This window comes from Oreochromis niloticus, linkage group LG23 (assembly GCF_001858045.2).
Source record: "Oreochromis niloticus isolate F11D_XX linkage group LG23, O_niloticus_UMD_NMBU, whole genome shotgun sequence".
In the NCBI taxonomy this organism is placed as follows: Eukaryota; Metazoa; Chordata; class Actinopteri; order Cichliformes; family Cichlidae; genus Oreochromis; species Oreochromis niloticus.
This window is the reverse complement of record NC_031986.2, coordinates 35,405,826-35,548,555: the sequence shown is the minus strand read 5'-3', so window position 1 is coordinate 35,548,555 and position 142,730 is coordinate 35,405,826. Positions and strand designations below refer to the sequence as shown.

Below are 142,730 nucleotides of genomic sequence, written 5' to 3'. Positions count from 1 at the left end.
ATGTTTTAGTTTCCGTTTCTGAGTGAACATGGATGCAGGTTAATGTATTCTGTTGGAAAGCCTCCACACAGCAGAGCTGCCACCTCCACTGTACAACAGCTGCTGCTCTTCAGCCCGAGTGTGTGTGTGTGTGTGCATGTGTTAGCCATGAGCACCATCTGCCTCTCCATCACTCAGAGCCAAGACGTTTGGTCAAAGCGCTCGGCGGCGAGCTTGGACGTGGTTGTGAGGCTGGGCGCTCGTCCTGCTCACCGTGTTTGCAGGTTGTTCTTTTCTGCCCGTTATCAGCTCATGGGTCACCTGAGCGCCGCCTGATGACATGTTCTCCCAGCGGAGACAAACACGGCTGTGAAGGATCGTTGTGCATGTAATGACAAAGCTTCAGTTACGGAAGAACGGCAGACCTGTTATGTGCACAGTATGTCTGAGCTGAATGCACCAGGCTTTATTTCCACATTCACTTGTCTGATGTGTTGTTATGGGAACCTCTGAACCTCCCTTTGCATCCCATAAGAAGCTATGTAAGACTTTAACCTATTTTTTACACTCAAAGGAGATCTGTTCTGCTTCTTCTGCTGTTCCAGTGATTGATGTTCACATTAAATGTGTCCACAGTTTCTAATAACGAGGCCATTGCATGTGCAGTAAACCTCAGCCTGCTCCTAACACTAAGGTTGATCAGTTTTTTGCTACTGTTGGATCTGCATGATGTCATAACGGGATAGCGGTAACGTGGTCACTGTTAAAAAAAAGTTGGCAGATTTTTCAGTCACCAAAGTAAACTAGCTGGGGATGTAAACGGGCTTTACGTTTGCTGCAGTAGAAAGAAAGTGTGTCACGACCAGAGTCCAGTTTTCAACTGCTGGTGTGGCTGCGTGGGCTTTCCGCTTTGAGGCCGTCGTGTTGACTTGATGAGCTGCAGGATAAACGGGTCACGGGGAGAAGTTACGTCCTGTTCTCAGGTGTTGCTGCTATTTTGTCCACCCACGGTCTGTGTAAATGTCATGGGCCGCCTGACAAAGCTGCTCAGAAACAAACAGCTTCATGTGCAGATTGATGAGGAGATTTCTGCATGTCCTCTTCAGATGGCTCCACGCCGCGTCCTTGAAGGCTATTTATACCCCGCGACCTTTTGCCGTGTCTTAATGGATTATCAGAAGGCACTCATCAATTCTGCCGGGTGAGGCCTGACGGTCACGTTGGCACCCAACATGAAAGTTTTGGAGTGATTTTTTCCTGACAAAAACACACAGAGGCCGTGCACCTCCCTCTACAGAGGCCCTGAAGACAGCAGAGCAGCAGCCAAATGACGCGAGGCGGCGCGGGATGCCAAAAGAGCCACGCTTCCTCCCCTAAAACAAGACATTGTGCAGTTTGTGTTGGCATGCAAGCAGACAGGCGGGGCCGGTAGCCAGAGCATCCCCGGCTGTGCTGATGTCCATCTTGGCACATCACAGCCGATCAGAGAGAGTGGCGGTGAGTGTCAGCCAAACTTGTCATCCTCATGTCCTCTGACAGCCAGGATCCTCCCACCCCCTACAAGCCCCCCAGACCTCCCTCCTCCACCTTGGCCCCAAACGCCACTGTGCACCGACAGCATGTTTCAGACACGAGGCCTTGAGTATACAGTCAGAAAACAAGATAGGAAAACAGCAGCTGCTGAGAATATGAGCGCTAACATTAAAAAAAAGTATATTCTTATCACACATAATTATATTAATACTATATCATCATATTTGTGGAAGGCAACTGGTAGCTGCTGTGCATCAGGGTGATGCATGTGTGCAGCTGACATGCTGCTCAGGGGGGGCTGGCTGCTGTCTAAAGAGGCCGACATCTCAGTGCAATTAAAATCATTCATCAATATACTAATCTGAGCCTGCTGCCAGAGATTTCTTCCTGTGAAAAGGGAGTTTTTCCTTCCCACTGTCACTGAGCGCATGCTCAATCTGATTGTTGGGTTTTTCTGTATGATTGTAGGGTCTTTACGTTACAATATAAAGCACCTGGAGTTGACCGTTGTGATTTGGTGCTATATAAATAAAACTGAATGCAATAAATCTAATAGTTTTCAGTTTCACCTTTTCTGCTCCACAGAACATGCTTTTCTTGAGATACCAGCACAGTCGGTGGTTCCTCTCTGGCTCTCTTCCACAGCATGTCTTTTATCCCGTCTTACTTCTCCTACTCCAACCAGCCGCAGCAGACGGCCGCCCCTCCCTGAGCCTGGTTCTGCTGGAAGTTTCTTCCTGTTAAAAGGGAGTTTTTCCTTCCCACTGTCGCCAAAGTGCTTGCTCATAGGGGGTCATATGATTGTTGGGTTTTTCTCTGTATGTATTATTGTAGGGTCTACCTTACAATATAAAGCACCTTGAGGAGACTGATGTTGTGAGTTGGTGCTCTATAAATAAAAATGAATGCAATAAATGTAATATTCCTCAGACTGATGTCGCTCCAGAGAACATGAGATACCAGCATGGTCAGTGCATTCCTTTAATAACTACTGGTTTATATGCAGAATACATGGTTCACATATTGAGGAGATGCTACACAGTGTGAGGGTGTTTAAAGGACAGCACAAGCTTTGTTCCAGTATTTTAACCAAATCTGGTCTGAGGTAGGACATCACATAAAGAATAAAACTGAAACCAAACAAGCTCAGAGGTTTCATATCCGTTCGATAATAAAGTTCCTGCTACCTGAAGCACATTTCCAGCCGTTGGAAATGGAACCAAACCAAACCTCTTGGACTTATAGATGACGGGTTAATGAGGACTGAATTTAACTGCTTTTCTCTCTAATCATTTTTTGTGGTATGCTTTGGCTCTTGATGGTCAGTGCTGCTGGTCGCATTGATTTCGCTCTGCTATAATTGCAGGATAGTGTCTTCATATTCTGGCAGCCTTTTTAGACCACTAACCCTGGTTCAAGTCAAGTCTTACTGGTGAAAAACACCAGAGCTCTCTTTAACTTCTCACGTTTTTAGATCGAACATGAAATAATTCTAAAAGCCAGCATGTTGAAGGTTGGCATCTTTATTTCAGTGTTAACCAAAATATGATCACACTCATGCAGACTGATGCTGCTTTTCACACAGAGAGCATGAGACATCAGTTAAACTGGCCATCGCTCAGTTCGGATTTGGCTCTTTGAGGTTCTTCCCCTCTCGGGCTGCGAGGCGGCGGCTGGCAGGAGCTCTTGTCCTGGCAGCGCTGCAGGGTTTCTCCAGCCAGAGCAACACAACAAACACTTCTCGTGCCCGTCTGCAGAGGCCCAACACAGCGAGATGTTCAGAGTTTTAGTGGTAAACTGGGCCAGTTTAGGAACACGTGCAGCCAAAATTATGTGATGATTTCAGTCTGTGTTAACAGAAACACAACCTTCATCATCAAGACCGAAGAACAGCAACGTTCAGGCTTCCTGAAGTGGACTGAACCATCAGAGAAGTTTCCCCTGTGCATGAACAATCATTAGATTAAAAACTCAAAGATTCAAATCACACATGAACTACAGAATCTAATGTCTACAGTCTCCAGCTTCAGGAAAACCTCTACAGCAAATAACCACACACTCGCTCTGCTCTGCTAACAAAGCACAGATAATTCATGCTGCAGGGTCCAATCCTTTCATTAATGCTGCAGATGCCGATCACTTCTTCTCTTAGAACCTGCCTGACCCAGCAGGCTCAGCAGACTCAGCTTAGCATGCAAAGACTCCTGGTTTCATCTCAGCACATCATCCTGGTACAAATAACAAAATGCTATAGTGCTACTCGCCACACTGCGTTAAACATGTACAGCTAGCAAGCTTAGGCTTCAGTTAACATGTATGATGTAACCACATTAATGACATTATCTGTAGTTTAATTACACGTCCGCAGTGATGATTGTTAGCAGACTGATTTTTGACTTTCACAAACAGGTTTTGTCTCTGTGAGCTCTGACTACAGAGACCTCACCTGTAAGACATCACTAAGGTTATTTGTGGAGAAAAAAAGTGCATCCCATTGACTGATGCTGATTGGTTAAACTAAAAAAAAAAAAAAGAACAGCATCCTGTCCTCAAATAACATAAAACTGACCGTATGTACATCGAGCATCTCAAATCTTTGTTGTACGATCAGATCTTAAATGATCCGATCGGTGCTCTGGCTGCAGGCTAAAAACATTTCAGTGAATTTTGTGGGAGGAAACAGTTTCTTTAACCTCGTCTTTTTACATCATTAAGCTGCTGTTCTGCAGAAACTTCCAAGCGAACCTTTCCCGGTTATCTGAGGAGAGGAATCTGCACAGGAATGTCTGCATTACTGTATCGAGAGCGGAAGACTTTCTATCTGCTGTAACGAGGCCGCCGCTGGTTTAAAATGCTGTTTTTGGGATGTGTGTGTGTGTGTGTGTGTGTGTGTGTGTGTGTGTTGGGGGGTTTGGGTGAAAGCTGGATCTAAGATTTCCTCTTCTCAGTATAATGCCTCTTTTGTTGTGACTGCAGATTAGACGCTGGAACTGAAGTTCACAGAGTAGCTGCTCTCCCCTGAGTGGACGGCCTGAAAGCTCACTTTTATTCCTTCTACCTTTGAAACTCTCCTCCTGCTTCGGCGGCCGGCCCAGGCCAGGACGCTTTCATCTGCTGATTTGGTTGAAGCGGGCGACTAACACTCCATCGCCTGAATTAGCCCGTCCATCCCGACGACAATACGGCCGAATCTTCTTTGATATACGATCGTCTGCTTGTCGTGATAGGAAATCTTCAGCGGGCACTTGTGTAAAATAAGCTGTCTGCTCTTCTTGGTTTCTCTTAAAGACCCAAACTCAGAGTTTTTCAGCTGCCTTTATAAAACCAGCATCCAGGCCTGGGCTATGTGGGAGTTTATTTCTTGTGTATTTCAACAGATTTAGATCTCAAGCTCCATTTCACACACCATTAGCGTCTAATTTTTGAATCTGCAGGACAGCGCCGACACAAAACCACCAAAGGCTTGATTTATTCTCCACTTATTTTTGTCTCTGTCTGACAGCTGATCCTGTTAAACTGAATACTTCACCTGTGACCTCCAGCTTCACTCGGACATATAGCGATATGGATTCCAGGAGAGGTTTTTGGAGCTGCCATGTGAAATTTAGTTCAGTTCAGTTTTATTTACATAAGCACTCAGCGACAGTGGGAAGGAAAAACTACGTAGGAGAGGCAGGTTCATGGAGGGGCAGCTGTCTGCCATGACTGGTTGGAGGTGAGCGGAGGAAGAGAGTCAGAAACTGTGTGAGACTGGGGGCTTGGTCCTAACTGGTTGAACTCAGAAAAATACCACTGAAAAAAAACAAAAACAACAACCAACCAGCAGATGATGAGCAGATGTGTGTGGCTGCACCTTTTCCTGCATGTTATACCTCTTTTTCCCCACCTTCCCTCTCTGAAGAGCTAGCTGTCACCTTTTGATGTATTTAGCAAGCATAGACTGTAAATAAAGATGCCGTATCTTCCAGGTCTGCAAAGTGAAGTCAGAGCTGAAGAGGATTAAACCTGCATCCATTCTAATGTCCGTAGTGGGACATTATTGGTTGTAGCGGGGCTACAAAGGTGCACACATGAACAGTGTGAGATCCAGTGTGAGATCCAGTCTGATTCGTCACATCCAGACACAAAACGAAACACTGAATCTTATAAATTTGAAGTTACTCAGATAATCATTGCTGCCACACTCGCAGTGCACAGGTCACATAAACTGAAAGTTGGCCACAGCTGGAACAGATGTGCACTCCATGAGTAGCCATGTTATAATAAAGAGGATCAGGAAGGCAGCACGGAAAGATTGGGCCTCTAAAGAGATGAAATGTTGTATTTGAATCAAGCTGAGCTGTAATGATGAACACTTCTATCGTCAGCTCGTTACAGATGCTACAGAAACAGAAACAAACACAAACTGAGGAACGTGGGATCATGCCTGCAGCTCCTGCGGACAGCTAATCCGGTCGTCACGGAAACAATCGAACAATCATCTCGTGTCTCTGGTGTTCCCTGAGCTCAAACACTATGCGTCTACCTGTTCTCCTGGGTGCTGTTAGTATTTGTTTTTTGTAAGATTTTATTTTTGGACTTTACTACAAAGCGCAGTGAAAAGTGACGGGAAAGAAGGAGGAGAGAGCAGGGAAGACATGCAGCGAAGGGCCACGGGTTGGAGTCGAACCCAGGTCGCCTGCTCATGCTGCTGAGCAAAACTTGCACCTCAGTTATTATTTAAAAAAAGGAAAATCCATATTTTTAAAACTCCGGTGTCAATTTCTGTTTCAGGTCACCGGTGAGGGGCTAGATGTTAGATTCATGAAGCTTTAAACCCATGGAGCCCAGCACATCAGTGACTTATGCTTAAATACCTAAAAGTTCATTTAGAAGTGTTTTAAAGTTAATCATTCATGTTAAAACAGTAGCTGTAAAAATGATTTTCTATATGTTGATAAAACTGAATACAGCTTTGTTTCCTACCTACCCTGCTGAGCTGCACACTGTCAGTATTGGTTCTTGGTGAACTTCAGACCAATCAGGGAGTTGTCGGTGTGGGATGTGAAGCTGACCTTGTAGAGAGCGGCTGTGCGAGATGTGGAGCGAAACCCGAAAGACCGCAACCATGCAGATGACACCTGTGAAGAGCAGTGAATACTGACTGTTACCATGGCGACTGCAGAGTTTGGTTTAATGAGTTTATAGATATGCGGAGGTAACCACGTCTGAGGTTTGTTTTGGACTGTCTCAGGCACAGTGTGTTAAACATGCTAATAGCAGATAGCAATGTTAGCACGTGTGCCACCTGTAGTTGTGTCAGTTACCATGGTAATGTGTTTCATTGTTGTAAGTCAGGAAAAGCTCAAGTAAATTTGACACGAGTTTAAAAGCTTCATTAAGTAAACGCGCTGAGAAACATTTGTGCACGCTCGCTAAGCTACAGCAACAGCAGGCTAACCTCCTCCTGATGGAGCACAGACGGTTCGCTTTCTCCTCTGGGGATTCGGTTTGTGTCACTGCACCCTCTCGTCGTTCTCTTCGATGGTTCCTCCAGGTTTCCATCACTAATTCATTATCAGGCTGTGACAGCTGATTGTCAGGAGGTCGTGAGTAAAACTGCTGCACGTGCACGTGAGATATTCTTTAGTGCTGTAAATAGTAGAGTTAAGTCATATTGGGTTATCGTGTGTTTGGTGTCTATAAAAAGTTCTACATCTCACAGAGTAAATAAGTGTAACCCTGATTACTGAGTTTACTGAGCCTGCTCTTGGGTCCTTTCGCTCATGTTGGCCTCCAGACGCCTTCTGACAATTGGAAGTGTGCAGGGAAATTTTCTACTGGGACTATTTTGTACATTTATTTTGTTTATTCTGAAACTTTGTTCAAAGCCTTTGAACAATCAAATTCTTTTGACTAAAGGCTCTTATTTCGGTTAAGAGGGTTGTGTATTTGTGTGTTTATATTTCACTTCAGCTGTTTGTCAATGGCCTGATTCACTGGAATGATTGCTAAGTGGAGGGACCGATATAAATTTCAATAACATTACTGACAGTTTGCACTTTCATGTTTAGAAAGAACTTTAATTCATTTAGATTGATTTTCATGGTGACTCAAAATTGGCAAGAGCACTTGGCTGCAAACACTGTGGAGATCCACAATAACTGAAAACACGTGACTTTAACCTCCTAAGACCTAAGACTCTTCCATGGCATGCATTTTTAATTTCTCTTTGATATTTGGGCATATTGGGAACTGATGAATGTAAAAACAAAGAATTGCCAGATTTATTTATTTATTTTTTTTTACCTGATTTTTGTTCCTGACAAAAATCAGATGCACATATGAGGATATTCGTTTAAAATTTCAATAGAACAGTCCCAGTATAATGTCCTCGTAAGTGGATATCAGGCCATTGTAGAGCAAAATTTAGTATTTTGGTCTAGACAACCCAAAATGTGATGTCCACATATGTGGACACCAGGTCCTCGGAGGTTAAATTTGAACACGGTTACGTTGCACGAGCCATGTCTCAAAATGTATGCTTGTTTGCACACAGTACATATAAAAGGTTTGAAATATTACTCTTTCTGGGTCACAAAATACACTTTTAAGATATTTTCAGGCGAGTATGTAGCTGTGTAAACTTCAAATATCTGCTCGACTTAACAAGACATCACAGTGCTGACGTCTGTTACCCATCAGCTCAATAGCTGACCGGGAGGTCAAGGCTCACTATACCAGGCAAGAACAGCGAATTCCCGGCACATCGTTTTCAAACTCTCTGTGGTCTTTCACTACTCATGATAAGTTATAATTTTACAGATAACTTAAAAATGTTATTGTTTTGCTTTTTTCAGTGTTGTATTTGTTCCTGAGCAAATCGGTTTGGCTGAGATTCAAGTTAAGCTTTATAACTGGACTGTTTTATTTAATACTGAAGTCTTACTTGGAGAGCTGTCAGTATATTTTGAATTTCGCACGTCATACCCCCTGATGTAAAATGTTCTGTTCTTATTTAAACAGCTGACTCTGAATTAAATATAACATTAAAAATATTTAAATTCAAGAGGAAACAGTTTCAACGGGAACAAAAACAGCATGTTAATGCATGGAGATCCTGAAGGCTGCTCCAAAATGATCCGATTATATTTTAAATATTTGTTCAATTCTCTTCCAGTCCCCAGCTGTCTATTGTAAGTGTCAGTGTCTACTAAAATAAAAATAAAAGCGTTCTAACATCTCACCTGTTTGTTATTATTTAGGCATACATGTATACTATTTTTATTAATAGAGAGATTAAGCTTATGTTTTCATACATGTAGTGATTGTGCTTAACTGTATGAAGCTTATTAGACATTATGGAACAGATCATACATAAAAGCAAATTTTGCCAGATTGCTTTAAATTGTCTTTTAAAAATTAAAAAAAAAAAAAAAAAAATCTACAACATCATGTGTAATTTCCATTGTTAATATTAATCACAGTTAAATTAAGAGAGGATGGCAGTAAAAACTCTGGAACGGTGATGTCATCAAGTACGCTGCTGTTGCAATTGTAGAATGATCGTACTACGTTCTTGCATTTTTGGGAAGTCCGGACTCCCGTGTGTGCTTAAGAAGTCCGGACTCGCGTACTTGAGAATTGAGAAACGACCACTGTTTTTGTGTTGTATCCCGTATTGCAATATATTGGACATGGTTCTACCTAGTGCAGAGGTCACGTATTTCCGCCTACTGTGGAGGTGACATGTTTCCAGATACTGTGGAGGTCACGTGTTTCCGGTTACTGTGGAGGTCACATGTTTCCAGTTAATGTGGCGCTCCCCAGTGGCTGCAGCCAGACACTTCTCAAAATTGGTGTGAAACTGAGCATGACTGTTTGTGTCACTGTGTCAGACGTACAACAAACAAGCGACCTGTCCCCCCCGTGACCCTGAGTTGAAATAGTGGAAGAAAATTAATGGACAGAGTTTCTAATAAATATGTATTCTTGTTTGGTTGAGTGTAGAGCTGGGCGATATATCGAGTTTTTTAAAAATATCGATATATTTTTATACGAGATATAAGATGTGACATTATCCTTTATATCGATATAGTCTATGTTACGTTATAATTATAGTTGCGGAGCTGCAAGTTTGCCTCTCTTTCGTCCACTTTTGTCTTTATGCAATGTTACTCGACCTCGCCTCTCCTTCACTGAACACAACTCCCCCTCCTCCCCCATCGCTTCACCTGCAGGCAGCGACAAGATGGACACGGCAAATCTCCGTTAATGAGTTACTGCGCATCGCCCCGTGCGTGGGGCTGGACGGCGTCAACGTGTTAACGAGCTAACCACGCTAACGAGCTAGCCATGCTAACGCCATGCACGGCCTGAAATCCTTTCATTTTCTCAAAAGTTGACTGCACGCCTTTTGTATGAATTCTGGTTGTGCTTGATGACCACGAACCGATTTTATGTGATACACAGCGCTCAGCAATCTGTCAAAAAATGTTTTAGTTCGACTTTGGTAAGCTACGGAGCTGCACCGCTTGATGGATTGTCGGAGCATTACGGCTACCGAGGAGCCTCGCGGAGTAATACGTACTGTGCTTCAACATAATATTACCGTATTGTGTGTGTGTATAAGGACCATAAATGGCACCTGTTCAGAGACATGGTTACGAAGCGGATTTCAAACTCCAGGCTGTCAGTCACGCAGTAGAAGTTGGGAACAGAGCAGCTGTGAAACCTGTCTATGTTATTATGCTCAGCGTCTTTTAGTTTACATTTTGACTGCACAATTGTGAGCCCTTTGTTATGCACAAAACAACATAGTTTTCTTTTATTTATAGAGCATCATTATTTAATAAATGCTCATAATTTATTTTTGAGTCGTTTTTGATAAAACGATGGATAAACGTCTGAGCGTGAGCGTGAATGAATAATGGCATTGTAAAGCGCTTTGGGTGCCTTGAAAAGCGCTATATAAATCCAATCCATTATTATTATTATTATTTACAGCTGCTAAAGCCCTTCGCTTTAAAACCCACACTGAGTGAACTCTGCTGACTAGAGACTCATCCATAAAAATAAAATCTGTACGAGAATGAGGCCGCCGGCTCGAGAATTAGGCCGCTGCCTGCTGATGAATGGAGACATTAATTGAAAATGGTCGCTACAGGAGCTCCCAACATGAGGCTGGAGGCCGTGCCAGCCAGAAGAAGACTGGAAGAAAAATGACAGGGGAGGGAGGACAATGTGGAGAGTGAAGGTTAGTTTCCTCTTTCTCTAAATTCAGAGTGTGAGCACTTTAACATGACGGCATTCATCGCTGTCACCAGTGTTGGGGAGTAACGGAATACATGCATTATGTATTTAAAATACAAAATATGAGTAACTGAATTCTGTTACAGTTACCGCTTAAATAGGTAATAATTAGAATAGAATTTTGTTGAAATAGATGGATTACACAGCCGTCTTTTCCTGTTTCATATGTTAAGCTATCCCCTCTCTAATGTTGGTAATTAAATGCATTGCCAGAAACCCAAACAAAACACACAATAAGAGGCTCTAATGTGAGTGTTCTGTTAATGTTGGTGGCGTCAGTTACACAATGGACCCAGAGCCAGCATAACAGAGTCAGCAGTGCATGGGCAGGAATGCATTTCTTACTTTGAAATTCCAACACCACTTCATATTTTGGAGATAATATATCAGAATTTTAGGAGTAGGACCACCCCTCCAAACACGCTCCTTAGCATCAAAAGACTCCAACCTAAAGAAACATCTGGAAGTAAGTCCTTTTTTAAAAACTAACGTTTTATTTTGTTAAAAATAAGTTAGAGCCGGTCATTTGTCTTACTTTGGGTCTGCCCTGGCAAATTCTGTGGAAGGAGTCAGAAGAGTCATTACTTTACACGTAACGACCCGACTATGCCGCGAGGGAAAACACACAACACTCAGGCTACTTCGCTAACTACTATGGCGGAGGCACCTGATGGTGCGGATGCTAGGTGCTCCTCCCAAGATGGTGTGGCGGCCGAGCTGACTTCTATAAGATCTCTGCTTGAGCAGGTAGCGCAAGACATGACGGCGGTGAAAGGTGGAATTGAGTCTCTCAAGGAAGCTGTGAATAGCCTAGGTGTGAGGGTGGACGAAACGGAGACAAGAATCTCTCGGTTGGAGGACGAAGAGGCTAAAGCTAGCTCAATAAGTAAGAACTTGAAGATACAGAACCAGCGGCTGCAGGAAAAAGTAACGGCGCTCGAGGGTTTCTCACGGCGCCAGAATATTAGAATATCGGGTATTCGAGAAGGAACCGAAGGCCGTAATCTGGAGGACTGTGCGAAGAATCTGTTGTCTGAGGCTCTGGACATTGAGATGGGAGATTACTACGAAATAGACAGAATTCATCGGGTGGGGCCAGCACCTCCGATGCCAGCAGTGGATTCCAGACCGAGACACATCATAGTTCGCTTCCTACGGGATAAAGCTAAGATGTCCGTACTGGCGGCCGCCAGAAAAAAGAAGCAGATCATCTGGAAAGGCATGAGAGTCCGTTTTTTCCAGGATTATGCGCAGGAGGTACAAGAAAAACGCCGAAAGTTTGACGAGGTACGTCGTCTGCTGCAACAGCGCAATATTGTCTATTCCCTTCGCTTCCCGGCTGTTATGACTTTTACAGTGGATAACCAGCTTCATCAGTTTTCCAACCCAGCAGAGGCTAAGCACTTCTGAGCGGCCTGGATTCGGCTAACATTCCGGGTGATGTAGACTAAGAGGATTTCTAAGTTAAGGGTCAGTTTATTTCTGTGGTTTATTCCTGGATCGGGGTTTCGTTACACCTTCCGACCCTGGGGGGGGGAGCGTGAGGGGGAATGCCATTATGGGAATTTTGAGTGCTACGGTCCAACGATTTTGGTTTTTTTTTCTTCTCTCTCTTTCTTCTTTTTTTTCTTTTTTTTTTCTTCTTTTTTCTTAATTGGGTTTTGTTTTGTTGTTCTTTTTGATGTTATGGTGCCAATTGTATTGTATAGACCTATTTTTTGGACCACTGGGTTGTTTCATGTAACTGGCTTTAAGATTTGTTATATGGGTATATGGGATTTTCTTCTGGATAAATCTGTATAATAACTTGGCTCGTGTGGTGTTATGGAGTTATGTAAAATAGTGTCGTGGAATATAGCAGGTTGTCATAATGTTATTAAAAGGAAGAAAATCCTTACATACCTGAAGCAGAAAAAGACAGACATAGCCCTGATTCAGGAGACCCATCTCGATGAGGCGGAATCATTAAAACTTAAAAGAGATTGGGTGGCTCAAGTTTATTTTAGTGCATTTTCTGCTAGAAAAAGAGGGGTGGTCATATTGATCAGAAGAAACCTGGATTTTCAGGTTTTTAAGCATTATACAGATCAGGAGGGTCGATGGGTGGTTTTGGATGCATGTTCACAGGGGCGGAAAATGACATTAGTCAGCATATATGCTCCCAATTCTCCTCAGCCACAGTTTTTTCATGAAGTCTGTAACATTGTGCGGACTATAGGTAATACAAATATTGTAATTGGGGGAGATTTTAACCGGGTCAGGGATGTATTGTTGGACAAATCCTCCCGTACTGGATTAAATAAGGACCCAGTAAATGCGGCGGTGGACGTGATGTCAGAGGAACTGAGCCTGGTAGATATATGGAGACTTCTTCATCCTCAAGAAAGAGACTATACTTTTTTTTCGCATCCTCACTCAACCTACTCCAGGATAGACTATTTCTTGGTGTCTCGCTCTCTGGTGAGTCAAACTATTGGGTCCTCTATTGGTAATATTGCTATAACGGATCATGCTCCCATTGACCTTGTTCTTTCTGGTAATGATAATATTAAACCGTCACCTAGGTGGCGTCTGAATAACTCATTATTGAAGAATAAAGGTCACTGTGAATGTATAAGGGAAATGATAAAGGAGTTTTGGTTGCACAATGAGGGCTCTATTGACGATGTTGGAATGACCTGGGATGCTTTTAAGGCCTACTTGAGGGGGCGCCTTATCCAATATTGCTCCTTGATTTAAAAAGCTGAGAGGGACAAGCTGATGAAGCTGGAACAGGACATCAAGGAGCTTGAAAAACAACACACGCTGCACCCAGAGAGGGAACTATGGAATAAATTAATTAAATTTAAATTTGAGATGAATAATATTCTGGAGAAAAAAGCGGAATATGCAATGTTTTGTTTAAATCAAAAGTATTTTGAACAAGGGGAAAGAACAGGTAAAATGTTGGCACACAGGGTTAAGCAGATAAAATCTAGCAACCTTATACCATCTATTTTTGTTCCTAGTAATAATAATAAGTTGACCACCAGTAAAAAAGAAATTAATGACGCCTTTACTAAATTTTATCAGGAGCTTTTCACCTCCAATGGATTGGTGGAGGAACAGAGGCTGTCAGATTTCTTTTCTTCTATTAAAATTCCCAGCCTGTCTGAAGACCAAAGAACTGTATTAGAAGGTAAGATTACACTAATTGAAGTTAAGCAGGCAATTGGCAGTCTTAGTTTGGGCAAATCTCCAGGCAATGATTGATTTCCATCAGATTTTTATAAGGTGTTTGTGGGTGAATTAGCTCCAAGACTACTGTCGGTATATCAATATGCATTTCAAAGAGGGAGACTACCATTTAGTATGCGATCGGCAGTGATCACGTTATTACATAAAAAAGGGAAAGACCCACAGTATTGTGGGAATTACCGCCCAATTTCATTAATTAATGTGGACGAAAAGATTATTTCCAAGATATTAGCTTTTAGGCTTGAGAAAGTTCTTCCTTGTTTGGTTCATAGGGATCAGGTCGGTTTTGTGAAAAATAGAAGTTCTGCAGATAATTTACGTAGGTTATTGCACATATTCTGGAAGAGCAGGACTAATTTAGACCCTGTCGTCGCATTTTCCTTAGACGCAGAGAAGGCCTTCGATAAAGTTGAGTACCCCTTTCTGTTTTATACGTTGAAGAGATTCGGTTTTGGTCCCATTTTTAGGCAGTGGATCCAGGTGGTATACACAGATCCAATGGCTACAGTTACTACCAATGGGATAATGTCACCCTCCTTTTCGTTAAGTCGGGGTACTAGACAAGGTTCACCCTTATCACCACTCATTTTCGCCCTGTTTTTGGAGCCTTTGGCTATTGCATTACGTGAATGTAAGCAAATTAGAGGGGTGGATATGGGTCAAGAAGAACATAAAATTTTTTTGTATGCAGATGACATTTTACTGATCTCAAGTAACCTAGAACAGGCCGTTCCTGCAATTTCCTCAATTATTGATTCCTTTTCTGTAATCTCTGGCTACACCATAAATTGGTCTAAGTCGGAAGTTATGCCCATTTCTAAATTGTGTCCTCCAGTTACGAGGAGCTCATGGCAGTTCAAGTGGATGCCCGAGGGTTTGACTTACTTGGGGATTAAACTGACCCCTGGTTTAGACAACATAATGCAAGTAAATATCTCCCCAGTGATTGAAAACATTCGTCCGCTGTTGCAGAATTGGGCTAAAATAAATCTGTCCCTTTTGGGCAGAATTAATTTGGTGAAGATGATTATTGCCCCTAAACTTCAGTACCTTCTTCACATGTTACCGATAGCAGTCCCACATAATTTGTTAAAGCTTTATAATACATGTGTGGAGGGTTTTGTGTGGGCAGGCAAAAAGCCATCTTTTAATCGGTCCAAATTATATGCTCCAAAAGATAATGGCGGGTTGGCATTGTCCAAGATGGTTTGGTATCACTATGCTTTCTCCCTCTCTCAGTTAGTTAAGATATACAATTCCCTTACGGAGAAGCCTTCATGGGTTGCGATTGAGGAAAGTCTTGTGGCTCCTTCGTCTTTAGAGGCCTTCCTCACTCAGAAGGGAAGACCAGTACCGTTTAAAGATCCTGTATTGGCTTTCATGCAAGAGACCTGGTCTAGAGCTCACCAATATATCAACGTTAGCCCTTATCTAACCTCTAGAGCCTCTATCTGGCATAATAAGAAAATATTAATTGGTAAGAAACCAGTCAGGTGGGAGGCTTGGGCTAGGACAGGTATCAATCAGGTGGGGGATTTATTTGGGCAGACTGGCATGAAATCGTTTGCAGAAATCAGACGAGAATTTAATCTGGATCCAAGGGAAATTTGGAGGTTTTTTCAAATAAGACACTGTATTAAAACCATTTTGAATAATAACCCAGACCCTCCATCTAGTATTCAGGAGATGTTCGCAGCTCCTGGCATTAATAGAATCAGGGCATCCAAATTCTATGGGATGTTCAGAGAGGCGCACTCTCCCAATTTGGGGGGACTGAGGCAGTGTTGGGAGAAGGATCTGGGTATCCAGATTTTAGAGGACACTTGGAAGCAGCTGGTTTCATCATGGTATGTTTGCTCACCTGAAACACAGTCTCAACTTATCCAGTACAAGTTGCTTCACAGAAATTACTGGACTCCCAGTAAATTAGTCAGGCTGAAGCTTGTGGATAATGACACCTGTTGGAAATGTCAGGAGGAAGCCGGGACTCTAGTTCATATGTTGTACACATGTCGGAAAAATGATTATTTGTGGGACGGGATCATTAACTTGGTGAATGATATTTTTAAACTTAATCTCTCTAAATCTCCAGCTGTATGTGTCCTGGGCCTGTTACCTGACAACAGTATTCTTTCAAAAAAACAGAGACTGTGGATGCGTCTGGCTTTCATAACAGGATGCAGGATAATACTGAGGCACTGGAAGTCATCCAGCCCCTGTTCTCTCAGGGAATGGACTGAACAAATGTCTAAGATGGCATCATATGAACGGGTTATGTACAGAATTAAGGGGAGAGAAGATATTTTTGAGCAGGTTTGGGGTCCTTTTTTGTTGTATATCGATAATGTCTCTTAGATATTGTGATAAGTGTTTTTTTGGTTTTTTTGGGGGGGGGGGTGTTTTTCATGTGTCGTTGGTATTCTGGTTGTTGTTCTTTTACTTTGAAAGTCAGCAGAGGGAAGAAATTGTCTAATGTTATCAGTGGTCAAGGTTATGTCTTATTTTTTTGGCACCCGGGGGTTTAGCCCCCATTGATTGTGTTTTTGTTGATGTTTCCCAGGAGGCGGTTTATCTTTTTGTTTCTCCTGGAGTTTTTGTTCTTTTTTGTTTTGTTTTGTTTTGTTTTGTTTTTTGTTTGTTTGTTTTTTGTTTTTTTGTTATTGTTTTGTTATTGTTTTTTTGTTTGTTTGTTTGTCTTTAGTTATTGTTAGTCCTTATTTGTTGGTTGTTGTTAAGAAACGGACAGAGAACTGACAGTATGATTATTCCTGTTGTATATTTGTTAATGTTTCTGTCCATTTAAAATATGAATAAAAAAAAAATAAAAAAAAAAACTAACGTTAGCCTTTGGCAACTACCTTGTTTTAGTTGTGGTAAAGTATAGTATTCTGGATAAATATTCTGGATAAATATCAGTCTGGTTTCAGAGCCTTCCACAGCACAGAGTCTGCTCTACTGAAGGTGTTCAGCTTTTAGCTGCTGACTCTGGAAAAAGTACAGTCTTAATTCTCCTAGACCAGAGTGCAGCATTTGACTCTGTTGACCACACAATCCTATTAAACTGTCTAAAGACGTGTCGGCATTCAAGGCTCTGCTCTAAAATGATTTGCCTCCTACTTAGAGAGCAGAACATGCTCTGTGATGCCGATTAACAAATACTCTTCCCAAGCTACACTTGTTTGTGGAATACCTCAGGGCTCTATTCTGGGCCCTGTTTTATTCTCCATATACATGCTCCCATTAGGCTCTATTTTTCAGAAACGCCAGATTTCCTATCACTCTGATGCAGACGACACACAGTTCTACCTCGCTTTAAAAACAGGTGCTGAAAGCACGCTGCAGAAAGTTTCAGATTGTCTTAGCGACATACATTGCTGGATGTCTCTGAACTTTCTCAAATTAAACCACGACAAAACCGACATTATAATTTTTGGTTAGTCTCATAAGAAACAACTCGGCCGACTATCAGCTAAAGTGCACCCCATGTAAAAAATCTTGGTTTCATTTTCAATTCTACCCTCAAGCTGAACAAACAAATAAATTCAATTGCTTGTGGCAGTTTTTTCCAGCTCAGGAGCATTTCTAAACTCAAAAATATCCTGTCATCTAAAGATCTGGAAACCGTTATCCATGCCTTCATATCATCACATCTTGACTACTGTAACTGTCTTTATTTAGGCGTCTGTCACTCAAGCCTGTCCCGCCTGCAACTTGTTCAAAATGCAGCCGCAAGGCTCCTGACGGGAACCTGAAAGAGAGAGAGTATTACTCCGATACTTGCATCTTTACACTGGCTGCCAGTTAAATATAGAATTGATTTCAAGGTTTTATTATTTGATTATATTATCCCACTGTTCAGGATTTTGGACGACACTTGATGTCCTTTAAATGTGCTATATAAATAAAGTTGACTTGACTGTTGTTTGTCTCTTGTGTATAACTGAGCATTTCTCATATTTTACATGTCTTCTATTCTTTTTTTTGTGTGTGTTCCTGCCTTCTTTTTAGCTCATTTATTGGATCTGTTTCCCGCCATGTTTCTTCCTCTCCTCCGCCTCCTCACTCAGCCTCTCACCTCCAGCCGCTGCCGCATGTTTAACCACGATGATATTTTTCATGGAACAAGCTGGAAGGTGCCACAACACTGCATCTCCCCTGCAAAGGTTCATGCTAATGCTTCTTCCCTCCGGCCTCCGTTTTAAACTCGACCTGCCCGCCTCGTGCAGTCACCACATCTGACTGGAGGCTGTGATCTGTGAATGCCATCAGCCATGAGTTTATCTCCGGCAGAACAATGCTGCTCGACCCCCACTGCCCCCCCACCGCCTCTGACTGCTGCTTAGCATAATTAATGTGATCGGCCCACAGTGGAGCCCAGCGAGCCCGGGCTGCTGCCACTGGGGATCACATCGCCATGCTAACCCGTTTAACGGCGGCGGGGACGATCAAAGAGAGAGAGAGAGAGGGTTTTTATCTGCAGTGAGAGTTTCTGAGAGCCGAGCGTCGACCGGAGAGGAGAAACCAGGAGGCTGGATATTTAACCAGCTCCTGCCAAGCGTCAGATCATCAAGAATCTTGAAGTTTTCTTCAAGCATAACTTTTAAATTCTCAAAAAAAAAAAAAAAAAAAAAAAAAGCTAAGCTAACGCTGTCCTGACCACAGACCGTATAAAACATGAAGTCACCTGTGCAGGTTGTCAGAGAACTTTCTCTAACCTTGACTGCATGGTTTATAATGACAATCGTTATTAATGCATTTAAAATAACAGACCAAAAATCTGTCCTGTGTGGTCTCTGGTGGGGCGGCCTCCATGGCCTCAGCTGGTTTCAGTCCAATGTCGCTGGTGACTCTCTGTCGTCATTCAGGTTCGTCTTTCTAGAGCAGGAGCATCTGTGTGTGACGCGTTTAGGGGACTTCTGTAAACTGGAGCTGTAACAGTAACGAATAGTTATGTCTATAACTTCTGTTCCCTGAAGGAGAGGAACAAGGTACAACACATAAGTATGGGATATCACGCCCTCGCGTGTCCTGGCTGAAGAAACCTTTATTCACGCCTTTAAGGCAGATGACGTGTGATGACACGAGCTCGGCCCCGCCTGCACATATAGCCGCTGTCATCACAGTCATCCCTCAGTTCGATAGCCGCTCTTCACCGAGCCAAACTGCTCAGTGGGGCCACCTTGTGTTGTACCTCGTTCCTCTCCTTGAGGGAACAGAAGTTATAGACATAACTATTTGTTCCCTTTCAGTCGATTCACTCGGTACAACACATAAGTATGGGACATATATACACGCCCCGCAGAGCAGCCACCGAACCGGAATCGGGCCACCACTTCCTTAGTGAGTGGTAGACCCAGCAGAAAGCCACCGAAGGGGCTGTAACGTCCAACCGATAAAACTGCACAAAAGTGTGCGGTGATGCCCAACTACCTGCCGCACAAATATCAGCTACAGGCACCCCTTTAAAAAGAGCCCATGAGGTTGCCATCCCCCTGGTGGAATGAGCTCTCACCCCGTGGGGCAAAGCAAGACCTCTGGTGCCGTATGCCAGTGAGATAGCTTCTATAATCCAGTGGGACAGCCTCTGTTTGGACAGAGATCTACCTCTATTTGGATTGGCGAAGCAGACAAACAGCTGGTCACATAAATGCACATTCTGAGTGCGCTCAATGTAGGTGCGTAGCACACGCACTGGACAAAGAGAATGCATCCTCCTCTGCTCCTCAGATGCAAAAGGAGGGGAGCAAAAGCTCAGCAACTCAAACTCCATTGAGCTATAAGATGCAGGCATGATCTTGGGAAAATAGGCAGCATTTGGACGCAATACGACCTTGTGGCCATCAGGAGAAAACTGTGTGCAGGCGGGATGCACAGACAGCGCATGAAGGTCACCCACTCGCTTTGCCGAAGCCAAAGTGAGAAGTAATGCAGCCTTATATGAAAGAAATTTCATATCCACAGACTCAATGGGTTCACACGGGGGGCTACAAAGGGCCTCCAGCACCAAAGACAAGTCCCAAGCAGGGACACTGGACTTAAGCACGGGTCTCAGCCGGCGAACCCCTTTCAGAAAATGTATGGCGAGGGGATGTGCACCTGGTGTCACCCCGTCAAAGCCAATATGACAAGCAGATATAGCTGCTAAATAAACCTTAACTGTCGAAAATGAAAGGCCCTTATCCAGCAGCTCCTGCAGGAATGTCAAAACATCCACAATAGAGCACTGAAATGGGAGAGTGTGGCAGTCCTGGCACCATTGCTCGAAGGCTCGCCATTTGTAAGCGTACAAGCCTCTAGTAGATGAGGCCCTAGCGCTCTGAATCGTCGCTATCACACTAGGTGGCAAACCCTTCGCAATCAAGTTTAGCCTCTCAGCAGGTAAGCATGAAGGCGCCACAGATCTGGGCGCGGATGAAACATTTCTCCTCCCGCCTGAGAGAGGAGATCCCTGTGGAGAGGAAGCTGCCAAGGACTCTCTGCTAGCAGGCTGATTATCTCTGCATACCACGACCTTGTGGGCCACCAAGGGGCCACTAGAATCAGAGAGAGGGAACACCGACGCACTCTCTCTAGAACTGGAGACATCATTTCCACTGGGGGAAATGCATACAGGAGCACATGGGTGGCTCTCAGAGACAGAAAATGAACACTGCACCATAACAGCAGAGAGCGAGACAGCTGCAACAGGGGAAGAGAGCGTGTTCCTCCCTGCCTGTTTATGTAAGACACCACTGTTGAATTGTCCGTCCTGACTAAGACATGCTGGCCCTCCAGGACTGGACGGAAATGTTTTAGAGCTAAGAACACTGCTAACAGCTCTAAGTGGTTGATGTGCAGCTGGCGCTGAGCTGCGGACCAGATCCCTCTCACTGATGCACCCTTGGACAGCGCTCCCCACCCTCTTAGGGAAGCCTCTGTGGACACCACCTTGTGAAACAACACCCTCCCAATCCGGGAGCCCTGATGCAGCAGCCTGGGCTCCCTCCAAGGACGGAGAGCTAGCATGCAAGACGCGGTTACCGGCAGCCTCCTCCGGAGGTGACGCGATGCACACAGGCGGTGAGAGAGAGTCCAGCGTTGAAACGCTCTCATTTTTAACAGTCTGCGTCCCAGCTGAAACTGAGCGAGGCAGCGATGAAAGGCGGCCACTCTGTGCTCCAACAAACGTGCGCGGCTGGAAAGTGAGCATATTTCCAAACCGAGGAAAGAAATCTGCTGACTCGGGATTAGCGAGCTCTTTTGAAAGTTCACAGAGAACCCCAGTGTCTGAATGTGTGACAGAACCAGTGACAGCTGTGTCTCCGCCTGCTCTCTGGAGCAAGCTACGAGAGCCCAGTCATCCAGGTAGGCTAAGATGCGGATGCCTCTCTCTCTGAGGGGCGCTAGCGCTGCTTCGGCACATTTCGTAAAGGTGCGAGGAGCGAGCGACAGCCCAAACGTTAGCACTAGGTATTCGTAGGCTACGTCCTCGAATGCAAACCTCAGAAACTGCCTGTGTTTCGGGTGTATAGCCACATAAAAATAAGCATCTGTTAGATCGATTGTCGCAAACCAATCTCCCCGGCCGACTGCATTCAAGAGCTGTCTGAGTGTTAGCATCTTGAACCTGTACGTACGTAGATACGTGTTCAAGACTCGCAGGTCGAGGATGGGACGAAGCCCTCCCCCTCTTTTCGGAACAATAAAATAGCGGCTGTACCAACCTTTGTTTGTCTCCGAAGTGGGGACCACTCGTATTGCTCTTTTCTGCAATAGCGCCTTTATTTCCTCTCTGAGTATCATGGCCGCCTCGGTGTTGACAGTCGTGTTTACGACTCCTTGGAAACGAGGCGGCTTGACCCGGAACTGCAACCCATGGCAACGGTTCGCAGCACCCACGGAGAGGGGGCGCAAGCGCGCCACTGAAGGAAGTGAGCAGCCAGCCAGCTGACCTGCAGCACCATCGGCGGGGCGTTGTCGCCCCCCAGTGTGTCTGCAGGGGACTGCATCACCTCCCTGACCTGGCTCATTCTGCCCGCAGGCTGAGCATTTCTGATTGTTTGAGAATAAACAACACTCTTTATTGATTGTAACATGGGAACATGTACCTTCATACATTTTGTTGGAGGCACCTTTTCTGGGGCACAACAATGAAAAACAGCGGGAACACTTGATGTGGTCACCTGAACATTTAACACATTTAACACCTGAACAGGGAGCTACCTGAGGCATTTTGTGTGCAGGGGTTTTGTGCTTGGGAGACTGTGTTAGGAAAGTGCAGCGCCTTCTGGGGCTGACAACCTGAACAGAACTTAAGCGGCACCTCTTGGGCGGCAACAGAGGGGTAAAAGCAGCGTCTCCCTGCTGCTGGACCCCTTCTCCACTCGAAACCACAGCTAGGAGGGCTGAGGCTTCTTCCTCCTGGGCGTCAGGTCCCGCCGAGGACCCGAGGGTGGGCCTTTGCTCCAGGCCGACTGGCGTGGAGCTCGGGCCGGAGGATGTGCTCTCGCTGGCGGCACACCCACTTCAGCAGTGGGCGCCGGTCTCTTGCCAGTCAGCAGAGGAGCGGCGGGCCTGTGAGAGCCAGCTGCGGGCTTGGGCTATACAGCTCTGTCCCTATCCGGGACGTCAGAGAGGGTCAGCCACAGGTGCCTCTGCGCCACTACTGTCGAAGCCATCCCTCTGCCCAGGGAGAGTGCTGCACAGCGAGGCGCACGGAGGATGTAATCTGTGGCGACTCTGACCTCGTTAAGAAGAGGTGCCAAAGGGCTGTTATCAGGAACCAGCGATCCGAGCTCCGCCAGGCACATTGCCTAGTACGTCTGGAGCATGGTGACGGAGCTCATGGTGTGAGCAGTGCCGGTCTGAGCCCGATAAATCTTCTCCAGCTGCGAAGCAGAGAATCTGCAGTGCTTGGATGGCAGAGTTGCGGGGCCGCCGACACCATGGTTATGGGACGGGGCCAGATAAGCAGCCAGAGACGGCTCCATATGGGGTGGGTTAGCTAAGCCAGCCCCCTCGGCGCCGTCCAACTCCATGTACTGTCCATAGCCGGGCACAGTGACGCGGGTAGACAGAGGTTTGTCCCATGATGCTGTTAGCTCGCAGAGAAAGTCTGGGAACATGGGAAGGCAGTTTTTGGCCGTTGCGGGCTCCGGTGGGAGGAAAAAACACGCGAACCGCGACGGCTTCTGAGCTGGCGGAGGAGAGGGCTAGTCCACCTGAAGCTTCTCAGCAACGCGGCGAAACGGAAAAAAGAGAGGTGTCATCGTGGCCGACCGGCGCAGCAGCGGCGGCACATTGGGTCGACAATGAGCTCTCCTGCTCATCCTCTGACAAACCATGGATGTCCAGGCCGATGTCCAGCACGTCATCGTCTTCCTGGGGAGCGCTGGCAGGCTTCAACCCAGGCTGAAGCCCGTCAGCGCTCCTGCATGGTTCCGGCTCGTCATCGGCTAACCCGTCAACATATTCCATGTGGTCAGCCCAGCTAATTGCGGGGACATCGACCGGAAAATCCTCGTCTTCGGACTCGGACGAAGCCGGGGCTCCAGACTCGGAAAGGAGAGGGTCATGCCGTGCGACAGCCGAGCGTCCCAGCACATTTTCCACAAACGTCACCCGTCTTTCCAGGGTCGAGCGCCGGAGCTGGCGACAAAACGCACAGGCTTTGGGCTCCGTCAACGCTCTCCTAGGCAGACAGGGCAGGCATCGTGCTGGTCGCTGTCGTGCAAAGAGAAACGCATCCCTGAGGAAAGGGGCGAACAGAAGATTTCTGCTTTGCTCGCTTCGGTTTGGAGTCCATTCCAAAACGCAAAGCGAAACGCTGCACAGGAAAACTTGAAATTAGCGCTCCGCGGGCAGCCTACACACCAACTGGGCGGTGGAGGCTAACACCAACAGGGGCAGTTAAGCTAAGTTCAAGTCGGCAGACAACGAAGATAACTAGCAGCAGCTAGCTAGCCCAACTCAGCAGAGGTGTTCTCAGCGAGGTGAAGAGCGTAAGAACTGAGGGATGACTGTGATGACAGCGGCTATATGTGCAGGCGGGGCCGTGCGCGTGTCATCACACGTCATCTGCCTTAAAGGCGTGAATAAAGGTTTCTTCAGCCAGGACACGCGAGGGCGTGATATCCCATACTTATGTGTTGTACCGAGTGAATCAACTGAAAGGGAACCTGGGTGCCTCTCTGGAGAACATGAACGAGTCCAGACCGAGAAGCCGCAGCTCCTCCTCTTCCTCAGCCTCATCCTTCACCACCTCTGCAGCATTGACTGAGCTCGCCGCGTTTCATGTTATTTTCAAGGTTTTTTTTAATTGGAGGGAGATCAGAATGTCGTCTTCGTGGGAACATATGTTGACCAACCCCCCCAGCAGATGTCCGACTGGAGGCTCCAACGTGAAGCTTCTGCTGCTGTGATTCGAGCCTCGCCGCCTCCTCCAGGGCTCGGCGCACAGCTCTGACGCTCTTCCAGTCCCTCTGTGGTGTTTTTAATGAGAGGCACTGCAGATGTGTGCGGCACCCAACTCTGCAAATAACTCCGACCTTCAGGGATCCTTCACCTGCTCCACCAAGTGTAGGAATGTTTTTACACAGACAGGTTTCAGATGCAACAGAGGCAACGTAATCCATGCTTTAAAGTAAAAAGAAAAAATCAGATCAGGAGTGCATTGTTCTGCATCATCTCTGGATTTGAATACCATCACACAGATCTGTTTCCTGTGAAGACGTATCAGGGCAAATGAAGGGCGGATATTCCAAGAAAAAAAACTTTCTGTGTGAGAAACTTGCATTTAAAAGAAAACGGCAGCTGCTCCATCTTTACCCCACCTGTGGTCCTGACTCCAGCTGTGGAAGTGTAAAGCATCCTCCTGCTTTATTTCCCGTGTGTGTCGTCCCTGTATGGGTCAGGAAGGGTGGCCTGGAGGTGCAAAAAAGAAAAACATGACAACATTTAAGTCGTAAATGTTTGAAAAACTCAAAAATTCATTACAACAAAAATTTAAAAGGAAAAAGTCACTGGCTATAAAATTAAACATTTACAAGGAAAAATTGGAATGATGTCAGAAATGAGCATGATGGTGTGGATGGTGTAAGGCTGCAAAGCTCAGCACCAAGAAGCTCGGACCGCTGTGATTGACAACCTGACACTGAATCATGAAGGTTTTGTTTTTCAGGGTTTGGAAAGACATGGAGTTATGGATCATCTAACCTCATAACTGGTGATGCATTGATTGTTTTCTGCCGTGCACATCAAGAGGGGCATTGACCATCAGCTCGCTGCTCATTGGTTCTGGGGAGTAAAAAGACAGATACCACAATGACCTGATACTTCTTGCTCCCTGATTCATTGCTTTCAGGGCTTTTTCTTTTCTTTTAGTTTCAGATAAGTCGGCGTGAGAGCTGCATGGCCCACCTACTGTCCAGGTGTGTTTTTAACACAGCTCATATCCTGGCAGGTGTGGTGCCTCCGTCAGCTCATGTCTTTCTTTGTGCTTCCTTTGCACATGTGTTGTTTGATTAAAGAGAGCTGGCGGGGGGGGGGGGGGGGGGCTGTTTTCTTAAAGGAAGGACTCAGAAGTGTGGGCGGAGCACGCCGTGACAAGCCCGTGAAGGTTTGCCGTCTGCGGCCTGCTGGCTCCTTCTTGGCACCACGTCCGTCAGCCTTTCCTGCCGGGTGCAGATTAACAAAGTGAGCGGCCTCCCCCCGTGGACCCTGACACAGTGCTCCTCCAACAAAACAGCTTTTCACACCCAAACACCCAGAGGAGGACGGCATCCCGGGGCCCCATCCAAACCTCTCCGGGGCTTAGAGCACTTCCTCCTCGTTATCACTCCTCTCCTGCTGCTCCTGAGCTCTTCTCCTCTGCACACAGGCATTAAGGAGGAGCGAGGCGGGGCTGGCGGTCAGCGGACTGAAAACAAAGCTTTGCTCGGCCCGGGATACTTGGCTCCATCCTTGCAGAGGGCCCCCGCCCTTGGGTCAGGAGTTCTTCATCATCAGCTGCTCCTCCTCCTCTGCCCAGAGTACTGAAATCTGATCCTGTAGCAAATCCTCAGAGCCAGGACCACCCCAATCTATCTGAAGGTAAAGTGAGGCTGTGCGATCACATGACTCCGTTCAGAGCTCAGTCTGGGGCTTCAGTTTAAAATCTCAGATTAAGTTTGAAGAAAGGAAACAGCGAGGATACACTCGCAATGCTTCACTGAACATCAGCTGCTCAGTTTCACAGAGAAACATGAAATCATGTTTCTCTGTGTTTGTGTTTGGACTCGAGCTGTCCTGCACTGGCCTTTTCGCTGCTTTTGTTCAATCTCACATCATTATCCAGGCCCACATCCGCCTTCACTGAACTCTGAAACACCACTGAGGGTTACAAACACTCCCGTGTGTGTGCACAGTTTCCTGACGTGAAGAAAAAAAGGGGAAAAAAGAGGGGAAGACGTCGTTTCTGGAATGGTTCAGTCCAAACTTTACCCAGAAATTCTGTCATCATAGGAGGACGGAGCAGGAGGAAAGCTTTGTGAATATTTGGTGTTAAACTTTATTCAAACAACCTCACTAATCAGTTTATTGGTACTCAAAGAATTTGCACTGTTTTATCCTCAGCATCAATTTTAGGAGCTTTTTTTTTAACCACTAGAGCGTTGAAGTGAAACTCCGATCCAGATCCACACAATAACCCAGCAGACTCATTTTTGCTGTGTGGATGTTGGAGATGTGTACAGGAGGCTGGACATGCCTGGTGAACGTCATCTGGATGGATGTCCTTTTATTGATGAGAACAAAAGGAACCAATCCACCGAGCTAACAGAGTACCACTTCTTTAAACACGATGATGACGGGAACACAAAGACGACATGGCCGAAGTCACTGGTTCGTCCATGTTAGCTGTTAGTTTAAGTCAGAGTTGGGACTGTGAGCGCACACAAAGTTTGGAAATGTCAGTCTTTGCTGAAGTTCTCTGTCCTTTCTAAATGATTTTGAGTTCTTTCCTCACAGTTCATCTTTCTGTATAGTTTTGTGTTTAAATTCCGTTTCATGAATTATTCCATTGTTAAAAACAGATTTCCATAATCTGAGTGGATATTCTTTGTCGCCGTGATTCCGACGAGCGGTTCGAGTTAAAGTGATGACATTAAAGTCAGAGGGGGCGGTGTCCCTGTGCCACATCACACGGCTGAGAGGAAACACAAAATATGTCGAGCGTTAATGTGAAGAGAGTCCCGGCTGCAGGCTGCTCTAAAATATTTAAATCGAATCTGGAGCGCAGCCACGGGAGCTTGTTTCAGAGTCCGCTGCTGCTCCAGGTCAGACCCGCTCTGAAATGTGAAAGCGGATGTAAATCGGACATATTTGAGTGGTTAAAGGCAGCGTGGCTCGCTGAGGTCCCGCCTGCAGCGCCCGTGCAGATTCATCAGTCATCGCCTGTGACTTGCACCACCTGCTCACTGGGGACTACAATATGGAGGCCCGCCATGATTAGCACGCCACGCTAACCGCTGTGACAGAGGGGCCTGCTCAGAGGAGGAGCGGGGAGGGGGGTGTCCTCCTGCCGGGCGACAGAACTGATTAGCACAGATTAATAGCAGTTAATATCACCGGGGACTCTCAGCTGTGTCGCACTCATTAATAAGTGCCTTTAATTAGCGTCATTAGCCAGAGTTTGTCCTCTCCTAAACACTTCAGTTTGTTTCACGAGACCTGATCCCCGAGGAAGGAGCTCACCTCAAAGGCTAAAATACTGAGCGAAGACCACAGAGCAGCACTTTTCTTCATGTCTGACTCCTCAGTGAACATGCTCCTGAGATTTGAAACAGCTGACGACATCTCGTCCATTCAGGGTTCAGAGCTGCACAAGTGAGAGAAAACACAACTGTGGGAATAGCATAAACCCACACCTGTCCTGAACGTCAGAAAGTCTTCCATTAAACAAACTCTTATCCAAATTACAATAAAAAATATTATACAAACACATAATTTGTATAATAAAACAAAATAAATAATAAACAAATAATTCAACTACAGCTACAATAATACATACAGAGTAAACCCAACAGTCATATGACCCCCTATGAGCAGGCACTTTGGTGACAGTGGGAAGGAAAAACTCCCTTTTAACAGGAAGTTAAAAGCTAAGGAGCCTGCTGTCACAGTGCTGCGTCCATTGACCCAGGGTTTGTGTTTTCTGGCCTTTGAATATTCTTTGATTTAGTGTTGTCCATTTCATAGTCTTTGTATTTCTTGTTTCATAGTTATTTTCTGTAGTTTCTAGGACTTAGGTTTTGTTACTACACCTCCCCTATGTTTGTGTCTCCTGTGTCCAGACTATGTTTCCTCTGCTTAGTCAGTCATGTCTCCTGGTCTCAGTATCAAGTCTGCGTCTTAGTCTGTGTCTCATATTTCCTGTTTTATTTTGATAGTCTAGTCTAGTGTTTAATGTGTTTAGGGTTCCTTCCTAACTAGTATATGTGATTACTCCCAGCTGTGTTCCCTTCTGTGTCTCATTCCCTCGTTATCCCTCTGTTTTTAAGCCCTGTGTTTTCTGTGCCCGTTGTTGTGTTGTCCCATGTTGTTGTGTGTTGTCCTGTGGTCCTCGTGTACCCCCCCCATTGCTGTGTGTTTCTCTGTGCTCCTGGTTTCTTTGTTTCTATTTTCCTTGTTTGTATTATTTGGATTTTTGATACTGCATTAAAGCTTCCTCCCTGAGTTTACTGATTTGTTTAGAGTCCTGCATTTAGGTCCTACTCCTGCCTGCCACAGGACTAAACATGACAACTACTACTGAATTTCCAGGAGGAAACCACCCGAGGGATTAATAAAGTTTCATCTAATCATCTAATCTACAGGGAGGAGGTCAGGGTGGATGGATGGGTCAACAACGTGATTTACAGTGTTACTGATTTTAGCAGACCATGTTGAAATAGTAACATCCTACAAGTATCTGGGAGTTCAACTGGATGACAAGCTGCCAACACGGACACTGCCTACAAAAAGGGTCTGAGCCATCTTTACTTTCTACGAAGGCTCAGATCCTTCAATGTATGCAGCAGGCTGCGCTATATGTTTTATCAGTCTGTTGTTGTAAGCACCATCTTCTTTGCTGCGTGCTGGGGTGCAGGTATCAAAGTAAAGGACGCAAACAGACTAACAAACTTATCAGGAAGGCCGAGTCTGTTGTTGGCATGAAGCTCGCCACCCTGGAGGAGGTGATCGGTGACAGAATGCTGGCAAGACTGCTGGTAATCATGGACAATGACTCCTACCCCCTCCATAACACACCGGCCACCTAGAAAGAGACTTGGCAATAGAAGACTGAAATCTCCACTAGTGACTAGCCATAGGAGGATGTAGGCTTCAGCAGTGATGAAGAACAACTCGTCTGCACTGAATGAACCAAAAGAAGAGTCCAGTCAGAGAGACCTGGAGCCGTCTGAAGTGTGGGCATTCTGATCGAGCAACCTAACAATCTAGTAATCAGAGTGCACCATATCTGTCATATTTCTGTGCAGAATGAGTTTTAATGGACTTCTTGCTGCAATGGGTTTCCCAGTCTGAGGAGATCAGGTGAGAGCCAGAGTGGCTGAGTCTTTGTTCTTCCCCCCTGTTGCTGCTGTAAGAAGACAGCTGCTGGGCAATAAGTGTTTAAATGAGATAATTAATGAGTGCAGTCAGCTCTATTAGAGCTGTGAGCTGGCCCTCCTCCTCCTCCTCGTGTTACCACTGATCCACTCTCATGTCATCTTCATGAGCTGCAGGGTTACCACATGATGACAGGAAACCCGTGCCGGAGTCAGCATTGTTTGCTAAAGGTTCACTTCACCTCAGAGTCACATGTAGTCACATGGATTTTTCTGAATGACTTCTGCAGACACATTACTGCTCAGTTTTTAAAATGCATTTATGTAAATATTTATTTTAATTTATATTAAACAGAAAGCAGAACTGCTCTGCAGCCCATGTTTGCAGCCCTGTAAATGAGCTGTAGCTTGTGAAAGAGCTTCAAGCCAAAGAGTTTATCAGTAAATCTTCACTTTAAATGATATTTCAGCTGCAGTGGAAATTCCTCTGCTTGGAGTTATAATCTGAAATCCGTCTCAGCGGATGGAAAACCCACTCGTTGTGGAACATTTTCTCTGTGTAACAGCAGATATAGTAAACCTGCAGCAGCTCCCCTCCGTTGCCCTTTGAATGATTCTCAGCCTTCTCAGAAACCTCTTCTGATTTTATAAGCATCAGCGTTACCAAAGCATAGCAGCTGGAAAATACAAGCCCAACAAATAAACACTTCACAACATTAAACAAGAATGAGTTCTCATCACAGAGCTGTTAAGATCAGAGCCAGAGCAGGTGGACCGTTCGCTTGAAGGATGTGAAGAAGATGAGGGATGAGGAGGAAGAGCACAGGTTGGAGATGTTTTTCTTTCTGTGGAAGTGCACAGCATTCTGTCTAGAGGCGATGCTAGATCAAAACACGATTTCCCACGTTTCGATGGGCTCTAGCATTTAAAAGTCTGAAACCATGAGAAGCTGCACATTCAGTTCTTTACTGATGAGTATGAGAAGAAAACCTGAAATCACAACATCACAGGGTATGCAGGTTCCTGCAGAGGGGGAGGAAAACTGCCACAAATAGCATGAAATGCAAGGAAGTGGGTGAAGCTGGTGGAGGGAAATGTTATTTTAGTTCAAATAACATTTGCCAGTTTTATATGTCGCGGTGTCTTACACACACTGACTGCTCAGGCTTTTTGATTTTTATTTTAAAATATGGAAGTAATCAGTATTTATTCCTGTAGTGTGTTTATATTTATGTAGAGATGTGTGTATTATATATACTCGAAATGCCACATAATAAAAAGATTTAAGTGAGACTCCTTTGAGAACAACTGCTTCAGCTAATCAGTGATCATGATTTCATCACTGCTGCCAAAAAGCATTGAAGCAAAGAAGATCTCCAACTGAAGATGAAGAAAGTTTCTCAAGGTTTAAACTTGGCTGCAGCTGGTTCGTTATTTTCCTGCTGTTTTAAAAAAAGTTCCTTTGTACAACGTTAGCTTATTAGCTTAGCCTACCAGGTAAAAAAAAAAAAAAATGCTAACACTGTCTTCCAAAGGTGAGCTAGCCAAGATGCTGCAAGCTGAAGCTCAAATGATTCAGATGTGTCCTGTCTTTCATAGACAGATAACCTGCTGCAGCTTCAAAGCTAACATTTCACTCTGCAACCTGTGAAGTGACCAAAGCAGGAAGTCCGTGCTAACCAGTGTTAGCATGCTGCAGCTGATTTCTGAAAGGAGAAGAATTTCTTTTAACAGCATTTCTGACAGCCAAAAACACCTGAAGTCAAGTCTGAGTGCATGTAACCAGGCACACACACACACACACACACACACACACTCATAAACATACAGACAAAATAGACAGGAACAAGAGGAAAAGAGACTCATTAACACCGTTCTTCAGAAAATTAAAAATCAAAGACAAACAGTGTCATTGCAGACATATTGACGCCGTCTGTTATTCTCACACACACACACACACACACACACACACACACTCTGCCGTTTGTCTCTTTATTATTTGGTGAAATCGGGCTTCAGTCCACCCTCTTTATTGTGACGAGCCGTATGTCTTATTTTTCTAATGTCAGCTTCGTCCTGTGTGGTTTGTGTTCTCACAGTAGCAGAGAGGCGGCGCAGGCTCCTGAGGGGCCTCCGAGGCCCCCTGTTGGGAGGGACTTGGACCAGGACCGTGCCTTTGGTCACGCTTCCAAATGTTTCCATTGATGGGCGAGAAACATGCTGGATCGCCATCCCAAACAAAGCCGGAGCCAAAACTAAATCAGGCCTGGCCGGCTGGGGGTGGGGAGCTTCTGCTGGCAGGCGAGCTCCTCGCCCTGTAGATGCGACTCGCTGATGGCAGTGAGAGCAGAATTTATTTAAAGAGGAGGAGGGGGAAGCTGTGTCGTTCGTATGGTGACGACGATGATGATGAAGAGATAACCTGTGTTGATTATTTTACTAATAAAGGTTGTGTTTCATATTTTTATTATTTCAGTCATGTGATGTGTTTTTCAGTAGGAGGGGCCATTGCTCTCAGACCTGGTCTTTATTTCCTGCTGACCATCAGCACGATCAGACTGGGAGCTGTGGGCTGTAAAGGAGGAATCAGATTTCTGTGTTTGTGTCATTAAACGTCAATCAGTCCAACTACAGAGACACATTTTATTTCAGTTTTTATTGTCCAGATCAGTTTGTTTACCCGGATAACTCAAAAAAAAAAATCAAAGATATGTGACACATGTCTATAAAGACACAAGCAGATTAAATCTTCTGTCTCCACAAAGAGGAAACATCATAAACTTTTATTTAGGTTTCAGTGATGTGCTCACACAGCCTGTCGTTGGACACTTTTAGTTTAAAGGTGATCTTTCTGTATTTTTACCTTCAGGCTGTACGTGAGAGCCGAGCATGATTCAGTTAAGAATAATCCTTTTTTTCCCCTAATACTGGGACTCGTTGCAGCCCAGAACAAAATGACTTGGTGTGCATCAGACGCTAATGCATTAAGGTGCCCATGCCTAAAATCTGACTGATGTTGTAATTGTTTGGCTTCTTGAAGTGTGACCTCCAGATTTCCAGATCTCTTTTTCATACTCCCTATTTCAAGGAAAAAGATATAGGAAAAGGAAATAGTAGCAGTAATCCTGCAGATGTATTTCTTGGAGTGTTTGACTGCCTGCAGGGACATTGCACACTCACTGAGTTCAGTATTTGAAACACCCACCCAGGAGCAGGACTTACTGGGGTTGAGTGAGTTTGATTTCACCTCCTTGTGGTCACGATGTCTCTGCATTTGTTTGTTTCATTGCTGCTTTTTTTCATCATCTCTGAAGTGTCAGATCTGAAACCTCACCACAGTCTGGATGTTCTCGGGACTCTGGGGGCTCACAGTCAGGGTGCGCACTGCCAGGCTGAAGAGGCAGACCAGCCAAGATAAGCAAACGGTGAGCGGGTGGCGCGGGGCACCTCGCCATCCAATTATGTGTAAGATAAAAGGGTGAAAACTCCGTGCGTTTGCAGAAAGAGCTGGCAAACATGGCAGAGAAGAGCCGGGGGGAGTGGAACGGTGTGAATGCATTTTCACTTCAAATTCAGGATGTGTGTTCATGGACCAGCTCAGCTGCCTGCACACTGCAGAGCTCTGAATGCAGGGGGGTGGGTGTGACTCTCTGACCCATTCAGGTTGCTCATAAGGTGTTCTAGCTTCTATTTACATTTTTACATTAGGTTTTACCATTTTTCTAAGGTACAGTAATTTCTTTAGACAACGTGGGCTTTTATTTTGGAAATCTGAGATATTCCTCTGTATCCTGTTAATTCTGTAAAACTAAAGACAGGATTTTACTTTGAAAATGTCACAGCAAAGTCTTTTTGGTAACATCCAACCCAATGAGTAATTGTAGGTCTGTGTAGGTTCTCAGTCATCCGGCTCATGGTAGTCTAAGGAGCTTGGAAAGGAAGCGAGTGGACTTCTTTAAGTTTCATCTGCAGATGTTTGTTTTAAATGAGCTGAAGGTGAAATGTCTTCAAGAAACTCAAAGTCCAGTTGCTTTTTTTCCAAGCTTTTACTTTGAAAAGTGAGACATTTTTAACACCTGGAGATTTGAAAATCTAAGACATGTATGCTCCTTCCTGTGATCTGCTCTCCATCAGTGAGACGGGAGCAGCACCTATAAACTCGTGCATGCACAGAGATGTTTAAACCTGCAAGGGCGTAGGTGACAGATGATCTGCTGCTGCGACTTTATCATCTGAGCGTCTCCAGCTCTTTATAATCAGCCTGCTGGAGGTGGCGGGTCGCTCTCTCAGCTGCGGTGTCGCGCTCTTCACACACCCTCAGCTCGCACACGAACAATGTGATCTGTGTGTTCTTCACCGCAAGGAATGCAGATAACAGAGTCTTTTGACTGCAGACAGCTCTCAGTGGCCGCCGCCGTCCTCCAGCAGCTCGAGGTCAGTGGGTGGCGCTGGGAAGATGGCTGACCTCCAGCCTGAATAAAAGGAGGCCGGTGCGGGTGGAGGGCCTGCGAGGAGCATCCACACACACAACACCACCTTTTCCCGCTGCTTTCCATTGGTTGATGACAGAAAAACAACAAAGCTGCGTTTGAGCAGCCTGGTTGGCAGCTGCCTCCTGGACTTTTTCCTCGGTCTGCGTGAAGCTTCAGATTCAGGACACGATGAAAGATTCATCAATCAGCGTCCAGGATCCACGGAGCCAAAGCACCCAGAGCTCCTCAGTTTAATGCTTCATATCTTCTCCTGTAAACATCACCGAGACACAGCTAATGGCTTCAGCTGAAAGAAACTCTGACTTTCAGATTAAAAGCATTCATTTATTTCTTCATTTTCATGCAGGGAACTACAAAACTAAAGCAGACAGTAAAGGCCGACCAGGAGCTAAGCTCTTAGAGCCTCTGTTCTGCTCACTGTGATTTGATTTCAGATCAATGTTAGGTGTTGAGCATCCTCTTGAACATATTCTTGGTTTCTTCGGGAAGAACACGGATCAGTCCGTGCTCACACATCTGCAGATGTTTGTTTTAAATGAGTTGAATATGTTCTGATCACGTGCTGCAGGAGATCTTCTGCTTCCTCCTTAAATTTTCACCACCAACAAGCTTCAATCAGCTTATTACCAAGAAAAAACCTCAGAAAGGGCTTTTCCGACAATAAATCCCATCAGTTCGACCACCAAAAGCATGGCTGGAAATGCATTCTCAGAGCTCCTTGTACACATTACACAATCAGGCGGTTATTAATGAGAGCCAGATGGAGAACTCCAAACAAAAACATTAAGAACCTGGAAGCTTCTCAGTCTCTCCTGATGTCTTTGGGTCTCCATTTTTCTTTTGAATTGACTGAAACTCACCTTAATGCATGACCCTGAGCTGATATTACTGATTCGTTTTGATCCACAGCACACAGGCTGTGAAGAGCAATGAAACTGAATGTTTCCACGGTGGTTTCATCACAAACTGTCCATCCACGTTTCACAGGTTCACGTGGAGCCTAAAATCTTGTCTTCATTTGGACGTGATGGTGTTTGTCCACATTCTCAGTCCTGCTCCATAAACCCTCTGAGCCATCATTACTGGTAACCCTACACTCTCCATGTACTTCCCACAAAGACCAAGTGATATTTATGGAAAAACAGAGGGGGTTTTTGTGTTTCAGCTAGAATGAGTATTTTCTGTTTGCTGTTTCACTAGCAAGACTAGCAAAGATTGGTTACAGTTAGGATTAAATAATGAGAAGCCTCAGAAGATGAACCCTCGATACCCCACAAGGGTTTATTAGCATGCTAACATCTAAAAGCAGTAAATAAATACAATACATGAACTGCTGTAAAGTCTCAGTTATAATTTGGTTTTCATTTAAGCTTTTTATATGTGACCATGTAGGAATTCTACATTTGTACATTTCATCATCTATTTCTCCTCCTCCTCTTCTTCACCTTCACCACTGCCCTCTGTCCTCCCTCATCTCCACCTCAGTCTACTCCTCACCTCAGGCCTCATCTCCTGAACTGAAGTCAGGGCTCTAACACAGGAAAACGTGCACAGTCACACTCATTTATTCCTGATACAGTCACAGTTCCTTATTGTTTGCAGATTAGACATGTGACCCTCTCTGGACACTGACAATGAGCCAGCTAAACAACAGCAGCAGCTGATTACAAGCTAACATTATGCTAGCTGATGTTAGCCTCCAGTGTCATTGTGATCGTGATTACATTCTCAAATGGTATCAAAGTTTATTCACTGAAGGTATAAAATTGTTAGATCCACTTCAAAGACAGTTTCAGCAACACTGTGGCTGTCATCAGACAGAAGTGAATTGCTCTCACTCATTGACTCTTATCAGTCTCAGTTTTACAGCCTCCTCCAGAGTAAATGAAGGTGGAAGCTTCACACTTACTAGATAAACACGTTTGAGGTTAAGGAGTAAAAACATATCACCTGTGTTCAGAATCAAAAAGATATTGCCAAATAATTATTTGACAAATATCTGTTTGTTTAGTCTTATTTATTCTTGCTAAGTGTTTATATTATTAAAATATGCTGAAATAAATAATATGCACAAAACATTTTTATACATAAATAGTAGCAGAAACATGTCCCCCCACCATGGCCGTTATGGGCTACAGAGCATTAAAGATGGCTCAATGTCCTTCTCATTATCTCTCAAATCAGATTTCTAAACTCGGTCATCAGGTCCAGAGCAGCTCACAAAAACAGGGGGTGCCCCTCAGCAGGCTTCCAGATGTTAGCCAATCAGAAGAAAGTCAGCTTTTAGGGAGGGAGGTCTTAGTGATAGGAGCTGCTGAAGGCTGCTGTGAAGTTTTCTACTATGTGTGTGCTGAGACTGTTCACTGTGTGTGAGTGATGGTGGAGGAAGACACACTCGAATGCTGGACCTTCAGGTAGAAGATCGATGATGTCTCTGAGTTCTTCTGTAGTCTGTTATCACAGCAGCATCAGGACGCCAAACAGTTACAACACTGCAGCTTGTTTTCACCTGTATGTGTGTGTGTGTGTGTGTGTGTGTGCATGTTTGTGTGTGTTTGTGTGTGTCTGTGTGTGTTTGTGTATGTGCGCATGTGTGTGCGCATATAGGTGTGTGTGTGTATGTGCATGTTTGTGTGTTTGTGTGTGTCTGTGTGTGTGTGTTTGTGTATGTGCACATGTGTGTGCGCATATATGTGTGTGTGTGTACGTGTGTGTGTGCATGTGTGTGTGTGCATGTGTGTGTGTGCATGTTTGTGTGTCTGTGTGTTTGTGTGTGTGCTTGTGTGTTTGTGTGTGTGTGTGTGTGTGCATGTCTGTGTGTGTGTGTGTGTTTGTGTATGTGCGCATGTGTGTGCACATATATGTGCGTGTGTGTGTGCATGTGTGTGTGTGTATGTGCGCATGTGTGTGCGCATATGTGTGTGTGTGTGTGTGTGTGTGTGTGTGTGTGCGCATCTGTGCATATGTGTGCCAGAATCACTGAGTGTAAGCGTGTGTTTCATGAACGCTGGCTCTGTCTCAGTGATGATGTCATGGCGAGGAGCGGAGGGTCACTACAACTGTGAGTGAATGAATGAGTTTCCCGTCAGTCCATGTGACTTGTGTTTACAGTTGCTGATTGGTCGGTAATAACTCTGGACCTGAAACAGACCACAGGAGGAGACGTCCTCTTAATCACGCTGTCATCACCTGGTCAAAAGTATGTGAACAGCAAACAGTTTGATTGTCTGTTACTGTGCAGCGCTGCAGCTCTTCTGCTTTCAGTCCTTCTAGCATGTGTTTTAGTGAGTTTAGTTTAATACAAACCTAAATCAGAGGGATTAGAAAAAACAGTGCAATACACTGAGATGTCATTATTGTGTTTTTCTACATAAACGTAAAACAGTCCCCATCCTTGGGCCGTGGTTTAGTTTGGCGTGGCGTCATGTGCTGGCAGGCTGAACTTCGCTCACAGTGGAAAGTGGAGAAAAGTTCAGATTCTTTGAGTCATAAAAATAAATCTCACTCATCCAAACGATCGGAGAGCGAGTGCTGCTAATGCCCTGTTTCCACACTCCATATTTCATGTGATCATTATCCTATTTTTCCTCCTTTGGGCCCGAGATCATAATCGCTGCCCTGTTGTTGGACCAATCAGAGTGTGAGATTTTGTGTCATGGATGCTCTGTTCTCTGGGCTAAAGAGGAGGGGCACACACCATCAGGGCTGTTTTAAACTTTGTGCTGCAGCACAAAGTTTAAAACAGCCCTGATGGTACGTGAGGGGGGCATCAGTGCACATGGCAGGGGTAACTGGGACACATGTGAAGGCCCCTTGAACCATATATGCAGGTTTAGGAGCAACAGTCAAGCAGACGATGAATGAACAGCACTGAGCTCGTACTCCAGATGTATGGTTTCACAGGTAAAGAGTCAAGATGAGCTGAATACAGTCCAGACCATCACTCACTGAAACATGTGGAGCTTCATGAAACCAACAAAGGAGTAGCTGATGTCCTACATCATGCGGGAAGCTGCAATAAATTCAGAATGAGCACACACACACACACACACACACACACACACACACACACACACACAAACGCATGTACACACACAGTAGGTTTTCTTTGTGTGATTTTCAGGTTTTAATGATTTTAAAATCATTATTTGGATTTTTCAGTTGTTGTGGAAACAGAGCAAACACAGTGTTCGTGTTCAGGTGCTGCGCTCGTCAGGTGTGTTTCAGCTTTAAATGTTTTTAAAACCTGCAGTGTCGCAGTGAAGCGAGCAGAGCCCAGCGGTCCCACACGGCACAGAGCCAGCACATCTATTATACATACATGAGGGAGGCAAGTGTGTGTGTGTGTGAGAGAGAGGGTGGGGAGGGAGGTGTGTGTCCAGATGTTGCCAGAAAGTCTGGTTTCTGTTGTCAGCTGAATGGACAAACTCAGCTTAAATGGCCCCAAACACCTGTCATTTATTCATCCACCATTTTTAATTGATCTGCTGCTGAGATGGAGGAACACACACACACGCACAAACATGCGCACGTGCACACAAACACACTAGAAACCACCTTCAAACACTTTCTTGTTGTCCTCTATCAGCAGAGGAAAATCCCACAAAGCTGTTTCTGATGGTTTCATTTAACAGAGCATAGAGTAACTAAACCAGAGGTACTTATACTGTACAAAAGTACTGTAAAAGTACTTTATTACAAGGATTTCAGGGGGTTTAAAATTCCCAACAACTCATTAAAATATTCAGTTCTAAAGGTTTCAGCTCTGTTCATGTTACTGCAGCTCATTTCATCTGCTGATTTGAATCTGAAGGAAACACATGAATGTGTTTCCACTGAATTTTATTGCAAGAGAAAAATGTAACAATGTACAATACTACCCATGACTAAGGACTTTTATTTTAAATCACAATGTAATTATATTCATATTATATGTAGGTAGGTACACAAAAATAAGAGTTAACAAGTCAGGTTTTTAAAGCAAACAAAGAAATTTTGAATAATGTGGAAGTCATTTTAGGGAGTGCATGAGTCACTTTAAGTATTGCATAATTTGATGGTATTTGTTTTTTGTGTACTGGAGAACAGTCCTTTACTACAAAATTACTAATTGAAATTACTTAAAATAAGTACAATTATTTCTTTGTTTCCTGTAAAAACCTGACTTATTAACTCTTATTCTAGTGAAGCCGCGTTTACTTTGTAGGCAAATATAATTACACTGCAATTTCAAATAGAATACATCAAATTTAAGTGGCACTACGCCCTTAGAAAAATCATAGAAAATGTGTGTGGGTGTGTGTGTGTGTTTCTGTGTGTGTTTCCCTCTGCAGGGTCTGATCGGAGCGCCTCGGGCTCCTCGCTGACCTACATGAACAGAGAGGATGAAACCAGGATCAAGTGCTGGTTAATAATCGCTGTGATAAATCGGACTGTAAACACGCAGAGGCCTGCACGGCTCTCAAATTTAACTTCCAAATGAGCATGTGGGCGGCGCGCTAACACACAGCGTGAGTGAGCCATGTTTGTCTGTGTCACTTCCTGTAAGATGATTCAGTCTCATTTAAGCAGCATTAGAAAACAAGAACGACTCAGCGAGCACACATGACAACAAGAATCAATTAAACTTTATTCATACAGCAGCCCTGACACCCGCCGGAGACAAAAGATTAAACACGTGAACCGAGAACAATTTCATAAAGTCAGAGGAAGGAAAAAGAACAACAATAAACACAGAAATAGAAATCAGATCAGACACACTAAAACATTTTTATTTGTTCACGATGACTCTCATCTGTTATTCCTCATTGCGTATCTTTGCATGCAGCAGGTTTGAAAATGTCGGGCGTTTTTCAGGATGTCTTTCTTTATATTTGTTGGTTTTTAAGGTTTGAAATGAAGCTCAAACATCTGGCTGGAGGATCCACACCTAGGTGCAGGACCTGGATCTTGTCCTCGCTGCCATCTGAGTGTCCCCCAGCAGGGGGAGCTGTGTCCTTAAAGCTGCAGGGTTCACACATACCTGAGCAGGCAGCTGTCTTACCTGCTTCACCTGTAGAGGTTTGCACAGAAATCAAGCTGAAACAGAATTTAATTACAGAACACAAACAGTCAGATAAAAGGATGAGGTGAAGATGAGATGATGAAGATTTTCTCAGTGCTGTGTCTGTAGTGTGGGGTCCATCGTGGCGCTCGGCTCAGGGTCGTCCTGAACACTCCGGCAGTAATTGATTAAATTAGCGACACATTTACATAATCGAGCCTGTTTACATTCTGTGGACGAGCGAGGCCCACAGCTAATCCCCCCTCTTTCTCTTTCTCTCTTTCTCAGCCGTCAGTCTATCACTCAGGCCGTCCGCCCTGTCAGTCTCCATCAGTCTCCTAGGCGACGAGATGCTGGTGGTAACCCGCGGTGATGGGAGGCCTCTCTAATATGTAAAGCAGGCCGTCTGGACGCGGGCCGAGCTGTCAGGCGTCCCGGCTGCCCGTAGCTGCGAGGGAGGCCGACCCAAATCTATGCTAATTTGACATTTCCAGCCTCATTTGCATATGTACGCATCAAAGTTTTTTCCTCCTGTAATCTCTCCTTTTTTAACCTCCTCCTCCTCCTGCTGCTGCTGGTCAGCCTGAAAAGAAGAAAACTCACATTCATCCTCCCATCATCATCTTTAAATCACTGATTCACAGCATCGTTATTATTATACAGTAACATTATAACTCATGGAAAAATACAGATATTATAAATATGAAATATTCTCCTGCACTGACAATGATGCTCAAGTACACACATGTGGGTCAGCACTCAGTCAGACATCAACCCCAAAATGAAAAGACGACAGAAGACGAGGAGGGAAGCTGTGTGAATGTGGTACTTCTGAACTGTGCAGTTCTGCCCTCAGTAACCTCCAAAGGGACCAGCCGACCGACGAAGAAGAGGAAGACGAGAGCGCTGTAATTTATTATTATTATTATTTATTTTCCTTTGAGGTCAGGATGGTCGGCACTGAGTCTGTGTTTGTCAGCTCTTTTGGATTCAGAAGCCCCTGATGTAACACGCTTCTGTAAAGATGTTTTGTTTGATTGAACACCTGGAGGTCTGAATCCTCTCCTCCCTGCTTGTTGGGGGCGTTTGTTTTGCGCTCCTGTTCGTCTTGGCCTGCTGTGCCCACGTGGAGCCTCAACGCTCATTTCACAGCACGGACTCAGCGGGGATGCAAATGTGACGTCGTGCAGCCAAACTTTCATCATGTGACGTTTTCACACCCGAAATCTGCTACACACACACACACACTCACAGACTCACTCACTCACTCACACACACACACTCACAGACTCACTCACTCACTCACACACACACACACACACTCTGCTGGCACGCTGCTCGGCTGCGTCGGGGGAGAAGCGGCGGACGGACGGGTCACCCAGCTCGGTTGGCAGCTCAGCTCCGGCCTTGGCTCGGCTCTCCGCCACCGTCTGCATGTACTCATGGTGTTGGCAGGTCACACTCACCCCCAACCTACACACACACACACACAGAGTGATGTACAGCAGCCGTGTTTAATCCTCCTCCTGGCTGCAGATTACACACCTACATGCTGGATGGGAGGTGAGGGGTGGAGGATGTGGGGGGAGGAGGGGAAGGGGGGGTGGGGTGCTGGGGCAACCCCTGCAAACACACACACAGACACACACACACAGGCCTGATGTCAGCTGGCTGTGAAAGGCGGAGGCTGACCACTCGCTGTGATTAAGCACCAACTGGGCTCCGGCCAGCCCACTGGAGCTCCGCCATGCTGCCCCGTCCGGCTCCTCCACCAGCCAGCCAGCATCCTCCTCCACACCGCCTTCATCCCCTCCCCCTCCTCTCTGCACTCAGCTGGCTGAATCTGAGATCTTTTCTTCTCATATCTGCAGCAACAAGTGTTCCTCACACAGAAAACTGTGAAGCTTCTCCAACTCCATCATCTCCATCGTCTCACACGTGAACACTGAGGCTTATTTTCATAATGACCACATGTTTGCCTTTAGAAGAGCTCATCTGTGCTGCTTGATTATGCATATAATGGAGACATGAACATGGGGAGAAACACAATTTCAATCTGATTTCCTGCATTTTTACTCCACCCAGTCTTTCAGATAAGGTCATCCACTGAAGTCCAGATAGATTAGATTAAAACAGAAAATGCACTGAGAGGAACAAAGCTAATACACGTTAGAATTTTGGCTTTATAGAAGCCTAAAATGATACTAAAGCAAAACAACTACAATAAGTAGCAAAAGTACCACTGAGATTTGACCTTTGAGGCACTTACTTTCATGCTTCTGCAGAGGAATGGCAACCTTAAATCCTGCTCCTCAGAGTGGCTATGCGTGACACTGTGGAGCAGATAATGTTATCTGACCTTTCACAATTTTAACAATTAAATGCGATAAGACATCAAATAAATTAAATAAGAAAAAGAAAGTTAAAAAGGACTCTAAAGCACTTTAAGTGGTCAGTAAGATTAGATAAAATGACATAAAGCGTGATGAGAAAAAAAATGTTTTCCCCCTAATGCTAATAACTGATTGGGCCATCCTTAACAAATGCAATCGCGTGTTTGTGATAACTGGCAATGAGACTTTTACAGTCCTGAGGAGGCATTTTGCCCACTCATCTTTACAAAATTGTTGTAATTCAGCTGCATTGGAGTGTTTTTGAACACGAACCACATTTTTAAGGTCATGCCACAGCATCTCAATCGGACGGATGTCAGGACTTTGACTGGGCCACTCCAAAGTCTTCATTTTGTTTTTCTTAAGCCTTTCAGTCGAGGACTTGCTGGTGTGTTTTGGATCGTTGTCCTGCTTATCCAAAACTCTGACATAAACCTGACATAATGATATGTGTTCAATGCTACTGATGCATGTTTGCTGATGATGCACACATTTATGTTTCAGCAAAGGCTTCACAACAGCCCAAACGAATGATTTGAGCCAACTCACTGATTTGTGAATCAAATGTCTCAAAAGTAATTCTACCTCTTTGAACTGGCACATGACACATTTAATGACACCGATTTGAAAGGATCATCTAAAACGTGGGACCTAACATGTTCCATGATTGTTATGATTCACTCATTTGGCACATCAAAAATATTTGGGAACCAACAGTTCATGAAAATGTGATAAAACCTACACTAAACAAAAGATAAGCATGTAGTGCCAGGACCTCCGCCTTACTGAACCCCTATGGTCCCTCCTGTGGGGGGTGAGCCCATAGGAAGACAGATCCATGTAGCTTCTTCAGGCTAAGGCTGAGACACCAGGCACTTGTCCTTGAGTCTGTGCCCCAGGGTAGCAACCTGTCCCTAGCAGGGACAGAAATGAGTCTCCTTTGAAGGGTGGCTGAGCTCTCCCTTATAAGGAGGGAGATATAGGGTAAGAAGCTGGGTCATTCAAGAAGGACTTGAAGTAGAGCTGCTGCTACTACTCCACATCAAAAGGAGACAGTTGAGGTGTTTCAGGAATGTCTTACTAGGAGGATGGCCCTAGGTAAACCCAGGACTCACTGGAGAAATTACATCTCTCGGTTGGCTTTGGAACAACTCTGTGTTCCCTCAGAGAAATGGGAAAAGGTGAAAGTCTGGGCTTCTCTGCTCAGGCTGGTGCCTCTGTACCGTTAACTTGGGTAAGCAGTAGAAAATGTATGGATGGAAATACAAAAAAACAGAAAAACACAGCAGTCAGCGGGCTCAGAACCAAACACCAAGACACAAATTAATGCCCAACCAAAAGCCCCAAAAGTGAAATGCAATGCAAATGAAATACATACACATTTGAGAGCAGGTTCTCTGACGTCAGCTTTGGACTCTGGAGACTGCAGGCTTACCGTCGTGCTACACATGTGAGGACACGGGAGTCTCGAGTAAATGGCGGCCATTAACACCAAACGGCTTCTGTTAAAATATGACCTCATGACTTCCTAAAAGTCTTCACACAAGGATATCTGAACAGGTTATGAACATATTGCCCAACGACTTCATAGCAGTGCAACATGTCTGTCCTCCGTGCTCCTCCAGCTCAGTAAGAAACAAACGCAAAGCCAACGTGAAACGAAGATGCTGCCACCTTGTGACCAAAGTCTGTAACACCAGGCGCACCTGAAATGTACTTAACAACACATCAACCAGAAACGTGAAATTCAAAGGAACTGACAAAGAACACGTTTATTTAGGAACGTTTGTATTTAATCGATGAGGAAACTATTATGAGGTTGGGTTATATGTCCACCACTGTGACAACATGCTTTTCAATAAAGGAGGCCAACAAAACGGCACCGTTGAGAACATCAAAAGGAGTCTAATCTCTTGAGTTTTGAGGATTTTACAATACAATACAATACAATTTTATTTATATAGCACATTTAAAAACCACAGGTATGCCAAAGTGCTTCACAGAATGAGTTAAGAGCAATAATAAATACAAATATAAAGCATAAAATACAAAATACACATAAAATATACTAACAGGCAGGTGACATAACTAACCAATAATACATTTTATACAATTTTCATAAAAAATTTATTTTTAAGATGTGAACTGCCTCATCTCTGATCTGCTTGGTCAAATGATTTCAGGATACAGCAGCAGAGAGAGATTGTGGACTAAAGCATCTGATCTTCTTTCACAATTTAAAGTCCAAAACTTTTTTTTTTTTTTTTTTTACACTTTATTTTTATTGACAGTCCTGTATATTTTTTACAAAACATTCAGACCCCCAACACGCACAGAGCATCTAGGCTAACAAACAAAAAAAAAGACATCCCTTTATGGTACAATCAGATCAAATAGGTGAACTACAGCAATGAAACATGGTATCAGAAATTATAATATTTTTCCATTTAAGTAAAGGTCCCATTTTTTCCAGTATTTCTCAAATTTATCGGCAGCCAGTCTTAGTGAAAAAGTCAGTCTCTCCATTGTGTAAATTTCCTTGATAATGCCTATCCAGTCCAAAGTCCAAAACTTTTAATGATTTTTTTAATGTCTGAATTTAAAAATAAGAAATTAATCCTACACATGCTGCATCGGCTCTTACTGAAATGCACCAACAGGTACGAGCCACCTTTTATCCTCCTGGAACTTCAGAGAATAGCACACACACACACACACACACACACACACACACACACACTGAGGTCGTTCAGTCAGATTCAGCCAAATGGACAAACAGTCCAGTTTAAAGAAGAAAAACATGGTGGATGACAGCCGAGCGCCAAACATAGAAAAGACACACACACACACACACAGGCTGATGATGCATGAAGTCCGGACCGCAGCCAGCTCCTCTCCAGCCTTGGTGGCCTAATCTGAAGCTACTGCTTGCCTCCTGCTTCACTGAGCACACTCTGTGGGCCACACGCCATCCCAGCCCACTGCTGCTGCTCCACCCCGCCTCCGGTCCATCCATCCATCCATCCATCCTGAGCACACATACTGCAGGACCCCCAGGGATGGATGGAGAGCACGGAGATGTCACGTCAGAAGAGTTTAGAGGAGTTTGAGCTGAAGAGGAATTTGGGGGGGGAAAAAAACTCCCGCGGAGAAGAACAGACTGAAATTATCCTGGTTATCCTCCTCAGTTTGGACTGAAGGGCACTGAAGGAAATCTTTAATAATCAGCTGATCAGTCGAGCCAGAGGTCTGAGCGCTCTGGGTGACATCAGCCTGGCCGACAAACACGATGAAGTGGATTTATTTAATATTAGCTGATAAAGTTTTAAGGTGAAAAATATTCTGTGAACTTTCTTAGTCTTCAGAAAAACTTTCTCCGACTTATTTACTTAACACAAGCTTGGTTGTTTTAAACAGGAAGAGTGCTCTCTTATTTTGAAATTCTGTGTTGAAAGTAGATGTTTCCGAGTTAGTGGTGATCAGTGTTGGTCAAGTTACTTGAAAAAAGTAATCAGTAACTAATTACTGATTACTTCCCCCAAAAAGTAATCCTGTTACTTTACCAATTACTTATTTTCAAAAGTAATTAATTACTTAGTTACTTAGTTACTTTTAAAAAACACAATTTACAACCTGAATAGGTGATAAAGCGATAGATCTTTCAGCCCAATTCTACTTTTTCTGCATAATCCATCATACAAAATGTAATCAAATGGAAAAGTCTCTTCTTAAAACTTGTTTTATTGGTTTTAATCTTTTAACTTTATGCATCAAGCAAAAATTAAATTATATGCAACATTCTCTGACTGGAAGAAATTTGTTTAACATTTAAACCTATTTTCTGCACATTCCAGCACATAAAATAAAATTTTTTCAAAGACTAGTTGCTCTATTTTCACCTGTAAAGCAGGACTGGGGTAGGCGGAGGTTTGCCCTGGTGCAGGTGTGCCGCAGCAGTCAGTTGAAGAATCCGCGAGTTTCTCTGTGAATTTCCCATTACAGTCGTAGCGCACTCAGTGCTTGCTTGGAAGTTTAGGGGGGTTTTTTCGCTGTAAAAAGAAGTTTTCTTCCCACGCACAACGGACACTAATGTTTTTGTCACTTTTTATGGAATCAAACTCAAAATAAGGTCAGTACTTCCACGCTTTAAACGCTGCATGCTCATACTCTCTCCCGCACTCCATATATTATCCATTGTTGATCTGCAGACAACTGTTGTCACAAACGTCGCACTCGTCACTGTCATGAGACATTCTCGCAAAAAACTCACGGTTTTAGTAACGCAGTAACGCAGCGTTCCTACGGGAAAGTAACGTAATCTAATTACCGTTTTTGCAATGTAATCCCTTACATTACTCGTTACTTGAAAAAGTAATCGGATTACGGTAACGCGTTACTTCCCATCTCTGGTGGTGATCATGTGATTAGCACCTGCTCGATACTCAACTCTAACATGTCGGAGTTTCCTTGAATGCACCATTATGAAGAGAAGCGTACCTGGCTAGCATACCTGCTGGAGCACGTTGCACCCAGCCTGAGCTGATGGAGGCTTCGTGCTGTGAAGATGATTTAACAGGTATGTCTAACCTGAGTCGCCTCAGGTGCAGCCTCACAGCAGAACATTCATCACCTTTACATTTATTAAAAAATAAAAAACGATGAGTGTCAGTGGAAAACTCCTCCAAAGTTTAAATATGCTATTGAATTAAAATCTATGAGCAGCATTTCAGTTTTAAGCTCAGAATTACACGTTTTTTTTTATTAAACAGACTTAATCGTCAGCTGTTTGTTCAAAGCCGTTTGGTATCCAGGTGAAATGTCAGTCAGGTATAAATGTGGGTTAAACTGGGCCACAACATCTAGAGTTGTGGCTTTCAGGCAACTTCAGTTAATGTCATGTGTTCATGCTGCCATTGTCAATAAAGTTGAGGTTGTGGTACCATCGAGCTAACTCACCTGCTGTGTGACAACCTCAGTCAGAGGTGGGGTCAAGCTGTGTTTCTGTAGCATCTTTGACCATCACGGAGGTTCTCAAAGTGCACGTGGTCTCTGTGATGTCCACGTGGTATATCACAGGGACCACGTGGTAACGTGAACGACTTCAGTGCAGCTGAATTATCAGCGGTGTGACACTAGAGCAAATATAAGACTCACAGCCTGCAGATGCTTCAGGGCAACTTTAAGACAAGTGAACAATGAGCTACAATTATCCAGACGTGTTGAAATAAATGCATGAATAACAATGAATTTTGACACAATGAGCGACACACAATAGACGCTGGCTTGACTGTTAAATCAGGAAACTACGTCGCTGTCCGGCAGGTGTGCGAAAGCTGCCCTTAGACTTTTCAGACAGAAGCACAACCAGAATTTATTTATTTTAGGCACGTGGATGGAAGGATGCTAAAGCAAGGTGGTTGTTTGATTACTTCAGGTACAGATTTCCCCTGCTGGAAATTAGATGATTCTGCCGCTTTGATTCACTTTACAATTGTGTGTCTGTTTTTGTTTGTGTGTCCCAGTTATCCTGCTGTGTGTTTTCTGATATTGAAATCAGACTATGAAAGGTTCCAGAAGGTTCCAATTAACTCCCTGTTTGCCTCTAAATGCCTCGATTCATATATTAATCAGGTCCGGTAGCTCCATCATTGTTTACTGACCAGTGAAGAGTGTGTGTGTGTGTGTGTGTGTGTGTGTGTGGTGGTGGTGGTGGTGGTGGGGGTTGGGTAGTTGATGAGATAGTAAAGGTCAAAGGTCATCTTTTGGTAACAGAGGAGGAGGAGAAGAAGAAGAAGAAGCCGGCTGTCCTCGCGGCAGTGAACGCACCGTCGAACTGCTTCCTCATTTCATGTGGAAAAACCAACTAATTACGTGGAAATATGATAATGTATAACGCCGGGGGAGCCGCCCGCCCAGCGCCGCTTATTACCCAGACTCCCCTGTTCCTCCACTCTCCCCCCACCCCTCTCTCTTCTGGTATTTCTCCCAGGGAGTCTCGCCCTTTCACGACTGGAGAAACATTAGCAGCCAGTCCGGCTTGTTTTGCATCAAAACAACGCCTCATTTGCATAATCTGAGCATGAGCTCCTCCCTCCTCATCACTGCCAGGGAAGGTCGATCCCTCCGCTCCCTATCTTCCTCAGGAGGCGATATCCCCCCACAGACCATCCCCACCACCTTCTCCCCTCTCCTCTTCATCATCTCATCTCATCCAGTTGTCTGATTCCTCCTTAAATATACCTTCACCTGATACTGCCGGCTGACCTGCAGGCCTGTGTGTGTGTGTGTGTGTGTGTGTGTGTGTGTGTGTGTGTGATCACTCCTTTCTTCTCCTGAGGAGGAGGAGGAGGGTGTCAGTCAGTCAGTGATTGTGATGTATGAGAGCTGACAACTTCCCAGTGTGACTATCCACTGGTCACCAGTATAGCCCTTAATGGGTCTAATAGCCTGAGAGAAGAGACACACACAGACACACAGTAAGACGGGTCGGCTTGAACCAGAACTTTCAGGATGTGAAGCTGAGTGTTAAACTGGAGCTGAATGAGCCAAACAGCTGGAGACCATCCAGATGTCTCACAGTAGTTTTTTCTTTCAGTTATTTGTAATTTTGTTTTGACCCCAAATGTCCTTTTTTTCTCAGGACAGGAAAGAATCTTTCCAAAAGCTTCTGGGTCCACATCAGAACATTCAGGGGCTTAGGAGGGGACGGTGGTGTGTTTGGTAACCCGTGTGAAAACAGTTTGTATCACACCTGAATATTTATGTGATGTGAGTCGGGGTCGACCTTCAGCACCTGCTCAGACACTTTGACCCATTACAGATTTGGAGCTTTTTTAGAGATCTGTTATGAAGACCGAGCCCGAGATTTATTTGCTAATTTATCATGTGACTCAGTCGCTCAGTCTTAAATGTCCACGTGTTTCTTCAGCATGGCGCCATGTTAGCACTGACCAGCTACTCCCGACAGGTGACGGGCTGATGTTAACCTCCTCGATCCAACTGAAGCTGCGAGGCCAGCAGGTCGTCTCCAGTGTCCCTCAGGTGGTGCGTCGCCATGTTTCCTTCTCTCAGCCTTTGATGTGTCACACGGTAATGATTCCCAATATCTGAAACACTGTACTAGTGGTGTGTTTGGACTTTCTGATGGTTCCTGTGACAGTGACAGTAAGGTAAAGATAGATCCATTACTGTGCGCAGTTATATAGCTGTGATATTTAAACATATTAGTAATGGCTTAAATATGAATATGAAAATGTGATAAAATTGGTCAATTCTGGTTCCAGAGACTCTCCTCTGCTCTGTGCTCATATTTTAAGAGTAATTTTCTTTGCTAAAAAAAGCAAAATTTTCACACATGTTAAAATGATTCTTTAAATGGACTGGTCCTCCTTTCTCCTCAGCACTCACAGGGCTTTATATACAACACGACTCATTCACACAAACACTTTTTTTTCTATGTCAAAGTGCTTTCTATCTAACATTCACACTCAGAGAGCAGCTTGCATGCAGACTGGAGCAGCCAGGGATCGAACCTGCTCTTCCTGCTGATAAATTGTACAGATCCATGTTATCATGAATCCTTTGGCCATGAGAAGTCTGGACTGGCCTGCAGCTGTGGACTCTGGCTGCAGGATCAGCTGTATTCACAGGTACGGGAGGAAGGGCTGAAAGGAAACCCACAGGCATAACTGTGCAGACAAACGATAACGGGAACCCGAGAGAGGATTCAGGTTCAAAGGTCTGCAGGAAATAAGAGAAGAAAATTTGAAAGCTTATGAGAAACCAACTTAAAGTTTCCCTGCCAGAGGTTGTAAAAGTCAAAGGACACTCCACAGTGTTCATCTCAGAACTTGCCTCTTTATGTCTGCTTGGGATTTCGGCTGCTTTAGACTGACAGGAAGTGGAAGAACAGGAAGTGGAGCCTTCTCTTTCTCTGCATCCCGATGATGATGATGAGTGGAGTAGAGTTTCCTCTGACAGACAGAGCACGCTCAGTCACGATGGAAGCTCTGAGTCTGCTATTACAGAGCCCCTCGTCTCTCCAGAGCGGCGGCTTTCTGTGGGTCGATGCCATCGAGCTGAACGACAGCCATGACGCTGGCAGCGGCCCGCCGCTCTCCTGCCAGCACGCTGCAGACCCGAGCGGCTTTCATCTCTCTCTTTGTAAGAGGCTCAGCAGGAACCACAGCTCTTACCTGATCTTCACTGAACTCAGAATCACTTTCTGGGCCAGCGGAGCTGTAGGAGGAGCCAGCAGCTCAGCCCCGTTTCCACATCCGCAGCTTCAGACTTGGAGCGGCGCTTCTTCAGCGCCTCAATGAAGCTGCAGCAGAAAAGTTAAAGGCCTGCAAAGTCAGAGAGAAAATTCTTCTTCTTTGCTGCTCGGCGACACGGCCTGTTTAATTATGGGTCAGCGAGGAAGGGAAATTAATCTCAGGCGGTGGAGGAGTCACGGCGTCAGGCTGACAGGGGCCCTGGGGCCAAGGGGGGGTGGGCACGGGGCCAAATGCCATGGCAGCCTCTGAAGTCACCACGCAAAAGGGTAGCAGTCAAAAGTGATCAGAGAGCGCCGGACAGCGGACTGGAAGTCAGTGCGTTTCTGGCAGCGAAGCCTCTGAATGAACATAAACCCATGTGACAGACACGCTTCAACTTCACCGCCACTTTCTGAGGCTGCGGCAAGGACGTGTGCACGGCCTGGGGGGGACGGGGGGCTGACGGTTTCGGAGAGATCACTCTTCAGGTTTAAACTCTACACACAGCATGAAAAAGAAACATGTTCAGAAATCACGTTTCTATTCTGAACTCTGAAAAAATGCACAGCAGCGCCTCACTCAGGTACGGGGGTCCAAACGTGACGGCCATAACTACCCGAGAGTCAGAAACAGCTTAATCTGAACCTTTCCACAGTTTTTATTCATACATTTTTGCAGTTTTATTTCTGTTGAGTTGGATGGTTGGTTTTTATTAAGTTCTGCATTTACATGTATTATTTAAACAAGTGTATTTGATTTTTTTCTATTTTTATTTTTTGCATTTACTTCCTTTTCCTGTTTAGTTCCACATTTACGTTAGCTTCTGATCACTGGATCCATTTTTTAACAGACCTACCAAGCATTTATCTGCACAATCTCTCTCTCTCACACACACACGCACACACACACACGCACACCTTCATACATCACGTAACTTTTTGCACAACCCACTGTCATTGTTGCAGATTTATATTGCACTGTTCTGCCTGTATCTTTCTGTTCTGTCTTTGTTTTGTTTTGTTGCAATTTTTGCACACTTGCACTTTATGTAGTCCTGTATTGATTATTTGTTATATGTAGCACTAGGGCTGTGCGATATGACCAAAATCTCATATCCCGATATTAAGACATCTATCGTCCGATAACGATATAAATCACAAAAATGTAACATTTTCTGTAAATTCTGTGAATGTCGGGCAGCTCGACTTGCGTGAAGTGTTTCCAGCTGGGCGTCGCGTACCTGGAGTCGAGTGTTTTAAGTGATGCATGAAACGATACATTTTTAGACATAGGTTGTAACTGCCGCCGTTTTCTTTGTGAGTATTTATTACACAGCGTGCTGCGGGGAAAAGCCTGTTCTAACATTTGAGTCTAAGGTTTATTTTTTAGCACCTGACGGCTCTTTTTTGCTTCTCATCCGTAAATACTCTGCATCTTTCACGTGATTCAGTTTATTTTGAAAAGTCTCAACAGGATCTTGAGCTTTATTGTGAAAGGTTTATGTGGAAAATAAACAAGCGGACACGAGGTGGTTTTACCGTCGTTGTTGCTAACGACAACGCATAAAAACAAGCGCTTGTCCGTCTGTAGTGTGGTTATATTAAATATAAGAGAAAGAGAGAACTTTAGGAAATTAATTATGGATTATGTAACTATTTTATTGTATTTTCATATTTATAATTTTATTATACTTGATTTTATCTGTACTATGATCTTATGGAAAGCACTTTGGTGTACTTCGGTCTTGAAATGTGCTATATAAATAAACTTTGATTTGATTTGATTTGATTTGATTAATATAGCCACTACAGTGACCCTCAAAATAATGAAAAACTATTGCCGTAAACAGTTTATTTTGCGACACCACGAAACAAACGATAGCGTAAAATGAAACGATAGACGTTTTTCTATCGTCATCCGATATATATCGTTATATCGAACAGCCCTATGTAGCACCAAGGTCTTGGAGGAACGCTGTCTCGCTTCACTGTGTACTGTACCACTGCACATGGTTGGAATGACAATAAAGCCACTTGAATTGACTCTTGTCAGCTCTGGGCCTCTGTACCACAGAAAAATTACCTGACAGTGGTTTGTGTGTCTGCTCTGGTTCAGAAATTAACAATTTTTGGACTCTGCATGACTCACCTCTGTTCCAACCAATCAGAGGCAGGACTCACTACCGCCCCTCACTGCTACTCCTCATGTTCGAGCCTGATGAAGACTGGTGCTCTCTGACCTCATCCAATCAGCTGTGACAGAGTCATCAGCTCATCCCACTAAAGTAAAAAACCCTCAGCAGGTCTGTTTCCTCCCTCTGGGACGGTTTCACTATTCCGGCCGAGCCGCTGCTGCTTCCCAACAGGTGTTTAAATGCTGTTGGCACGAGCTTTAGACGGAGATCCGAACAGGAATGGGGAGGACACGACCTTGTCAACGCTCCTGCTGACCCCGTGAACCATTTCATGATTCTTCATCACAGCTCCTCAGTTTCCAAACAGTTTGTACGTTCAGTCTGCCGGCTTCATCAAACCCGTCGGGCCTTCTCCCTTCATGTTAAATTTCTTGCACTTTAAACTGAACCTGAGCTGACGTGATTTTCCTTATGAACAAGAACATGCTGACCTCCTCCTCCCTCCTCCCTCAGTCAGTGGGATCATTTGTCCCAAATCTGAAACTCTTCCCAGCAGAGATGCTGATCGCTGGATGGAGTTTAGAAAATTTCCAATCCAATTTCCATCAAAATGTTAATTAGCTGATGAAAAAGACTTTCTCTGCAGCAGAGATGTTATCAGGGAGCCTGAGACACTCATTGAATCCCAAACAGAAACCTGTAATCTGGTAACGGCAAAAATGGCGAGACATGTTCTCACTCGCTGCCACCAAACATCCAGTCAACTGCTGAACAGGGAAATGTAGGAACCAATCACGTCACTGCACAACAGAGACTGAGGACAGTTTGAGTTATGTGATGTCAGAGGAATGGACTTGTTATGGTGGTAAAGACGGAGGTCAGAATACTCAGCGTTTGTTTACTGCAGCTGTGGTGGGAGGAGCCAGAGACAGTGAAGTCATAATGAACCGTGAAAACCTGCAGGAAAGCCTCTGTGTGGCAGAGACGCCAAAGTTTGGATGCATTGATTAAGATTTGTTCATGTAGAAAAACACACAGACACACACTGTGGTGGTGTTTGACTCTTGCCTCCAGTTTGTTGCTTTGGGTTTAGTAATGCTGGAATGGAGGGAGACTCTCAGCTGAGCTCAGACTGAATGTTACAGGCAGCACTGCTGGCTGTGAGCAGCTGCACGGTAAGAGTTTACTGCCTGAATGAAACTGTTTCTGCTGAGTCAGCTGATCTTCTGCTGCTGGTTCTTCCATTAAGGCAGATTTTCTCCTCTGGCAGCTGCAGAAGCCATCAGAGAGCAGAGATCAGGGTAACCTGGGAGTTAACGAGGATAACAGAGCTGTGAGGCCATCAGCGGCTCTGTGGCAACGTTCGTTTATACCAGCTTAGTTTTAAAAAGACGCAAACGCGAGTTCTCGAAAGATGCCTTTCTGTCTTTATGCTAACAGTTTCCCTTCATTTCCAGTGTTTGTGCTCAGCTGAGCTGCAGCTGTGATGGAGAAACAGCTGTTAGCAGGGTTCCTCTGATTAAACACGCCGTCAGTGATGATTCACAGCTGGATCTGCTGGTGGTCTTAAAAGCCTCACACGGCAGAGCTGAACAACATGTCTGAAATCAAATCACGTTCACACGGCTCTGACTTGATCGTCATCTGAGTCTTCCTACTTCATATGAAGCAAGAGCCATGTGAACCAGAAAGATCCTCACAGGTCTAATTTATATATAAGGAGCTTCAGTGATATTAACAATAACAGTTTAAGTTGCTGTAGGAACTTAAGGTTCTGCCTTTTCTTTATTCTCTGAAAGTTTAGACTTCACACAGTTTTTTTTTTTTCTACTAGTGGCTCTGTGGGATGTCACAGAAGGGATGTAAGACCCACCCACCTGCGGTTTGTAATGAGCAGCCAATCAGAAGAAAGTTGGCCTCATATATTTGAAATCATCCTCAGCCTTCATGGGTTTGGTGGAGAAACCAGAAACCTTCTCGCTGCTTTTGGGAGTTTATTGTCTGAACTTTGTGGAGCTTTGCTGCTCGTTCCTTCCTGGTTCCACTCGTCCTGCCAGAAGGTTCAATTTAACGTTTAAAACGTTTACACTGACGCGTTTCTCAGTTTTCTAAGTGTACAGATACAGTTCACTGTCTGGACTCAGATCTGTGAGTGAAATGTTTGGTATTCCTGATGAGGATCAGAGGCGTGTTTGGGACTCAGGGCTCTGATGTGGTTCAGGACTGAGAGCAGAAGGTGGAGCTGAGTCAGGCACACAGAGGGGGTAAACAGACGGGGGCAGTAAAACTAAAAGTCCTGGAAACTTCTCAGCACGCTTCCTGTCTGCTCTCTCTCTCTGGCTGTAGAACGACTGTGCTCGCCTTGTTTTCCTTATCTCAGTTTTCCCCCTCTGCTCCCCTCAGATGCCGGATGTGTCAGGGTTACTGACGGCGCGCGGTGGATGTTTGTGTTGTTTGTGTCACAGCATTCCTGTGAGCGTGTGCAGAAGGTGAAGAAGACAAGTGTGGAGCTCCTGCAGCTGCAGGTAGGTGCCAGCTCCCTCATCTCCAACCGACTCGTGCAGATTAAAGGATTTTCCTTCGTTATTCTCTCACCCTTTTCTCCTTTTGGCTTCCTCCTCCTTTAAAAAAAGAAAAACCTCACACAGCGAGTCATAGGGCTTTGCAGGCTCAGGATGAAACTTTGTCAGCTGTGTTGGTGCAGCAGGAAGCAGCAATGCAGACAGACATTCACCTGAAGCACGACTCAGTTCAGCTCTTTAATGCCTATAAGTGATGACATGTTTTGTTAGTGGAGCTTAGCTGGTGGCAGAAGTGACAGTACCTTTGTGTACGTATATGTAAAAACCCGGCATCCTTACAAAACATGTCAGTCTCTGTACGTCTACTTTTCCAGTCATTACAGATTTGGGTGAATGGTGCCGCCTATCAAGTGTTTTTTCTAAAATTCTGGTGCCCACCAAAGAGGTGTTGATGAAAATCACCAGGACTGCGATTAAACATGATTTTGACCAGTATTTTTTAATTTATGCAGGCTTAACATTCCAAATAAGCAACTGTTAACTAAAGTAAGAGAGAGACACCCCGTCCACTACAGTTTAACGTCCAGGTGTCTGTGAGAATGGGATTCGGGCAAATCTAAACACGTCAGTTCAGAGAAGATGGAGGATGAGGGTTGAACTGTTCAAACTTCAGGCAGACAGCATCTGAGAGGATCCATCCGTCCATCTGCTGCTGCGGGATTTGGGTCAATTGCCAAAGTGCCAATGAGCCGTGTGTAGACTGCTGACCGGTGTCATGCCAAAAAGTGATTAGCGTTATTTAAATTTGTTTGAACTGTTATAAATAACTTGTTGGTCTATATTATGTGAAACATATGTCAAATGTATCCCTCATGAATGATATCCAGTCATCTTGAACCACAAACATTCCTGTCACAAGGGAGAAGCTGCAGTCAGTTTTCTGCATCCTTTATCCTATATCCAGTTAAAAAAATCTCATTGACATTAAAAATGCTCTAAAAGGCTCAAACAGAACAAACACAGTCCAGAGGTCCAGCTCAGGTGAAGCCTAGCAGACAGCTAGCAGGTACAGCCACCCGTGTCCACATCCACCTGTCAGTCAAAGAGGCCACGCCTCTAATAATCCTAATTTAAGATTTAGTACAACTTAAACAGGTAACTTATAAAATAAGGCTGTTAAACGTGTTTGTTTCTGCTCTAATGTATGATCATGGGAGTCTATGGGGACTGACTCACTGCTGATCTGCTGGACTTCAGAGGGACTGCAGTTCGTTGTAGCTTCTGTTTCCTTCCAACCTCAAACTAATGAACCCACACTCATCTGGCTGGATGGGAAGCGGCCCGCCAGCTCTCTGCTTTGATCCTGAAAACACCCCATCACCTCCTCACCTCCTCCTTCCTTCTCCCCCTTCCCCCGGCCCGTCCAGCACCTCTGCGGGGTCATGCAGATTAACCTGTCGTTTCCTGCAGACAGTTTTGGTTGGGAGTGAAATGGAGGGTGAAAGCAGTTTCCGGCTGGGAGTGTGGGGCAGTGGGGGAAGAAGCTGGGCTGGCCAGCTGCATGCTGGGAGTGTTTTTTTGTTTTTGTCTGAAGGATTTAGAGGACTTTTCATGTGGCAGAGGGGCAGTTGCAGGGATTCAGAGGGAACCGTGGAGGAGGGTTGGAGCTGCTCTGGAGTATCTGCTGTAAGTATTCTGGTCTGCTGGGTTCAGTGTTTGTGTTGGAAGAGGTCAGAGTCAGGATTACATCTGTCTCTGTTGGAGTCAGACATTATTAAATCTGCTTTAGTTTGATCTGCGTTGAGCCGTTTTCATGCAGAAAACTGACCTGTGGAGGACACACAAAGAAAACCACAGAAGAAGAAAGACTCTGTTGTTCTGCAGCAGCTCCCTGCCTCTTTGTGTGCAGTATTTCCTGCAGGAGAGGCTGGAGTCTTCGGTTTCATAGACAGGTGGTGTTCAAAGCACCCACAGCACACTGAAGGGCAAACCAAAATGTAAATGCACACCTGTATTTATACCTGCCTGAAATAAGCTCAGGGTCGGCTGACATGTTGTCGGTGCTTCTGTGGCATGTTGTGTCAGATGAAGACTCTTTGACAGCTCATTTGCATGACAGCTGCAGTTATTTAAGATTGACAATTTGCAGTGTAAACTGCAAATGAGGACATTACAGTATCAGGCAGTGCTCCTGCACACTGTCTCACTCTGTGCTCTCTGATTGGATATGGTTCATATCCAATCCTCTCTGTAGATGGTCCAATGTTAGCATTAGCCAACCAGTTCTAAAATATGATTCGCTCTGTTCCATCATCCATTAATTCAGTCAAGTGACGCTGAAATACGATGTAAGGTTTTCCTGTTTTCCTCCTTCAGCCTAAAGACGAGGAGTTGAGGACGATGTGGGCGGACTGAGTGGGAACCTCTGAAACCTCGGACAGATTTATTCTCCGTCAGCATTGCTTCACCTGAACTACTGAAACCGGTGACCCTGCCCCCAGCATGGCTGCCGTCCTCGTGTCCCTGCTGCTGCTTGCGGTGACGGGTGTTTGCCCTCGGACTCTGGTTGTGGTGAACTCTGCCGTGGAGGTCAGCAGAGGGCGCTCAGTTTTCATTACGAGGGCGGAGCTTCAGATCAGCGTGGACCCGAGCGCCGACTGTAAGGTGGAGGTGGTGATGAACGAGCCCATGACTCAGAGGGTCGGGAGGCTGAGCCCACAGGTGAGGGTGGAACAGGTGGTGCCGTACGGCAGCCGTTCAGAGGAGTTACAGGTGCTCTGCTCTGTGCGCTCTGCAGGTGTTTGACTGCAGCTTCCTGGAGGATGAGGTGAAGTACGTCCACGATGGCAGCCCTCTGCTGGACGAGGACGCGGTGATGCTCAGAGTCTACAGGTCAGTCAGCAGCATCCACAGGTCTGCAACATGTCTTCTGGCTTGTCTTTCTAACCTGAGGTGCTCTGAGCCATGAAGGTCAGCTGGAAATGGCTGCAGTGCTCAGAGCGGGTCGGGGGGGGTCAGGTCTCCTAGGTGGAGTGTTTGAGGCCAATCTGGGACACACAGCAGATAATATTTCAGGTGCTAGTCCAGTCATGGAGGCACAGACATGGTCTGTTAGCTGATCCTGCAAACAGTAACAACAACCCCTCTGAGCCTGAGGAAAGCAGCCCAGATCCCCCTCAACACTCACAACACAGCTTAGAATGCTGAGAGCTGCCCCTCAGCAGGCTTCCTGAAGTTTGTCATTCAGAGGAAAGTGGGCTTTTAAAGAGGCGTTCTTACAGAGGGAGGTGCTAAAACAGTTTGTTCCAGAGGATGAACTGAGGACAGACCCAGATTAAATAAAGAAGAAAAAAAACAAATGCAAAAGATCTTTTTTTAAGCAATAAAAAGTAATTTAAAAAATCAGTTTTGTTTTTAGAATGATGAGAAAAACGATTTCTGCAGGTTAGATTTATGGCGCGTTTACAGACGTGGCTTAAACATTAATTCAAACTTGGATGTATGTGTGATGACCTCGTGGGCCAGGGTGGAGCTCTGTTTAACATGACATGTGGTGTCTGTGTGGAGGTTCACATCCTCGGACACGCAGGTGGAGACGGTGGTCCTGAGGGTCCGGGTGGTGGACTCGGGCTCGGGCGTGGTGGCACTCGGCAGCGCTCCGCTGGTCGTTCCCCAGTTCTACGGTTTATCCAACGCCATCAACGGCTCGGTGCTGAACATCAGGGCTGCGCCTGACCTGGTCTGCACCGTCAGGCTGATGACCGCGGACACCAGCGTCCCCGCCGCGGGTCGGCTGGTGAGGGAGGAAGACTCCACGCAGAGGAAGGGTACAATATTTTAAATTTGCATTGTTTTATTGCATCATCACAGTTTCTAAAATATAATTTAACCTTTAAGTTGAATAAATTACATTTTATTTACAATGTGGAGCACAAATAAAGCAAAAAGTATAAAAAAAAATATGAAAATTTAAAAATAACTGAGAGAAATGCTTAAATATAAAATACACATTAGTATAAATATAAACTGAAACGCAGGCTGCTTGTGGTTGATCTGTTTGTGTGTGTCTGGTGTTTCCACTCACCGATTGGTCTAAAACCCTTGGCTCTCCTCTCTGATAGGCGGACAGGCGGCGCTCTGCCCGGGAAACAGTCCGTGTCTGCATGACACCACCGAGGTCCGCTTCCTCAAAACCAGCTGCCATGACTTCCTGAGCTCCGGCCTCAAGTACCAGCACCTCAGCCCGCCATCCCCGGAAATCGACTATGTCCCCGTCAGGGTGGAGCTGAGAGAGCAGGCGAGCAGGGCGCTGCTAGAGGTACAGGAACTTCAGATGAGCTCACAGCTCAGACAGCACTGTGGAAACAAGCAGAAACAAGGCTCAGAGTTGCTTTAAAGGAAGAAAGTTGGTAAAGTGCAGACTGTGCTGTTTGAAGGTGAGATTTTGGCAGTGAGAAGGTGACATCCCGCCTTCTCAGCTCGGCGATGAGGACGGATGTGCAGGCGGAGGTTGTGTGGGGTTTTGAAGCCTCCAGCATTCCTTTAAAGCATTTCTGTCTCCTTGTTAGCGCGTGAACGGTGGCGCAACACCTCTCATGAGTGTAACAGCAGAAGTTGTGGCGCCATGTGTTGATCTCTGCGTGGTGTGTTAAACTTTACCTGTCCTCGTCCTCCCGCAGTCGCAGGCCGTGTGGCTGCCGGTTCTGATCCAGGGGGCCATGCAGAACCAGCCCCCGCAGGCTGCCTTCATGGCCTCTTTCATCCTGGAGGTGGACCAGTTCATCCTCACCCCGCTCACCACTGCCACGCTGGACGCCAAGGACCACGAGACTCCGCAGGAGAAGCTGGTCTTCAACGTGACCGTCCCACCCGCCGAGGGCTACATCACACACCTGGACGACCACACCAAGCCCATCCGGTCCTTCACATGGCTGGACCTTCACGAGATGAAAGTGGCCTACCAGCCATCCAACAGCAGCCGGGGGCGCCGCAGGAACTATGAGGTACTGAAGACGCAACGGGGCTCCAAAGGTTCTTCCAGTTTCTGAAGAAAAGTTGGAACAATGTTAGAAGCACCAACACTGGGAATTTTGGAGAAAACAGCTTTTTTTCAGGGCAATGTGGCAGATATCTGGGCTTTTATTCTAGGAATCAAACCTAACGTTGTAGCTGCTAACGCTGCATCAGGTTCTAACATAACAGCACACCAAAGCTAACCAGAGCTAACCCACCCCACACTGATGTTTCAGAGGGTCTAAGCCGGGGCTCCAGATCTGAGTGTTAGTGTTCTGTTCCCTTCAAAAATGTCTATGTCAAAAAAAGGAGACATGGAGGTTTAGGAGACGCTTCACCTTCAAGTCAGCTGTACACAGTGTTGGGCAAGTTACTTTGAAAAGGTAATGAATTATAGTTACTAGTTGCTTCTTCAAAAAAGTAACTGAATTAGTAACTGAGTTACAAGATTCTAAAAGTAATTAATTACTTGAAAAGTAACTATTGTGTTATTTTAAAAAAGATGTTTAACGCTCTGGGGTCCAGGGTATAATGGGCCATTTTTAACTACTTTTGATTTGACCTCTACATTTCACCTTTAAAAACTATTTACTTTGCCTTGTTTGGTATCATTCTTTTCAGCACAACCTCACGTGTCTGAATTTACAGTTATGTTTTCATTTTGATATACTGTATTAACACAATTGATCTAAAATCAGACAAAAAAACATAAAATCTGAGTAGAAAAAGTTATATTTTTTACTGTAACAACCACAAACATGTTTATTTAATCATATTTCAGAACTTTAAATGCAATTTTAAAATCATATGCACAAATTTTGTTATTTGCAGCCATTTTACCTTTTACCCTCTTTTTTTAATAAGCATTTTAAATTATTTATATAACCATAGGTGTTCTGCATTAACTAAGATGCCACACAAATTATTTGTGCCACTCCCAAAAAATAATTTCTGTCCACTATTAAGGAGAACATCACAGCCTGATACCTGCAGGTCTGACAGCAGCAGGTGTATCACTCCTCCTGTTTTTTACCTGGAGACAGCAGTCGCCTCATTGTTCTGACACACAACACAAAACTATCCACAACAACACGCTAAACGTTACAAATCTCTCACATCTCAAAACTCGTGCTGTCTATCTCTGTCTATCTCTCACTCTCTCTCTCGCTGTCACTCCTACAACTTCCCCCTCTTCCTAAACAACCAAACATCATGTTGCCATATCATTTTTGATTGGTCGACATGGTACATTTTTCTACCAACACGAACGGGCTGTTTTTTGTTTTTTGTTTTTATTTTATCATAATCATAGAGTGCTTGCTAGCGCTGTCCTTAGACGTCAAACGTGACGAAAAAACGCCACCTATATATTGTTTATCATGACTCTGGTTTTATGTGGCCTATCACACAATTTAAAAACTGGTATATATCACCTTGTTGCTTTGTCATCTTAAAGTGACCGTGTGATTGGCTTACCACGACTACTTTATTCTTCCTCAGTCAAACAGCAGCACTCATGCGATTGTTAGCTACAGGTGTTGTGCCAAAAAGTGATTGTCTGCTAGAGAGTGATTGCCGTCTGCGGGAGCGCGCGCAGCTGCTTAAAGCTGTAGCGCCCAGATTACTTACGTGCGGTAAGCTGAACACAGCTTCAGCCTGTCTGTTGAAAAATAGTAACGAGACCGCGCCGCATTTTCTTGTTAGTAACAGTAACGGCGTTGTAACGATAGAAATAGTAATTAGTTCGATTACTCATTACTGGAAAAAGTAACACCGTTAGTAACGCCGTTATTCCCATCACTGGCTGTACAAAAACAGAAGCAGGTGTGTGTGGGTAGCTCTGAGCTGTTACCTCACCTGATTAACATTATTTTGCTGGACCTTAAGTGTAACTCATGACATTTATGAGTTTAGTAAGTTGGTGGATTGAGCCAGTTTAATTGTAATCAACCTCCCTATGAGTAGCTCTCGGTGACAGTGGAAAGGAAAAAGTCCCTTTTAACAGGAAGAAACCTTCAACAAAACCAGGCTCAGGGAGAGGGAGCTGTCTGAGAGACTCGGTCATTGCGTTCCCCTTTCATATGCTCAGGTGGAGTTTCAGGTGATAGACGGCTCCTATCTGACCAGCCCGCCCATAGTGGTCCACGTCTCCATCAGGACATCGGAAACGAACGCTCCCAGAGTCTCCTGGAACGTGGGTATGTCCGCGTCCATCTGTGTGGTGTGAGAAAGTCTCATGGCGTTTTACTCGTTGAGGTAACGTGTGAATATGTGTGCCACCTCAGGTCTGGACCTGCTGGAGGGTCAGTCCCGACCAATCACCTGGGAGCAGCTGCAGATAGTCGACAACGACAACATCGACGCCGTTTACCTGGTGGCCGTGGACGGACCTGTGCACGGGCGGCTCAGCGTCAGAGGTGAGGGGTCAAAGGTCGGCGGGGTCGGGTTTAAGGTGGTAAATGCTCCATCAAACAGTCAAAGTGAAGAAAAATCTTCTCCTCAGTTTGCTTTCTTTTCTTTCAGACTAATCAAGCTTTTCAGTTTTAGTCGCTACCAAAACTTTGATGTGCCACAAAACTGAATCTGTAGGTGAGACTTTTGTACATGAAGCTTCTGCTTTCTGTGTGTAGTCTGAGTTCTTTTGACCAATCAGATCTGAGCAGATGAAAGAAAACATGGTGGGGTGCTTCATTTATTAAAATATTAAAAATCGTTTTAGTTTTTAATCCTTGAGTCATGGCCAGAGGTGGGTAGAGTAGCCAAAAATGGTACTCAAGGTAATAGTAGCACTCCCTCAACATAGTTTTACTCAACCAAAAGTAAAAAGTAGCCGTCCAAGAAATTACTCAAGAGTAAAAAAGTATTAGTCAAAAAGCCTATTTGAGTACTGAGTACCTGATCATAACATCTGATTTATGTTTGAAAGTGAGATAATCAGACAGACAGAAGTATAAAGTCTAGTCCAAAATTTGGTGTTTGAAATAAAAAATAAATATAAATAACATGATTACAAAATAATAAATCTAAGGACTTTTCCAAATGAATATTATTTCAAGATAAAACGTGTGTGTGTGTGTGTGTGTGTGTGTGTGTGTGTGTGTGTGTGTGTGTGTGTGTGTGCATGTACATGTTAGAACAGGGTAAAGTACTTCCAGTGACAATATATGCTGTTACTTTACTTCATCTCTAAATGGCACAACAGGCTCAGCAGACAGAATAACATTAAAACAACAAACCTTATGTACAAACAAGAAGTCTCACTTTCACATAAACTGCAAGTTTGTGTCTGTCTCATGCATTTTTGGTTAAAACATGCTTATTATTCATTCACTGAAGTTACTCACACTGAGTCGATTACCCGGAAATTTTTCTCAAGTAAGAGTAGTGATACTTCATAATAATAATATTACTCAAGTAAAAGTAAAAAAGTACAGTTAACAAAAAGTTACTCAAGTAAATGTAACTGAGTAAATATAATTAGTTACTACCCACCTCTGGCCATGACAAAATATTTTTTAAACACCTTAAAATTTTAATTATATATATATATATATTATAATAATTTTTACTAAAATTATATATATTTTTATTTTTATTTATTTACATCGAATAAAAAGTGTGTTAAAAAAACTAAAGTTTCAAGGATTTATGTTCCATTTTAAATTTAATGGTTTATTTATTTGCGCTTAATTTACTTTTTATCTTCTGTATTTTGAGTTTAAATCTTGTTATATATAAATTATGATCCATGAGTATTTATATTACGTCTGTTAGAAATCATCATCAAGACCAACGATAAACGCCGAATAGACAGAAAGTATAGAAGATGTCTTCGACGAGTTTCGGGAAGCCCCTCGGCACCGCCGCCTTGCCTCGTCCCTCCGTCCTCGACTCCCTCGCTGGTATGCTGCTCGGTCGCCTGGGACTTCTGCAAATCGGCGTCTGGCCTTTTCCGCCCTTTTAGCTCCATGTGCTGCGTGTCCGTCAGGGACCGCCGTGTGGCAGGGGAAGCATATGTCTCACGGTCCTGCATGTGTTTCCTAATCAGGTGTAAAATGGGGCCAGGGCCACTTCGCCAGGGGCCGCCGCTGCCTGCCTCTCCGTCCACTTCCAGCCCGCCGCTCGGCGAGGCCGCCTCTTTGTCTGAACGGCATCGGGACAGAGCAGATTGGAGCGACTTCTGCCATTTCATGGCGCCGTGCACAGGGAGCAGATGCACTGTCCCCAAACAGGTTTTCATGCTACCAGCTCGGAGGGGGAGGAGGTGGCGGGCACCCCGAGGGCTTCAGGCGGGCTGGAGTTAACCTTTCATGGCTGCTTTTGTGCTCGCCTCATCTTCCGCTCGTTTGTGAGGTTTAATCAGTGATTCAGCTGCAGTCCTCACCTGAGCTGCTGTGACATCACGCTATCACGCCAGCTTTTCAAATAAAGTCACAATATTTCTGCTCTTTTTTTCCCATTTCCCTGGAAAAGTTTCATTTTTATTTCCTGAACATGATTTTTCATCAGCGCGCTGCCGTATCCACTGACTTACATCCATAAACAGGAATTAAAAAAGGTGGAGGCAAAAATAATTTGGTATAATCACATCATCATTTTTTGTCCCAGCTGTCAAAGTTCACAGAAATAAATGAAACCATGGAAACAAAAATAATGAGTTTATGAATTACAATAAATGAATTATTACTAACATAAACACATTTAATCAGACTGAAATGAATCGGATCGTCACTGTCGCAAAAAGAACAGAAGAGAAGATTTTAAATTATTAACCACTTTTATACATATTTTTTTCTTTATTCTTCAGCTCCTCAAAGTTTTTACCTTTTTAAGATTTTGGTTTTGTCCTACTTTTTACTTTATTGAAAGAGATATGTGTTTTGGTTTTTATTGGTTGTTTAATTTTTTCACTGTGTTTGGGACAAAAACTCGTGTCGTGTAAGCGGATGCAGAAAATGATCCACAACAATTCTCCATCCAGCGTGTGACGTTCAGACCTCTGCTCTGAGGAAGCCTCCTACCACGTGTTCACACTCGGGTCGGGCAGCGGTTTCCTCAGATTTACAGATTGGGGTCACACAGAAAAGCTACAGTGAGGTCAGGCTGGAAGAAGAGCAGGGGTTAAACTTGCTCGCTGTTCTTCTGTCAGGCTTCAAACCACAAACTTCACAACAGCAAGAACCTGTGTTTGCTTCGTCGACGGAGTCGCAGCTGCTCCTCATGTCTGCATCCTCCGTCAAAGCGCAGAAACCTGCAGAGGGAAGAACGTCTCTAACACGCAGCAAAATAAGTTGGATGCTTGTTGAAACTTTGGTCCCACCAGGCAGCTTCCTCCCCCTCCTGCAGCACCTGCTCCTGCATCATTTCATCCCGTCGGTTTGGGCTGAAGTTTGGCACCGCGTCCGCGCAGGAAGCTGCAGTGGAGCTGCGTCTCTGAGGACGCCGCTGACCCTCGGTGCTGCGACTGGAGGGCGGCGGCTGCAGCGTGGGGACGGGCTCGCTCCAACGCCTTCAGCCAAATGGATGGCTGCCTGTCCCTAACACACACACACACACACACACACACACATACACACGCGTCCCGTTTCTCCCTTCGTGGGCCGGCTGCCCAACGCCACCTTTGGGCCCAATTACCAAGTTGTTTCCATCACTTGGACCGCGAGCCGGTTCCCCTTGGTAAAGTTGCTAATGAGGTTCGGGCTTGCGACCGCTCGTCTCTCAATCTGTCTGCTGACCTTGCCCTTCTGTCTCTCTGGCACTCGCAGGGAGACAGGAAGCCCCCGCCCTGGCAGCCGGGCGGCCGCCGGGAAGGACGCCATGTTGTAGCCCACCGGTGTTCACGGCGCAGACCGAGCCAGCGCCTCGCTGTGCCTCCAGGCGCCAACACAAACTTGTTATTTCCAAGTGACAATGGGAGGAAAGCAGCGCACGTGTTGGAGACGGTAATTGAATCAAAGTGCGAAGCTTTGGCTGGAAACCGGCCACCGACAACACGTGTCCTCCGGTAGGCCACGGTCACGTGACGCTGGGCCATCAGCATGTTGTAGAGCGCGAGGAGGGCCAGCCAGCGGCAGAGAGCTGACAGATGGACGCGGCCGACGTTTCATTAATGTAGGACACCGAAGTTTTTCATGTTCGGCCCGACGAGAGACAAACAGCATCCCGCCGCTCTGTGACAGAAGCAGACGCTCGCCACACGTTCATCCCGAGTACGACACGATGCGCTCCTGACGCGTCACTCCGTGGAAACATTCAATCTGTTTCAGTTTATAAGTCAGCATGAAGATTTACTGTGAAACCTGGCAGCAGCCGGAAGATCCCATCAAAAAAATCAATAATCAGTCAATATGGAGGCTATTTACTCTTTAAAAACACGACGCTTGTGAAGACAATAAATAATAGCAATGTAACAATAAATGGTGAAGGGTCAGAAATATTATGTGCAGTGCTTAAAACAGAGTCTACAGCCTCGTTTTACTTTTCTGAATTATAAGTCAGGTTAAAGAGGGAGTGCTTTCATTTTTATTCAGTCCAAACAGTGTTGCAAAAACTTCTTTCAGCATTAAAAAAAAATCCTGCCAGGAGTTTGTGAAGAGGCACAGAGAGCAAGTGGCCTCAGTGTGTTTGTGCTGTCGCTGAGGTGAAGCCTTCAGCAGATGGTTTTCGGTCTTTGTGTTGACTGATGTCGTCGTGAATCTGCCCCCAGCTGATTAAAACAGTCATCATCACAGTCAAGAGTTTTATGTTTAAATGTACAAATGAGGTTTTGTCTCATTAAATATAAGATCTGAACGTGACCTTAGTCATACAGACAAAAGTCTGCAGTGAGTGTGAAGAACAAAGTTACTGACTGAAGTTCCTCCTCAGTGAGACTGAAGGTCCAGTTTGAGAGGATCACATATCATTTATGATCAAATAAAAACATCCTTTCAGCTGCCAGTGAGACGCTTTGAGTGGCTGGAAGGAGGCGGCCGACCTTTCAGTCTCTAATGTTTTAAATCTTGTCATCACTCTGAACCCGCTGGCTGGAATCGAAGGTGTTTTGATCTGTCAGGCTTCTCAGAGGTGAGGATTTGAGGCCTTTTTATTTTAGAAAGCAGACGTCTGAAGCTGTGGGAACAGTGAGGACTCACTGTTGTTTAGTGGAAAAGAATGAAAGATCTTTCCCTTTGAGTCATGTAATTTTTGCGTTGTGTTTCCAGGCGGGAAGGCGTTTATGTTCCGCGTGCGGGACCTGAAGGAGGGCACGGTCGTCTACCACCACTCCGACAGCGACTCCACCCGCGACCACGTGGTCTTCCGCATCAGCGACGGTCGTCACAGCGTCCGGCACAAGTTCCCCATCAACATCCTTCCCAAGGACGACTCTCCACCCTTCCTCATCAACAATGTGGCAGTGGAGGTGCAGGAGGGTGGGGCCGTGCGGCTTGAGGAGTTCATGCTGCTGGCCTCCGACCTTGACTCCAGCGACGACTACATCTTTTATCAGATAGTCTCCGCCCCCCGGGCCGGGCACCTGGTCAGAAAGACATCCGCCCATGAGACAGGTGAGGGCGGGTATTTAGACGTAATAATCAGAGAGGCGATGTGGGCGTGTCTAACTCTGGGACTCTCCCACCCAGAAGAATCAGCCAATCCAAACTCGCTCTGATAGGTCAGCTGATTATCAGCTGATACTGACCTCAATGACCAGAATCACCTCTGTGGTAAATAAATGTTTGTGATACTCAATTTGTGTTGAATTTAATGGTTTTGAAGGGTAAAGGTAAACGTACACTACAGTCACATGACTTGGGGTCAAACCACTGAGCTCCTGGGGGACACTCAGCTTTACTCACTGAACCACAAATGCATTCAGAAATAATCTATGATGGGGTGAAAATGCTGATATCTGGGTGAGAGGGCTCAATCCTGCAGCTCTCTGCTGTAAACCATCATGTTCCTGCACTGCTGGTCTCTGAGCTCTTCTGTGCTCTCCCTGCAGGGTCACCGGTGGACAGCTTCCTGCAGAGGGACCTGATCCAGGGTCAGATCTTCTACCAGCACTCAGGGGACGAGCAGTTTGAGGACGCCTTCGACTTCACGCTGTCTGACAGCCACCGGCCGCCCAACCTGTCGCAGACATACGTGAGTCGGCTCTGGTCTGAGAGAGTGACAAGTCTGAATGTCGCACTGAGACCTCCTCTTCCTCTCACCTCTTCCTTCCTGTGTGTAGACGGTGGTGGTGCACGTGTTCCCGGTGGAGGACCAGGTGCCAGTCGAAGTTCCTGGCAGCGTCCGCTCGCTGACAGTGAAGGAGACAGAGGTGGTTTACATCACCCAGGCTCACCTTCACTTCACAGACCGAGAGCACCCAGACGCTGACCTCACCTATGTCATTACACAGCCCTGCTTCAGCCCACTACATCCTGGGTAAGGACCCGCCCGCCAGCTTAGCTCTGACAGAGGAGGAAGAGCAGACCCTGTGACTGAGAAACTAACTATCGTGTTTGTATTCGTTTTTAGCCTGATGGATGCAGGACGTCTGTTCTACACCGACAGCACCAACGCCATGAAGAAGGACCACACAGCGCCCGTGCTGAAGTCCTTCACTCAGGTGTGCAGCACCTGCTTGTTTCTAATACATATGAAGGAGTCGCTGCTTGGGGGGGCGGCGGGAGAGTGGATGGTGGGGGTGGGGAGAGTGGCGTGGCTGGCGAGGTTGGCATGGGTGGTGCTTTTGCGGGTTAATATGTAAGTTTCTTGTTTTCTCCTAGCATGCTGTGAACCACATGAAGGTGGCCTTCATGCCGCCGGTCGAGGACATCGGGCCCGAGTCACTCTTCGTCCAGTTCATCTTCTCAGTCAGCGATCACCACGGCGACACCGTCTCCGGCCTCATCTTCAACATCACGGTTACCCCTGTCGATGACCAGGCGCCAGAGGTCAGAGGTCAAATGGGCGGAGCCTCTGGTTTGACTGTGCTGTGGATGTCGTACTGAACCTCTCTGTGCTCCTCAGGCCTTCACTAATCTGCTGCGGGTGGAGGAGGGCGGCGCGGCCTTCGTGACGGAGGAGCACCTCCTGGTCCGGGACCGAGACAGTCGAGAGGAGGCGCTGAGGGTGGAGGTTCGGAGCACGGCTCGTCACGGCCGGCTGGAGTTGCGGGGCCGAGCGCTGCAGCAGGGAGGCGGGTTCACCCTGCGGGACCTGAGAGGGCTGGGCGTCAGGTGAGACCCGGGTCAGGTGGTTCTGGACGTGCTGTGGTGATCTGAGCTCAGCGATCACGCTGAGAGCTCTCTGGTTTTATTCGCTGCTTCAGCAGATGGGCGCGTTTTCACCGGTGATGTAATGCTGGAGGGTTTTTCTGATTTCAGAGGATTCGGTTTCAGAGGTTCAGAAGTTTTCAGGTGATAATGAAGCCGCTCACCGTGCTGTGGTCGACTGTTTGCAGTCAGTCTTGGTTTCTTAGAGCAGAAAGCACGGAGTGGATTTATTGCCAGCTTTTCTTCTCCTCACTTCCTGTCATGTACCTCCTGTTCCGGTGGTGGGCGTTCACATTAAACATGTTTCTAATAACGAGCTCAGAGTGTGCAGGTAGGTCACCTTTAAAGTGTTTCACCTGCGCCTCTGTTTTAAACGTCCACTGAAGGTTTAGATAAACCAATTATTGTTCCTGTTTTGCAAAACTGTTTTGTTGCTTTTGCTCGCATCACATTCTTTTGTAGGTGATGTATGATTTCTTGTTCCAGCACATACGTCAGATAGAAACGCTGCAGTTTGTTCCTGTGAGTGACGCTGTTGTTTTTGCTGTTGTCGTGTTCTTCTGAAACCTCGCCCTGCATAGAACGCCAGTCACGTAAAATCCAACCAGCCGGTGGCTGTAACCGTGTGGTGTTCAGGGACCCCGGGTCACGCACCAACCAGCAGTTTGTGTTCTTAAAGTTCACGAAAATCAGAAAGTTTCTTCTTTTTTGAATGTTTAAGGCATCCATCATTTTTTTCAGTTGTCCATAGGTGACTATGAGTATTTCTATAATTAGCAGCTGTAATCTTTCTATTTTACTATATTTATACTCGGAGGCCAGATTCTTGTTTTAGCTGAAACCCCACTTCATGCTTCATATTTTATATATTAGGTATTTCTTTGTTAATGCGATGATTAGAGGCAGACTCTGTCAACACGTGACTTTGACTCGTTGACTCATCGGTTTCTTTTGTACTTTTAAAAATATTTTCATTCGGCAATAATTTTGTGCCAGTTTATTTTATTTTATTTGCTTATTGTATGTCATAAGAGGGTCAGTAGTCTCCATTTAAAAAGCAGAAACTCTTTGGGCTCTAAACATCATCAGTGTTTGTAGAAGCTGGTGATGTCACCGATGTTTGACTGAGAAGCTGGTGACAGGTCAGCGTGACAGCGTCTCTGTGTTTCAGGTACATCCACGATGACTCTGAGACCACTGAGGACGTCGTTGGTCTCAAGGTGTCGGACGGTGTGAACTCGGTGGACGTCGTTCTGCACGTTCAGGTGAGTCTACTGAATAAAGGTGTCACCTGCTGAGCACTCACAGGTTTTTACTGACATGTAACAAGTGAAGAAGAAGCTGATTATAAAAGTTCAGGTGCTACTGTGGGCGGGATGCTGAGACACCAGCAGAAACCGAAATGGGAAAATTTCAGTTAAAAAATTCACAGGTTAAAACAGGGAGACAAAGAGTGTTTAACCAGCAACAGTCTGTCTCAGTGGACAGTTTATGGATAAAAGCAAAGTGACACGCAGCAACCTAAACCAGAAGAGGTCAGCGTGTTAGGGCATGACCACCTTTTATAGCAATCAGCTCAGTGCTTACAGGTGTTGCTCCACACCTGTAAACATTGAGTCCTGCCCACACAAAACCAGTGGGAAATGCAGAGGAGGAACAAGCAGAGTGGGAGGGGACAGCAGATGTAGCTGACGTTGATGTTGGTGAATGTTTACTTTCTAGAGTTTCTTGTTTCAGTGAACTGTGAGGAGTTTTCACTGGTTGTAGTTCAGACTCGGAGAGAAACCAGAGCGATGACTATGTGTATAAAAGAGACCAAACACAGCCGGGACTTTTAGCTGGTTAATAAAAACAAAATGTAAAACACCCCCCGTCCTCAGGTGCTGCCGATGAATGACGAGCCTCCTCAGCTGGGTGGGCGTCTGCAAGGGGGGCTTAGCTGCGCGGAAGGGGGGCGTGTCCAGGTGACGGTGGACCACCTGTTGGCCACTGACCGGGACAGCGACGACTCCGCGCTGACCTACATGCTCGCCCGGAGACCGAGTAGGGGAGAGCTGCAGCGAGCCGGCGTGACTGTGGACAAGTTCTCCCAGCAGGACGTCTTGCAGGGTCACATCTACTACGCCCACACAGGTGAGCAGGCCAGGCTGCGTTCACGGCACATAGTAAAAATGTGTGTTCCTTTCGCAGGAAGGGAACCAGCCTTGGCTGAACTCTGGAAAAAGTTTGAATGGGTTATAAAGTAGGTTTGAAAGCAGAAACTAACCCGTGGTGCATTCAGGTTCCGTCAGACCCGCTGACTGAACCATAAAATCAAACGAAAGCAGCTCTTTAGAAACGTTTGTTGTGGACGTGCTGTTCTGTTTAAGGTGGGGAGATCGGACCTGAGCCGGTGTTCGACACGGTCACCGTCATCATCTCCGACAGTGAGGCCAGAGGGCCGGACAGCTGCTGCCACGGGGAAGCCCCGCCCCCTCCTGTTCCTCTCCATGGTACACTTCCTGTTTACGATCTGAACATCACAGTTCTTCCTGTCAACGATAAAGTCCCTGCCGTCACTCTGGGTAAGACTCACCAAATTCACAAAAAACATGTGTACAGTTTACACAACAGCCTCATTCACGATGTCACGTGGACACACCTGTTGGATCTGTGAGAGTGAACCAATCAGAGAGAAGCCCTAAAATCCAAAGTCTTAACTTTCCTCTGTAACAGCGTCAGAGCCACAAAAAACTCAAACTGTCATCCAACTACTTTATTGCAAACAGGAAACAGGTTTGTGGTTATTTAAACCGCAGAAATAAAGAAATGTCAAAAATAACAAAAAACATTAAAAAACTGTGCTGATGTTCGCTCATTGACCTCCTTCAGGATTGGTCAGATTTTAGTGAAGCTGACACACAGTGTTCACACAACCTCCTCTCAACATTGTGTTTGCGTTTACATCTGTGAACTGTGGGGAAGTGTGGGCTTTCATTCCCACTGAAAGGCTCAGTGTGTGTGTGTGTGTGTGTGTGTGTGTGTGTGTGTGTGTGTGTTTAATCCTCTCTAACCAACAACACACCGTTACCTATCAGTCCAACACACACTCTGTAATGGGAGGGGCAAGGGGGGCTAACATCTCTCACACACACATACACCGTCTCCCAGTCTTCCCAGTGTGTGTCCCAGTGGTCACTGGTCTCCATTGATAACCATGGAGCTCTTCAATCCCTGTTTTTGGCTGTGAGCAGTGAGAATGATCATCCATCCCAGGAGAGAGAGAGCGAGTGTGTGTGTGTGTGTGTGTGAGAGGGATAATCTCCTCCACAGTAGAGACATCATCTGTGCATTGTCTCCATTTTCTCTGTTTTAATCCTGAAGATGTGCTTTGAGGTGATTTTCGGTCACAGACGTTTAAACTGTGAGGTAGCTGCACTCAGTGACTCACCTGTCACAGGTGGAGATGATGGGAGATAAGAAACAGCAGGTGTGTGTTGTTAGTCGGTGGCTGAAGATTTTTGGTTTCCTTTACAAATGGCGCAAAATTCCCCAGAAATGATGCTCATTGGGAGTGAAATGTGAACACGATGCTTTATTTCAGAGCAATAAATAAGAACTATTTTAGTCAAAATGAGCCGTCTTCTGAGCTCACAAATGACACTTTACTGTGAGCTGTGTCGTCAGCCTGCTGCTGGCTTGATTACAGCAGGGATGTCAAACACTGTGGGCCAGACCAAAGAAACTCTCCTTCCAGTCAGTCTAATGAAGTTTAACAATGCATTAACTACTCACTATAAAACCAGAAATTTCTACAGTAGGTGGTTTAAAACAGGGACTTTTCTTTCATGTAATTGTTTATTTATTACTTCATTACCTTGGTGTAGTGCCGGGGTGGGCAACTCCAGGCGTCGAGGGCCGGTGTCCTGCAGGTTTTAGATGTCCTTAATCCAACACAGCTGATTCAAATGGCTAAATTACCTCCTCAACATGTCTTGAAGTTCTCCAGAGGCTTGGTAACAAACTAATCATGTGATTCAGGTGTGTTTACCCAGGGTGAGATCTAAAACCTGCAGGACACCGGCCCTTGAGGCCTGCAGTTGCCCACCCCTGGTGTAGTGTGAGTAGTCATAGGCAAGGTCTTAACCTTAAGGTCTTAACCCATGACTACGCCAACCCTACCCAAAAGGAAAAACTTGTGAAACTTATGAAAATACATTTAAAAGTTTATGCCCTCCTTCCCATTTTTTCATGAGATCCTGTGGGCTGAATTTCACTCTTTGCCGGGATGATTCTGGCCCTCGGACCTTGTGTTGGGAACCCCTGGATTACAGTTTCATAAACCAGAGTTTAACCATCGAGGCAGCAGATGAGAAGACGGAGCAGTTTGGGTCGGACGAGTTTTAATGTAACTGTAGGTTGGTGCTCTGATCCTGTCGAGCTTCAGGAAACCGAAATCAGAATGATCTCTCACTTTAAAGATTTAAAGTTAAACTCAGCGTAGAGTTTATTCTGGAGACAGAGCCCTGAGTTTACACTCGCTGAGGTCTTTGTTTAAACTGGCCCGATACTTGGTGTGTGTGTGTGTGTGTGTGTGTGTGTGTGTGTGTGTGTGTGTGTGTGTTGTCAGCCGGCTAACGAGGTTGGCACTGATGTGTTTTAAATGAAATCTGCTAATTGTCTGGTGGTATTACATGAAAACACACACACGGCTGAGAGATTATCTCAGCTCTGTGTGTGTGTGTGTGTGTGTGTGGACAGTGGACAATGAGCGTCTTTACTAAACAAAAGAGAGAACCTCCATTCCGTGCTCACAATAGGAGACGTGTTAGCCGCAGCTCAGCAGCCGGATCAGCTTAGCGCTGCCGGCGTCGGGACGACTCGTAATCCTGCCGGCGGTTCTCCCCGCTCATTCGGCGCCGGCACACGGTTCAGGGCCGAGGGTGGGTTGGTGCGTATTTGTGTGAGTGTGTGTGTGCATGCGCATGTGGTGGTGCTGGTGTTTGGGTGGGGGGTTCTTGGTCTAATTAATTAGCAGTGAATAAAGACGCAGAATAAGAGCCTTAGTGGAGCGAGACGAGAGGGCCTCACATCCACGTGTTCCTGTTTTAGGACGACGCTGGTTTATCAGCCAGATCCAGGACTGTCCCTCATTAATGCTCACACCCACCCACTCACATCCGCCCACAGTGTTCATACTCACCCGCTCCTGTCTGCAGGAAACGGGGGGTGGAGGCTGCAGGTGGAGGGAATTCTGCTCCTGGTCCTGTTTGAGTTTCACTCAATAAAAAAACAGGATTATTAAACGATGCCTGAACTTTAGTTAGAAACTAATAACCACAGGTGTAGTTTCCAGCTGTGAGAGATCTCAGTTTGGGGTAAAGTACGATGAGTTGGGAGTGAAAGAATGGACGGATTCGCCTGCATGAACCGCCCGCTAACACATGAGGAGGCAGCTCAGCATCTACACCTGTACCTGTTGTGTACAACATGTCCAGCCCAGAGTTCTGTTAGTGCTACAGGTGGGCTTCAACATCATGGCAGAAAATAAGCCAGTGCTCCTGTGTGCTTCGAGTGGACACCTCGGTGGACGGTGTGCTTACTGTGTGGCGTGCATGTGAGGAAGCAGTGGAGTTTAAATCCACCATCAGGTGCTCAGTCAGTGTGGCGAGCAGCATAGTTGATAAATGAAGAATGAAGGTGTTGCTGTGTCCTGGCGCAGGCGAGTCCATGCTGGTGGTGGATGAAGGCTCTTCTGTCTGTCTGTGCGGGGGCGTCCTCGGAGCGTCAGACCCAGACAGTCCCACCGAGCAGCTCGTCTTTCACCTGGAGACTCCTCCCCTTCACGGCTTCCTGGAGAACACGCAGCCAACGCCCGGCTCCGAGAAGAGCAACGCTGGAGTGCGAGTCGGTCAGTGTGCGGTGCACGGGGAGAACCTCGGGGAGCCGGCTCAGATCTCACTCTGATGTTTGTCTTTTCCCAGAATCCTTCACTCTCACACACCTGACCTCTGGCTTCATCAACTACGTGCAATCCGAGCACAAAGGGGCGGAGCCAACTGTCGACCAGCTGTCCATCAGTGTGAGCGACGGGCTGCATCGCTCCACCCCCGTCTCCTTCTACATTATCATCAAACCAACCAATGACGAAACACCATCACTGCTGCTTGCCAACTTCACCGTACGTACACCTGAGGCATGATCAATAATCAGTCATCAATCAGCTGTGTCTTCCTGTGACTTGAAGACACAGCTGACTGGTTATTAAAAACATCGTCACCTCAATCACCCTGATTGAGGTGACAATGCTGTAATTGTGGCATCAAACAAGAGAAAATAACAATAAAGAATAAACAAAATTCACACAAGAGAGTAAAAGTAAAACGATTTCTAGGACTGAAACTGAATCTGCGATGATCCCAACAGCCTCACGGGGGCGCACTCCTCCTGTTCTCTGCAGGTGAAAGAGGGCGGGATGAGGGAGCTGATTCCATCCATACTGGACGGTTTTGACTTGGACGCCCCACCTGACCTGCTCACCTTCACCGTGGTGCAGCCGCCGGCTCACGGCAGCCTGATTAACAGCATCCACGGCACGGAGGTGGGAGCTGACCTCCTGCACAGGAGCCTCCCCGTCACCTCCTTCACTCTGCAGGAGCTCCGACGAGGTGAGGCAGTCACTCAAACAGGAAGTGTGAAAGTACAAGGTGAATACATTGTAGATTATTAGTGTGTTTTATACAGATGATCATCATTCAAACACTTTGAACCAGCGCAATAATCGCTTTTTATTTCATATTCAGAGAGGGTCAGCAGCAGGGCCGTGTTCCCAACCATCTACAAAATAAAATGTTTTCAGTCCATCCATTTGCTTCTGCTTATCTAAATCAGGGTCGTGGGGGGGCTGGAGTCCATCCCAGCTGTCTTAGCGCGAGAGACAGGGTATGCAATGGACAGGTCACTAAAACATAGAGACAGACAACCATTCACACCTATGGGCAATTTAGAGTTAACCTATCCCCACTAACTGCACGTGTTTGGACAGTGGGATGAAGTCGGAGTACCCAGGAGAGAACCCACTCAAACACGGGGAGTGCATGCAGGAATACCTTGGCCTCATAGTGGAATTGAACTCAGGACCTTCTTGCTCTGAAGCAGCCATGCTAACCACTGGACCACTGTGCTGCATTATTTCTGGTCCAATGATTCTAAAAATCCTAAACATTCGTTCCTTTCATGATTCTCATGAGAATCTGGTTTCTTTTTCTTGCATTTTAAAAACATGAAGATGTTTTCATATCTGATCGAGAGTCTTAAGAAGACACACACACACACACCGTGTATTCATAACTTTGTGGGGACATAATGACTAATTGACATAATACTTTCCCTAGCCCAGTGGTTCCCATAGTGGGGGGCGTTCCCCCTAGATGCGGGCGCAGAGCCATTGCGGGGGGGGCATGGTATGGATTTAACAAAAAAAAGAATTCTTGGACACTGCTAGCATAATGGACAGCTTTTTGATGGGGGTCCCACACAAATGCAAATCAAAAGATGAAGCATCGCCAGATATGCTTCCAAACCAACTTCCTTCCAAGCCAAACACTAGAAGATATGAAAAGGCATATCTTGCCACCACAACAGCGGTGCCAAGGTAGGTATCCCCGACAGAATTTGTTTCCCCTGTGTCGGGAGGACGCGTTGGGATGTCCAAATCACAGACAAACAGTATCCCACATTCTTGATTTTCAGTTCACAAACACTTATTATAATGACTAACTACCCCTGAAATTTTGGAGATGTTAGCTCTTTATACAGTAAAGTTACAGTGGGATACAAATAATATCAGGCTGATCCTACCACAATTTGTTCCCCCTGTCCAAATCACGGACAACCAGCATCCCACAGTTGTTTATGTTTTTAAACCCATTTTGCACAGAGTAAGTTTTTGTCAAATGTATTGACAGCAGTGCTGAATATTCTTACACAGTAAAAACAAAAATACAAAACAAAAAAACAACCACAACCACACTGTCAAGAACATGCCAAATCCTAACTGTGAAGAAATGTTGGCCAATCAGAAGTCTAGAAGCCTGGGAGGGAGAGAGTAAAGTACTTCTGAAAAGTGTTTTTTCTGGAAAGGCAGCTAATTTTGTGTTACTTTTTAAATGCCTTCATCATTTCAAACGTTAATAACTAAAGACAGTATTTTGGATTTTGTCTCACGGGCTCCCTTGGCCAGAGTTTATTCAATAAATAAATAAACTTAAAATTTTACATTAGTCTGAGTGATTCATAATCATAAGTCACAGTGCTGTGAAATATGCCTGGAGGAATGGACAAAATGCATACAGCATACATAAATTTAATTTAAAAAAATTAAATTTATTCAAAACTGACGACAACGCTGGCGTCGCGATTTGGGTTGTGAAAGTGTCTGTGGTGAACGTAGAAGCCACGTCTGAAGTTCACTCTGACGCCTTTGTCTATCTAAATGGAGGGACAGTAACTGCGTGTGTTTATGTAAAAACTGCAGATAGTAAGATTAACAGCAACAGTATTTTGTCTCTATTCGCCATTGTAGAAATCCATCTCACGTAAACATCACGTGGCGCACAGCGTAATGCCAAAAAAGGCACACACCTTTGACGTTGCGTGACTAAATCTCCGTTTTCCTCGTCCACAGGTAAACGCCAAAACAGACTTTTTGAAAACTCCACACTGGCAGGAGTTTTTAAAAATCTCAGTTTTCAGTGATCCAAAACACCGTTTACGCGTGGACGAAAGGCCCAAATGCATAGAAAAAGCTGCGTTTTCAAAAATACTCGTGTACGTGTGGACGTAGCGTAAGATTTAGTAGTTTATTTTATTGCTACCTGTAATTTATTGCAATTGATTTTTATTTGTTTAATTGTTTACAAAAGGTTTGAGGTGTGAAATAAACTGCAATGGAGTTTGAAAAAAATATGTGTATGTGGTTGGAGGATGTGTTTGTGCCGGGGAGGGGGGGGTCGCAAAGATTTTCTTGTAAAACAAAGGGGGGCCTAGTAAAAAAAGTTTGGGAACTACTGCCCTAGCCCTTAACCTAACCATCAAAATGAATGCCTAACCCTAAACCTAACCATGACCCAACTGTAACCCTGTCACTAAAACCACATTTTGAGTTTAAAAAATGCCTTCAAACTTGTTGGGACCAGGATGTTAGTCCCCATAAGTATAGTTAACATCCAATTTTTGAACACCACAAAGATATGAACACAAGCTCACAGAAACACACACACACAGAAACACACTGCTCCATATTTTCTGTTTTCCTGCTGCAGGCATGAGGATCGTCTACATGCACGATGACACAGAAACCCTGAAGGACGCCGTGGCTCTGCGGCTGACAGATGGTGTCCACGCAGTTGAGGGAACGGTTCAGGTCACCGTGCTGCCGGTCAACGACGAGAAACCACGACTGCTCAAGTACACACACACACACACACACACACACACACACACACACAGAGTTGTATTTGCTCATCCTGATGTGGATCTGGCTTCCTGTGGGTCTGAAATTAAAATCAGGTGTAAGGAGGCTGAACATGTTTTACGTTTCCTGTGAATTTGCTGCAGGAATTAAAAATGCAGCTGCTGCAAAATGTTTTTCTTCTTGGTGGTTTTGTGTCACTTGCTGAACATCGTTTTCAGTTTGTCACACACATTTATTCTCTTTGTTATGAAGTTAATGTTCGTGGCCCTAAAAACCTCAGAAACATGGTGTCACACAGAAATATCTAAGACTGCCTTCCTTCATCTGAGACGAAACACAGACCTCAGCAAGTGGAAGACAAAAGTTAATGACATGCAGCAGAGGTGTGTTAACACACAGGAACACTCGGTGCGTCATGGGAACCCCCCAGCACCCTACACCTGTTGCAGCATAACTAAGGGAGGATTCGGCGTCACCTGGTCCAGCCCTAACTATATAAGTTTGAAGCCTAATCTAAGCCTAAGTAGAGATAGTGTCTGTCTCCTGAATCCAAACTGGAAGCTGATTTTATAGAAGAGGGGCCTGAAAACTGAAGGCCCTGCCTCTCATTCTACTTTTAAATACTCTGGGAACAACAAGTAAGGCTTCAGTGCTCTAATGGGGTGATATGGTGCTATAAAGTCATTAAGATAAGATGGAGCCTGATTATTTAAGACCCTGTATGTGAGGAGATTTAAAACTCTTTAAACGTTTTCAGGGAGGAAGTAAAGAGAAGCTGTGAGGGAGGTGAAATGTTTTGATTTTAGTTCCTCTGGTCACATGGACACATGGACGTACTATAATTTGGATTAATTTGAGCTTTATGGAAACAAACTTCTGCCTCCTCACAGCAGGGGGCGCTGCTGCACAGGGAGGGGGAATTACCTGCACAGTGTGACAACAGAGTCACAAACTGTTACAGAAGCAAATGCAGTAAATTCTTAATATGGAGTAAAAACTCTACAAATAGAAGTTTGTGTGTTATGTTCAATCCAGGTGTTTCCACCTCACACCTGTAACTCTGTTGTTCATCTGCAGTCTGAGCGTCGGACGCGAAAAGATGAAATTCAGAAATCTCTCCGGCTCCTTCACCTGTGAAGCCGTTTGGAATTTTCCGTGGCGTTTGGGTGTTCGGATATTCGTTTAAGTCCTGAACTGTCAGCAGACGTCCTGTTTAATGTCTGTCTGCAGCTGCTGTGTAATCCAGAGCATTTGGTGGAGGGGGTGGTAGGTGCATGTGACCTGTGACCCCCTCCTCCCCCACCCTTAGTGTTTTCATTCCACTGATTGTGAATTTGCATCCTTGACTGGGCTCCCACCCACTGTCCCTCCCCCCTCCCCTGCGCTGTCCCCAGATCAGCTGTGTTAGTGGGGGTGGAGGTTGCTGGCGGAGGCTGAGCTGGTGCTGTAAAGGCCGCCGAGGCAGAAGTAACACAGAGACTTGGCAGATGCCGGCCGCCTTGTTTTCCCGTTTCCTGCAGGATGGACGTGGCAGCTTCGCTCCTGCGTGGATTTTACTTCCGAGTGAAGAAGCAGCCAGATGGTTCCTGATGTTCAACACCGCCCCAGCCCCAAAAAACAAAAAAGACCCCAACATCTCCACCATCCCACAGGAAAAGCCTGCTCACACAAACGTCCACACTTCTGCTCGTGTCTCACATCAAACGGCTCCTGTTCGTGTTTTCTTCGAGTCCTGTGGGGTCGAAACGTGTTTGATGATAAAAATAAAGCAAGATGTTTTTAAAGTCAGAAATATTTTTTATTGAAGTCATCCAGAGTGCAGCTAAAAGCTGAAACAGACCAATATTTTCTGTTCTCCACCCCTGCGCTTCACCTCAGAGATATGGTATGGTATGCCGCTCCTGGTGTTGTGACATACACTGATGCTCTTAGAGGGTCAGTGTCATTACCTCCTCTCGGTCTGCAGTTTTGTTGCACAGGAAACAAGTTAAAGCGAGCTTTTGTCTCACTCTGAACACAGATCTGCCAGGAGGGGGCACTCAAACATCTGTTTAACTTTAAGTTAAAGTTGAACTCCATGCAGGATGGAAGTTATGAGCTGAGAACAGAAAAATGTGTTTGACCACAAACGTAATGAGAAATTTTCTTCTGTGGTGTTTCAGGAATGCTGGACTGCAGGTGGACTCAGGTGAGCTCAGGGTGATCTCCAGTGTGGTTCTGGAGGCTGAGGACCTGGACACGCCCCCAGAACAGGTGTACTACTTCCTTAATGCTGCTCCACGGTTTGGAAAACTGCAGCTGAAGGTGTGTGTGTTTGTGTGTGCGTGTGTGTGTGTGTTTACTGAGTTTTACTTCTATAATAAGAAAAGATTTCAGTTCGAGTTGTTTCCAGGTTAAAAGTTTAAACAGGACAGAAGGAAGGAGGAGGGAAGGAAAGAAGGAAGAATTAAAGGAGGAAAGAGAAGGAAATAACGGATTGCATTTATATAGCGGTTTTCTAGACACTCAAAGCGCTTTACAATTCCACTATCATTCACTCTCACATTCACACACTGGTGGAGGCAAACCACAGTTGTAGCCAGAGCTGCCCTGGGGCAGACTGACAGAAGGAAAAAGAAAGGAACAAGGGAGGATGAGAGGAGTAGAGGAAGGAAGGAAGGATAGAAAGACTAAGGATGGAATCAAAAGGAGGAGAATAACTAGAAAAGGAGAAAATGAAGGAATGGAGGAGTGATGGGAGGATGGAGAAGAAATGTGAGTGGGCAAGGGATTAGAGAAAAGAGAAGGAACGGAGGATGAAGACAACAAATGGTAGAATGAAGTAAGGGAAGAAGAGGGGAAAGAGAAAGGAAGATGCGATAAGACGAGAGGAATGAAGGATGGGAGGAGAAGCGGCAGAAACAGGAAGTCAGGTGTGTTTGGTGTTAAATCCTCCTGAATAAATTGTGACCTGACCCTGATGTAAGACGTTGAAGGTGACTCTACTTCCTGCCACGTCTCTTCCTGATCTGAGCGTCTCGCCCGCAGACGGCGTCGGGGTGGAACGAGCTGACGGCGGGTCAGAACTTCACACAGGGCGACGTGGAGCTGAACCGACTGTGGTACCAACACACCGCCGCCACCAACGCCGCCGGCTTCAAAGGTCACGACAGCTTCCGCTTCACCCTCAGCGACCTGGACAACGAGTCTCCGGCTCAGAGCTTCTTCATCTCTGTGCACGTGGTGCAGAAAGGTCAGAGGTCACAGAGAGTTTTAATGCAGAGAATTCAGCAGTAACACTTTTATCCAGGTCATGATTTTATTTCATGTTTTCTCGCACTCACACACACTTACACAGACTCACACACGCACACACATGCACGTACGCACTGGGCCCTGTGTGGCCCTGCTTCATTCATTATTGAGCGCCCCCTTCCTGCCAGTTTTACCAGTCGGATGAACACGCTGCCGTGGGTCCGCGGCCCTTCTGGCTTGGCGCCCTGTGATCCTGGAGGAATGCAGAGGTGAGAAATGGCCGACCTCCTCGGCTGCTGAATAATTAATTGCGGGGAGGTGGAGCAGCTGTGGAGGGCGCCGCCTTACCTCCTCTGGGTGCTTTTTAGTTTTCTAAGTTGAACTTGGGCCCCGACTGTCACATGTATTATGTAGGCAATCGCTCGGTCCCCTCTGACACCTGAACGCTCCCTCTGACTGCCTCCAGGGGATGTCGTGGTGCTGAGCAGGCCGGTGCACCTGAGGGAGGGGCAGCGTGTCGTCCTGAACACTGACATCCTGCTGGCATCGGACTCGACTGGCCGGCCCGAGGAGCTGGTCTACACGGTGTCTGACCCGCCGCGTCACGGCCTCGTCCACGCTGTCCAGCGGCCCGGAGTCCCACTGCTCAGCTTCACCCAGCTGGACGTGGCCGCACACCGAGTCTGCTACACCCACGACAACAGCCATGACGCTGAGTCCGACTCCTTCAGGTGAGAGTTGGAGCTCAGAGCAGCTTCTTTTAATGACAACTGCTGTGCAGGTGAAGGCGGAGCCTGATTTTAAAAAAACAAACACTCCGGGTTTTCTCTCTGCTCTCGATTCTTTTTCCAAGAACTGTTACAGTGGAGTCTGTCAGCCTTCAAACCGTTGCTGTGTGTTCTTTAGTATATTTAAGTTTATCCCACCTTCCCTCCGAAGTCATCTGCTAGTGTTCTCCGGACCAATTCCTTGATTTAAGGACACTTCCTGGAGGTTCTTTAATGACCGTGTATTAAACATTTGAGATGCTTGCTGGAACTCCGTCAGTGTGTCGAAACACTGAACCTCAACTTGAATTTAAGTTTGCAAAGTCACAGGCAGCCGAACCTGCAGAGCAGCCAGAAGAGTGCGTTTGTGTGGCACTCCTGCAGCTTCTTAAATAACATTGTACACTTCGTGAGGAGATATCAGCTTTATCTCCAGTGACTCCCTCTTCCACCTCCTCCATGTTGTTCCACCCCAACCAGTCGTAGCAGATGGCCCTGCCCCTCCCTGAGCCTGGTTCTGCCAGAGGTTTCTTCCTGTTGAAAGGGAGTTTTTCCTTCCCTCTGTCGCCAGAGTGCTTGCTCATACGGGGTCACATGATTGTTGGGTTTTTTTCTTTGACTGCAGGGTGGGTAGGGTCTACCTTACAATATAAAGCGCCTTGAGGTGACTGCGGTTGTGATTTGGCGTTATATAAATAAAATAGAATTGAATTGAATTCTGCAGCTGGTAGCTCTGGTTCTGCTCACAAACGGTCCTCCTGCTGCAGGTTCTGGTTAGAAGAAGCTTCCAGAACAGAACTAGGAGGAGGCTGAGTGATATTGAGGACCAACAGGAACCTGACCAACCAGCAGGTGTCAGATGGCAACTGCTAAACACAGTGAATTTTCAAAATAAAAGCGATGCTTTCAGAGTGGTTAAAGTCTTATGAAGTTTTAAAAAGCTGTTGTTCTTAAATAAAAAAATCTATTTGTCAAGAAGAATATTTTAATCCTTAAATCAGTTTGTGTCCAGATACAAGTTAAAATGACAGAATAAAATGGATGTTCGTGATGATGAATAAAAGGCTGAGGATCCTGTCAGTGTGAAAGTCTGCACACATCAGGAGAATAAATGGAAAATTATCCGCCCCACACTGTGAGAGGAGGAATTCTCTGCCCCCCCCCAAACACACACACTCACACTCACACACACACACACAAAACTATCACGCACAACATTTGGCCAACAAAAGAAAACTGGGCACGGAGACGAGAGGAAAAAAGGCTCAGCATCAGGAGACGAGAGGCTTTCTCTGCTGCAGTATGTTTATCTGCTTTTCCAGCCAATTTGGCAGCGGTTAGGGTTTTGAGGAGGAGGAGGAGGAGGAGGAGGAGGAGGAGGGAGCATGCTGGTGTGTGCAGACCCCGGGTTTGTCACCCAGACCTCTGCTGCCCCAGCCGGCTGGCTATCTGGCTCCAGAACACCCATCAGATCACAGCCAAGACTGAGAGAGAGAGAGCCACACTCTGACGGCTTCCAGAGCAGCTGAATTATAATGAATTACAGTAGTCCAGCTTGGAAATAATAAATACATGAACTAGTTCTTCTGCATCACTCTGAGACAGGGTGTTTCTAATTTTAGAGATCCTGCACAAATGGAAGAAAGCAGTGCTACATATTTGTTTAATATGTCCACTGAAGGACATGCTGGTCTGGTGTTACTGGAGTAAGTATCTGGTTAGATACAATATTTGTAAGATTTTTAGGTTTGAGTACAGTAACCTCAGTTTTATGTGAATTTAAAAGCAGAAAATTAGAGGTCATCCAGGTCTTTGTCTTTAAGACATCGCTGCAGTTTAACTAGTTGGTGTGTGTTATCTGGCTTCACACATAGATAAAGTTGGGTGTCATCTGCATAGTGAAAGAGTGTGCTGTGTTTCCTGTGGAGCTCCAGCTGATTGTCTCTGTTTAAGGCGTGTAGAACCGACAGTGAGTGAAGTCATCTTTATCATCAAATATCAGTTGAACGAAATAAAACATGTGCCGAGCTTTACTGTTGGCTGCGGTAATTAATGGCTGCTTCCGCCGATTAGATTCCTCCATCAGCTGACTCCAGTGGTTGTAGCTGTGGTGCATGGATGTGGATAACTGATAATTGAACACTTTCTTTACTACCTCACACTTGAGTACCTGCATTCATGTTAGAGCTATACGAATGACTTTAATTTATATATGTTTTCATTTTGTGTATTTTCTTATTGATTGACTGCTGGGGGACAGTAATTTCCAGACTTTTGGGATGAAGTATTCCTTATCTTAAGAGGTTTAGAGAGAGTTTAGGCTTCATTTACATGAACAAACTGGAATCAGTCTGATAAAGAAGAATACTGATCACGTTCCTAGTATCTGAATCAGATCTGGAATCAGAATCGGGGTGAAATAGCTTTCATCAGCGTAAGTCTGTCAGCTTTAGAAGGCACAGACGAACTCAGTCTCATGTAGTTCAGACCAATACAGTTATATATTCGAGGAGGAGGAAATGTCCCTTTTTTAACTTCTGAAAACACCAAAATAAGGAGATCACGAACAGCCTGACGAGTCAGAAGATGAAGAAAAAACAGTTTGAACATCGTGTTTCAGTTTCCCCCAGTTAGTGTGTTTCTGTCATGGAACAACACAAATATTTAACCTCAAACAAAAACTAGTAATGATGTAAAAATCTTTTATTCTTCAACATTAACGCTGGCTGCTTTTAAAGGACCCTCTGGAAGGCCGGATTTGTCCCCCGGGCCACATGTTTGAGTCTGAGCTCGAGCTGTGGCTGGATTTACCTTTAGCTGATGATGTGCGTTAGGACTCAGGTGCACACCTGTGTGTGTGGTGACAGCAGATGATGAATGTGTATTATTAGAAAAATAACAACAACATTGGCAAGACAGCGACCGGCAACCAGAGCACGGCCGTCCCTGGGCAAACGTGGACGCTACTGCAGCCAGATGTTACACCAGGACTGTGTGTGTGTGTGTGGGGGGTGGGGGGGTGGGGTGGGGGGGGGCTTGGGGCAGTTTGTCAGCTGCAGGGCTGAGAGGCAGATTGTGTTGGCACAGAGCAGAGAGGACAAAACACACACATACACATACACACACACACACACACACACACACACACACACACACACACACACACTGGTTTTGAGGACACTGCCTCAACCTGAGGACAGTGTCCTGTTTAACATGCTCTCCCCCTGGGAGGCGCTGCAGAACTAAGTTGAAGCTAAATATCAGATCAGTTTCTGCTTCCACTCTTCTCTCCTCAGTTTTGTCGTCACAAACGGCGACTCGTCTCGCAGCTCCACCCTCCGCTTCATCATCGAGCATGGTGACCGTATCCCGCCCACCCTCAGCCGCAACGTTGGCCTCCGGCTGCAGGATGGCTCCACAGTGACCATCACTTCGGACCAGCTGCAGCTCACCGACCCTGACACCGCCACCGCCAACCTGAGCTACGTCATCACGCAGCTGCCGCAGCACGGGAAGCTGCTGCTGAGAGGCGCACCCTTGCCCTCGCCACCCCGGTTCTCCCAGACGGACATGGACGACCTCCACCTGACTTACCAACACGACCCGAGCAGCCCTGCGAAGATCGACGGGTTCTACTTTCTGCCGAGCGACGGGCACAACAGGGGCTACCTGGAGTTTGGGCAGCTGAGGGAGGAGCCTGCTGTGTTTGACATACAGGTGAGTCACGAACGCACAACATAATCAGAGGAAGTAACAGGAAGTAACACAACACAGAAAATCTGAACATTTCATTTCAGTTCAGTTCTACTTATATAAACCAAAATCATATCAACAATCGCCTCAAGGTGCTTTTTTTGGTAAGGTAAAGATCGTACAATAATACAAAGAAAACCCCAACAACCACATGACCCCTGTGACGGGGGGACAGTGGGAAGGGAAAACTCCATTTATTTCAGGCAGAAAACTCCAGCAGAACCAAGCACTGACTGCAGGGTCAGAGGTCAGTGTGGCTCAATCCACAGGTAGAATTACTTTATTCATCTCACAGCAGAAACGCAAAATTTTAATAATAACTAAAGCAGGTGAGATGGAGCCCAACAAACAACGATCTGGACCTCTGCACATGGCTTCAAACCAGCAACTTCCAGCAGTGAAAATGGACCAAACACAGGAGGTGCTGGTCCTGATCTGGAGTCAGTTCCACGTTTCCACTAAAAGTCTGATTTTGACCCAGAGTTGGATTCCTCCCCACAGGTTACCTGCTGACAGGCAGCCAGGTGGCTAACACCATCGCCTCGAGCCTCTGAGACTCCGGAGGCCACCTGTGATTGGACCAAACATCGACTAGTGTGTGTGTGTGTGTGTGTGTGAAAGGGATATCAGTGTAAATGTGTGTGTGTGTGAGGCCGTTTGATATGTATAATGTGTAACACCAGAGTCTGATGTTGGCTTCCTTCAGTCTGTTGGTGTTCAGGGAGCATCCATGAAAAGCAGCAGAGGATCCCCTCACAGAGGAGCTGCTGATGCCTGCAGCACAAATCTCTGACCCGATGATGACGTAGATTTTATATCTTTTTGTGTTTGGACATAACAGAGGTGACCTGGATGAATGAAACTGCACTCCTTCCTCTGTTCTTTAAAATATTAGAAACCGAAAGAGCTGCAGGTCACTGAGATATTAAAGCACCTTGTCTTATTCAGATGTTCTGTTCCTGCTCTGAAAATGAATTACACACACAAAAAAGAGCTGAATTCAGAGGATGGCATAAGCTTCATCAGTGTCATCAGAATCATCCACGAACAGACTCATACACAGGACATCGGTGACACCTGGTGGTCAGGCAGCTGAACTGCAGGCAGCCTCTTATTCTACTACTGTGTGTGTGAGAGAGAGACGGGTAAAATAACACACACTGATCAGTTTCCTGTTTCTGCTGCTTCACAAAGTTCTCTGAAATATCCAGAACATAAAAATTCTGAGATGAAGTCTCAGCAGGCCGCAGGAAAAGGAGAGAAAGAGGAGGAGATGATTTGTGCTCAGTTTGATGACAACAGCAGCGTAAGAGCTCCCTCCACCGCCTCTGCTCAGATCTTAAATCAGGATGACAAAGGATGACCTGAACCTCCGCCAACACGTGACGTCACATGCTGCTGTTCCTGATGTCACTTCCTCCGTCACCTTTGAATCTGTCACTTCCACAGTTTTGAGTTTCTATAAAGTGCTGACAGAGCGACACTTTCTTAGCAACCTGTAAGCCTGACTGAAGCCCGACTGTTATCTCTCTACGACCGACACATCATCCTCTCCTCTGAACTCCGTCTGAAGACACGTTCCAGAAAACCCTGTTTGTTAAACTGATCATTCGGGTCCTGAAGTGAGATGATGAGTTGATGACGGATGCACAATTGACAACTTTTTGTGTGTGTTTGACTCGTTTGGTTTCTTTTAGCTTCCTGCTGCTCAGTTTCCTCTGATCTTCGTCTCCCTGAAGGTGCTCACTGTTTCTGTGTTACTGATTTAACTTCCGGCTGTGTTCAGGTGGATTGGGTCGACCGGACGCCTCCCACTCTGACCACCAGGGGGAGTCCCAGCACCGTGGTGGATCTGGGCGGCGGCCGTTATGGAATCTTCATCACCAACAGAGAGCTGCAGGCCTCAGACCCTGACAGCCCCACAGAGGAGCTCGAGTTCTCCATCAGCAGACCTCCACGCTTTGGATACCTGGAGAACGCCGCCACAGGTTTTTGAGGAAACTGATGGTTGCTTACACGGGATCACCTGTGCAGGGCTCACCTGTGCAGGGCTCATGTGCTTCTCCTACTGAGAATCTCTGATTTCTGCAACCTAAACATGCTCCTTCTTATCTTTAATATCAAAACTTAGGATAATGTTTATTTTAGAGTTTCAGGCCCATTTTGCTCTTTTTATTCATGAATGGGAGGTTTAATTATTTTATTAAACATTTTATTTAAATAGCTTTGTATTTTTGCTTGCTAAGTCAAAATTTGATGTCTGAATTTAAATTTTTCTTTAAGTTTTAATCTCATGTTTGAGTGGTTTTATTTTCTTGTGCAGTTAGATTAAAAGCCTTCCTCCTCTTCCTCCTTCCGCTCCATCAGGGTCGTACATCAAAGGTCGTTTCACGCAGCGTGACGTGGATCAGCGAGCTGTGATGTTCGTCCTCCCCGCTGACGTTGAGGTGACGTCTGACAGCTTCCTGTTTGTCCTCAGAGATCCGGCAGGAAACAGCGCGTTGCCTCAGACGTACGTTACATCACATCTTGCCTGTCTGCTCGTGGTTACTCTGAACATAAATGAAATGTTCGGTCAGGTGGGGGCGCTGTCTGACTCTAACAGCCTCTTCTTTTTCCTACAGGCTGGAGCTGTCCTGGTCTCGAGTGGAGCTGTCGGCGACCTGCTACAGAACCTGTGAGACAGCCGGGACGCTTCAGATCCGCGTGCAGCGCAGCGGGAGGAGCGCTGACCCTGCCTACGCCGCCATCCAGGTCACGCCTCGCCCGCCTCCTAGTTTAAAATGTATAAAACAGGAAGTTCCTCATGTCTTTGTCTTCTCAGATTGATTCTGTTTGAAGTCTGAGTGCAATCGCTGACTTTAGCTCTCAGACGTCTTCCTGAGCGTTTTTCAGTTTTCAAGCCGCTGTGGTAAACCTGCGAAAGACTTCAGCTTTTACGAACTCTGACTTAGATTAAAAGCAGCTGAGAAACGAGTGAAGCCGACGTGTAACGAGCAGGAAGCTGTAGCTTGGTTTGTTTTGGACTAAAATCCTGACGTCTTCTTCTTCAGGTGGACGAAGGATCGGCCAAAGCTGGCAGAGATTTCACTCACAGCACTGCGAGTCTCATCCAGTTCGATCCAGGTCTGACCGCCGCTTGGACTTTCACCGCCTCATCATGTGACCTGTTGTGGCGCAGTGCGCAGTCCTGGTCTAACAGCTGTTTTTTGTCGTGCTTCAGGTGTGAAGGTGAAAACCTGGAACATTTACCTGATTGACGACGGCCTGGAAGAAAACCACGAGAGCTTCAGGATCACGCTGAGAAACCCCCAGAACGCCGTCCTGGGACCAAGGAGCTCAGCCACCGTGGAGATCATCGACCCCCGCCGAGGTGACGTGATCGATCTGATCAATATGTCCAATGAATGAATGAATTTAACTCTGTCTATAAATTGAGAAAGAAATTCAATAAAATCCTATATGAGTGGGATTTAAAAATGATTCCAGTTGACTTGAAATGAAAGCTGCTGCTTTATTTTTCATTTAACGGGTTCAGATCTGACAGTATTAAATGCAGCTGGTTCTGATTAACCAGGACGTCAGCGATAAAAGCTCGTCCTCTCTATAAACCATCAAACCATCCTCACACCATCACAGTTAGGACTTCAAGTCTGTGGTTCGATCTCCTGGTCAGTATTAGATTCGATGTTCGAACGTTAAAGGATCGTTTCTGTCTCTCAGGAAGCTGTGACCCAGACGACCTGAGGGTAGAAGATGATCAGCGCCCCCTTCCTCCTCCTCCCCCTCCTCAGCTCCCTGATCCTCCACAGCCAGAGGAGGAAGAGGAGGATCCGGTCATCAATATAGAGGCGGAGCTGTTGTGGGAGAACCAGCCTCACCCGCCCCGAGGAGACGTCCCGAATCGACACCCACTGGACTACAAAGAGGTGGAGCCACGAGACCCAGAGCCCCACAGCAATGGCTACACCCACCACAGCAGCCACCCAAACATTCAGCAGCACACTGGAAGCAGCACTGGGAACATTGGAAGCACGGTGAGACACGGACAGAACATGAATCTGAGTTCTTTAAACTTTAAACAGTCAGAGTGAACGATTGTCACACGATCGTAACACATCAGCGAACAGGAAGTTGGGCTCAGATGGGCACCGCCTCCACTCTGAAACAATATCTGTTCACAGATTTGTGATCCACTTTCTCATGTGTGTGTGTTTGTGTGAGTGCGTGTGTGTTTGTGTAAATCCTGAACTTTGTGTTGTTGTTCAGGTCCGTCTGTCAGCACAGAGGAGGCCTGAGGACGAGCAGGAGAAGGTTTGGACGGTAAGACGCTCAGCCAGTTTATCCAGAGACCGACTGAAGCTCACTGTGTTAATGTCTCCTCCTCCTCCTCCTCCTCCTCCAGTTCCACAGTCTGACTCCTCTCCGGCTGGAGGAGCTGCAACCGGGCGATGTCGAGTGGAGCTGGTCAGCTCACGGTCGCCCCCTGCAGGAACTCCAAGTTGGAGATTCTCCTCAGATGGCTCATCAAGCTCAGAGACACCATCCGGAGCTCCGCCAGCACAAGGCACACACACACACACACACACACACATGCGCACACACACACACACACACACACACACACACACACACCAGAGTAACCTTTGATGACCTCCGGCTGTCTGTGTGTGTTCAGGTGGGGAAGTCTGTGAGCAGCTCATGTCCTGACGGCTGGACGCACCACAGGAGACGATGTTACATCCTCAGCCCGTCCGTGGCGAGCTGGGCCAGCGCCGACAGAACCTGCTCGCTGCTGTAAAGAAGCCGCTTTCTCCTCTGACCCAGTTTACGTTCTGTTTCCGGTTTGCTGATTGATCTTTGGTTTCAGATTTGGTCACTCGTTTGAGATGTTACACAAGTCAGAATCATCACTGATGTCCATGACATGTTTTAAACATGATCACGAGTCTCGCTGTAACACATCTGATGGTTTAAAGGAGGTCCTCACAGAGTTTCTTCCAGCTGTGCGTGTTTCTGCTGTTCGTACAGCAGCATGACATCACAGCGAGTCGCTCAGCACGTTCTTCTGTTTCTCATCTTTAACGTGGCAAACAGCCTGCAGCTTTGAAACAAGGAAAAGATTTCAAACTGTCGCAGTGACTGTTTGATTTTTATTTGAACTTAATGAGCGTTTGAAAACGTATGAGCAGGAAGGAAATATTAACCAATAAAGAACCTGCTCTCTAATGTGACCTTTGACCTTTGGTCTCCTCTGGCAGGTTTAACAGCAGCCTGACCGACGTGCACTCCAGGAGAGACGTGAGCTGGCTCTGGAGGTTTGCAGGGAAGAAGCCATTTTGGATCGGTGGGTGTTTCCTCGAAAATGATAACCAGTAATTAATCAAGTTCATTGATAGTTAGTTTAGCTGTTTCCTGATGTTTCTCAGCTTTTGGGTCATGTGGGCTTTTATTCACATTTAAAAAACTGAAAGTTTTAACATAGTCACATAAACCCCAGCAGGCCTCTGTGGTTTGACTGGGAAATAAATTTTATTTCACTGTTTTGTTTTGTTTTTTAGGATGTAGCACAGATATGTGAAACTGTACGCAGGCTGAATCTTGTCCCTCACAGATTTTCACTTTGGGCTTTCAGCAACACCTTGCTGCACCTGCAGGCTCAGAGAGAGTCAAAGGTGATGCTGATGCTGGAGGAATAAACATGTGAACTCTTCAAAGATTGTAAAGAAAAGTTCTGTTTTCAGAGATTTAGAGTTTGGGGCATCACTTTGAATCCATGGCAAAGAAAGCGAAGCCATTGTCTTTTTTAAACTCCAGTCTCAGACCGATGAAGCTGTCAGGGTGAGTTTTGTGCTTACATCAGGTTACCTGGCAGGAGGCTGTGCTGCAGGTAAACTGCAGGATCATTGTCACACAGGTGCTGAGTCTGTTCTCACACACCTGAACACAAAGGAAGCTTTGTGGTGTCAGTGTGGCCATACGTATCATATCAGAACTCTGCTGCAGTTGCTGAGCTCCGAGCATGCTGTTCTGGTTGTTTCACTCCTGAATCTCTCATCTTTTGATGCTTTGAACTCTTTGGAAACTTTCAAGCTCGCAAACCTGAGCAGGTTTTCTTTATTGATGAGTTTTCGGGCTGATTCTGATGACGATGAAAGGTTTTTGTTTCAGTGACTGTGGAGCTCCAGTGGATGAAATGTTGTATACTGAGGCCTGGTGTGTGTCAGTCTTTGCTTCCAGGCTGATGGCTCCTCTCTCTGCTCCTCAGGTCTGTCTGGAGGTCCGGGACGCTCATCGTGGGCTGACGGTCGCTCGCTGTCTTCCTCCAGACTCAGGGGGTCGCCGGTGAGCCTCGGTGAGCCCGAGGTCGACTCCAACTGCGTGCTGGTTCAAAACCCGAGAAGCTGGATCTCCACGAGCTGCTCTGCAGAAACTCAGCACTCATTCATCTGTTCCTCGCCAGCTCAAACTCACTGAGACATTGATAGCCGGTGGCCTTTATATTTAACGTGATGAGGTGATGCTGCTCTGTACATTAGTTTCATACTTTGTCTTAATAAAGCTGCTGCACAAACACAAATATGAGTCCGCAGTTTCGTGATTTCTTTCCTCACATTTTCAGATAGGTTTGTATTACATAGGTATAAAGGGTGTCAGTGATTGGAGTCGATGTTTAAAGAGAGTTTGAACAGATGAGTTTTGACTTGAATGAGGAGAGAGAGCCAGTATTCCTGATATCAGGAGGAAGGGAATTCCAAAGCTACCAGAGGTGCAGAGCGGCTAGAAGGAAGAAATATACAGCTGAGTGTCATCAGTGTAACAGTGAAACTTAATATTATACTTCTGAGTATGTGACCAAGTGGAAGCATGTAAAAAATTAATAGAAGAGGCCCCAATACTGAACCCTGGGGCACACCAGCAGAAACAGAAAATGAACCTGAAAAGTGAGATTTAAGTTGAATGAAATGAATGCGATCTGAGAGATACGAGGCGAACCAGGCAAGGAGGATATGACTAATGCCAATGGCTGCAAGTCTTTTCAGAAGGATAGTGTGGTAAATCAAAGGCTGCACTCAGAGAAGGGTGAGGATGGCAAGGACACTGGAGTCACCTGCCATCAGGAGGTGATTGGTCGTTTTTAATAGTTTCTGTGCTGTGAAGTGGGTGAAAACCAGAGTAGAATTGTTTATAGAGATTATTGTTACTGAGATGTGTGTGAAGCTGAGAGGCGACAACATTCTCAATAATTTTAGAAATAAAAGGGAGGTTAGATATCTGTAGAAAGTTATTGAAATTATGGGGATCTGTACCAGCTTTTTTTTTAAAGAATTGGAGTAACTGACGCAGTTTTCAATAATGAAGTAACAACTCCAGCGCTAAGGGAAAAGTGAATAATGGTGGCAATAACGGAGGCCAGTGAGGCTTTAACTACAGATGTATTTAAATCACTTTCTGAGAACAAAGAACAAAGATGAAATGTGGATATTACCATTGTTTCAAAACAAACTGCCATGTTTGCTGTACTGTCTACAAAATGTCTCGTTTAGATGAGTAGGTGAAACAAAGTGATCAGCTCTTATTTGTGAAACAACAAGCATCTTCTTTACTGCATGAAGGCGTAACCATCGATAACTTTGCATCCGTTGATTACCAGCCATTTGATTTTGTACAAATCCGGCCAACTCTTCCACATTTGTTTTTCCATCTGACCAGATGCAGCTTTCGGCACCATCTCTTCGGCATACATATATTTATCACCACGATATGGTTATGTTCTAAAGAGCAATCATTGCCTTCCTCGTGCATGTTTGAGCTTGCTCTGCTTCACTGGTTTCTTCGGAACAAGAGATCCGGAGCACCTTCTTTGCAGGTGCTTGGAGAGATTCGGTTTTATGTTAGCTTTTGTGTTCTCTGCACAAATTACACTTTTCTGTCACACAGTTTTTAATGTTTTTGGAAATTAATTTCTGAATTTGAAACCACATTTAATCCGCACAGATACAAATACTTTGCACTGAATTTATGTTTTACCTCACTTTTAGATAATCAACACACGTTTCCACAGAAGCCATCTCTTGATAACAATTGACCAGCTCTCTGACAAGGTGTACAAACACAATTTCAGGATATAGTTGCTGGAATTTGTATTAGGAATGAGGAACAATCGGACTCAGGATATTCTACACCCTTCCTTAAAGCAAACATTCTAATAAACCTTCAATGGTTACTGAAATATTTCAGTTTTAGATTTGTAATCATTTTTACAAAATTTAAGAAACTCTCAAAACTAATTTTCACTCTGAATTTCTTTTAGTGCAGACTAAAAACATGATAACTTAAGTAATTTAAATACTAATTAAAAGTAAAGCGGTCAGAATTCTGAAACGTCTCGGCAAACTGGTCGTTCTTCAGTGTGTATTCTACATTCTAACATGCGGTCTTGTCAATCAAATCACAGAAATAACAGAGACTTGATGGCAGTTAAATTTAGAGCAGTGAAGAGTTCTGCACTTTTTTTTCACTGACACTGGCAGATCTCTGCTTTCTGTCATCGGCTTATTTGTAAAAACACTTGTAGCCCTCTTCCAGAGCAATGTTTGGGAGCCATAAAAAAACCAACCACATGATAATTATAGGTACAGGTAATGGGAGGAGTCAGGCGAGGCATTATAAGATATAAGTAGGAATGCTCCAGTTACACATCGACAAGCCTCACACAGAACTCAGCTGGTCTGCACACCTTTACCAGGTAAGAGAGAGGTGATCACAAACTCTATGTGATGCAGATCAGAGCACTGTACAGAGACTCATGCTACCATAGGTTTGTAATTAATTACTGAAGGTTGTATGTTGCTGCTTTGACTTATTATTAATTTAGATCTCAGTCCTGCTCAGAAGACAGAGTTCCTTCCAAAGATTCCTCAGGTGCGTCGGAATAAATAAGAAAGGCTGAGAATGTTATTCCACGCACTCTTCCCCCCGTGTACCGTTTCCACTTGTGCGTTTTGTAATGAAGACTTGTTAAACTTGAGTGCCGCTCTCCGTGTCCGTCTCTGCGCTTGGGTCCACGTTACGTACTGTCCTCTGGGCCTGCCTCAGTGTCTCCTGCTCTAGTTTCTTTCTCTATGTGTGGAACTAAGCATGCAAATACCATGTGCGCTAGCAAAAAGGGATCGGGTGGAGACCCAAATGGCAAACAACTGTACCCTCCATGGTTCACCACCAGATGGTGCAAAAGAGCAAGCTCAACGAAGCATCAAATGCAGAAGACTGTTCATCATCCTGTCATCCTCTCATTCTCTAAGATTGTGTTAAATAATATGGTTAAAAGTCCACTTCCCTCTCTCCTAGACATCACTACCATTCCACTCTTCATCAGTTTCACTAACTTTTTTCCATCTATTCTCCTATGTCTCTCCTTTTTTTTAAATTCATTAACTGCACTGCTTCTGTCATCTGCTAAACACTTCTTCTGTCTCTGCCTGTAACTTATAACTTGTCTTGAACAGTCAAAGTGCAAGCTATTTAGTGGGAGTCACACTGTTCCCTCGCACACAGTTAACACTGCAATTTATTATTATACCTTTTCATTATATGCTGCCTCTCTTTCTTTTTTACACTCCCAGGATAACTTGTTATTTTCTTTAAATTGCTGTAGTTGTTGTCATTAGGCCTGTTTAACTAGAATCATGCACGCCACTTGCAAACTCTCAACATTACTACTGTAGATTGAAGTCACCCGTCAACAGGCTCTGGGTCTTTTCATCCATACAAGGTAGAATGTTGCAATGCATTTATAACAAGTGTAGAAAATTTGCAGCTCTCTCAGTCTGCAAGTTCAACTAAAATGTTGAGGCGCTCGTTTCACTCAGTGAATTTTAGATCATTTAAAATTACATGGAGAAAAATCAGACCAGAGACCAGCAATTAATAAAATACATTTTTGAAATCAAAACAGAGCTGCAATCCATCATGAAGCAAACAGTGACATCATCAAGCACTAGTTTATTTTAACCAGACTCGTGAAGCATTGAGGTTTCAGTTCAAGCTACATTAACTAACTATAACTAAACTAAAACACAAGCGGTTCATTAAAAGACATGAGGTTTTTTTTTTGAAATTTTATTATTGCTCAGTAATAAGACAAAAGTATTTCTTACCTGAGTACGAGATTAATAAAAACACACCATAGCCATGCATTAGTTTAATTTGTTTATATTTAGCAAATGCATTTTGCAATTTAGAATTAAATTGCATTCATGTGCAAAACTTTGCATTTCCAAATGAGATTCAGAACATGCAGTGTCCACACAGAAAGGGCCAAGGGCCATTTTAAAGATGTCATTTTGAAGTGTTAGTTGGACACTAGCAAACAATTTCAATAACAGTGAGAGATTCTGAATTATTTTTTGGGGAAAAAACAGGGCTGTAACTTTAAGACACTAAAGCAGGTAATCATCGCCTGATTTTGACTATGACTTTGTACTTGGAGAACGTGGCTTATTATTTTTCTCCAATCCCAGTTACTCCAGTAATGAACAATATGACATGAAATATTTCCACCAAATTTAACAGACAGGAAATGAATTTCTAAAAAGATTATTACCCTGTTATTTGACATTTAAACACACAGATGTCACTTTCTATTTAAAATCACTGGCACATCTGAAACCTGCAGAAATAAATTAAGACTGTTAATCTATGCAGATGTCACGGGGTGGAAATGGACAAGTCACCTAGGGTTTTTTATTGTGCATGAGTTGCTGTGTTTTACTATTTTTAATATTTAAATATTGTACAGTCTTTTATTCTCATGGTTTTATTGCATGTTTTCTTTTAATTGATTGATTTATTTTTTTTATCGTATTTATTCTTGACTTGTCCTGGAAAGACTCCGCCCCTCCCTGATTATTAAGTTGACACACCTGGGAGGTCCCAGAGGCCAGTAAGAGGGCCTGGCAGGTCAGGAGAAAAAAGCAGCAGAGATGGCGAAATAGCTGGTGGCTATCTCCTACGGCGAGACCGCAGTGCTGGCGTGGCACAGAAAGGCTGCGGGCGGGGTTGAGAGCTCTGCCCATCCGGGGTAAGTCCCGAGACATATCGCGCTGCAATAAACCGGTCCACTGGAAGGAACAGTGACTATCGCTGCCCCCTCTCTTTTCCAGCACTCCGGAGCGGACAGATAGACGGGACGGCTGGGGACGCCGCCGGGTTTTCCTTGCCCCGCTCCGATTTTTACTGGATTTTAATGCTGTGGCTGACGCCACCTGACTTTTCATGTTTATGTTTTACTGGTTTTTATTGTGTTCTTTTATTGTGTTTAAAGCCCCACTCATCTGGTTTGTTGGCAATATACTGGTGGAGAGTGCCAGCCCTTGTAGCTTCATATGAAACCATGACCTCAAACACACTGTGGTTGTAGGTGGATGGTATCATGAGACACCGCTCACGAATCCTCCACAGGACCATGTGATTTTTTTTTAAAGCCATATAATTGTTTATTGTCCATATAGTACTTGTTAAATATGACATTATAATTTTGACAACTTAGTATCATTAATTTACCAGCTACCGTAATTTGGTTAAAATGTAATTAGTTGTGATATTTGTGATTTCCACATGTCACTCTTTATTTTTGACATATTTACTAATATTAACTCAGAAAGTTACAAAAATTACTTGCTGAGAAAATTATTTCAACATATTCTTGCTGTGCTAACCCTTAATGTGATTTATCAACAGCAATGGATAAACAAAATGGGTCTAGTGGTCTGATTGTCTGGCAAATAATCAATTTTAATAACATTTAGGTTATGTTAGCATTAGCAACATAAAGTGAAAAATCAACCATTTGGTTTAGCACTTTTAGGAAAAAAATAAACATTTAATTTAAGTGCATCACTGCTCCCCTCGACCTAGTCTAACAGACCACAGTCTCTCTGGACCCGTGCAGGATAGTGCATTACTCTAACCTTTGTCACAATAATACAAACTGACCAGCTGAGCTCACACTGGTTAACTGTCTTTTACATAACTTGTGAGTTCAACAACAAAATTATAATTCAGTACGTTTCTAAAGATGCTTTACAAAATGAATGAACCTTATACCTTCAGCAACTCGCCATGTACAGATCATTTAAAAAAAAAGCTGATATATATAAAATCACATATAAAAGCAAGTGGAAACCTACAACAGTGCAAGTTATTAGTAAGTTAGTACACCTTTCTTCAAAAATAGATAAACAGGCCAAATTTATCCTCCACATGAGATGGTATTGTAGTCCGTGTGCAGATGGGTGGCTGCACTCCAGAGGAGATCCTACCTTTTATACAAACTGCTGTATACATTCTTTATTGTGCTGGTCTGTAAAATCTATGTAAAACACAAACTTGCCTTTAGTCTTTCTTTCCCTGCTTTGTCTCAGTCTGGCGTGAACAAGCAGATGCAATCGAGTTTTAATTCACTGCACAGTCTCAGTGTTGCTGGCCACCATCCATTAAGCTGTGCTTGCATGAAGCTCACCATGTTTATTAACAGACGCGATTGATTGAAAGATTGATTGTTTATTTCAAGCATATGCGTACATACATACAAAACAGAGCATATATACGAAAAGGAAAATACTGTCTTCTTGTACAACAGGTGTTCAAAAAGCAGTGGGAAGAAGTAACACACGTTACCACCCCCTTCACATATTTATAGCTCAGTCATGTAATTGTGAAGCTGCTTCCAAATGTTGTATAACCATGAGAATTTATCACATTGGACTGCATGAAAATCATATCTTTATACATTGATTGAAATTTCTGAATATATTTGTCTTGTCAATTAATTTTAAATTTAAATGTAAAATTATTTTCACTAAAGACACTGTGTTTGTCTTATACAGGTTTAAGTTGCGGAGAAATGCCGTTACTGTTTGTTCAACTATTGCAGGACAACCACTGTTTAAGTGAAACAATAAATGTTATGACATTAAATTTGAATGCACATGTGGTAAAACATATTTTTGTTGTAAATCTACACCAACTACCGAGTGAAAGGGTTTTCAGTACTCATTCATGTGCTTTCTATTATTTTATGCACCCCCTTTTATGGCCACATAAGCCTCTAATTTTGGAGATTTTTAATCCAAGTTTTTACTCATTATAATTATTTAATTTCCTTTTTCAGTAAATGAGTCATTTAAAGTCCAGTTTGTTTCTCAGTATCGTGTATCTGGCTTAGTCACACATGTGGAAATGTTCTTGCGTCTCTCATTATTTTTGTAATAATCAGGAAATGCAGATTACTGTCACCATTTCCTCTCTCTGATGTGAATCTGCAGTTTATCAGCTTCTCTCGCTGTTTGAGCTGTTTTTTTCTTTTTAAGTAAAAGGACACATACATATACACAATTTGATGACCACAGTTGAGTCCATGTTGATTTTTAAATGCACCTCTTGTTGTTTGAAGATTGAAGGTTTCCAGGGGCCCGTTCTTCGTACCTCGCTTACTACATCCAAGATCAAATGACACATCCAAGATCAAATCATCGCGCTAACTTTGAGCTCGCTAATCCGGTTCTCCGAACACACCTGTTGTTGACGATTAGTATAGCTGGATGAAGTAATCTGAGATCACTGGGTGGCTTAAAAGGGGCTACGCATCGATAGTAGAAACATTGATCGGCAACCCTGTGATTGGTCGGCGAAGATGTCGAAGGAGCGCGCTCAGTATTTCACGGCAGCAGACCAAGAACTCTTGATTGAGGGATATCAGGAGTTTCAGAGTTTAATTAAAACGCAGGGGAACACTGCAAAGGCTGCAAAAGCAAGGAGAGAGGGCTGGCAGAAAGTTGCTGACAAATTAAACTCGTAAGTGATCCATGATATTACATTATATCATGTGATATTATATTATACCACATTATATTATATTACATCATATCCTCTTTCACATTAGAGCCACAACAGGACCCACTAGAACATGGGAAAAAGTAAAAGTGAAATATAAGAATATTCCACAGAATGGTAATATTTATCACTTATATTGCTTTTAGTCTCTTGAAAAGAGACCCTGGAATAATCTGTTTGTTTGTTTATAACAGCAACCAAGAAAAGGGCAGAGCAAATAAAGGCAGGTGGTGGTCCTGCACCCCCTCGTCACACCCCTTTTTGTACTGTGACATTTATTGACATTGTGGGTTTTTTTGTGTGTAGTTTGACATAACACTCCATCACTTTTACCTGTTCCCATGCAAGGGGTGACTGAAGCATGCACAGTAAGTTGGGAGTAAGTATATACAGTACAGTAAGTATATATATATATATATATATATGTATGTATATATATATATATATATGTATGTATATATATATATATATATATATACATATATATATATATATATATATATATATATATATATATATATATATATATATATATATATATATATATATATATATATATATATATATATATATATATATATATATATGGAGGGAGAGAGAGAGAGAGAGAGAGAGAGGAAGAAAGTAAATAATACCCTCACGGGAGAATCGATATCTCTCTATGAGCACACCGTCGCGCTGAGCTAAAGGATCCCGTCTATCCCGCAATATACGCTAAATTCTGTAAACTCTCCTTATCAATCTTGCACCTTCCTTGCTCGCGTACAAACGGACAGGACATGGCTGCGACAGACTTCCCAAATCCACCTTCGCTTTTTTAGCCGTGGTCTGTCATCTTGTTCGCTCGTAGTAATTTACTATTACTACTCTAAAATATGAATTACATCTGACATGATCTACTACATGTAATAGAATGATTAATAGTACATTTCCCTTTTTTTCGGAAATGACCTGTATGTATCTGTATGAAATCAATAAAAGAATCAAATGCTGCATTATCTTTAGTTACATTGATAATATTTATTTATGGTAAAACAGTGGCGACATATCGCTCTTGCTTTCATATAACTGCAGCGGACATACCTGAGTGGCCGCGATCTAATCCTGTTTACATAAAGTAAACCTGCTCCCGAGCAGGTTTACGCTTACGGATCTGTTGCTATGACAGCAAGTCCCAGATGAGCTTCGGAGAACCGAACGATCCAAGATCACGCGAAATCGTCAACATTCAAATCCGGCTAACTTACTTAGCGAGGTAGGAAGAACGGGCCCCAGTGATTATTATTTTCTTTGTTGACAGTTAGTTTCCTGATCAGTTGACTTTTTGTTTTGTGTTTAACTTAATAAACAATGACAAAAAATGCTTGAAACCAAAGCCTCTGTAATGTTCTCCAGCCAAAAATCAAAAATATTCCCTATAATTCCAAAATCACATATCTGACAGACTATCAAATGTTCTGTTTATCACAACAGCTGATTTAATTCCTGTCAATTACCATGTGCTATTAGACTAATCAGCATCTCTAACACAAATATGATGTTCCTTAGAAACAGGAATGATGGTTACTCTATCGGTTGTTGGAGAATGTAACTTTCCCTTATGTTCTTTGATGGAGTCTCTGTGGTCAGGTATCTTAGTATAACTCTGAATTGTTGAGCCATCTGGGTTTGATCCGCTGGCAGATATCACCCCATATGCCTTTCCATCTTCACAGACTAACGGACCACCACCGTCTCCCTGGAAGTATTTAGTATTTACACAATATTTAGTAATTGCTTTGGAAGTGAATTTCTGTTGTTGACCAAAGTTTGTTTCTTCATGTTAGTGTACAAAAATACACTTACCAGACCAGGTCTTCTCTTACCCTCAGAGCAGTACTTGTTTGTGTTAACACACAGCTCATTGTCAGTCAGGGTCACATTTACTTCCAGGAGTTGGTCAGATAGTTTACCGTTTTCTGTTGTTCCCCAACCAGAAATGACACATGCTTTTGGCAGAGATCCATCATCACAGTCCGCGAGAGCGATGGGTTTCACTTTGTCGTTCAACTCTGCCTTGGTGCTCAACTTAAGGAAGAGAGAGAGAAAACCCTTTAAAAAAAATAAAAAATATTAGCGCTGTTAAAAACAGTCTGTTTTAGTGCTGCATTCAGTTGGGCTCAACTTCAGTAACACGAAGAGGGGAAAAAAGTAAAATAAAAATCAGTATGTACAGGATTTCAGTGCTACTTGAGAGAGAGAGACACACACACACACACGCAAACCTTAAGCAGCATCATATCATTTCTATAATCAACTGGATCGTAGCCTTTCATTAGAAATGCATTTCTCCCAGGCACATTAACGTGCTGTACACCATTCTGATCAAGATAATTATGAAGTCCCAGAAAAACTTTGTAGGACCTAAAACAAACAAAAAAAAAAGTGTATCATTTGTTTGATAAAAATAATGATTTTTTGTTCTTCTATTCACCCAAAAAATTATTTTGGGGTAATTTTATCTACTAGTCATGAAGCTTCATAAAAACAGTCTCAATATATGACTTGACTTTAATCTGGAGATCACAGATTCTACAGGAGGACCCTAAACACAAAAAACGGTTTACCACTGCAAAAAACAAAACAAAAACCCCAGTGTGTTAGACTCACTCGGCTTGGCAGTGTGCAGCGGTTATCACAAAATCCTCATTGAGAAGGAAGCCATCACAGTAGGTTCTATGACCATTTGACTTGTGGAGCTGCAAAAGCACCATGTAAGGTCTACTGTGAGGCACAGCCTCGTGACCTCCAATGATCGCATGGCCTGGGAGAAAACTGAAATAAAGTATATATACAAAAACAAATGTGTGTGTAAAATATGTAAAGATCTTTACCTTGTTGATGAAAGCTCAGTACCAGTGTCAGTAATGTCAGTTTATAGTAAATAATCATGGTGCGATCTCAGTCAAGAGTTCAGCTGAGATACTGAAGAGAAATAATAATCTCTGATCATTTTCACCCTGAAATGTTTCCTATATATTTGTGTCATTTGCATACGCATGCTCAGTGATGTGGCTTTGAACCACATTCTTAAGGAAGGTAAATATCGCCTTACCATTTTTTATGAAAAATGTTTAAAAATATGATCCTGTGAACTCATTAACAATCACTCCAAAGTCCATCAAGTTTGCACCAAATTGTTTTTTATGTTAAATTAAATTAACTTTTAAACAATAAAATATTCAAATGAAATTCAGTTTAAATTCCAGGATTCAAAGAGGCATCACCACTTGACAAATTAAAGCCTTAATTTATTTTGATAATATTTTGACTCTTGCAGGATTCCAACTGTGTGCTGTCATGAGCACCTTTCGCTATAGTGGCCAGAAAAACAGTTTACATGTAAAAACAAATTGAGAGTTAATCATACCTCATAAACAAGTACAAAGAAAATCAGGAAGATCCTGATGCACTAATGCATAATCCACAAATACTTTCCTAATATTCCTAATTCAAAACTTTTAAAAATAAAGTACTTGTTAATTAAAGATAACAATACTTACCGTATTTTTTGGACCAAAAAGCGCACCGGATTATAAGGTGCATTAAGCGAAACAAAACAGTCAGATAAGTCAAACTTTACTCAGCTCTGACTAAATGACGTGACTGAACTGGAAACACACACGCAGAATCGACAATGACAAGACAATGAACTGGAGGAAACTCAGGACTTAAATACACAGGATGATGATGATGATGATTATAAACAAAGGTCAGGAGAAAAAAAGGAGAGCCTGTATTAACCTTCAAGGCCACTGAAGGCCAGGAAGGGGCCAGAAGATGTAATAATAACAATTAGCGGAAATAATGTAATGCCTCTCTGTGACTGTGAGGACTGCTAATGGCTGAATGACTGTGATTGTTTACACCTGTGTTTGAGTCTGTTGGTCTTAAAACTTGAAATTTGGACTGGGTAATGTTTTTGGACGTCATGTGGACATCTATGACAGGTGCAGGAAATGTACATGATTAATACATTTGTTTATTTACAAATATTAACATTGTTGTTGTCAATATGATATATATGACTACAGATATTTATAAACAAACCTGATTTATTATGTGTTAGCCTGCTGAGCACTCTGCACACCTTCACACATATCTGTTTCTGTACAGAAAACATGTCCTCCACCCTCTGGAAACACGGGACTACAGAGCCTCTAGAAGCAGTATAAAATCAACATCTATAATGAGTTGGAGTTTAACACTGAAAAGATGTGCACAATGACCATATTTGGACTATAAATAGCCTGTGCACAGAGGCCCTAATGATGTCAACACTAGAAGTTTAATAGGCGATGAAATAAAGATGTCATATTGATGTCCATGTCGGCTCATGGTTGGATGACCAAACTGTGGACCAAGTTTGGATGTCTAGAATTGGTTGTGGCCTTTGTCTGATCACAGAAAAAGTGCTCATTAGTCCATCTGGAGTAATATATGTCAACTTGTACAAAATTTCGATAAACTGTATGGGTTTCTTCATCATTTTTTATTATTTTTGGATTATTATAAATTTTGGGGGGCTCTATGACGTGAACTTCCTCTCTGAGTGTGTGTGTGTGTGTGTGTGTGTGTGTGTGTGTGTGAATCTGAGTCGCAATAGAGATGGTCAGAAATGACAGAGTCAGACTGTGCACAGTACCTGACTGAAGCAAGGAATTTATTTATATCGCACTTTCAGAACAACTCCCAGCTGAACACAAAGTGCTGTACACTTGACATGCCAAAAACGATACATTGAAAAAATAAAATAAAATAAAGTTAAAAATAGTAATACTTCAGTATTACTGTAGTAATACTGAAGTATTACTACACAATAATACAAGCAGTACAAATGTAAGAATGCAAATTTATCTGTGATAAATTTATCTGAGTCTTTTTTTTAATGGTGTGCTATAAAAAAGTGAACATTTACATTATTCTTCAGACTCTGTTCAGTTTAAATTGAAAAAGTAAATACAAACAGTCACAAAGAGGTCATTATACAAATGATTTTAATTAATGCTAAAAAAGAGAAATGTATAAACAGGTACGAAAGGTTTATTTTTACACAATATGAGATAAAACAAAGTTAGAGGATTTTATTTTCTCATTAGATTGAAGAATCTCTTTAATACATATGAAGAACAGAACAATAATGAGATAAAATATTAAATTCACTGAACAAAATTCAGATTTCAAACATCTGCAGATATGAAATCAGTTGTAAAGGTAACATTTAAAAAACAAAGACCCAGAACTATCCAAAAACTGTAGAAAGTAATGCAACAAGAGATTGTTAATTTAATTGTTAGTTAACCTGAGAATCAATGTTTTATTTTAGATTATAGATTTTTTCTTAATTTTGCATTAAGACGTGGTACTTCTTAGATTGTTTTCATTTCTGCAGCTTCCACATTAACTGACTAATCAGCAGGTCTAATACAAACATGATGCTGTGTTTCAGTGGATTCAGGAATTTTAGTGAATCTAATGATGTCTGGGCCACCTGAGTGTGACACTGCACTGGATATCACCCCGTATGCCTTTCCATCTTCACAGACCAATGGACCACCAGAATCTCCCTGGAAGTAAATATTCAGCATGTGAAGCATTGATGCTTCAAAAGTGCGTTAACTGAACGAAGTCAGTTCACTTTATTTTACAAAAATGTACTTACCTCGCTTGGACCAGTCTCTCCCTGAGAGCAGTAGAAGTTTTCCATGGTGCACTCCTTATTGTCAATCAGTGTTACGCTGGTTTCCATAAGTTTGGGAGACATATATGTACTATTCCTGTCTGCTCGTCCCCAGCCAGAGACTATACATGATTTTGGCAAAGTACCATCATCATGACTTGCCAGAGGAATAGGTTTCACATTCTCATTCAAGATTGCCTTGGAGCTCAACTGGACGGGAAAAAACAAACAAAATAAAATAAAAACTGTAGACTGAACTTTTTTTTTTCAAACTTGAATTCAAGGGAGCATTTAAAAATAATAATGTGGGACTCACCATTGTCATTATATTGTACTTTCTGTATAGGGATACTCTTACCTTCAGAAGCATTACATCATTTTTAAAAGCGGTTGGGTTGAAGTATTTATGTGGAAATGGTTGTTCCACAGATATGCGCTGTATTTCATTATGATGATACACATGGTGAACTCCTAGTAAGGCAGTGTAGGACCTGAAATGACACAAAATTATGTGAAAAAAAAAATCATCTAAGAATACAATGATTAGTGTTTCTGTGAGAATGTAGAACTTCTGCACCTACAGAGACTATTTATTCATGTATTTAAATTTTCAGTGCATCAGTCTAGAAAAACATCATAGAAAAATATGAAGTTACTTAAACTCACTCAGCTTGGCCGTGGGCAGCAGTCATTACAAAATCCTGATTCAGAAGGAATCCAGCACAGTATTTCTTTCGACCATCTGACATGTGCCTCTCCAAAAGCACCATGTATGGTCTGCTATGTGGCACAGCCTCATGGCCTCCAAGGATTGTATAAACTGGAAATATACATACTTAATTTGCTATATTATCATTATATTCAGTAAAGTCAAACTGCAGAAAATGTAACTTACCATGACGATCAAGGGTCAGCACAAATATCAGTGTTGCCAGGTTACAGTGGATGAACATGATAGGTTCCCAATGATAGGTCTGAAAAGAAGTGACACACGTCTGCTGTGAAGCTGCAATATGTTTGTGCGATATGCACACGTGTGGTTTTTCACAACATGCTGATTATGATCAGAAAAAGAGAAACTGTGGAGTGAACTGAAACATCAATACACACGACAAACTGACTATAAACTGACCTCGAGTCTAAACTTTAACCATCCAGCATGCAGTGGAGATTAATTATTCAAACTCGCTCAAACAGTACAATCAGTCCTACAGTAAATATCTCATTTGATTAAGTGAGGAATAAATCAGAAAGGGATGCCACCGACAACTAATTCTGGACTATACAGCATATAGTAATGAGTTACCAGGGAACCAAGTGTTTTTAAAATAAGATAATATCATATAATCGACTTAATGGAGTCTGGTCCAAAATATTAATGACTGAAGCCTCGAGCTGAGCGTTTCCGTCATCATCAGCTTGGTATCATGAAACCAGATGTGATAAACAGTGGGGTGGATCTAATGCTGAAATAACAAGAGGAGCTGAGACGTGATGACTGTGAACTGTGATGTTTAGTGTGTGTTGGCTCCCCTGCGCGCAGTAATAAATAGTTTGAACACAGCGCTTTATGTGTTGCATACTTTATTTACAAAATTCCACAATGTCAGAGTAAACTGTTAAATGTTGTCATTGTTGTACTTAAATTTGTAAACCGTGCCTTAAACTGCATGGTTAGATATTTTTCTGTTCCTCCCCTACACATCTATGATGTATGATTAGCTGTAGCTGTTTAACTGCAGGCACATTCCATGTGAGATTCTGGGTTCCTTATCTTCTGAGGGGTGTCCACCCCCGGGCATTTAGGGGCTTGCCTATGCTCGTTGTCTTGCTTTCTTCATGAGTGATGAGTCTCTGAACTAGTGGGTCTGCTGAAGCGCAGATCCAACACACAACACATGCTCAGTGGATAATGAGACTTCTATAGGCCCAGTACAGGACTAGTAATGATAGCTCCTGTTGTCACAGCCCACAGTTCGCTTTTATATATGATACAGCTGTAAAAGCATTTGAGAAGAGGAAGAGAAAGAGTACTAATGGGTGATATTTTCAGACCAGAAATGGAACTAGATAAAAAGGCTGACTTTTACAAACAGTGCCCGTCTAATAAAAGCCTAAAAGAACTGCCAGATACACTGCATGACTAAAACTACATTGCACTGATAAATATTAGCTGCAACTTTGCACTGTGATACAGACACACTTAGACACTGGAAGAAGAGACATGTTTGAATTGGTTCAGCACATTTTAAAGTCCTAAAACTTATCTTCAAGTTAGTTGCACTTATACGACTAGATGTGCTCCCTACTAAAATCAACCACAAAATCTGATATGAAATGATGAAACAACTCAGATGCAGATGAAGTGCAGACTTTCAGCTTTAGAAAAAGATTGCATAATAATATGAGGAATGAATTTCTAATGCTTGGTTAAAACCCTTTGCTGGGTTTGCTGACAGCCTGAAGTCTTGAACTCATGGACATCACCAGACGCTGGGTTTCCTCCTTTTAATGCTCTGCCAGGCCTTTACTGCAGCGGCTTTCAGCTCCTGTGTGTTTGTGGACCTTTCTGTCCAAGGTTTAGTCTTCAACAAGTGATATGCTCAGTTGGGTTAACTGACTTGGTCATTCAAGAATATTCCACTTCTTTGCTGTAATAAACTACTGGGTTGCTTTGGGTCATTGTCCATCTGTATAATGTCCAAATCTAGCCTGTCTGTTCTTGAGGCTTATGAGTGACTTGCACCTTGCAGTGAACCCTGTGTATTTACTTTCATTGAGTCTTCTCTTTATGGTAGACTTGGATATCGATACTCCATGGCAGGGGTAGGCAACTCCAGGCCTCGAGGGCCGGTGTCCTGCAGGTTTTAGATGTGTCCTTGATCCAACACAGCTGATTCAAATGGCTAAATTACCTCTTCAGCATGTCTTGAAGTTCTCCAGAGGCCTGGTAATGAGCTAATCATTTCAGTCGGGTGTGTTGACCCAGAGTGATATCTAAAACCTGCAGGACACCAGCACTCGAGGCCTGGAGTTGCGTACCCCTGCTCCGTGGAAATTATTCTGAGATCTTCCACCAATGTCACCTTCTGTGGATGCCCAGGTCTTTTTGCATTGCTGAGTTCACCAGTGCTCTCTCTCTCTCTCAGGATGTACCAAACTGTAGAATTTGTCACTCCTAATATTGTAGCAATTTCTGTTTTTTTTCTTCTGTTTTTGCAGCTTAAGTATGGCTTGTTTCACCTGCATGGAGAGCTCCTTTGACCACATGTTGTTTGATCACAGCGAAATCTTCTAAATGCACCATGCGTCAAATAAACCTTAGGCCTTTTATTTGCTTAATTGATGCCATAACAAAGGAATTCCCCACCCGGCCATGAAATAGCTTTGGAGTCAATTGGCGATCGTGGCTCAAGAGTTGGGAGTTTGCCTTGTAATCAGAAGGTTGCCGGTTCGAGCCCCGGCTTGGACAGTCTCGGTCGTTGTGTCCTTGGGCAAGACACTTCACCCGTTGCCTACTGGTGGTGGTCAGAGGGCCCGGTGGTGCTAGTGTCCAGCAGCCTTGCCTCTGTCTGTGTGCCCCAGGGTGGCTGTGGCTACAATGTAGCTTGCCATCACCAGTGTGTGTGAATGGGTGGATGACTGGATGTGTAAAGCGCTTTGGGGTCCTTAGGGACTTAATGCTCGCTATACAAATACAGGCCGTTTACCATTTCAATTGTCCACTTACTTTCAGTCCTTTTAGAAAGACTGTGCCACATGTTAAGGAGCTGAAACTCCTAAAGCCTTCATGCAACTTCAATGTGGATACCGTCAAATTAAAGCTGAGAGTCTACACATTATATCCATGTCCATATAACTATAATTGGAATATGTTTCCGTAAACAGTTTAAAAACAAAACTTGTGTTAGTGTCCAAATGTATATCTGGATCTAAGAGTGTGTCTCCTACCACTTCTGACTGGGACATGTTGGGTCGACGTGTTCATCAGAGTAAGCCACAACCAGTAACTACTGCCCAGCTGCACTCATCCAAGCATGGAGAAACTGTAGATACATGAAAAAAGTATTACTGTATTTATTTGTTCTGCAAAATGTGTAACAACATGAAACAGAAGCATAACTTTAGGAACAGATCATGTACAGATCCAATATCTGATTAAAAAACTCTGATCAGCCAGCGATATAAATCTATAGTTAATCAAGTGTAACTTACTGAAAAGTTATTTTATTTGAAAATAATCTCTTGTCATCATTTTTTTTTTTAATCTTTGAGTGTTGCACGCTAATGTCTTGGAAATACAGCAACTGTACATTTAGCTGGTTTGATGAGATAGTAAGCTAGAAAGCAGGGGTGTCATTTTCTTAGTGCCAAACAAGTGGTGATGAGAGGGAAATGGTTACAGAGATGGTTAAAGAACATTTTATTCTTGAGTAAATAAGCTATTTAGCTAAGAGTCTTGAGGATGAAGCAGTTTCTTTCATCTTTGTTGTTTTCCAAATACTTCATAGCTGTACACAAAGTGGCAGGCCAGTAATGTGTTGTAAAGAAGTGCATGAAGTTGAGCAATCCATGAAAATTGCTGCAGTCAAAGACAACGTAAGTAAGGATCGAAATTTAGCAAAACTTTTGATGGCAACCTGAAAACAAAAGGGAACATGCAAGATGGATACTGATGGAAAGATGGAAAGATGGAAAAAGGCCTGTAGAAAGACATGTCTCTGGACATGCAAGGTGTTGATCTTATAATACACTCTTTGCAGGAAGCATTCCAGGACCAATCACACGTACATAACTGAGATTCCAAGACCAGGTGATTCTTGTTTGTTCCACATTTGAGGTGTTTGAGTTGATTTCTGTGTCATTGCCTCAGAGTATTTGTTATGGTCCCCATGTCTGCCCGGCTGGCCCAGCGAGGCTACATGTGTTTTTGTTTGTGTTTTGCTCTCTCTTCTCCCTCCTTCACGCTCCCTCTTCCTCTCTCCTTCTCCTGCATCACTCGGCCGGGGCGGAGCTCACCTCATTGAGTTAACGTGTTAGTGTAAATCCCAGCTTTATAGACTTGTGTGATTCATCAGTATCCTAGTGATGATTACCCCCTTTCTTGTCTGTAGATTCCCGGAACCATCCAGTAACCCTGCTTTCTTGTGGAAGACTGAGCATGACTGCCTGACAGCGAGCAAGAGTGTGTGTGAACGTCAAGTGGAGAGGAGGACTGGAGCTGAGTGTGAGAACGAGAGTGAAGCGAGAGGATTGTGTGAAGCAAAGTACCCGTTTTCCCCCCTGTCAGCTGACCCCTCGTGCCCTTCCCTGATTCCTTCACTTTGTACTTATTGCACCTGGTGTTTAAAAGTTAATATCTGTGAACGTGATCCGTAGCCTCCACCTGAGTCCGACCCGCTAGCCGTGACAGTATTCATGTGATGTAAATGAAATACGTCATCTGTTGTCTTCATTATTTTATGTATATTATATGCGTTGTTATGCTGAAGTATAAAAAGCTCTGATTACATTTATTAGTATAATTAACATTCAGTACTAAAAGAAATATTTCCATCCATTAGGTTTTATTAGGTTTTACAGTCACCATAGCACAACTGCACAACAGGATGTGCTTTTTAGCTTGAGGTCCAAAGATCAGGGTCTGCCTTTGCCTGGCTTCTCACCTTTGACCTGTCCAGGACAGATAGACGTGTCAGTTGTTGGGCACCGCTCTCAGAGTTGTCAAGGTCCTCAGAGCACAAACCCTGCCCACCAAAGAAAAGTGACAGCAAAAAGGGCTAACGGTATCAGTCCAGCTGTTTTTCATCAAACTGTCAATTGTACTGCAAATTTGCCCCAATAACAACAACAACAACAACAACAACAATAATAATAATGATAATACTAATAATAATACATTTTATTTAAAAGCGCCTTTCAAGACACCCAAGGACACTTAACAATAGCAATAACAAAAGCATTATATTGAAAATTGTACATTTTAATTTGTTATTGACCCCTTTACCCCTACTCCTAAAGTGTATATTTATTTTCCTACTCTTCTTATATTTATTGTTTGTTTGTTTTTTTGCACTGATGTAACTGGAGCCTCATCGTCTTGTCTCTTTATATACTGTACCGTATATAGCAGAGATGACAATAAAGATCACTTTGACTTTGAAATTGAATAGAATAAAACACATAGTAGTACAATGATAAAATGAAAACCAATAAAAAACAAAACCAGATAAAATAAACAAACATTAAGTTCACAGTGAATATGCAGACTTGAACCCAAATAAACTGGAGGAGGGAACCAATGCTTTTTATATCTGGGGGTAGAGAGTTCCACAGCCTGGGAGCTGAGCAACCAAAAGCTGCTTCCCATGGTGCTGACATGGAAAGAAGGCACAGCAAATTGGATAGAAGAAGATTGAAGTGAGTGGGCAGAAGAGGTAGTGTTTAACAGGTCAGAAAGGTAAGGAGGAGCAAGGTTATGAAGGGCCTTGAAGGTGAGCAGAACAAGCTTGTACATTATTTGGAATTTCACATTGTTTTTACTTCAAGATTCATTAGAATCTAACAGTGCTGAGGTGTGCCAATGCACCATGAAAACTAAACAGAAACACAAAATACATCTTATTAGATGCTTATTATTAATATAAACTCAAATATAAATCAAAGTAATAAATATAACTAAATATCAATTCAGCAATCAAGTACAGGTTAAAACATCTACCTCACTCCGCCTCCCAAGGGCCGCAATGTGTTTATTTTGTTAGACTCTCGTATCACACTGCTTTGCGCTTCATTGAGAGCTGCATTCTGGCACATGTACACCACAAGACTTTGATTTTCCGGTCTGAGCTGGAAGTGCAGCTTGTCGCTAACTAAGCAACAGAGCCCTCTACTGGACACTAATCATAACTATACAGCTTATACCAATAAACAAAAACGGACCTTTACAGCTCTGAACCTGAGGTGAAGAGAGAACCGTGGAGTTTTCAATAGTGAGAGTGAAATGATTTGCCTTCAGTAGGTTGTATTTAGTGCCAATAAGAAGGATTTCAGTTTAAACCTCAATGAGCTTAGGAAAATTAGAGCTGAACCAGGATTCTAATTTAGATAAGCATTCTGTAAGAGAAGAAGATGGGAGGGAGGTATCAGGCCTGCAGGAGAGCTATAACTGGATGTCATCGGCAAAACAGTGAAAGTGATGATCAAATTTACTGAAAAAATGGCACCAAGAGGGAGGATGTCTATTATGAAGAGAAGAGGGCCTAGGACTGAACCTTGGGGTACACCAGAAGTGACTGGCAATAGAGAAGAGAGGAATGATTTAAGTTGAATAAACTGGGAGTAAAAGATCATTAGTGACTTTAAGTAAAATGGTATATAAAACGGTATATCTATATCTATATCTATATATCTATATCTATATCTATCTATATCTATATATCTATATCTATATATATATATATATATATATATATAGATAGATAGATAGATAGATATAGATATATTACAACCCCCAAAAAAGAACCTTACAGTTTTAGAGTCCTCATACTGTATATCTCTATGTATTAGAATAGCCACTCCTCTGCTCTTACTATTGAAATCTGAGTGAAAATATTGTGTAAAGCCTCCTCTAAGAAGTCTAGACTGATCCTTATTCATCAGGTTGGTTTCCTGTAAATAAACAATGTGACTTTTTAGCTTATTGAGATGAGAGAATATTTTGTTGCATTTAACTGGATGGTTTAGTCCTCGGTCATTCCAGCTCACCAAAGTGGTGCTGGTCAGTGCTCCATTTACTGAGGGCATAGTAAGAGGCTAGCAAAGAGTGCTGTGGAGAGAAGGTGCTAGTACCATGCTAGTTCACACCAGAACCAATGCAGAGTATGATTAGACCAACTTTGGAATCTCTAGCCGGCAAAAAGTGAGATAACGACACATAGCCCAAGGGTAAATGAGAATCTGTAAAATTTAATTGTCATTATTATCTTGTACCTGTTTCAGCCATTCATAGTTACTCCAAACTATGTATTGCCAATGCAGAGAAAAAAGGGAGAGCGAACAGTCCTGGCCCTGGACACATTTCAAGGACTCGTTAACTTCTTCAGAACAAATTCCTTTACACGTTTTGGGTCTTTAAAAGTCCTTTCTTGTCTGTCCATGTGATCCTCCACCTCGCTGGGTACCTCAGCCCGTAGCGGACTCCTTTGCAACTGCGAAGTAGATTCTTCACCTCGGTAAAGGCGGTGCACTGATTACTCACAGCTTGGGTGAAGTCTGGCAGTGTGCGAATATGATCCCTGTCTGTGGTTGTTATCACCCCAGCCTCGGCTGCCTTTCTAAGAAGTAGTTCCTTTTCTGTGAAGTAATGACATTTCACTACAAATGCCCTTGGTAGCTGGTCATCTTGTGTTGGTTTGCTGCGGAGGGTCCGGTGTGCCCTATCCAGAGTCTGTACTTTTCCAGACTGGCAATAGAGTCGGAATTAGCAGTGACTCCCTTTTCCAACTCAGATGTGTGGCTTTCAACCTTATCCAGTCTTTTATTGAGCCTCTCAATGACGCTGGGGAGGTGTTTTACATTTTTCTGTTTTTCTTTAACTGGTTTATTTATTTCAATTGATCAACTTATGCTTTTGTAACCAGGTTAAAACTGTCAGTAATTAAAATGTGTTGAAAAATTAAAAATGTAAAATGTAAAATATTAATGGTTAAAGTATTTGGAAAAATGTTGGAATTCCTTTTAAGAAGACTACAACAACAATAATAATGTTCAATAAGTTTAAATGAGCGTCTGCATTATATATGGTTCATTTTCACAAGTATCCTGTTTTATTGTGAAGAGCTTTGTAAGAGGAAGTGAATGCAGTTGTGATCGGTAGCAGGACTGAAAGAAGTTTGTTCCAGTGTGTATGTATAAATTGGACTATCTGCTCGTCTTTGTTGATGTTCACATTTTGAAACTGTCTGTGAGAAGCTGGGGACATTTCTGCTCAACATTCACCGAGCAGCTGCTCACTTTTGTTTTAGCTCAGGAGCCCAGCAATCTCATAGATGTCTGCTGATCACTCTGCACACCTTCACACATAACTGTTTCTTTATTAAAAACATGCCTTCCACCTTCTGGAAACACAGGACTATAGAGCCTCTAGAAGCAGTATAAAATCAATGAGTCGAAGTTTGACACTGAAAAGACGTGCACGATGACCATATTTGGACTACAAATAGCCCGTGCATGGAGGCCCTATTGACATCAACACTAGAAGTTTAGTAGACTGTTGGGTCTGTGTTTCCACATGCCCCGCTAGTTTAGAGACTTATTCCTCATGAAGAACGGAAAACAAGACAGTCAGCGATCGATCGATTTTACTTACACAAGGGAGGCCCCAGTCGGCGTCTCAGGAACGCACTTCGAATCCTATCACAAAATGACCCCGACTCCGGCCTCCGCTCGCTGCCTGTTATTGGGAAAAACAGTTCACACAATACACATCACAGCAAAAGCACTTCCCACCGTAAAACCCCCAAATGGTTCTAAGACAAGGCACTATGTGTGTGTATGTGTAAACACCTGTATGCATGTGCAAGAACGTGTGTGTGTGTGTGTGTGTGTGTGTGTGTATATGTATGTGTCTCTGTATGCGTGACTTCCAACTGTTTCTAAAAACATCCTTGGTCATAAAGAGGGTAATCTCCCCCACACCCAATATATGGCTCAATTCCTGTATTGGTTCACCATGCACAACACAGGTGAAGCCATACAAAGGGCAGGAAGCTTACCAAACAACAAACAGAATCTTCACAAGGCATGTGTCTGTGATAAAACCTCCCCCAGCAGAGAGTGGCTGGAGAGGTGGTCAGGATCAAAGGAATGTCTTGATCCTATAGATTGAACTAAGACTTTACAAATTTAAGAACCACAATGGCAACATTCAACAATTAGACTTAACATAGACGTTGAAAAAAAGATGTCATATTGACATCCAAGCCGGCTCATGGTTGGATGACCAGACTGTGGACCTAGTTTGGATGTCCAGAATTGGTTAGGGCCTTTGTCTGAGCACAGAAACAAGTGCTCATTAATCCATCTGGAGTCATATATGTCAGCCTGTGCAGAATTTCCATAAAGTGTATGGATTTTTCATCATTTTTATTACTTTTGGGTTATTAGGATTTTTTGGCACTCTGTGCGGTGAGCTATCTTTCTGAGTGTGCGTGTGCGTGCGTGTGAATCTGAGTCGCAACAGAGATGACAGAGTCAGACTGTGCACAGTCCCTGAGTGACGTATTACTACACAATAATACAAACAGTATAAATGTAAGAATGCAAGTTCAAAACCCCAAATCAGCTCAATAATATCATTTACTGATATTATACATTTTAAATAGATTAACCCTTAATTATCATGTACAGTATTAATTTCGCAGTTGCAGCACAATGTCAAAAAAGGGCTGATTAAGAAAACAGAAACGGGGAACTTCAGCCTCAGGGTAGCAGCTCTGTTCTGTCTTGAATCAGGCAATTTAGCAGTAAGGAGGTAAGTATATAAGCAAATAAAAGGCCTGCTACTGTGTGCAAATGATTAAATTACTGTTATTTTTATCATTTACTAAATACTTATGTGGCTTTTTTGGCTGAGCACTTGGTTAAGTCTAATGTCTGATGTCTGGGTTAGTCACGTACACTGGAACATTCTTGTTCTGTCATCCTGTTGGTAATCAACAGGCAGGGATTACTATCATAAACCATTTCCTGTGATTGACTAGTGAAACTGCAATGTTTCATCCATCCCTTATTGCCGAGTCTTTTTTTTAATGATGTGCTATAAAAAAGTGAACATTTTACATTATTCTTCAGACTTACAGAATTACTGACATAATATCAACATATCAAGGAGTTTATGACTTACCTGCTTTTCTTTTCTTAAAGTAAAGACAGAAAATAAAAAATATAAAAAACAATTAAAAAATAATGAATTGATTAACTATATAATTAATTTAACCAATGAAATGACATGAATGCACATTTAATTAATTAGTTGTATAGTTAATTAATGAATTATTTCCAATTTAAATTAATTGTTGACACATTTAATTTTTTTATTTATATATTACTTAATTCATTTTGGTACTCGAGGTCCTCTACAGAAAAAGCACTTCCCACACCAGCTGAAGCTGTTATAGCTGCAAAGGGTGGGCCTATAAGTTAGACCTCAGTGTGCGAAAAGATTTGAGTAGGAATACAGTAATAAACATTTTCAATGGAAAAAAAAGACCAAACTTAAATATAAGGCATTTTTTCCACTTTAGAGTGTTTTGTTTTCACTTTAATTTATTGTACAGTTTAGTTGATGCTGTTTTGACTTGATGTAGAATGTATATCCCACCAGAACATGCTCTGGTTGGATATAGAGATCAATTTTTAAAACAAAGCCTGAATTTTTTTCTGAACCAACCTTTATTTACCAACATTGGAAACGTAAATATGAATCATGCCAGAAGCAAAGATTTTCCTTATTTTATGAGGCCATAATTATACAGACACTACGAGTTCTGAATGAGAGTCCACAACCACTGATGGATATAAATATGAAAAACAGAATATTTTAAAATAAACATTTATGTTTATTTCATTTCTTTGGTTTCAGGAGGAATATGAAGCTAAAGGTTTCCTAACATTTATCACTGCAAAGTGCATAACCTTCACCCATCAAACAAGATGTTCAACTTTCAACAAAGACCTCCTAAATTATAAATACATATAAGAGTTGTTTGTTGTTCACATATAAAAAAAAATACAAAATACACATTTATATATTTTAATGTCCGTAACTGTGAAAACATTTACAAATATAAATCGCTACACAGTAATCACAACAATCAAATAATCATGTCCAAAAAAGAGATTATTCCTGTTATCTGATTAGTATTACAATGTTTTTCAAAGGAAAAGCAACAACTTTATATTCTTACGTAATTAAAACAAGCTGTTCCAACTGGCTTGTCAATATTCCACACCAGAACTGCAATGATCTGAAAAACTTATTTTAACAGAGTATACATATCACTTACAAATCACTGAATTGAATCAATACACCAAATTAATATACTGTTATGATCCATAATCATGTCTGTTGTTTTTGTGTTCGGCTCCTCCCATCACAATATATGCTTTTCTCTCTCCTTCATCCAGGTAGTGTGTTTGCTGAGAAAGGTGGCTGATGAGTGGCTGATTTGAATTGATTTTCTGTATCAGGATTGGTTGGCTAGATGGACACCAGTCTCATAACCACCAGCTCACTCCTGTGTTGCCTCCAACATCAACACCATCTTTGTTAGTAATTCTTTGTACATCTCTGTGAGGACTCTGATCTGAAAGTCTGTTAGTGAGTAGCCTGGACTAAGTTGTGTGCTTTGTATTATTGCAACCCACCAGTTTTTGTAAAAAGGGTTGTAAATGGATAATTGTAAATATTACACTGTATATGTCGAGCACTGCAGCAGTAGTAGAAGTGAGAAGCCTTTTTTATTGAACTCTTTTTTTTTCTCCTGTTTATTGGTTAGGAGCTTAGTTTAGACATTTCTCTATTGTTTGCTTTTATTTTGGTTAGGGAAGACCAGGGAACATTATAGACCTTTTGTTTTGCATTTTCTTTACATTTTCTTGGCATTTTCTTGATAAAGCTAATACCGGCTGCTAGACTTGTTTCACTTCAGTTTCTTGGCTCACTTGTTGCATTATGAATGCCTCCCTCTTAGTTTTCATACTTAATATCATATGCAAGTGGTCCGTTAATGGCAAAACCAATGTAGAAAGACACTTTTTCTGTGCTAAAGCCACTTCTGATTCCACTTAACCGAGCTGGACGCACTGGAATCTTCTGTTGACCATAGTTTGCATACACCTCTCCTCGCTCAATAGTCCCACTGACCCGGTGGAGGCGGCTGATGATTGCTTTTTCCTTAAATATGTCTCCGTTCCACCAAAGTTGTGCCAAAGTATTACGAGGCATCTTTGGCAGAAAGCTCTCATCTAGTTTAGGTTTTGAAACAAGCCTCTTTAGTCCTTCCCCTTTTCCTAAGTATAAGTGGGCAATAGTGCTTCTCTTATTTAATAACTTGGCCAGCTGCTTGTGGGAAGACTTTCGAATGGCTTTGACATATTTCCCGATTTCCGTGTTTTCCTCTGTTGGACTTGGCCAGAATAAAAGTAGAGCCAGATAATAAGGATCTGGGAGGCGATAACCTAGTCCTATATCCTGCAGAGTTTCTGAAAGTAGATCAGAAAGGAATTTGTAACTCTTGACATGTTTAGATTTTGGTTTCAAAAAGTAAAGAACAATGTTTGATAGGATGTAATTAATTTTCATTTTGTTTTTGATTGCATTTTGTTTTTGATTGCCAGTTTTCTGCAGAAATGCGTAGCATTCTGTGACCCTTTCAATCTTTTCAGCAGGCTTGTCCAAATGCTGAAGTATTCCTGAGAAAGTATCTGCTTGGTTCTTTTCAAGAAACAGCTGTTTTTCCTGGACATCAAATTTCAAAGTGAGATTGGATTGATGTTCTTTTTCTTTTGTCATTTCTTCAGGTGTACTACAGAAAAGATGAACATACTTCTTAAAATGGTCACAGACTATTCGATGATTCATTGTGTCAAATTCACACATCCCTTTAATGTAGGCAAAGTAACAGTCAAGGATATCAAATATTTCTTTGACGTCAGACTTCAGTGTAACAAGAAACCTCTCGTGTTCGTTGATGATCTTGACATACTGATTGGTGATCTCATTGTCCTCGTCACAAAGAGTGTTGAGCTTATTTCCCCTAAGAAAACTCTGCAGGTACTTTTTATTCATTGGGTTGGTTTCATCGAAGAAGGGCAACCTGCTCAGTATCTCAAAGACCAGGAAAGCAATTTCTAGCATGCGCACATACCCATAAACATTGTATGACTTTCTGGGGTAGTCCTCTGAGTCATCATCAGGTGTTTCTTCTTGTAGTTCATCTTCCTTATCTGCCAGCTGTTGGGCTCTTTCGAAAGCTTTCATACCATTGATGGCTATCTTAATGTTTGTGTCCAAGTCCTCTGGGTTGAGTGATTTCTCCTGCTTTTCTTTGTCCATGTTATACTTTAAATTGCTTTTGTAAATTTGTCCGATTGTGTCAAAGGTGTAAGGATTTTCTTTAATGTCTTTGGCTTTTTTAGCCCACTTCAGAGCCTCTGGGAAGTCACGCTCATTGATGTACAAATATCTCGCCAGTGCCTGAGGAATAGATGCACTTGTCACAAATCTGGATGAGGCTTTCACAAAGATTTCTTGGATGGTTTGTCTCCCCTCCTGGTTATGGATTTTGTGTACGAGAGGAGAAAATAGTTCTCTCTCATCTCCATCTTTCTTACGTTGCCTTTCAATCAACATTCGTTCAATTGAGCGCATCAGTCTGTTTTTAACAACGAAAGTACTGAAGAACAGATCGTAATGGAGCATCTGCATAGTAATTTCACTGACTTTGTTGTAGCAGCTTCTCTCCAACTCAGCCAGACAGGCAGATGCAATGGTCTGATGAAGTATCCGGAGTCCTTTGTATCCACCCGATTCTTCAATCCTGTCTATGATGAGAAGGTTTGAATACGGATTCATTCTGTCCAAAACACTGTCCTCTGGCCACCGAATAAATTTCATCCCAAAAAAATCCTCACAGAGAGAGAGAGATATTTCTGATTCTTCCACATAAGTGTTCAGTAAAGCTAGAAAGGCAAACAGCTCGGACTCCTTTTCGCTGAAATCAAAATTCTCCAGTGTGTTATGAGCAAGGTCATTTATGTATTTTTGGTCAAAATTGTTCTTCATGATCATGAAACTGTAAAAGTTTTCAGGTTTGTCATGAGTTTCTTCAAGCTCTTTGAGTTTCTTTTCAAAATCTTTCTGCTCTTGTGGGGTCAAAGAAGCAGTTATGAACTGATTCTGTGTTTGATTGTGCTGTCTGTATTGCTGCTTTGGACTATGGGAACGAACACAGTTAAGGATAATGACTTTGCAGTTTGGTGCATCATCTGCACTTACACTGAAGTTTTCTTCTACCACAGCTTTACGTATGGAGATCACAAGATTATCCGTTTCTTTTGAATCAACTAACAGCAGAACTGGAGACGGTTTCTCACTTTCAAGTTTCATTAGTTTAATAACTTGGATGGCAACTTCTGTTTTGGGCATGAAGTTATCTTTCAGCACGGCACATCTGAATTCATGACGGAGGTCCCACATCACATGCATTGCTAAGGTTGTGCCGCCACAGCCAGGATGGTGAAACAGGTTGAGCAGAACACACATGTCCTTTGAATCTCTCCACTGAGATCTGATCAGCTTCATCACATTTTCATACTTGTCTCTCTTGATAAATGGCTTCTCTTTGTCTTTGTCACAGAAGTAGAAGTTCCACCATTTCACTTTGCCACCTCTGTAGAATTCTTTTTCAACACTGATTCTAAATTCACGAAACTCTGAACTGTTTTCATCATATACGTTTTCACATTGGTTGGTACACAAAACATCTAAAGCTGTCAATAAATCTTCATCCTTTTGTGTTAGGACAACAGCACTGGAACCAGAAGAGGGAAGCAGCCGTACAAATGACTGACTATATGGTCCCATCGCCATTATGGTGCCATTGATCTCACTCAGTGTTAGTTCATTTATGGACAGATGCTCAATGTCAAAGTCACACTTCTCCTTGATCAGTTCCCTCCATTTCAGATATGTGCTCTGAGACTCACATACACTGATGATGTTTTCCTCCTTAGTGTGCTTTATGAATGACTTGTAGATATCAAAGACTGGGTCTTTCTCAGTGTCCACAGGTGAAAGTAGGAGGAAGATGATCAGATATCTTCCATGGAGGAGAACTTCAGGGTTGCAGATGAATGAAACTAACTGTTCTACATCTCTACAGGATTTCCTGAGCCAGTTCTTATAATCCAGCGCCAAGTTTGAGTCACTGTTCAAGTCATGGCGGCCATTACAGAACACCCAGCTGGTCTGTTTGTAGAGGTTGAGGTTCTTTATCACTGACTCAGTCTGTCCTTGAAATTGTGGTGGTATATGCAGATTGGCTACCCTCAACTCTCTGTATGAGTGACACAATCCACCTGAGGCAGCAGAATTGGGGTCAAAGTCTAACACGCAGAACAGTTTCAACTTTGTCAGAAACTGAAGATAATGTAGTTGTTCTGGATGGCTCTTGTTTACAACAACAACAAATTTGTCATAGGTATCAAGTGAGTTTCCACCACAACTTAACAAAGTCTTCAGCTTTTCTCCCTGGTTTGCTTCTTTCCTCACAGATTCTTTTGATAGAGTCATCTGCATCAGCTGACCTGTATGAACAGAAAAATAAAGTAAAAAGAAAGTGTTAGAGTGAATTGTTAAATGTTGCCATTGTGGTACTTAAATTTGTAAACCTTGTCCTAAATGGCATGTTTAGATATTTTTCTGTTCCTCCACTCTCTGTAGGTGGGGGATGCAATAGCTACAAGTGTTTAATTGTAGGCACATTGCATGTAAGGTTCTAGGTGTCCTTATTTAGTACTTCCTGCCCTTTATGGCCTCACCTATGCTTGTGTATGGTGAACCTTTAAAGGAATTAAGCCTTTAATTCTTTTAGGGACGGTGACCCTTTGTGATCAGCAGGAAGTCGCGCGCACGCTCGCACATTCATACACACACGCACACAAGCGCACGCGCGCACACACACACACACACACAGTGCCTTAATTTTATGACGCACCACTGGGATTTTTACAGTGGGTGGTGCTTGTATTCACTGAATAAAAGGCTGCAGGGAAGGCTGTTTCTTTGAAGTTGGCTGAGAAACAGGTGAAGAGTGTTCAGCTCCAAGAGCCTGGTTCTGACCAGACTTCCCTTGCAAGTTAAATGGATCGCTGTTTGTCTTGCTTTGTTTACAGGTGATAAGTCTCTGAACCAGCGGGGCCTGCAAGCGCAGACCCAACAGAAAGCATAAACAGGATCACTCTAAAGGTTAACGGTACAGCTTGATGTATTTTATATATTATTGTGATTTTCATAAAATCATAACAGAAATAAAAATTATCAATATCTGTCACCCTCCGGTGGTCCTCCTTGGGCTCTCACACTCTGGGGCCTCTGGATGTCTGGAGCCTGGATCTCCTCCATGCCTGCTTCATGCCCTGGGGGACAGGGCTGTGGCTCTCTACATCCCCCTGCAGACCATTACATGGGGAAACCTTTTGAATACAAGCGCGCTGATCCACACAGGTGTGCACACGGGTGTTCACTGTTCATAGACATAAACTACACCTTTATTGGCTGCTATTTCCAAGCACAATGTGCGCTGTCAGTCCTGCTTGCTACACAACAACATTCAATATTTAGTATTTACTGCTGTTTACACTTAGCTAGATTAACGTGATGGTGTTGTGTTTAGTATGTTGCTCTGGTTTTTTTTTTTTTTTTTTTTTTTGCTTGTTTTCTCTTCTTTTTCTCTCAACAGGTGATCCAGGAGATTTTTTCTCTTTTTTTTCCCCTCTTCTTTCTCTTTTTAAGTGCCCTTTCTCACTGTCCCTCTTCCCTTCTGTTTTTCTTTTCCTTCATCTTTATTTCTCCCTTTCCTATCCCTCAGTCATGTCTGTCCCGTCTGTAACAACTGAAAATAAAATAAAATAAATAATAACAACAAAGGTTGATCAAATGGACCAATACGGCAAGGCTGTGATGATCCATTTGGCAAAGTAAATCCATTGGGTATCCTTGTTGGTCTTCAGACAACAATTCTGATGGCTAAAGAACCAAATGGGACAGGCAAAACAAACAAACAAACAAACAAAAACCAATATCTGTCACTAAAAACTTTGAATTTTCCAGTATATAGAATACAAGTATGTCCTGCCAAGTACTTTCTATGGTAATTTAAACTGGGGCTGCAACGATTCAATGAGTAATTTGAATAACTTTATTATTAAAAATAAGACAAATTATTTGCTTTTAAAGTTTACTTTTAATGCATGGCTCTGTAGTGCTCAGTTGCCACCATGTAAATGCGAGTGTTTCACCCATATTTGGAACTTAAAATAGACCTGCAATGGAAACCTATCTAGGAGCAACATGTGAATAGAAAGTAGGACAACATTAAGCAGCCATCAGTTTTTAACCAAAAACACTGATGACTCAATAACAGCACCAAAGATTGGGTCAACTTGGGAAAATAAATCTGTTCTGAATTTATTTTGGCATTCAGACAATAATTCTGACATTGCTGGACATGACAGACAACCAGAAACCCTGGATGGCCACAGAGGTGCACTCACAGCTGACAGCCTGAGATGCGGCTTTCAGGACAGGGAATCAGAGTGCTCCTTGCTGGGCCAGGTCTGCACTCTAATAAAGGAATAAAGGCAGCAAAATGCACTCATGCAGAGAGAATCCAGGGACACCTCTGAGAGACAGGAAATACCAAGCGAATGTGACAGGGAGTACAGGCACTGACAAATTACAGACCTAGACAGGGGGTCAAGAATGATGAGACTACTTTCCCAGACAGGCTGAATAACTAGTTTATTTTGCGACACCATGAAACAAACGATAGCGTAATATGAAACGGTAGACATTTTCATACCGTCATCCGACATATATTGTTATATTGAACAGCCCTATGCCGTGGTATAGTACTCCTACAGGAGTGCAGTTGGTTATACTCTAAACCACATCCTAAAGCTCTCAGGAATTTATAGTTTTTACCTAAGAGCTTATACCTAAGTTGCACATTTTATTATTTGAATACATTCTTACTAGGAACAGGCTTCAGCCACTACATAACCATGAATTGAAAAGTTAGTTGATTCTTACTTACTTATTCTTTCTTCCAGCTGAAGGGCAAGTGGCAGCTGATTTATCTCTTTTAGAATTTGTATTGCGACCTGTGGAGCTTCCTCATTTCCATAGTGGTTAATCATTAATTTAGCTATGTCCATGCTGTCCTTATCCTCCAGTTTACTCTGAGAAATAGGTTTACGTTTGGATTCAGTGTACGATCTTAAATGAAAAATAAATGTTTTAAGATCCACTTTCAAAAGGTCATCAAGGATGTTCTTGATCTCCACAGTAATCCTGGATCCATCGGGTGACACTGTAGTCTGCTGGAAGAAAGCAATATTTGAGACTCCAACAGCTTTATTTATTTTTATTTTTTCATTTTCGTTTGTATAAAGCTATATTAATATGTATATAATATCTGATGTAGTGTGGTGTATAAATAATAACAGAAACTTTACCACAACAGCTCCTTTGTTCCTGACCCTCGTGTTCTGTGGCTTTGGTTGTTGAATTTCTTCCTTCTCTGAAGTTTTATGAAATGGTAACTGAATCTGTTTGGAGTCTTTTTCCACTGTCCCATCTCTTTTGGATTCAGTGTTTTCATATGATTCTGGACGGTTTATTTCTTTGGCCTGAGCATTTCCTGGTTCAGTGGGTTTGGTAGCTTCTTTTTGTTTGTCTGTAATAGGTTGCAGAGTTGGCTCCGGTTTCTGGTTCAGTTGTTTGAGTGCTGAAATAATCCTTATAGCAGGACCACCTTTTACACCTAGATCCGCCAAATCCTGCTTCCTGAAGCAAACAAGGCAATCTCCAGACACATCTTCCTCTTGGAGTCGTTCTGCATATTTGCTGTATATGTTCAGATGCTGCACTAACCACTGGCTCACCTGCTCTTTGGTCCATTTTTCCACATATTCTGGGAACTCTGATTGATGCTTACAAGCTTTTTTCAGACTTTCCAGATAAGCTGTGATTTTCACAGCAGGACCGTGTTTTATTCCAAAGTCCAAAATGTCTGTTTTATTGAAGGAAACTAAACATGCCCCCGACACTTCCTCTTCAGTAAATCTGTCTGCACAACTCTGTTGAACTTTGACCTCTGCCATCAGCCACTGGTGAACATCCTCTGTGGTCCATTTTTCAATCAGAGGTGGTTTTCTTGTTGTTGACTGGTTCATTTTGGATCACCTAAATTTGAGAAAAAAAAAGTTTAACACATCATCTCGATTGAAACAACATTAAATGAGGCTCAAAAGGGCTCCATACTGACATTTGTTTTTTGCATTATTTTAAATAGAACTTGTTTAGTGATGAGCCAGCCTCATACTGCTGGGAGATTTAAAATATGGAAGCATTTGGCTTGCTGCATAGCCAGCTAGCCAAATGCTTCTTTATGTGTCCATATTTCACTCCTTCATGGCTCAATATTCCACCCGTTCCAGCCTGCAGCAATTATTTATCTTTTATCTAAGTACAGTCTGCTAGCTGCTACGTTAATAATAATAATAAAAAATGGCTGATGTGGCTATCAGATAACTAATAATAATTAAATGGCAAATATTAACATGTGCACTGGCCATTCTTTTGTACTTTGTCTTTACATAGTATTTAGAATGTTAGTTTGTTTTCATAGCTTTCTCTTAAACATGTGGGTTGAGAGAGTTTTTGTTCTCCTTGTTGCCATGGAACTGTTACTTTTATTGAGGAATTGGTCCTCAGTGCAGCAGCTAAACAATGCATGTGTTCTTTAATCCAGAGATCAGCTGATTGGCCTGGCTTGTCAGCCAGACTGATGGACTGACTGATGGATGCAGAGGTGAGGGACACAGGAGAAGAAAGAGGGACAGTGTGAGACAACGGAGGCTTGAAGAGAGGAGAAGGTACAAATAAACGTGTCTGCTGTCTATTATAATGGGGAACGTTCGGTCGTTAGCAAACAAGATGGATGAGCTAACAGCCCTAGCATAGATACAGAGGGAATATCGGAAGTGTAGCTTGATGAGTTTCACCAAATCATGGATACACCAAGATATTCCTGGTGACAACATCTGTGGAAGGCTTCCACACTGTTCGGGTCGACACTGTTTGTTGTTCTTAACAACCTGTAGTGTAACCCTACTCACATAACAATCAAAGAGGGGATCTGTTGCCCAGCCATTGAACTGTGCTCTGTTGGACTCAGGCCATATTATTTGCCCAGGGAATTTACCCATGTGATCTTGGTGGCTGTTTACGTTCCTCCCTCTGCCAACCCCACAGCTGCATGTGACATGTTACAGACTCAGCACCCAAGTCCCTTCATTGCAAACTCGGGTGACTTCAACCATGTCACCGTGGACACTACACTGTCAACTTTCACACAGTATGTGGTCTGTCCCACTGGGGGAGAATTTTAGACCTACTATATGTTAATGTCAAGGACACATGCAGTTCCTCCTCCCTCCCCCCACTGGGTAGGTCAGATCACAACCTGATTCACCTCACCCCCCGCTATGTGCTGATTGTGAGGAGGGAACCTGTGAGCACGAGAAGCATTAGGAGGTGGTCAGAGGAGGCAATAGCGGAACTACAGGGCTGTTTTGAGGTGACTGACTGGGAGACAGTCTGTGAGCCTCACGGTGAGGACATCAATGTGGTTACTGAGTGTATCACCGACTACATAACCTTCTGCACCGACTCTATTGGCTGTGTGTCGGACAGGGTCGTCTGCAGTACGGGGCCCCCACAGGGAACGGTTCTGGCTCCGTTCCTCTTCACCATCTACACTGCAGACTTCTCCCACAACTCCACCCAGTGCTTCCTGCAGAAGTTCTCTGATGACTCTGCAATAGTCGGCCTCATCACTGATGGGGACGACAAGGAGTACAGAGGACTAACCCAAGACTTTGTGGACTGGTGCCAGCTGAACTACCTCCAGATCAACGCCAGTAAAACCAAGGAGCTGGTGGTAGACTTCCGCAGGCACAAACATCCTCCACTGCAACCACTGAACATCCAAGGTATGGACATTGAGGCTGTGGACAGCTACAGGTACCTTGGTGTTCATCTGAACAACAAACTGGACTGGACTCATAATTCAGACGCCCTCTACAGGAAAGGGCAGAGCAGGCTGTACCTGCTGCGGAGACTCAGGTCGTTTGGAGTGGAGGGCCCACTCCTGAAGACCTTCTATGACTCTGTGGTGGCCTCAGACATCTTTTATGGTGTGGTCTGCTGGGGCAGCAACATCTCTGCTGGGGACAGGAAGAGACTGAACAGGCTGATCAGAAGGGCCAGCTCTGTTCTAGGATGCCCTCTGGACCCAGTGGAGGTGGTGAGTGACAGGAGAATGGTGGCTAAGCTGTCATCCCTGTTGGACAACATCTCCCACCCCATGCAGGAGACTGTGACAGCACTGAGCAGCTCCTTCAATGGCAGGCTGCGGCACCCACGGTGTGGGACGGAGAGATTTCGCAGGTCTTTCCTCCCCACTGCTGTCAGACTCCACAACAAAGACTTAAACTGATCAAACACACACATCCACAAATGTGCAATAACACTAAGTGCAATAATCTTTTCTGGCATCATTGTATTTTTACTCAGTTGTATATAGCATTTGTATTCTATTTTTATCCTATTGTATATTTTATTCTATTTTATTTTACTGTATATAGTATTTTTATTTTATTCTATTCTGTACAGTTGTGTACTGTATTTATTCTTATTGTATTCTAATTTTTGCTTCATAACTTTTGCACTGTCCACTTCCTGCTGTGACAAAACAAATTTCCCACGTGTGGGACTAATAAAGGTTATCTTATCTTATCTTATCTTATCTTATTGTCACCAGCTCAGACTGTCCATTGTTACCCAAATAACAAACCGTGGGTGACTAAGGTCATCAAAAGATCAGATCAGAGAGGATAAGGAAAGTTAGAGAAGTGGAAACTCCAGCAGAACAGCATTAAAGAGGTGTGGAGTGGCATGAAGACAGTTACAGGATTCAGGCCATCCAACAGCAGAGGACCTGGGGGCAGTGAGGACAGAGCTAATGAGTTGAATGTGTTTTTCAACAGATTCAACACTGCAGTAAATGTTCTCTCTTTCCACATTGCACGATAGCCTCCTGTGGAAGTCCTGACACCCCCACCTATCACTTTCACTCGTGATCAGGTTCAAAGACAAATGAGAAGACTCCACTTAGGCAAGTCTGCTTAACCACATGAGGTGAGTCCCGGCGTCCTCAAGGCCTGTGCCCCCAGCTTTGTGGAGTCTTTCATAAATTGTTCATGATGCCCGTTTCAAACCAGGGGGTGGATGTGAACATTGTGGAGGACTACAAATACCTTGGTGTACACATAGATAATAAACTAGACTGGATTAAAAACACCACTGCACCCTACAGGAAGGGCCAGAGTTGTGTCCATTTTCTGAGGTGGCTGAGGTCTTTCAACATCTGTCGGATAATACTCAGGATTTTCTATGAGTCTGTTGTGGCCAGTGCCATTGTATATGCTGTTGCATGCTGGGGCAGCATAGGGAACAAGACCTCCATTTTTGACCATTCTTCCATTCTCCCCTCCATCAAACTTCACACTTGGCACAGTGCAGTCAGGAGAACGGTGTAGTCAAGCAAGTACCGTTCTCCTGGCAACCGTCAAACCTAAACTCGTCCATCAGTTTGCCATTCATCATCACTGTAAGGCTTGGCTGCAGCTGCTCAATCATGGAAACCCATTCCATGAAGCTTTCTACACACTATTTTTGAGCTAATCTGAAGGCTATGTGAAGTCTGGAGGTCTGTAGTGATTGACTATGCAGAAATTTATACTATTGCAGGGTCTTTACCTTTCAATAGAAAGTGCATTAAGGCAAGTGTTGTTTTGATTTGGTGCAATATAAATAAAATTTAATTTAACTTAACTGAACCTCCGCACACTATGCTCCTCAGCATCTGCTACCCCGGCTCTGTCAGTTAACTTTGCCGACCACTTCATGGTTAAGCTGCTGTCATTCCCAGTCACTTCCATTTTGGTATCATCCCACTTACAGTTAAATGTGGAATATTTAGTAGCAAGGATCTTCTCAACTGGACTTTTCACAGGTGGCATCCTATCACTGGAGTTCACTGAGCTCCTGCGAGAGAGCCATTCTTTCACAGGTGTTTGATTTTATAAACATGTGACCATGCAAGTGACTGGAACACCTGAATTCAATTCCATTTGATTTTAAGGCACATTGTTTTTGAAGTATTCCACAATCTTTTTACACACTCTTTCACAGAGTCTCTGTGGAGAGTCTCTGCCCATCTTTAATTCTGAGAGACTCTGCCTCAGACATTCCTTTTATAGCTAATCATGTTACAGACCTGATGTCAATTAATTTCAATTACTTGCTAAATGTTCTCCTAACTGAATCTTTTTAACTTTCTTGCTTTTTCAGCCATCTGTAGGAAGCATAAAATTATAAAATTTCTCAGTTTAAACATGTTATGTTATCTATGTTCTGGTGTGAATAAAATATTGGCTCATATGATTTGAAAGTCTTAGTTTTCATTTTGTTCAAATTTAAAGAATGTCTCAACTTTTCTGGAATTTGGGTTGTACACTATGAAACTAGTCTCTGTGCAAAAGTTTGCAATTAATAAAGCCCCACAAATTAAACTACAAGAAGACCACAGTGCATTGCAAGAGGAACAGGAAGTAATACAGTACTGCAGTCATGCTGTCTATTTGCCTCAGAAGTCCAAGTTTGAGTCTGAGATTAAAGTTGAACTTCATAACTAGATTTTTTTTTTTTTTACTTTAATGTCTTACTGGAGCTGTCAGTATATTTTTAAATTAATCTTTAGTTTGAACCTTAGTTCCCTAATGTAGAAATGTGTTATACTCGTTTTAAAAAAATCTCAGTTTTGATTAAAACTAAGATTAAAGATTTTTTTAATCCAGGGAGAAAAGCAAGAGCATTTTCAGCATTTTTGGACCAGCAATGAATCAAGCTCATTGTGGATAAACCTGTTCCCTGTTAGCAGTTAACCATTTCACAAACTGCGCAAATCTTTTAATTCACTTGTCATGTTTTTGTTATCAATATACAGAATATGATGCTGGACATTAAACAGAATTTAGTATTTACAATGGGTTCAAACTTAAACATCTAGCAGTAATATCAATCTATATAATAAGGATGAAATTTTTGTGCAGAGTAATGGTAAATGGTTAAATGGCCTGTATTTGTATAGCACTTTACTAGTCCCTAAGGACCCCAAAGCGCTTTATACATTCAGTCATTCACACACTGGTGATGGCAAGCTACATTGTAGCCACAGTCACCCTGGGGCGCACTGACAGAGGCGAGGCTGCCGGACACTGGTGCCACCGGGCCCTCTGACCACCACCAGTAGACAATGGGTGAAGTGTCTTGCCCAAGGACACAAAGACTGAGACTGTCCAAGCCAGGGCTCGAACCGGCAACCTTCCGATTAAAACACAAACTGCCAACGCTTCATCCACGATATTTTACTTTTTGTTCATTTATTTACAATTTTCCAGTTATACAATTTTATATGTAGTGGGGCGTTTTCAAAGTGTTTTATTGCTTCTTTTACTAAAGGAATGGTTCTAAAAAAAATCCTCCACCACTCCTCATTACTAATAGCAAATATTTTTTTGCAATACAGTATATTTATTTAACAATACATGTAGTACAAGTGATATTATTTAATTATTCTTCAGCCAGGAATGAATACAGAAAGGTGAAGATATGGATGTTGAGGGATCCTCTCTGCTTGCCTTTCTGTGAAAGTCTATGAACACCACGGGATTAAATTATGGTTTTTTTTATACTTCTTAAAATGTATCCTAAATACAGACTGTGTATTGTAATTTTCAGAATTGTAAGGATAAAAATAAAATCATTTTCAAATCCGAACGGTTTGTTTGTGTTCAACAAGCAGAATGAGCTGCATGCATGTCGTTATTAAAACAGGTGAAGTCTGTCTTTCAGTCATGTAGTGACTGCTGTTGCTCAACAGTATTAGGCTTGACACTATGAGACACTATGAAACACATCACATAAATATCTGGATGTTGGAAGACAACTAATAAAGGTCATGAATAAGACTAAAGACAGGGAGGTGTTCTTTAGATCTACAGATGAAATTCATATAATTGTAGTTGGCAGCTTTAGAATTAAAATATAGTTTCTACATCAGAAACCTATTTCAGTATAGTAGTTTCCAGTTCTTAACCAGTTCTAAGTTGACATTGTAAATTAATGCACAAGTCAGTCTAGAGTTAACTGAAGTCTTCCCAAATTGTTTTTGCCAAAGTCCTTAGAATACATTTTTTAAATAAAAACAAACGAACAAACAAACACACAAAAACCCCTGGGAATTAGATTTATCGTGCAGCTTCCGTTGTAAAAGGGTAGTGAGTAAAAAAAAAACACACACACTGTAGCTGAACTGTGTTCTCGGAAATTGAAAGTGAACTGGCCAAGTTTGCACCAAGTTTGCATATACAAATGACTTAATTTAGCCTACTTGGTATTGAAAAACGCCCCAAGTGAACAATATTTCGGTGTTGAATTACCGTTTCAGTGTGTTTAAAGACTTTCCTTTAGAATTTTATATAAGAAACTTTGCGAGTTCGTCTGCGCCAATCAGCTGTATATCGGATGTGGCTGGAATGCTGCTGTCAGCATAACATTTGCACAGCCCCTCCCTAATAATAAGACAATCCATCGACTGGTACCTCGATTTAAAGTTAAAGAACACACGCTCACAATAAAAACGATACTTTTAACAATTTCTAAACATTAAAACTTTGCACAGTAATAACTCATTCTTGAATGATTCTCTTTGCCTCTACTTAAACATTTAGCAAATTTACAGGAACAGAGAAGAAAGAAAAAATTTCATAAACACAATTCTCACCTCAGGCCTCGTTTTGGCAGTCGACTTAGTGAATATATAATATGATGGCGTCTACTGTGTGCACAATGGTGCACGATCAACATAACGGAGGCACTATGTAGAGAGAAAAAGCTAACATTCTGTTCTCCTTCAAATGCTCAAAGCGTCTGCGTGACAGAGGAAGTCATGAGAGGTGCAGTTTCAAATCATAGTCGCACCCACCCACAGGTGGTTTAACTAGGTTTTGTTTTAGCAAACCTGCTTTAAGTAGGAAGGGCGAGGCTAATATCGTAGCAAAATTATTTGCGCATGTGTGTGCGCATTTTGGTCTGTGTGGAAATGAATGAGTACATATTGAAATCCGTCTGTGTAACCAGATTTGTAAATGTGTCAAATCTGTGAGCATGCGTGGATATTAATGGCTGAAAAGTCTTAAATCTTAGCCTGAAAATACACTGCGTTCCCAATTATTATGTAAATAATATAGTTGATACAAATGACCCAATGATATCTACGTTTTTGCAAAAAGGAAAAAAAAAGTCAAAATGCACTGTTCCAAATTATTAAGCACAACATCACATTTCTTGCATCCATTGAATTTGTAAATATTTAAAAAGTTTATCCTTGAATTTCTTTGCAAGATGTCCGAATAGACTCCCACAACTGCTGTGTGGATGTGAATTGCCTCCCACCGTCATAGATGTTTTTCTTGAGGATGCTGCAAAGGTTCTTAATAGGGGTGAGGTCAGGGGAGAATGGGGGCCACAGCATTAGTTTTTCTCCCATAGCAGCCAATGGCACAGAGGTATTCTTTGCAGCATGAGATGGTGCATTGTCATGCATGAAGATTATGTTTGCTACAGAAGGCACACTTCCTTTTGTACCATAAATAAAGTGTTCAGCCAGAAACTCTATATAATTTACCATTATTACACCTTACGGGACCCAAAAGGGGCCTAGCAGCTCTCCCCCACAATTCCAGCCCAGAATATGACTCCCCCACCTCCTTGTTGATGTTGCACTCACGTTGGGACATGATTGCCATCCACTACTCCATCCACTGGGACCATCCAGGGTTGCATGGCAATCATCAGTGAACAAGACTGTTTGAAAATTAATCTTGATGCATTTCTGGGCCCACTGCAACCGTTTCTGCTTGTGGGTATTGGTTAGGGGTGGCTGAATGGCTGGTTTATGCACAACTGCAAGCCTCTGAAGGATCATACACCGTTATTCCAGAGCCACCATCAGCTTTAAATACACTGTAGTCTAATTAGTTCCCAGAACTAGTAATGTTTACTTAAGATAACTATGTTAGAACAACTTATTCATTGCAAGTATACAGTACCAAGAATAATTTGACTGACTGTGTAATACTAATTGTTTACCCACTGATTAAAATTTCAAGTTCTACTAAACTAAAAAACAATTTGTGGTAACTTAATGTGATTTTTAAAAAAAAGTTTTATTATCCTTGAAATGTCTAGGACAACGCTTATAAATGGTAAATGGCCTGTATTTGTATAGCGCTTTAGTAGTCCCTAAGGACCCGAAAGCGCTTTACTTTCAGTCATCCACCCAGTCACACACTGGTGATGGCAAGCTACATTGTAGCCACAGCCACCCTGGGGCGCACAGACAGAGGCGAGGCTGCCGGACACTGGTGCCACCGGGCCCTCTGACCACCACCAGTAGGCAACGGGTGAAGTGTCTTGCCCAAGGACACAACGACCGAGACTGTCGGAACATTGTCCCGACTACCCTTAAGTACAGTAGCAGTGGATGTGGATTAGTGATGTAATGGCCTTAAAAGTGCAGGCGACCATCCTCACTGACCACACGATCTGTGACGGAGGACTCATCTCTCTTGGTGGCCCGCAAGCAAACAATCATATTCTTTAGAAAACCAACTTATTTGTGTAAAGAGGAAGGCTTTAGGACCCAGGGGACCCAAGGGAGGGTATAAAAGAGGAAGTAGCCGCAGGTGCTCTTTTTCTGTCATTTGCACTGACGAGCGGCTGCGAACAATGGTTGTGTGAGTAGGTGAAGAGCCTGAGAGGTTTTAATTGTCTTCTACACAAACGGTTGTTTTAAACCTCTACAGCAGAGGTTCGAGTAGTGATTTTAGAAGACAAGCCAGGTGTGCAGCAAACACAGTTGTCTGCTGGAGGTATGTTATCTTAATATATTTGACATTTAAAAAAAAGTATATTTATGCACTACAATCTAATTGTATGGCCTCCTGCAGGACAGGCTGCACATGTGAATTTGTCACTGTTTTTTCTTCCTTCTCCTTTTCGTTGCGTTTTTCTCCCAAGTTGGTTTTAGAGTAGGGTCACCTTTTGAAACTGTTTTTAATAAGTTTTATTAAGAGTGATTTTAGTGCCACCAATTATTGCCTACACTAAAACACTTAGTGCATGCGATAAGTGTTCTGTTGGGCTCGTATTTATTCAGGTGGATTTGTTTCTTTTAAAGCAACGAGCATCTGGGACCACCGGGGTAGAGCAAGCCCTCAGGTGATAGTTGCATTGCTGGCAGGTTGCGCCAATAAAACTATATTGTGGTCGTTAGTGACCTTTTCTATTTTGATGTTTTAGGCCTATTGCAAACCCTTTTTCTTTTAAAATAATAAATTTTAACGTATTTGACTGATATTGACCCTCTTGTCCCGTTTATTCTGGGCTCGTTCCTGTGAGAGCTTTGGGCCTGAAAGTTTGCACGAGTAGTATAGAGGCCCTTAGCGGTTACTCGGTGGCTTTTACTCGTTACATTTGCTTTCTTGAAACATTTTCTCTGCATTTGCTATAGAACAGACCTCAGTTTAGACAATCTTCAGGTTCCCTCCCTACTGGAAAGGTGTCACTCAATGTCCCACTTGTCAGTCTGGATAGCCCTGACCACCGACACACAGTAATGTCATGAAAACATGTTTTTTTTTGTTGTTGTTGTTGTTGTTGTTTTTTTTAAAGGGCTATGCAAACATGGCCAATAATTTTTCATTCTGATGACCTGCAGAAGCAAATTTCCCTGTTCAAAAACTTGCAGACTTCACTATATACAGTGTAGACTGTGTGGACCCTCTAAACTAAGTTTGTGGGATATAATCTTTTAAGAAATTCAGACCAAACTGTTGTTGTATTTACTTACACAACATGTCTTATAGAATTGACTGGCGTGAACAGCAACAACATAGAGCAGTCATATCTCAAGTCTAATGACAGAAGAGAGGAAAAGATCAGTAAAGAAACAACTTCCCAAACCAAAACACAAATGAAACAATAAGTAAAACAGGCTGATCTAAAGTATGATTAAAGTTCAGCCTGATTAATATAAATGTCACTGACAATTACTTATATATTGGAAAACCAAAATACTATAATCAATAACATCTTATACTCATAAGACCAAACATTTTAGTGCATAATCACCTGTGATAACTGCCATTTAAAATCCTTATTGAAGTATCTCATATGCATGTGTGTGTTAATTACCTCGGCCATGGTAATGAACTAAAAACAATGACTGCACTTCAAGCTGTCCTACTTACATTCAGAAGTATTTGGTGTTTAATCTCTGCCCCTGTTTTCTTTTTGTGTATGTGTATCTATGCCTGTGGTGCTTACACCACTGCTGCAATACCTGTGCACAGGATTTAGTGAGCTCCATTGTCAGAAACAGAGAAAATCTGTCACAGGGTACCCATCCTTCAGCTTCATCCTTAAAACATCTGTCTCTTACCGTTTACTACCAAAAGCAGATCACCCACAGGACTTTACCATAGCACTGGTGTACTATTGTGATTATGAAATCATGCTATTTTAACTACTTGGTTATCTGACCCTTAAAATAAGGTAAAAATGTGTTAAAAGTATAGTTTTTGTTTTTCATCCTAAAGATGCTTATTGAAGCTTTTATTTCTTATTATTGCAATTCCTTATTCGCTTGTCCACAACATCACTGCTCATGTAGAATTGAACTCATTTTTCTTTAAAGAATTTTTAATTGCTGTCTTGCAAACTTCAAAGGAAAGACGAAATACTTGTGGAACAGTCACTCAGGGATCATTGTGTTGTGTTCATCCATGTGTCCAGTTTTTCTATTGCTTTTTATTTTTTGGTTCATGCATTAGGTGTGTTGTTCAGTTTTGTTTTACTAAATGTTTGAGCTCATACACGTGTTTTAAACAGGTCATATGTACATTTAACTCAGTGCTTGAACTCACTGGGTATTTATGTATTATCATCTGTCTTTTCTTCATCCAACCTAAATAAACGGCTCGCCTTTTTCATAGGACCAGTCCTGTATTTGCATTTGGGTCCTTTTTTCTGAAACGCCCTCTACGCTTGCTGATCCACACAATGACAGGTAAACACCTGTCGGGCTTAAGATCACAAACACACATTTGTAGTATGACTTCAAGTAGCTGTATTCCTCAAAGTTAAAGTGTACTTATTAATGTAACTTACACTACTCTCAAACACGATGTCAGTCTTAGTTATTCTTTTTTTTTTTAGCTAACTTTATTTTTACTTTGATTTGTTTTCTCGTGTGTGTGTGTGTGTGTGTGTGTGTGTGTGTGTGTGTGTGTGTGTGTGTTCTCGTTTTTACTACATGGTGGGATCCACAACCTGAGATTTCACTCACCTCGTGGGGTCCAATTTTTCCGGTGGGGACCGCGCCCCGGTCCCCACAGGCACAAGCATTGCAATGGATAGAAAACAGCCTCCTGATAGGCCTAGTGCAATTTTTTTTGAAAAGTGAAATTGGTCCCCTGGAAGTGACTTTTTCGGACAACGTGTGCAAAAGTGTGTGTCGACTTGACGCCCTACTGGTGAAATGTGGTATTGCAAGTGTGTAAAAATGGACCCGTGGGGCCATTTTCCTGACAAAGTGTAAACTTTGAAAATTACTATAACTTTATATTTTATGAATGCATTTACATCTAAATCATTTCTTAATGATCTGGGTGGAGTTTTGAAGGGCTTCGCATTCTGATATGTCACTTCTACGTGAATAGGCCCCCCAAAATGTACTTTCAAACTCCCCTATACATTTGTATTGCCTTTTCTCCTAACTTTGCGGTCATGCTGTGAGTCACAGGAGGGGCGTAGAGGGTCAGAAATCGGGTCACTTCATCGACAAATCACCCTCTTTAAGACGTAAGTGGTTGCATTTTGATACGTCACTCCTACGCAATTAGGCCCCCCAAAATGTAATTTCAAGCGCCCCTATACATTTGTATTGCCTTTTCTCCTAACTTTGCGGTCATGCTGTGAGTAACAGGAGGGGCGTAGAGGGTCAGAAATCGGGTCACTTCATCGCCAAATCACCCTCTTTAAGACGTAAGTGGTTGCATTCTGATACGTCACTCCTACGCGATTAGGCCCCCCACAATGTACTTTCAAAGGCCCCTATACATTTGTATTGCCTTTTCTCCTAACTTTGCGGTCATGCTGTGAGTCACAGGAGGGGCGTAGAGGGTCAGAAATCGGGTCACTTCATCGCCAAATCACCCTCTTTAAGACGTAAGTGGTTGCATTCTGATACGTCACTCCTACGCAATTAGGCCCCCCACAATGTACTTTCAAGCGCCCCTATACATTTGTATTGCCTTTTCTCCTAAATTTGCGGTCATGCTGTGAGTCACAGGAGGGGCGTAGAGGGTCAGAAATCGGGTCACTTCATCGCCAAATCACCCTCTTTAAGAGGTAAGTGGTTGCATTCCGATACGTCACTCCTACGCGATTAGGCCCCCCACAATGTACTTTCAAACGCCCCTATACATTTGCATTGCCTTTTCCACTAACGCTGCGGTCATGCTGTGAGTCACAGGAGGGGCGTAGAGGGTCAGAAATCGGGTCACTTCATCGCCAAATCACCCTCTTTAAGACATAAGTGGTTGCATTCTGATACGTCACTCCTACGCGATTAGGCCCCCCACAATGTACTTTCAAGCGCCCCTATACATTTGTATTGCCTTTTCTCCTAACGCTGCGGTCATGCTGTGAGTCACAGGAGGGGCGTAGAGGGTCAGAAATCGGGTCACTTCATCGCCAAATCACCCTCTTTAAGACGTAAGTGGTTGCATTCGGATACGTCACTGCTACGCAATTAGGCCCCCCACAATGTACTTTCAAGATCACTTTGCTGACAACGACCCCAGAAAAATGTGGCAGGGGATCAATCACATTACCAACTACAGAAGCAATAACCAGGCGACAGCTAGGACTGATGCCTCGCTGGCTGAGGATCTAAATCGTTTCTTCGCCCGCTTTGAGACGACCAGGCCCTCAGCTGTCACACCACTTCCACCCGCCCCCAGCACCGGCACACTAACACTTAGGGAACATCAAGTGAGGTGTGTTGTAAGGTCAGTGAATCCCAGGAAGGGGGCAGGTCCTGATGGAATACATGGAAAGGTTCTCAGAGCATGTGCTGACGAACTGACCGGAGTCTTCACTAAAATCTTCAACCTTTCCCTGTCATTAAACACCGTCCCGCCCTGCCTCAAAACCTCCACCATCATCCCCATCGCCAAGAAGACAGCTGTGGACAGCCCAAATGACTACAGGCCTGTTGCACTTACGCCTGTAGTGATGAAGTGCTTTGAGAGACTGATCTGTCAGCACATCAGGGCCAGTCTGCCTCCCACTTTGGACCCCCACCAATTTGCCTACAGGACTAATCGATCCACCGAGGACGCTATCACCATAGCGCTCCACACTGCGCTGAGTCACCTGGAGCACAGAGGAAGCTATGTAAGAATGCTCTTTCTGGACTTCAGCTCAGCATTCAATCATATCATCCCGGAGATCCTGGTTCAGAAACTGTCTCACCTGGGACTCTCCACCCCCATCTGCCTCTGGATCAAGGACTTCCTGACAAACAGACCTCAGTCTGTCAGACTCGACCCCCACCTGTCCAGCACCATCACACTCAGCACCGGGTCTCCACAAGGATGTGTTCTGAGTCCCCTCCTGTTTACGCTCTACACATCCGACTGCTCCCCTACCCATCTCTCAAACACCATCATAAAGTTTGCGGATGACACCACTGTGGTTGGACTCATCTCAAGGGGGGATGAGTCAGACTACAGAGATGAGGTCAACAGACTGACTGAGTGGTGTTCAGTTAACAACCTCCAACTGAACACCACAAAAACTAAAGAAGTCATCTTGGACTTTAGGAAGGGAAGAGCAGACCCGGCCCCACTTTACATTCACGGGAACTGTGTGGAGAGGGTACACTCCATGAGGTTTCTGGGCGTGCAGATCTCTGATGATCTCTCCTGGACTGCAAATACCACGGCGGTGGTAAAAAAGGCCCAGCAGCGTCTCCACTTTCTGAGAGTGCTCAGGAGGAACAACCTGGAGGAGAGGCTGCTGGTGACATTCTACAGAGCCACCATAGAGAGCATCCTAACGTACGGCATAACAACATGGTATGCAGGGTGCTCAGCTGCAGACAGGAAAGTACTGCAGAGGGTCATCAACACAGCCCAGAAGATCACTGGCTGCTCTCTGCCCAGCCTGGAGGTCATTGCAAACTCTCGGTACCTCAGCAGAGCTGGCAATATCATCAAAGACCATTCTCACCCCAGCAATCAACTGTTTGAACTATTACCGTCAGGCAGACGGTACAGGTCACATAAAACCAGAACAAACAGATTCAGGGATAGCTTCTTTCCCAGAGCTATCACCATTGCAAATAAGCACAAAAACAATTGAACCTGCTTAGCCATACCATACTGTCACTGTCATTATATTATGCTGCTATTCATACTGTCATACTGTCATTATATTAATGCTGCTATCCTGTAAATATCATACTTACTTTGTTTGAGTACTTATGTTTGTTTTATTGTACCTTTTATATCTTACTATTTTTTATTTATTATATTTATTATTGCATTTTGCACCAAGGGAGTGGCACTCCAATTTCGTTGTACCCTGTACAATGACAATAAAAGGCTATTCTATTCTATTCTATTCAAACGCCCCTATACATTTGTATTGCGTTTTCTCCTAACTTTGCGGTCATGCTGTGAGTCACAGGAGGGGCGTAGAGGGTCAGAAATCGGTTTAGTTCATTGCCAAATCACCCTCTTTAAGACGTAAGTGGTTGCATTCTGATACGTCACTCCTACGCGATTAGGCCCCCCACAATGTACTTTCAAAGGCCCCTATACATTTGTATTGCCTTTTCTCCTAACTTTGCGGTCATGCTGTGAGTCACATGAGGGGCGTAGAGGGTCAGAAATCGGTTTAGTTCATTGCCAAATCACCCTCTTTAAGACGTAAGTGGTTGCATTCTGATACGTCACTCCTACGCGATTAGGCCCCCCACAATGTACTTTCAAAGGCCCCTATACATTTGTATTGCCTTTTCTCCTAACTTTGCGGTCATGCTGTGAGTCACATGAGGGGCGTAGAGGGTCAGAAATCGGGTCACTTCATCGCCAAATCACCCTCTTTAAGACGTAAATGGTTGCATTCTGATACAGCACTCCTACACAATTAGGCCCCCCAAAATGTACTTTCAAGCGCCCCTATACGTTTGTATTGCCTTTTCCTCTAACGTTGCGGTCATGCTGTGAGTCACAGGAGGGGCGTAGAGGGTCAGAAATCGGGTCACTTCATCGACAAATCACCCTCTTTAAGACGTAAGTGGTTGCATTCTGATACGTCACTCCTACGCGATTAGGCCCCCCACAATGTACTTTCAAAGGCCCCTATACATTTGTATTGCCTTTTCTCCTAACTTTGCGGTCATGCTGTGAGTCACAGGAGGGGCGTAGAGGGTCAGAAATCGGTTTAGTTCATCGCCAAATCACCCTCTTTAAGACGTAAGTGGTTGCATTCTGATACGTCACTCCTACGCGATTAGGCCCCCCACAATGTACTTTCAAAGGCCCCTATACATTTGTATTGCCTTTTCTCCTAACTTTGCGGTCATGCTGTGAGTCACAGGAGGGGCGTAGAGGGTCAGAAATCGGGTCACTTCATCGCCAAATCACCCTCTTTAAGACGTAAGTGGTTGCATTCTGATACATCACTCCTACACAATTAGGCCCCCCAAAATGTACTTTCAAGCGCCCCTATACATTTGTATTGCCTTTTCCTCTAACGTTGCGGTCATGCTGTGAGTCACAGGAGGGGCGTAGAGGGTCAGAAATCGGGTCACTTCATCGCCAAATCACCCTCTTTAAGACGTAAGTGGTTGCATTCTGATACGTCACTCCTACGCGATTAGGCCCCCCACAATGTACTTTCAAAGGCCCCTATACATTTGTATTGCCTTTTCTCCTAACTTTGCGGTCATGCTGTGAGTCACAGGAGGGACGTAGAGGGTCAGAAATCGGTTTAGTTCATCGCCAAATCACCCTCTTTAAGACGTAAGTGGTTGCATTCTGATACGTCACTCCTACGCGATTAGGCCCCCCACAATGTACTTTCAAAGGCCCCT

The 142,730-nt window shown here is 43.7% G+C and overlaps 5 protein-coding genes and 2 long non-coding RNA genes across 22 annotated transcripts; 2 read left to right on the top strand and 5 right to left on the bottom strand.

Moving 5' to 3' along the window:
* Positions 1-2,434: 2,434 nt before the first annotated feature.
* LOC112843926 (uncharacterized) lies at positions 2,435-22,829 on the bottom strand. The gene is made up of 5 exons (XM_025903284.1): positions 22,626-22,829; positions 21,744-22,071; positions 6,482-6,632; positions 3,381-3,453; positions 2,435-3,263 (listed from the first exon to the last, which is right to left on the bottom strand). Exons 1-5 carry the CDS (start codon positions 22,827-22,829, stop codon positions 3,111-3,113), a joined length of 909 nt encoding a protein of 302 aa, XP_025759069.1. The 3' UTR covers positions 2,435-3,110.
* Positions 22,830-39,720: 16,891 nt separating this feature from the next.
* On the bottom strand, positions 39,721-48,191 carry LOC102082556 (uncharacterized). 5 transcript variants are annotated; one of them, XR_270326.4, is made up of 6 exons: positions 47,489-48,190; positions 43,911-44,034; positions 43,614-43,761; positions 43,275-43,494; positions 42,409-42,472; positions 39,721-40,722 (listed from the first exon to the last, which is right to left on the bottom strand). It is a non-coding gene; the product is annotated as an uncharacterized LOC102082556 (long non-coding RNA). The 5 variants fall into 5 exon arrangements; XR_002058343.2 differs by having other exon boundaries at positions 43,308-43,494; XR_001224969.3 differs by lacking the exon at positions 39,721-40,722 and adding an exon at positions 41,011-41,612 and having other exon boundaries at positions 47,489-48,191.
* Positions 47,014-93,489, top strand: frem1b (Fras1 related extracellular matrix 1b). 6 transcript variants are annotated; one of them, XM_025903120.1, is made up of 39 exons: positions 47,014-47,108; positions 49,500-49,576; positions 55,325-55,446; positions 57,064-57,129; positions 57,820-58,164; positions 58,241-58,335; positions 59,011-59,270; positions 59,565-59,761; positions 60,123-60,446; positions 62,546-62,654; positions 62,742-62,873; positions 67,659-68,003; positions 68,441-68,583; positions 68,672-68,868; positions 68,962-69,052; positions 69,213-69,380; positions 69,457-69,665; positions 70,873-70,966; positions 71,582-71,834; positions 72,071-72,265; positions 75,403-75,591; positions 75,665-75,861; positions 76,141-76,348; positions 79,004-79,148; positions 81,318-81,459; positions 82,183-82,387; positions 82,856-83,120; positions 86,453-86,873; positions 88,696-88,897; positions 89,277-89,421; positions 89,534-89,663; positions 89,963-90,035; positions 90,133-90,282; positions 90,633-90,946; positions 91,179-91,232; positions 91,315-91,476; positions 91,588-91,706; positions 92,171-92,256; positions 93,178-93,489. In XM_025903120.1, exons 5-39 carry the CDS (start codon positions 57,946-57,948, stop codon positions 93,384-93,386), a joined length of 6,447 nt encoding a protein of 2,148 aa, XP_025758905.1. In that variant the 5' UTR covers positions 47,014-47,108; positions 49,500-49,576; positions 55,325-55,446; positions 57,064-57,129; positions 57,820-57,945; the 3' UTR covers positions 93,387-93,489. The 6 variants fall into 6 exon arrangements, with proteins under 6 accessions (XP_025758905.1, XP_005478816.1, XP_013130556.1 ...); XM_005478759.3 differs by lacking the exon at positions 57,064-57,129; XM_013275102.3 differs by lacking the exon at positions 57,064-57,129 and having other exon boundaries at positions 49,500-49,621.
* A 2,081-nt stretch (positions 93,490-95,570) lies between these two features.
* Positions 95,571-100,198, top strand: LOC106098698 (uncharacterized). 2 transcript variants are annotated; one of them, XR_001224962.2, is made up of 3 exons: positions 95,621-95,658; positions 95,788-95,834; positions 97,801-100,198. It is a non-coding gene; the product is annotated as an uncharacterized LOC106098698 (long non-coding RNA). The 2 variants fall into 2 exon arrangements; XR_001224963.2 differs by lacking the exon at positions 95,788-95,834 and having other exon boundaries at positions 95,571-95,658.
* A 1,884-nt stretch (positions 100,199-102,082) lies between these two features.
* LOC102082461 (mast cell protease 1A) lies at positions 102,083-103,770 on the bottom strand. Its single transcript, XM_019351153.1, has 5 exons — positions 103,679-103,770; positions 103,455-103,608; positions 103,070-103,208; positions 102,651-102,872; positions 102,083-102,543 (listed from the first exon to the last, which is right to left on the bottom strand). Exons 1-5 carry the CDS (start codon positions 103,734-103,736, stop codon positions 102,316-102,318), a joined length of 801 nt encoding a protein of 266 aa, XP_019206698.1. The 5' UTR covers positions 103,737-103,770; the 3' UTR covers positions 102,083-102,315.
* A 1,952-nt stretch (positions 103,771-105,722) lies between these two features.
* LOC100693634 (granzyme G) lies at positions 105,723-115,992 on the bottom strand. Its single transcript, XM_005478757.3, has 8 exons — positions 115,895-115,992; positions 112,191-112,271; positions 110,476-110,570; positions 107,420-107,498; positions 107,191-107,344; positions 106,883-107,015; positions 106,507-106,734; positions 105,723-106,411 (listed from the first exon to the last, which is right to left on the bottom strand). The coding sequence occupies exons 3-8, from the start codon at positions 110,491-110,493 to the stop codon at positions 106,253-106,255; spliced, it is 771 nt and encodes a 256-aa protein (XP_005478814.2). The 5' UTR covers positions 110,494-110,570; positions 112,191-112,271; positions 115,895-115,992; the 3' UTR covers positions 105,723-106,252.
* Positions 115,993-118,325: 2,333 nt separating this feature from the next.
* Positions 118,326-133,543, bottom strand: LOC102082277 (sterile alpha motif domain-containing protein 9). Of its 6 annotated transcripts, XM_025903245.1 has the most exons (6): positions 133,284-133,543; positions 125,827-126,556; positions 125,406-125,691; positions 123,643-123,759; positions 119,269-122,895; positions 118,326-118,829 (listed from the first exon to the last, which is right to left on the bottom strand). In XM_025903245.1, the coding sequence occupies exons 2-5, from the start codon at positions 126,544-126,546 to the stop codon at positions 119,276-119,278; spliced, it is 4,743 nt and encodes a 1,580-aa protein (XP_025759030.1). In that variant the 5' UTR covers positions 126,547-126,556; positions 133,284-133,543; the 3' UTR covers positions 118,326-118,829; positions 119,269-119,275. The 6 variants fall into 6 exon arrangements, with proteins under 6 accessions (XP_025759030.1, XP_005478813.2, XP_013130587.1 ...); XM_005478756.4 differs by having other exon boundaries at positions 118,326-122,895; XM_013275133.3 differs by having other exon boundaries at positions 118,326-122,895; positions 125,406-125,688.
* Between the last annotated feature and the right edge of the window lie 9,187 nt (positions 133,544-142,730).

What these genes read in the sequence shown, in the direction of transcription:
- LOC112843926 (XM_025903284.1), bottom strand. Translation starts at nt 22,829, where the DNA reads ATGTGCCTGGCGGAGCTCGGATCGCTGGTTCCTGATAACAGCCCTTTG. An exon ending in CACTTCGGAGACAAACAAAG is followed by an intron (nt 6,633 to 21,743) that starts GTTGGTACAGCC and finishes TGCTCTTCACAG; the next exon opens with GTGTCATCTGCATGGTTGCG. An exon ending in ACAGTGTGCAGCTCAGCAGG is followed by an intron (nt 3,454 to 6,481) that starts GTAGGTAGGAAA and finishes GTTCATGCACAG; the next exon opens with GGGAAACTTCTCTGATGGTT.
- frem1b (XM_005478759.3), top strand. Translation starts at nt 57,946, where the DNA reads ATGGCTGCCGTCCTCGTGTCCCTGCTGCTGCTTGCGGTGACGGGTGTT. An exon ending in TCGGGAGGCTGAGCCCACAG is followed by an intron (nt 58,165 to 58,240) that starts GTGAGGGTGGAA and finishes TGCGCTCTGCAG; the next exon opens with GTGTTTGACTGCAGCTTCCT. An exon ending in CTGCCTACGCCGCCATCCAG is followed by an intron (nt 89,664 to 89,962) that starts GTCACGCCTCGC and finishes CTTCTTCTTCAG; the next exon opens with GTGGACGAAGGATCGGCCAA.
- LOC102082461 (XM_019351153.1), bottom strand. Translation starts at nt 103,736, where the DNA reads ATGATTATTTACTATAAACTGACATTACTGACACTGGTACTGAGCTTT. An exon ending in GCTGCACACTGCCAAGCCGA is followed by an intron (nt 103,209 to 103,454) that starts GTGAGTCTAACA and finishes TGTTTGTTTTAG; the next exon opens with GTCCTACAAAGTTTTTCTGG. An exon ending in ATGATATGATGCTGCTTAAG is followed by an intron (nt 102,873 to 103,069) that starts GTTTGCGTGTGT and finishes CTCTTCCTTAAG; the next exon opens with TTGAGCACCAAGGCAGAGTT.
- LOC100693634 (XM_005478757.3), bottom strand. An exon ending in GCTGACCCTTGATCGTCATG is followed by an intron (nt 107,345 to 107,419) that starts GTAAGTTACATT and finishes GTATATTTCCAG; the next exon opens with TTTATACAATCCTTGGAGGC. An exon ending in GAGAGACTGGTCCAAGCGAG is followed by an intron (nt 106,412 to 106,506) that starts GTAAGTACATTT and finishes ATTTACTTCCAG; the next exon opens with GGAGATTCTGGTGGTCCATT.
- LOC102082277 (XM_005478756.4), bottom strand. Translation starts at nt 126,546, where the DNA reads ATGAACCAGTCAACAACAAGAAAACCACCTCTGATTGAAAAATGGACC. An exon ending in TCAGCTGGAAGAAAGAATAA is followed by an intron (nt 123,760 to 125,405) that starts GTAAGTAAGAAT and finishes AATGGTCTGCAG; the next exon opens with GGGGATGTAGAGAGCCACAG. An exon ending in CCAAGGAGGACCACCGGAGG is followed by an intron (nt 122,896 to 123,642) that starts GTGACAGATATT and finishes CTGTTCATACAG; the next exon opens with GTCAGCTGATGCAGATGACT.